Source organism: Leptonotus elevatus, chromosome 12 (genome assembly GCF_054856555.1).
Source record: "Leptonotus elevatus isolate MCC_2025b chromosome 12, RoL_Lele_1.0, whole genome shotgun sequence".
Lineage (NCBI taxonomy): Eukaryota > Metazoa > Chordata > Actinopteri > Syngnathiformes > Syngnathidae > Leptonotus > Leptonotus elevatus.
In genome coordinates, this window is record NC_141250.1 from 1,702,453 (window position 1) to 1,826,300 (window position 123,848).

The window sequence follows — 123,848 nt, forward strand, 5'->3', positions numbered from 1 at the left end:
ATTTATAGATTAACACCTTAGCTGTTCACAATGGGTACTCCTGCAAGCCTCTGGCCAATAGTTTTCGGACTGGATTCGGGTTCGAATTTCCCGCACTCTATAAGACGTAGCGTGCACATGTGATGTCATGTGTGCACATTGTGTACGTGAAGAAGGGTGTGTGCAGTTTTACTTTTCGGTGACAGGTGGCAGTAGCAATTGGAAATAGAATTTTCTGCATTCAGTAGCTTGAAGTATTGAATTTAAATTTTAGTTCATGCTTCAAGCAACATTATGGTTCACATTTGGATGAATATGAATAGATAAGTCAAAAGAATAAATACTTAATCAAAAAAAGTAAAGTTCAAAGAATTCACAGGGATGTGATTTTTCCGCTAATTCGCGGAATTCCGCTTTTTTTTATCTCCAAAAATAAAATGTTACAATTTTTTAAGTGGTAAAAAATCCGATTTCGTCTCGATAGCATTCCATTTTAGTGTTTCCGTAACTGAAATGAAACTGATCTTGCGATTGGCTGAAGTCTCCGTGTTGACCAATAAACGCGCTTGTTATAAAGGCATAGGCGTATGCCATTGTTTGTTGACCAATAAACGCGCTTGTTATAAAGGCATAGGAGTATGCCATTGTTCATTTCTCAGACGTTTTTGCCGGGTGTTTAAAGAAAGATGTCCGTGATCGAACGCAAAGGTGCTCCGCGAGTTAAGGAAATTGACAAGATCGTAAAAAACAAGTTTCGATGGGACTGGTTAGAGAAGGATATATCTACAAATGTTGGAAAGAAGACTGTGACGAATTTGTTCAGTGACTTTATTCGGAAGATCGATCGTGCCAGGAAAGCGCTTTGCGTTTGGTGCCATGATACCATTGACTATGGTGGGAGAGGTTTCAAAGCTCTTGAAAGTCACGCAAAGAGCAAAAAACACGTGAAAGAACTCCAGTCAAGAACAACAAATTATTCCATCGCTGGAAGTTTCGGTGCCCAAACGAAAACTCCAAAACTTTACGGCCTCCATCCCTTATTGACATCACAATCGGAAGCGGTAATAGAGAGACGTGATCCACCCCAACAACCTGTACCAGTTGCTGACAGAGTCGTGAATTTTGAGGTCGGTGGTAAACTTTTCAAATTAATCGAAATCAAATTTTCGAAAATATTATAACGTAATAAAAATGGCCATAAATATTTAACATGGTTAATCATTGACACAAACTCAAATGAATGCTGCATGTTTGCACTTTTCAGGTTTCAATATGTTGACTGTCTTGATGTATGCAGTTACAGAGATGATCTTAGTCAATCATGCATTCGACGAATGCATGATTGTGTTTTTACCAGAGCTTGCTGCATGAGGTATTTTATGTTTTTGTTATGCATTATGTATTAAATTAAGAATGATTGATTAAATGATTTATTGCATGGTAAATATATATGATGATATTCTCAGTGATAGTTTTTAAAAGCAAAGGCAGTCCAATGTTTTTGAATGTGACTGATTTTGAGTTGACTAAAACTGCAATTTTATATGGGATAGTTCAATATACATTGAAAATTTATGCTGTTGTTTTGTCTATTTCTTTGTCATCTGAGTGCATTGAAAGTACTTAAAAACACGGAAACCCCATGAGCTCTGGACCTAGCTGAGTGCCCGCGGCCCCCAGACCCCCGGCTAAATTTTCAGATAATTTCACTTTGGTCAAATCACATCCCTGATTCAATAATAATAATAAAAAAAATTAATACAACAATAAATATAAATAAAATAAAAACGATATCTATATAACTATATATATAACTATATATATATATATATTCCAAAAATAAATGTAAAAATAAATGTAAAAATAAATGTAAAAATAAATGTAAAAATAAATGTAAAAATAAATGTAAAAATAAATGTAAAAATAAATGTAAAAATAAATGTAAAAATAAATGTAAAAATAATAAAATATCAATTTTTATTAACTCTTTGACCGCCATAAACGTTATAAAACGTTTAGTAAAAACCTACGGAGGGGCGCCGAAGACGTTAAAAGACGTTCACTATGTTTTTTTTGTTTTTTTTTGGAAACGGGTGGAGGAAAGCCTTGGGCAGCTGTGTATCAAGTATCAAGCAGATCTAGTTAGTTTAATGACTCGTTTTGGCCCCTAGATGGCAGCGATGACTCTCTTCGCACAAGGTTGGGTGGGCCGCCCACCGTGGGCGTCAGTAGAAGACGTGAGGCGGAGCTAGAGTGTTGAGGAGACAATGTCTGATGATGCAACAATGGCTGATGAAGCAACCGGTTGCAAGCAGCTCACGCTTGAGCATTTTTTCAAAGACGGAAAGCATCGATCAATACTAAAAAGCGCATTGATGTCGATGATGATGATGACTCCGAGCTTGACGCCAAAGTTGGAAGCCTTGACGTGACCGTTATGATCACGTAGTAAGCCTCACCAGCTAGCGCTGCTAACGCCGGAAAACGCACAGCACAACCGACCGGGTACTTCTGCACAAGCGCAGATTCGATCGGGCGATGGAGAGTTGTCGAAAAGCATCGACCAATGCACATTGATGATGATGATGATGGTGAATCCCGAGGTTGACGCCACAGTTGGACGGCCACAGTTGGACGCGGCCTTTATTCTCACGTCATAAAGCGTCACCGGCTAGCGCTGCTAACGCCGGAGCTGCACAAGCAGACATTCGGTCGGACAATGAAGAGTACCCCGAGTCCAATGCATATTCATCGGAGGAGCGGGTACAGTCTGATCACGGAGAAGACACTGGTTCTGGACTACGATGCCACCATGAATGGAGTGGATAAGATGGATCAGAACATCTCTTACCACCCGGTATAGCAACTGAAGGACATGAGGAAGCCAGACGTAACACCACCGTAACGTAACCGTAACATGATCCTGATATTAGACTTTATGGCAACACACACTGCAGTATATACTTGCTATTCCCCGGAAAAAACGGCCTGCAAGAAAGTGTAGCTTCTGCACGCGAAGAGGCAATCACAGTGAAACTAATCTGTTGTGCAAATCATGTTGCGTTTCCTTGCACGCAGGGGAGTGTTTCACAAAAAGAAAAACTGTCGTTGAAACATCCACATATTTGTAAATAGCACCACAGTTGCACACATTTGTAAATAGTTTGCCAAATTGTTGTCAAATTGTTACACTGTTGAATGTAAATAAACGTATTTTGCTATCAAAAAACACTTTTTCATTCTTGGTGGTAGTGTTTTATAGAAGTAAAGCACTATTTAGGTGTTTGTGGCATCATTCATGGACAAAAAGAAGTGTAAAATTCACTAGAGTGCATGAAATAATATCGTTTCACTAAAAGCTTGATTTCTCCGTATTTTGGTCCAAAACAAGCGCATTCGGATGTAACTAACCATTTTCTATTGTTGATTACTAAAGAACGGAATAAGGTAGAAACAAACTTTTTTTTTCTAATGAAAGATGAAAGTTCAATCTTTCATTTGGTAGTATGTGTTTCCATAGTCCAAAAAGAACATTTTCTGTGGACCTTGAAAGATCAGTCAAAATGCTTAAATCGGCTGGCACTGACAGCATCCCTTTTCTGAAAACGTCTGGCAGTCAAAGAGTTAATTTTTTAATCATATTTTTCATCTCCATTTTTATTTTCAGTTTTATTCATTTCTTTATGTATTTGCTTCTTTTTTTTTTTTTTATATATTAATTTATTTATTTTTTAATTTTGGCAGTTTTGGTCCTCCATATGTATGATGGTAGAACCCCTTTTAGGCCCTGTCCACACGAAAGCCAGTTTCAATGTATCCTCACAAGTTTCTCACTGTTTAGGCCATTCGTCCATACGATGGCGCGGTTTCAGAGCTTGAAACCGATCACTTTTGAAACCGGGCTCCAGAGTGGAAAGATTTCAAAACGCGCCCCGTACGTGTCTATCTGGACACCATATGCAGGATACTCCAGTGATGATGTAATGGTCGCAGCTCAATGACGACGCATTGTCGTAGTTTGATGATGTATGCAACAATTCTCGCGTGACTGCGCGCGAACCGTCAGTCTGTCAACAACTTGCTTATGCTTTTGCAGCTAAATATTTAGCTTCTTTATTCCCACGTTCAACAAGCGGTGTTGTACTTGAATCACCCACCATTGTCACTTTCACTGTGTTCGTCTTCTTCATGTTGTTTCGATACATGCAAAGCCATGTTTGTTCTGTAGATTGCAATAAAGTAAAAAAAAAAATGTTCGTCTTCTTCACTGATTCTTCTTATTCTACGCTTTCCGTTAACTCCCCGTGTCTGCGCTAAAGCACCACTCCAGACTTGGCATATACAGTACATTACAGCCACTAAACGTCTTTAGCGTCTTCTTTTGGACACACGCAAGTCTTGAAATGCTTCTGTGTGTACGAGATTTGTTTGAGGAATGAAGCCGGTTTTGCTTCCATCTGGACAGGGCCTTAGTTTGGCATCTCTGGCTATGGACTTGTGTCTCATGTCTGGATTAGTGGCCACTTCTCCACATGGGCTTCAGAGAGCAGGAAACACAGAACTGGGCGTTGATCCTTCTAGCAGGGATGGACAGGTCATTTGTATTCTTCTTCCCAGAGACGGCTATATTTATATCTATTGTTTTGAACAAGGAACAACCCCGCGACTCTGTGTGCGTGTGCGTATGTGTGCGTATACTTGTTTGTCTGCTTTACTGGTTTGCCAGTTGGACTTAGTCCAGTGATGAAAATAACATTCATCCATTTTCTTTACCGCTTATCCCCATAGGTCACGGTTGAGCCACAGCCCATACCAGCTGACTTTGGACAAGAGAATAGGGTATTCAGTACTTTCATCATTCACCATTTACATCTAAAGACAATTTGTAGTCTTTTCTTCCTACATGCATGTTTTTTTGAATGTGGGAGGAAGCAGGAGCAAATATACGCAAGCAAAGAGAGAACATACATACGCTACACAGGAATGCTCAGTTTCAAACCACCTCTGAACTGTGAGGCAGATGTGTTAACCACACAATATGACTCTAATTCTAGCTTTGTGAGTATAAGTGACTGATCAGTTGATTAAAAAAAGGTATTTTGAGCCTTGTTTTGAATTTTAAAAATGCGTTCGGGAAAAGCATCAGTCAAAAAAAGAAATTAGAAATTAGAGGAAAACAAAACAAAAATATATTTTTTTGTTTTTTGTGCTTTTAATAGGAAAAAAAAGAAAAATAAATTGGAGAAGAAACAGAAAAAAATCATAAATGTTGGCTTTCATTTTCAAACGTGTCATGTTCTGTTACTTGGAGTACTCCTATTTACAAGTTGGTGAACGTACCACTCTGTTCGCGGGTGTGGAGATGAGAGTGACAGCAAGGAAGCAAGTGTGCGTGTGCTCCTTGAGTTTCAGGGTCACTACGGCCATTAAGTATATGTGTTGTTTTCATTTTCATTTGATCAGTTTATTTTAGCTCTTCCGCGACGCCTCATTAAACACCAAATACTGTACTTAAAAATACTGCTAACCACAATTCACATAAGGTGTCACACCCGACAGACCATTTGAACATATTAAACTTAGACCAACCCAGGGCAACCTATCACACGTAATGGATGTAAAAATGTGCTTGAAAATAAAATCAGCCCCATTGTAATTTTGTGTTATTATTCCCTAATTTCTTGAGAAGTTGTGTAATTGATCTTCCTTTTTTAAATAATAATAAAAAGTTTTAAAAACTCCAGCTTGTTATCAGTTGTTTTATCTTAATACTAGCTGGAATATTTTTAAATTTAGATACTTTTCTTTAATTTGATATTTATTTTCTAATGCAAAACTTGCTGTTCAAGATATTTTTTCTAGTAAAAAAAAAGAAGAAGAAAAAAATCCCAAAAATAAGTGCTTTTCTTTTACTTTCTTAAAAAAAAATTTTTTTTCATGCAGGATACTCCAGTGATGATGTAATGGTCGCAGCTCAATGACGACGCATTGTCGTAGTACAAGAAAAAAATCCCAAAAATAAGTGCTTTTCTTTTACTTTCTTAAAAATCTCTTTTTTTTCCCCCCAGTGCAATGAAATGACTGCTAGCATCCGCATACACAGAGTATTGCAGCTGGCAACCTAACTCAGATGTTTTCTATTTACACTTAAGACCACCCCTATTGTGGTGTGGTTGCATATCAATCAATGCATCGCATATCAAAAGCACCGAGTGTTTTCACACCTGCTCCAAAGAGATCTGTCTGCTCGGATCACTCATGCCACACTAGGTCTGAGCAGCGCAAATCATCCAGCCCTAATAGCCACAAGTAAACATGGCCTTCCATTTTAAGAAGAATATAGATAGAGATGAATACTGATGTATTTGCAAACACACGAATCTGCAATGATTTTTGATCAATAATGTCCTGATCGATCTAACCTGGACATGAAACTAATCCCTCTCAGTTTCTATTCTAACCACCTCTCTCGTCTGCTAATCCTCTGTTCCCCACAAATCCCTCCTTACATCATCCATCACCTCTGTTACCCTTTTTCTCACAATTGCCATCTTCCATTTCAATTCTTAATCCTTTCTGGTTACGACTTTTTAATAAATAGTTTTTTTTCCCTCCAGGAAGTTTGAAGTTTTCATATTCTCTCTGTTTTTGGCACTCCACATCTTATACCAGGTTAAAGTAATAAGGAAATGGTGATCTAATAAGCTCAATGAAATATTTTTTTTTCTGTGTGTTCTTTTCCGTCACCCAAAACGCCTCTTATGTGGAGTGCCACAAGGCTCTATACCAGGCCTTGTTTTCTTTATATATGCTGCCGCTTGGCTTGATTTTTAGAAAATATTAAATTTAGTTTCACTGTTTTACAATACGATATACAGATATATGTGCCCCTCACATCCAAAGCTGGCTTGGCCCTGTCATTTCAAAACTATTTGAAGGAAGTGAATGATTGGCTAAGATTTAATTTCCTGAACCTAACTAAACGAGAATAAAACGGAAGTTATTGTGTTTGGTGAACCTTAATCTTAACCATTTGTTAAGATCACCACACAGGTGTTTTACTACCAGTCTTTATAGTAAATCTCCAGGCCCAATACACTGTAGTACAATCTAACATTAATCCCTTACATCATATAATATGTATATACCAAGACAACAACCAAGCAAAAGAAGAGTCACTTCAGTGGCAGTTATTTTTATGTAGGCCCATGTTGAGCATTAACAGCAGGTTAAGGGATTTTATTTTTTTCTCTGGGATGATCACAGTTATCTCCTGTTGGGCACAACAGACCAGGTCCATTTTACCCATACATTAAGAGGGAAAGTTAAGGAGGAGGGAAAAGCAGAAGAGATTCGGTATATAGATTGTTTGTATACTTGTGTTGTGTGTGCATGTGATTGACAGCAACAGATACACTGTGACATGAGTGATCCCATCCAGCGATCAAAGGGAGGATCTTTGTTGACCCACCTGGTTGTTAGCGTCAACGCTGATCGCAGCTAAGTGACAAAGAACTAACAGGAGAGTCAACACTCATTAGGCTTCAATATTCATTGCACAGTTTCAGATTTTTTTTAAGCCAATATTAATGTACTGAAAGTTGAGTTGACATCGATAAGTCACTTATGATATTTTTTTCAGTACAGTGCTCTAATTAGGGCTGTGCAATTAATCAGAATCGGTTTTATTGCCATGTAAGTAAATACATTTCACATTACTAGGAATTTGTCTCCGAGACTGGTGCAGACATAAGACATAAACTAGTAGTATTAAATGACATAAACATTAAAGTAAATGATTAAAAAAAATATAAAATAAGATAAAACCAATCTTCCTAAGTAATTCATTGACATGAATTTATGAACTATGTAATTAAATATATGACTGAACAGACAATAAATGTTTATGTAGATAATGTAGATGAGAAGAAATATATAACAAGAGCATAGTACAGTGACAGTGCAGCAGGGTGATTAAATTGCATTTAAAAATCCAACAGCAGAGGGGAAGAAGCTGTTCTTATGGCGTAGGGTTCTGGTCCGAATGGACCGTAGCCTTCTGCCTGAGGGGAGTGGTTGAAAAAGTCCATGTCCAGGGTAAGAGGGGTCAGCTGTGATCTGACCTTCACAGTCCTGGAGGTGTACAGGTCTTGGAGTGATGGGAGTTTGCAGCAGAGCGAACAACACACTGCAGTCTGTGTCTGTCCTTGGTAGTGGCCCCAACGTACCGCACAGTAATGGAGGAAGTGAGGATGGACTCAACTATGGCAGTGTAGAATTGAACCATCATCTTAGCTGGCACCTTCAGTTTACTCAGCTGCCGCAAGAAAAACATCCTCTGCTGAGCCTTCTTGATGAGGGAGCGGATGGTCATCTCCCACTTGAGGTTTCGGGTGATGGTGGTACCTACATTGGAGATGGAAGTGTCTGTCAAGGTGAGGGGGAGTAGTGAAGCTGGCGCTTTCCGGAAGTCTACTACCATCTCCACTGTCTTCTGGGCATTTAACACTAAGTTGTTGCTGGCACACCAGGATACCAGACGGTCCACTTCCCTGCTGTAGTCAGACTCATCACCATCTGAGTTGATTCCAATGAGGGTGGAGTCATCTGCAAACTTAATCAGCTTGACAGACTGATGGCCAGAGGTGCAACAGTGTGGAGGCAGAAGAGCAGGGGGGAAAGTACACAGCCTTGAGGGGAACCGGTGCTGATGATCCGGGTGTCCTAGACAATCTTACCCAACCTCACATGCTGTCTCCTGTCTGTTAATTACAATTTCAATTATTACACTCCACAATTACAAATCAGCATAATTGTAAAAAAATATTATTAATACAAATTTTTGAGTTGTTTAAGTTTATACATTTGCACCTTTTTTTAAGGGTGCATTGTGCCATTTAAAAAGGTCATGTTAAAGCTTTTTCTAAATCATGCATGCTCCACCAATGCCCAGATTAGTACGAAGAGCCCTGACTGTTTTACTCTGACTGCACTTATCAGCTTTTATCTTCCCTTTATAGTAGAGTGTGCGGACCCGCACACTCCATCGTTTCTTTGGGAAGGGGAGGTGCGGAGTTTTTCTTACCTCATTTGAAGTCATGTCTTCCTTTGTCAACTGTGGCTGTCGCTTTAAGATCGTACACATACTCGCATGCGCACCATGAACGAGCCTGACACAGATGCTGCAGTTACGCTTTGGGCCAGAGGTGGCAGTCGCGAGTAAAAAAGTGACAAACTGCACAAAGATCCTTCAAATGTTAAAATAATTAATCTAATAAATTTTGCTTAATCCAAAAGGAACTTTCATAATTATAGTGTTTCATTTTTTTTTATTTGTCTTAACATTTTTTAGTTGTTGCATTCAGTTTTTATATAGAGTCCCAACTATTTGGGAATTGGGTTTGTAAATAAATAAATAAATAAATACATTCGGTTTGGTCCAAAAGGAACTTACATAATTATAGTGTGCTTTCATAATCGAGCAGCCCTACCACTAATACAAAAATAAAAAATAAATCACAGAAGGGAGAAAATTCTTTACAATAATCTATATTCACTGACAATGAACACACAACATACATGTTAGAACACAGACATATCCATGTGGGCTATCATGTGATGGTATTTCCAGTCTGAGGGGGGAAAAAATCGGCAGGTAACATTTGCACAACTTGGCCAAACAGGGAAACCTGTCCTCGCTCTAGACAAGGGTAGGATACAATATGTACATTCTTCTGCTTTGTTTTTTTTCCTTTCTACATGTTTCTAAATGCTTTCTGTTTGTCAAAATGTGTCAAATGTCTTGTGTATGCAGATGACACGGTCCTTTATTGTTCCTCTTATTCAGGGGTAGGAACACTGGTCCTCAAGAGCCACTGTCCTGCCTGTTTTCAATATCTCCCTCCTCCAACACAGCTGACTCATAAAAAGCTAATCAGCAAGCTCTGCTTCAATGAATAAGGTTTGTTGGTGGAGGGAGAGATCTAAAACAGGCAGGACAGTGGCTCTCGAGGATCAGGGATCCCTACCCCTGCTTTATTGCAATTGGATAAGCTTTTTACTTTTTTACAATCTCCCTGTGATATTGTGCAGTCTCATTTAAAGGGACAGTGTGTAGAATTGTTCTACTTTTCAATGTTCATTCATTAAAAAAACAACACTATTCATTTCAATAATATGTTAACATATAGTAAATAAGTTCTGTCACATGACCATAAATTTTTTAAATATAATCATAGGTCAAGTAATCACTAATTATATTACATAGGTTGCACTGCACCTTACAGAAAGCTCATGTCTGGTGAACTCCGGGTGGGCTGTTTGCTTGGGGGCTTTGTGGTACCGCCCTTCTAGATCGTATAAGAATGTTGTAAGTGTCTGAAATCTTTGCACTAGTGAGAGGCTGCAGCCATTGTCTGGAACTCATTTGTGCCCGGAATATTCTGTAGAAATAAAAGCTTCGAAGCAACTGTTCATCGATCTCCAGCCTGTATTCGGATAACCAACATTCTCGTAATCACGTGACTGCCCTATGACGGACGGCGGAAGGAAATGATTGTTGAATGGAAGTGGGCGTGACCCGGAGCGACTTAGTGACTGTTATTTTACAAATTAAAAGTTATTATTGACCATAGAGCCATGCAATATATTACTTCAACCAAAGGTCGCCTGTCAGTCGAAGTTTGAAAACAGCCCTTTACCTTCTGTTGCCTGCTGTTTTTACCAAGTTAATCAAATCGCCGACTTTGCCATAATTCACAGCCGCACGAACTATATCATTATGTAGTCAATGCCGTCTAGTTGAGTGTACGTTTACTTGTAAAATGTACGTTTACTTGTAAAATGTATGAACATTCATCTACTAATTACAACATTTATCTACTAACCTCGCAAAAAATGATCGCTGCAAATCTGTAAATACTTTGTGGCCTGCCAGTCTTTTCTGTTGATATGCGATAATCGATTAGATAAAGGACTTTACGCTGTACGAGATTCAATGGTTACAATACAGGCAAGTGGCTCTTTTGCCGTCCAGCGTCCTGGAGGGGGCGTTCCCATGAGGGCTGTGACGTCACGTGCAAAAGGTCAATATTGTACAGTCTATCTAATTGCAGTTTTCTCAAATGACGTTTGTAGTAATAAATTGATTGCTATATGTAAGCCTAGGACACTACAACTGTGAAGATGTGCTGCATGGCGTGTGCCTCAAAATGCACACGCTTTGAACTTAGGTAATTGCATTCTATTCATTCATCACTAGATGGCAATTTAAAAAAAAATCTACACACTCACTTTAAAATGGGGAAGGTCATAGTTCAATTCCTGCTTGGACCACATTTTAGCACAACTTCAATTTCACATAATAATCACTGTCCAATTATTTAAAGCTGCTCTTTGTAACAATTTGCCCAAAAATGTCTTTACAATAGTGTTTTTATTTGACAATTGATGACTGAAACATCTTCGGGATTCGGTTTCGAATTTCCCGCCCTCTGTCTGCAAATGTAATGTCATTTGCGCATTGTGTACGTGAAGAAGGGTATGTATTGTGGGGCTCCGGGTGGCGGAGTGGTAACCGTCACTTGCCTTCGGTGCAGGTTGGAAGCCTGGGAGACCATATATGTGTGTGAGTGCACCCCAAAAAATAAAAGTATGTATTGTGCAGTTTCATTTTTCATCAACAGGTGGCAGTAGTGACTCCAAATTGAATTTTCTACATTCAGTAGCTTTAAGGACAATGAAATGTTCCTTGGTCATAAAGGGGTATTGCGACTAAATGGGCGAAACGTGCACACAAGGCGGTGAAGTCCCTGGCCCTCATCAAGTTGGCAAAGTTTGACAATGCCGTTCCTGAGTGTGAGAGACTACATGAGTTATGAGTATTAATAAACACATTGAGTTAATTAAGTGGTGTAGGCTGGATGATTTTGCAAATAAATAAATAAATGCTAGCCAATCAAAAGAAAACATTAGCTAATGTGTTTACAAACTGCAACGAACAAACCTTCGAACGCGACCTTTTAAGTTTATGAGAAAACTATATTAGTCTTCACGATTCAATTTGTGTTTCTGCCAGGGTGGATGAGATAAAGGCCGTAAAATTGGGATGTACTAAAATGTGGTGATAGTTTAACTTTTATCAAATAAAAGGAGCACAACCTACACACACATTCTATTAGAGCCAAATCCTGTAGGAGTAAACAATGTATTCTTGATTTGCGTGTGCACAAGGGTAATTTACAATTAGAAAGGTTGTAAGTCTACAGTAGTTGAAGGAATTTTTTTCCTCTAATCATATTTAACATAACCTCTTTTATTTGGAATGTCAAATGAAATACCCAAACCTGGGAAAAAGATTGGTGGATTTCCAGAGCCCTATGATTTGTGTGTAGGTCGAGTAGGGGGTTAGATACGCGGTGCATTAATAAGGAACTTGCTCACCAGTTGGGTAACCTTTTGACCTTAACGCTTAACTTTTTTAGGCACTGCGCCTGGTGATGCTCACAACTGCTCAAAAGCTTCTCTTGGGGGCCGACTCCAGAATGGAATAAAGTCCAACCCCTCTCAAGAGGACTGGTACCTGAACTCAAGCTGTGTTGTTTGAGGTCAGCCTGACACATACCTTGTGACCCAAACCCTGAAAAATTCTGATTGCTCCTTTTTGGAATTTATTGACCCCGCATACCAGCTCAGTCTCCTTTCATGCCAGAGAGGTGATATTCCAGCTTCCAAGGGAAGCCGCCATCCAGCTCACTATGCACTTCTTGGTCCCTCCTACAGTTGGTGAGTTCATAGAAAAGAGGACCAAGGTAAAAGCCCAACCTTTAAAGAGGGGCCTCGGCGCCATGTCAGGGTGAGGGTCCAATCATTTTATTCATCATATGGGCTTTTTGAGCCGTGCTTTGTCTGGTCGTGGTAACAAATCTTCAGTAATCAACAGTTTGTAGCATTTGGTGTCTCATCTATCAATAAGTATACAAGGACAGTTTTGATATTCTGCAAACATAATAATGTGTTTCCTGTATACATTATGATGTTAGCAACCCTTTGGGTCTTCTGATAATCCATTCTGCACATATTTTGTCATGTTTCGGTTCTGTGGGGGGTTGTTTTTTTTGTTTGTTACGGGTGTTTTTGTTGTTTTTGTCTGCGGTTGGTGTTTTTGTCATGTGTTTCTGGTTTCTTCCCTTGTCTTGTTATTATTTGTAATTGCTTTCCTGCGATTCTTGTGTAAAGAGTTACGGTTGTCAACACTCGAGCCTTCCTCGATGCTGTCGCCGCTTTGCGTGACGTCACAAAAATAAAGACGAAAACAGTTCTGGATATGGATCAAGACTTGCTTTGGAAAATACTTCTTATCATCTGGGGAGCCCACTTTTATACAAAACATGACAGGTAAGACATGTTTGTATTTATTTACGGCATTTATTTGTTCCACCTCCCAAACGATTTTGGGACAAAGCCACTCACAAGGCCTTCATGATAATTGGTGAGTAGCAAAAATTATGTTATTGTGGTATGTCGAAAAAAGTGAATCATAGGAGGTGTATCAACTAACACTTGACTGAACATACTTCTCAAAATCACACAAGGATGATAAATAAGGACGTAACCAGGCATGCCAAAAACACATTTTATACATTTACATAGGTATTTAAGGTAAATCGTCAGATATGTGAATGCAAAACAGACACACCCCTCTGAGAATATTTTTGACCCATGAACGACCAGGATATAAGTGTTTCCGGTAATTTTGGTGTGAAAGTACTTTAAATGTAACATATTTAAAAGACAAATAGGCAAGAGTCCCAGTAGTTCAAGTTATCTCTACGGTGGCCAAACCAGGGACAAAGGGGTGTCTTCAACAAGTTAACCCAAGTTAACCCAATTGTGAACAAGCTTTGTCTATCAGACAAGGTCTCTATACATATACTGTTAGGTGAGTGCCCTATAGCAGTGCTTAGGAAGGCTACTATTTCAGCCTCTGTCAATGAAAGAGATGATGAGAAATACACAGAATCGAATGAAAAACTGTAAGATTAAAATTAAGTATAAATTAAGTAAAATTTAGACACATGGGCACACAAATCCCAGAACCTCCAAATCTTAACTGCACCAGAACCATGAACATATGGTGTCCTAACTTTCTTAAAAACGTGAAAGAAACTGGTTACTATTGATGGTGACAGCCAAATTAGGTTTGCTGTACTCATATGAGACTGAGCATACTGGATACACAAGACACAGAGGTTACATTACAAAGCTTAAAGGAGGGACAACACCATACTGTGTATGAGACAGCAGAGTGATGGATAAGATGGATCAATCACTTTCTCTGAGTTTAATCAGGACATCAGTCACCCAAACAGATGTAGATGATGGCTAAATTAAGCGGGGTGATGGAGGGAATAAGGCTGGCATAGCGCTAAATGCTGTTTATTACTATTTTTAACCAATAATAAAAGTCTTTATTGAAAGGAACTCAAAGACCCGTTGCGGTTTAAAAGTCAACAGACAGAATGAAAAGAGAAACGTACATTAATCAAACAGAACAAGCAGGAAAAAAATTAACTTAAAGCAAGCAGGGGGAAAAAAATTAACTTAAAGCAAGAGTAAAAAACAAAAAATAATTATTTAGAGTGACATGTTTTTCCAATCGATTCAGAAGAACAATGAAGATAAATGCACAAAAAGAACAAGAGATGGAGTAAACAAAACCAGTAAGGCCTGCATACGGCGTTGAATTACCCTGTCAAGTAAGCCTGGCATATGTTGATCCATTACAGTTACAATGCAGCTGGCGGGAAAGCACCAGCATACATAAATAAACAAGACGTCAGTTACACAAACAGTTAAACTTTTGACTTTCTGTGCCACATTCAAGTCATATTCTTTAAAGTTACTGTATATTGTCGGCCACATAGCATATTTGCCTAAAGCCTGGTTCACACGGCAGGAGAATTGGCCCGATGTTAGCCCTGAAATTCCCCTCCCAACAATGGCAAGGACGTAACGACACGCAAACGATAATCTGAACAGATAATCCTGCCATGTGTGTTGAAACCACACACGCCGCATCCCGATATCGGCGCTCGTAAAGACCTCCGACTGGAAATCGGGATATTCAACATGTTGGGTTGTTTTGGCCCGACTTCGCTCCGTGTGCGGTGTGCTGTTTGACAGTGACGTGCAGCCAATCAGAAAGAAGCCGGTGGGGAATCCAAAATCAAAACACTCCTTTTTTATTTTTCGTTAAACTAATTTTATTTTTTAAACACACACACATCACACATACTACACAACATGGTCTCCGAGTGGGACGCGAACCCGCGTTGCTAGCACCGAGGGCAAGCGATGCCTCGCCGCCCAGAGCCCATTTACACTCCTTTAAACAACGCCTTTTCTTTTTATGCCGCTTTTTCGGCTGAAAACCAGGAAGTATCGCGACTGCCCAGAGGAAAACTTTATTGCTCAAAGCTCGTCTATGTCTCGTGAGGCAAATTTGAGAATCTCACCACAGTCTCATTTTACTCTCTCTTTTGTCTCAAACGTTTCTCATTTGTTTCTCCTAAAACTCACTAGGAGAAATAAGGGAGACATAGCAATTAAAGAGGGAGTCATATTTGAGACTCAATGGAGATAACTTTGAGATCTAAATTCAAGGAGAAAATGAGCATAAGGAAAAATAAATGAGACTATGTGAGACAAATGTGAGAATCTCATCTCAGTCTTATTTTACTCTCTCTTTTTTCTCAAACGTTTCTCATTTGTTTCTCATAAAATTCACGAGGAGAAATAAAGGAGACATTGCAAATATAGAGGGGAGTCAAACGTGAGACTTACTGGAGATAACTTGGAGATCTCCAAGGAGAAAATGAGCAATACTGAGATACTATTAAGCAAAATCTTACAAAAAAAACGTTATTGCTCAAAGCTTATATTTAAAATCAACATCAAAGGCAAATGTTTTAAATGAATTGCCAAAGACAAAAATCAACAAAATTTTTGCTTGAATTATAGTTTTGAAATCTTAAATTGTAGTTGCAGTTGTTTTTTAAAAGCATTTTTGTTATTTTATTTTGTTAATGAAAATGTTTTTTTCAATTTTTGTTTTACTTAACTAAAACAACGTAGGTAAGGACGCAGACATATAGTCATTTGGCTTTATAATTCTATAGATAATGACAGATGAGCTGACAGACAAATTAATTTCCCTTTTGGGATGAATAAAGTGTTCTGGATCCAACTTAATCATAATATTCTTTATTAAATTCAACAAAGCACTGAACAAAAATAACTTGAAAAAGGCACATTTTATATACAATTACTGTAGCTAAAATTATCATTATACAAACAACAACAATGAACAGTTCCTCAAAAATGAAAATGTAACCATTATTCAATCACCCTCATGCATATGAAGTGTTAGGAGAGGTTTCTGTATCATCCGAACACCTAGGGGGGCTGACGGTAGTTGAGTGTTGGGAAGATCCAGAAACCTCTCCGAACACTTCAACTACATGAGGGTGAATGGATAAAAGTTTAATTTCTGGCTAATTATGCTTTTAACTACAAAGTGAAACAGATACTGTATCTGCCTCCTAAAATTAATAAGTCTATTTTAAAGCTGTTTATTAATTTTTTTATTTTTTATTTTTTTACATGAGCAACAAATGCATTTGTTAATGAAGGCTTTCTTAATCTTACTTTTTTCAGCTGGTGTCCATCCTTCCATTATGCTACAGCGCATGATGTAAGCTGTTGATGATGTAATTCAGTTACATTTTGAGGAAATTTCAACAAGCAAAACATTAGTGTAAATGAAGCAATGTGATATATTGGGTTCTGTTGAGAAGCAATGCCAAATTTAGGGTACTAATCAGCCACGCCACCCCGTAATAAACAATTCAGTCTGATCTAAGGCTAGGCAATATGGCTGAACGTGTATTTTTACTTAACAGTAAACGTTCACATCAACCTCATGATTTATAGAAAACGCTTTCCTTTAAAGTGTATCTTAATAATGCATTTCAAATAGTTTGCAACCTTTCCGTTTACCTTTCGAATTGAACACTGCTGATCAGAAAACAAAAGCAATGTTGGAATATTTATGATGCTTGGATCTTTAAATAACAGTGACATGAAGAAAATTTACCAACTACGGTCATTTCCCTTTCCTCGTCTTTGACCACAAACTCCACTAAAAGGTTTAACTGTCATTGCCTGAAACAAGCAGAAGACCGTAATAAACTTTTTTGGTCAAGGTGCATTTTGATTACTGCGTTCTTTGATTATCATAGTTAGTAGTTATTATTACTCACAAGTTAAATTAACTATGGGTCTGGGTGCATTGTTGTTGAGCTGTAACTGTGTTTGTGGTTTTGGAAAAGGGAGTCGTGCACCTCAACAATATCAACAACACAGCATATAAGTTTCAAACATACTGTAAAAGACAGCAATACAGCAAAATCAAAATTAAGTGTTCAGAATCATTTACCTGTTCTGCTCTACTCCTCCTCATATTGGATTTTGTGGCCAGAACATTTTGGGAAAATAAAAAAAACATTCACAGCCTGAAACCTGAGAACAATTGACATTATATTAATATGTTATGTCATATTATGAACTTTGAAAACATACCAACATTACCTTAAAATGTTCCTCTTTGCCACATTTGTCTTCATGGTTAAGACCTGCGCATCTTCTTCCTCCCCATTAAGCCTGTGCAAAATTGCATCCCTGTCACTATTTTAAACACTTGGATGTGGTGGAAGTTAGTTTTCCTCAGCTCTCTTTGGATTCTTCTAATACTTTGTGGGTGTTGTTGGAAAACGGTTCTTTGTTTTCCCGTGTTCAGTCGGCGTGGGATCATTGCCGCTTGTCACGGTCACCCCCTGAGTTCTGTCTGTCATTTTGATTTTGTATCTTTTCAGTTTGTTGTTTAGTTAGCATTAACCAGTACCCATAGTGTTTTCTGTAAAATAAAGCACGCCAGTCTCGCCCGCACTCCTGCTGTGGTTCTCCTGCCTCCCTGCATTTTGGGTCCTCCACTTCACACGCCGACAGACACCACGCCGCTCCGTGACCACACCGTAACAGTGAGAAGGAAAACAAGTTACAGATAAACTTTGTTAATACATTTCTACACCATTACACTTACTTTAAAAACTAAACCTAACAACATGTAACATATTCTACTATTGTTATTCAATGTTCTGTCTTCAACTGTTATGATAGCATGTTAAAAATAACTTAAATAAGCTTCAATTATGTACTTAAGTACTCATGTCCCGTTTCAGTGCAGTTGGTTAGCTTACTAGCATATATTAGCAACACAGCACACCTAGCTTTCATTGCTAATAGATGATTAGCAATATAGCTTCAACGTTTAGGATGATTCAGAATAATTTCTTCAGTCAAACCACCTCTAAAGACCACGTATGCTAAGCTACAGGAGTGAAAAATGACGGAGTGATACACATTCTGTTAGTTTTATTTTTAATGCACATTTTACCAACCTGAAACACTGCCACTTTTAAATTCCCGCTCACAGCCACAGTAGTGTTGTGTCATTCAGTGAGTGAACGTGTTGCCAATTCCGGTTCAGGAATGATTCAGTGAGTGAACGTACTTTTGTTGCATAGACGAACGATTCAATGAACGAATCGTTTGAACGGTTATTTTTAATGAACTGATTCTAAAGATTCAGTTTAATTAAAATAACTGTCATCACTAAGCCACAGACTCAAAAGCACGTCTGTTGGCAAGTCGAGATTCTTCTTCTACGCGGTGTGTGTCTATCTGGTTAGAAACATGGTGCGCCACCTGGTGGTGTAACTGTGAAACAGCGATCCAACTTAGATATTATTCATTCATTTGCTATTTGTTTTATTAAATTGAAGCAAAACTCTGGTCAGATGGAAAAAGATTGTCTCGGCAGCACCTAACTAATTATTATGGCATTAAAAGAATAACTGCTGAGGAAAATTCTAGATAACCACAAACAGCAATGTCTGTGTCAAATAGACAAGACCTACCTAAATGTATTTGAAGCTATAAAATATCAAATGTAAAACGAAAGGGAAATAATATACTTACTCTTGAATCACAACAAAAATTGGTGACTGCTGTTTACCTTTGAAGAACTTCTCACCGGCACGTGACATGCGCATACACACATACTAAAATTAACATAAAACGAACACTGTCAAATAGCAATAGTATTTGTAGTGTAAAACAAACAAACCAGGAGCATACAATTACAAAAAACAACAACACTCCTCCAGAAGAAGTTGAAAGTGAAACTATATCACTCGGCTAATAATTGATTACCTTTTTCTTAATTAGGTTAAACTGTATTTTCATGCAATTGTGAGTACTACAGTTCTGATTCAGCAGTCATCCACATTTTGTTGTTTCGCAGAAACAAGTCGTTTTTTAAACTTTCTTTTTTACTTTCTTTAAAATCTTTTTTTGCACTGTACATTATGTAAATAATATACAGTATAATATATAAGAAATACAAGATCAATATGATTTATATATATATATATATATATATATATATATAAATAAAATATAAATTAGCGTTGTACAGTATAACTATAGAACTTGTGTTTCCCACAGATTTGAAATTTACTTGGGTGGGTGGACTCCGGCGGGGGAATGGGAGGGGGGTTGGACGGCAGGTGGGTCTCAGTCCTGTTAATACATCTACTCTTGCCTCACGATCCACAAGTGAGTGACGGCAAACTAACGTTACATTCGATATATCCTGTCGCAACATGTTTTTTTTCTTTTTAAATATATTTTTAATTGATTTTCTGGAAAACTTCTTGTGTGGTGGCCAATTTACTTGGGTGGCCGCCCAAGTATTAACTTGGTGTGGGAAACACTGAATTAATGGTACAAACAAATTTAGACAACCTGGACAAGACACAAGCGGTGAGCTGAGAAACACATACAAAATATGTGAGACCTTATTGAGATATCATCTAAAATTCCAAAGGAGGCTAATTTGAGATTAAGTGCATGGCATTGCTCCTGAGAAAAAGATGAGACACAGGAGCAACACACCTTAGTCTCAGTTTGATCTCACACCAATCTAATTGTTGTTTAGGAGAAGCAAATGAGACATGTTTGAGATCTCAAACATGTCTCATTTGTCCATTTCGTTTCCTCTGGGTGGTCCTGCATATTTGTTGACTCGGACGTCACGTTCAATCTCGAGAGGTTTTGCGAGACTTTCCGTCACATTTATAAATGAACTCAGCTCGTGTGTGGTGTGTTGATTGTGCAGTCTGGCGACACACCACACACGGTACTTTCAAAATTGTTATTCCCGTAATTTTTTCTCTTCACCTGTGGTGTGTCTCAGAGTTTGGAAGTCGACAATTTTAAAATCTTGCCGTGTGAACCAGGCGTCATATTTCAATATTCAATGTCTTAGGCAATTAAGATATGTAAGTGAACTGAGAAACACTCCTGTTTGCAATGACAAGAAATAATGCAGGAACTCATGAATCAGCCATTTGATTTATAACCTCTTTTTTTTTTTATCCCCTTGAGTGATTTTTCAGAATATGGCTCCTTCCTATTCACTAGTTTGTGAGCTTTCACACAGCAGCGGCTCATTGCTCATAACGTCATTGTGAACTCGGTCATCAGGAAACATCCATTGTTGGAGCACAGAACAGGAGCAAACAAGTGATGTTGATTGTGAACTCTGTGTGTGCGTGTGCGCGTGTGTGTGTGGCGGCAGTCAAACGGGTGTGTGTACCAGTGATAGATATGTTTCTCTTCCTGTTTGTAGGTTCTCAGGAGTGCTCTTGTTCCCATGCTGTGAATTTCACACGCATACATTACCATGCTTTCCCGTGTGCACTTTAGAAGACATGCAATGACAAAAAGAAAATGTTGGGTTTTTTTTAAACAGAAAGGGCTGCAAGACTTCCTAGCAGCATTGGTCCAATTAAAGGGCACAGCAAGGAAGAAGATTTCTGTGTTTAAGTTTAGGCTAAAATTGTCAACATTTGTGTGTTCCCCTTAAATTTCTGTTTAACAATCAGTATAGAGTATTTACAAGCAGTAAATTAAATAAAACTTGCATAAATTGAATGAAACCCCACTTGTAAATGCCTACAAACACCTTAATTTGACCATGTGACTGTGTTAGGGTTTAACTCATTCAAACCCAAAAACATGTAAATATGTTTTTTAATACTTTGTCCTTCACTCTTTTTTATGCAAGAGCATACAGAAAGCTTTGATGCAGCTTCTGGCATGAAGAGGTGGCTTAAAGTAGCACTAAGGAACTTTTCAACCATAATAAAATATTTCCATAACTCTTCTGATGAAACATCAACTTAAAACTAGTTGAATGGTACCTTTGTCGTGGCCTGAGGGGGTCTGTATCATTTTTACTGGCACTAAACAACTTTGAGGAGGATGGTAGGAACACTGCCGCACAAAAAACTACAAATGTGCTGACTGCTTTATGGCATGTCCCTTCCACTTTTCCCCATTCGTTACAAAGACAGAAGTCAATTTGAATGTCATCGCTCACTGGCGTAAGCTCAAAAATGACGCAATGCTTGGGTAGTACGTGCTCGTCCAAAGAGAGGAAAAACAGCCAAATTGTGTTCATCCCACTCTTTACAAAATAATGACTAGGGATAGACCGATTATCGGCCGGGACGATTATCGGTGCCGATATTTAGTAGCCTGGCAAGCCACATCCACTTTCTTGATAAAGAAAGTGGGTCTCTTTTCGACTAGTAGCCATGTAGATATTTGGCATGTTGACAAATATCGGCATCTGCCTTTTTACGAATGTGGAAGGCCGATAAAGCTGGTTTGTAGCTCACCGAGCGTCGAATGCTTGCGAACATAGGAAATGTAGGGTTTTCATCAGGATTTGTGAGATGTTCACAGTTTTTACCTTGCAAAAATTTTCAAACATATATATAATTTTTCACTGTCTGCAAAGATCTTTAAAACTTTTTACAAACTCTGACGAAAACCATAAATTAGCTACATTCGCATGCATTTGTCACTCAGTTAGATAAAGGGAAATTTTCATTAATGGATTTATTAAAATTTCCACTGAATAAAAGTATGATGCTGACACTGGGAACTCCCTACACTTTTTATTTTGAAAAAAAAAATAATAATAATTAAAAAAGAAGAAGAAATTAAGTTGAATTTTTTTATTTTTTTTATTTACAGTAGAAAACTTTAGGGAACTATTTACTTACTTACTTTTTAATTTAACTTAACACATGCTGATGACCCTCGAAGCTCCCTGCCATTTTTGCTATAATTTTTAAACAAAGCTGTTAATTATTTATATGTTTAAAATTCAAAGAAAAAGGTTACTGCAAATATCAGTTATTGGTCTCCGTGACTACTAATAATCGGTATGGGCTTGAAAAAATCACTAATAATGACCAGGTCATGCATTAGTAGACACCCGTTTATACAGTTTATCAGCAAATAAAAAAGTTGATATGGTGTTGAGTTGTAATTTAAATAAAGTCAACAAATTGGAAAAAATTGAACTTTTCCTTTGTTTCACAAAGAGGTTTAACATCTCGATTATCTACGTCCTAATGTATACTGGGGACGGGAATTAATAAGATTTGGCTTCATCCCGTCAGCCCTTTTTCTTTTTGGGTGTAATTATGTATGTGAAAATTGAATGTTGAAAATTGTCACAATGATTGTCCGAAAGGAAAACTTAACAAATAAAAACAAACAAACATCCATCTATTTTCAATACTGTGTGTTCTCATTAGGGTCACAGGTGTACTAAAAATTGGATGCTTATCTGTGAAATGTGAGCGGAAGATGGACTCATAGTTGTTCCTGTTCGTTAGGATTTTTTTTTTTTTTTTTTAGGCATCATCTTTTCCCCAGACAATAAGAGGTCAGGATTTTATAATCACCCAGGATTGCAATGCATGACTCATTCCTCCACTGTGAAATCCAAAGAAACACAAAGAAGGTGTGCTGGCTCAAGTTAATCCAAAAGTCCATTGCTGTCTCATGCGTGATCAAAGTTGGTCCTCTTCTTTCATTGGCACTTGCGCTGCCCTGCGGTTGTTCTTCAGCAGGAAACACTTAACAAACACAGGATCTCTTTCGAAAAAGGTTGCTATTGTCACATTGTCATGTTGATAGCCCAGGGGTCTTGGCATAAAATACTATTGAGTAAGGGGACCTGCAAGTAAGCCGGTTTACACATACATTTCCCTGAATAAGTTTTTTGACCTCAGGCTATGGACTGGAGAGGTGAAGAGGGGAGGGGATAGCTGAAATTTTTACCAGAATGAAGAGGCTGTCTAGGAGAGATATTGTTAGTTGTTTTGCCACAAAACAAGGGGAAAAAATTTAGCTTCAGTAAAATTATATAAAAACTGGTTATACTATCAAATATTAAATAGAAATGGTAGCAGTTTATTATAAATTATCAAACCAAATAGTAACTCACCCCCCACCTCGCTGATTTTACCTATGGCTAGTTAGCATTTTTCCAGGTTTTATTAGTAAATCAAAAGATCGCGTATATATATATATATATATATAGAAAGATAGATAGATAGATTTATGATATAAGAGGTATAGCATGTAAAAAGTTACCTTGATAGTAAAAATCAGTATGTGCAGTTTAAAAATGTAAAATCTAATTAAAATAACTCACGGCAGGTCTGCGGACCCGGCCCCATGTGTGTGTGTGTGTGTGTGTGTGCGTGTGTGTGTGTATGTGGGGGGGGGGGGTGCGTGTGTATTTGCGTGTGTGTGCGGGAGTGTGTGTAGGGGTGTGTGTGTGTATGTGTGTAAAAATGCTATAAATTATATAAACCTCCTCAGGCCATGGCAAAGGTAGCATTCAACTAGTTTTAAGTCAATGTTTCATCAGAAGAGATATGAACATATTTTATTAAGGTTGAAAAGTTCCCTAGTGCTTCTTTGGGGTCTTGGGCATGCACTGCATTTATAGCTTATTATGCCCGCTTGCCACTGGTATGCGCGCTTCTCTTGTAAAGCACAGAGCTATATGGGTACTGGAGTAAACGTGCACTTGGGGATGTGATGAGCGCACACACTTATATACTACATGTAAGCTTTTTGGGATCAAAACATGCATTGTCAAACAAGCGTACGGGTACCCTGACAGTACGTTCTTTGCGCGTTGAGAAGTACCTGAACGCTCAAGAGAGATTTTTAGAAGTGCCGGAGCTCCGTACCGGTGCGTACCGGCCCATTTAAAACACTGGGTACTGACCTGTAAATTGCTGTAATTAATTAATTAATTGCTATAATTGCTGTAATTGCTATGTCTATGTATTCTCGCAATGTCTATCAGAATATGCACTAACATGCAAATACAGTAGGCATATTTTTTAGAGATATTATTAACCTTTTAAAATGTATTTTATATTTGTATTTAAATGCAATAAATTTGTTCACGTTTTGGGTCCAATTATCTTGGAAGTGTTTTGTTTTGGTGGGGTTTCAAATGATTTACCATCATATTTGGGGACTCTACTAAGTATTTAGAGACTTTAAAGGCACTTAGGTCTTTGGTAGGGGCACAGGATGGCTCCAAATGGCCATGGGATAAAATGACCATTTTGGACACCCTACTTTGATTTCAGGCTACTGGTTGGAGATCAGTATTAGTTTTTTTTACCTCATAAACAGTGACCTTTTATCAAGTCTTATAAATTGTATTCAATTTGTTTAATTATACACTTACTTTTTCCTCTTCAAAAAAGTGCTTGCACTGAGGGAAGCCATTTTCGTTTGTGATGCAATCAAAGGTAACAAAGCTCCAACCCCTTCACATTTCATATAATTGAATAGCTCCAAATGTCCTCTCTTGACAATTCCGAGCTTACGTCAAAATGGCGTTAAACTTGGTGAAATAACATTCTCCGCTGATTGAAAAACATTGGACTTTGGGTCGTTGTAATATGATTTGTGAGGATTATTTTGATTTCAAAATGTAATGAAATGTCATTTGATTACTTTAACAATCTGCCTGGTTTGTATGTCAGTCACAGGCAAAAGCAATGCAAAACGCTGTTTGTATTCGCAGTGTAAAGGAACCATTTGCATTGCATTGCGTTGCGTTGCGTTGCATTGCTGAAATATCAGAAATGCGCGGCTGTTCGGAATTGTCAATAGAACACAAAAGGAGTTACTTCAGTTGTAGGCAGTAGGTGTAAGATATTACAATTTGAACTACTGGTAGTAAGGAGGAAGGTCGAGAATAGGGAGAGTTTGGGGAGTGTATGGTTGTGCTTGTGTTGTTTTCTTCAATGAAAGAATGATCAAAATACTTGTTTGCTGTGAACACAAACATCAGTAATAAAATGAGCACACAAATTATACCCATCGGAACAGTAGCTACTTCCTATTCCCAATTCCTAACATCCAGGCATTTCTGATATTTTCCCAATACAACGCAATGTAAATGCTTTCACTTTGTACAGTGAAAACAAACGGTGAAGCCTATTGTATTGCTTTTGCCTCTTATTATCATACAAACCAGCCAGATTGTTATAGTAGTCAAATGACATTGAAATCAAAATAATCCTCACAAATCAAATTACAACTATCTAAAGTCCATCCTTTTTAATGAGTGCAGCATGTAATTTCACCGAGTTGACCGCCATTTTGATTTGTGACGTAAGCTTGGAATTGTCAGTACATTGTTATTGACAATATCGAAATTATTCCACCAGTCACAATGGCGGTCTTATGCTGTATTCGAGGAGGGTTTGAAGTAGGATTTATCCCACTCGCAGCGTCCCAGTTCCGCCCTCAAGGCGTCTGAGGCAAATCTAAACAACAAACATGACTGATTCCGATAAATAAATTCTTTGTTGCTGTGGTTAACGCAGTCATTCCAAATCACGTTGTGTCACGTGAACATATGTCCTTTCATATGAACATTTGCCTCGAACGCTTTGAGGTCGGAACTGACACAATCCGAGTAGGATATTTCCCACTTTCCTCGAATGCAGCATTTTTCCTCGGTGAAATGACGCTCTCCACTCATTAAAAAGCATTGGAATTTGGATCATTGTAATTTGATTTGTGAGGATTATTTTGATTTGAATAAGTGATAAAATGTTGGTTGACTACTATAATAAATATACCTGGTTTGTAAGCTAGTCACAGGCAAAAGCAATACTAATACACCGTGAAAATGAAGTGTTGCATTGTGGACATTGCAGAAATGCCCGGATGTTCGGAATTGTATTACACAAAGTGCATCACTTTCAGTGGCTGGTATAACGGTTCCACAGCATCGCAACATAACAGTCATGAATGAGCTTTAAATAATATTAATTTTGAGTTAACTACAACAGGTTCATTTTCCAATATGTCCCTATAATAGACACTTCTTCTCCGTTACATCCCTGTTTTAGGAATCACTGGAATAGAGAATGACATTTCATTGGTTAAAAAGTCCCGAAGAATGCCGAATCAAAACCCAACTCCCTCCGCTTTGCATGATGGGAAAAATAGTATTCGTTAAATCGCCATCTTTGCTGGATACAAGCTAGCAAGCTCCAAACAACTGCTTTCGAATGACAATTTCTGTTAAAACACAACTGTTAAAGTGGGTACGATTGTTCATTTTAAACAAAAATAACTTAAGAAAGCGCGTTTGGGTTTGGTACTAAACGCTGGATACTGCTCACGCTTTACTGGTTAGTTAGCGTTTGACTAGTTAAGTGGTTAACATGGGCCGCTCTCGAAGCCGAAGCTCATCCCGGTCAAAACACTCCAAAAGCAGCAAGCACAGCAAGAAAAGGAGTCGGTCACGATCTAGAGACAGGGAGAGGTCAAAGAAGCGCTCCAAGTCAAGAGAATCGAAGAGGAACAGGCGCAGAGATTCACGTTCTCGTTCCCGGTCTGCCACAACCTCTTCTCGGAGGGACAGAGCGGCATCGCCGCCGGAGCGCATCGACATTTTTGGAAGGACATTGAGCAAGAGGAATGCCCTGGACGAAAAGCAGAGGAAGGAGGAGGAGGAAAGGAAAGCTGAAATGGAACGGCAAAGAAAAATGTAAGTACTGTATGTTGTACAAGACTTTAATAAACAGTCAGGTCCTCGCTAACATTTTCTGCTACATGGTAAGCTAACATTTCAAGTTAGCCTTGTGCTTTTGACAACGCTAGCCGTTAACACAGGGCTAAACTAGACAAGGCCTCAAATACATGGGGTCAACTACATATCGCTTTTAAGTTTAAACCTTACATCGTTTTTAAGTTTAAACCTTAATATGAATTATATGTTTGATCGGACCAGTGGTACATGAGTTTTACCCTGACTATGATTGATTTGTACTGAGGCGAAGGGTTTAATGAATCGAGCAATGTGATTGTTAGCAACTGCCCCACGCATTAGATCTCTTTTCAGCAGTTCGATGGTTCTATCTCATCAGTGTTAAAGTTGTTGATGGTATCCACTTTTACTTTAAGTAGGTTATCAAAATACATTTTCTAGTTAATTTTAAACCATTTTGAAATGGCACAAATGGTGATGTCAAGACTTTTTTTCGACTGGACAGCAAATTTGCCATATTAACTGGAGTTCTGATTAGGATTTAGCATATCTAAATTTCACAATGTAATATTTATCACGGTGCTGTGGGGAGGTAGTCAATATTAATAAAGCACATGATACTGTATAAACACTCACAATATTGTAAAAAGAAAGCTCATATTGGAACCGTGTGGTCCCCTCTGTCTGCTGACTTTACAAGTACTGTTATGTAGGGTGACCATATTCCCATTTATATAAAAAAAAAAAAGAGAGAGAGGACACTTGCCCCGCCCGGCTTTGAAATTGTGGTACCAGTCGCAGTTACACGTTGTACTTCACCTCCTATTAGTCACGCAATGCCAACCGGACATTTTTATGAATTTATAGAACCCCTGGACGCCCGAACAGGATGTAAGAAAATGGTCTATCCTCCAAAAGGATGTAAATTGGGGTGGCTGTTTTGCCATGACTGCAAATATCCTGTTAGCGTTATTTGGTTGGCCAGTCCCCAGAGTAAGAAATTCTTGGCCTGCTTTAAATCTGCTATTTTACCAAGATTAGTCTTCTTTACCAAGTTCACCCCTTCTATAGATCTCCTTTCACTTTTCAATTTGTTTTGTCACTGAAAATAGGTTGTTATCAGCATTACCAGCCAACTGTACCACATTTCATAAGAATTTACTACATTTCATAAGGATTTTATGTCTCAGACGACGCAGAGGCTGATAAGCGTCATGGGCACAGCGAGTGAAAGTAAGCTTGTCTTTCATAGTTCCTCCCGTATGGAGTGTATGAGAATACGACTGGCAGAACGAAAGCTGCGTAAGCCCATTGAACGCACCTTAGCCGCGTTTCCACCGCAGGATGTTCGGGTATGGGGAGGGGGACAGGACTAACACAGGAACCGTCCTCTCAATCGGCCCTCTTGTGGCCGTGTCTCCACTGCGGAGTATGGTCCTTTTGCGACATCACGTGTTTCGATTGACACGTAATCGCTGTGCGGCGGTTTCTCCTGTGACGCCACCCTAACGTAATCGTTGTGCGACGGTTTCTCCCGCGACGTCACCGAAGCGCGTCGGAAAACTCAGAACGAGGAAAACATGGTAGGCGAAGAAGCGGTTGCTGTTTTTCTGATTTTCATGTTTGTGTACATGGCGTGGATGGAAGGTTTGAATGAGAGGAGAGACAAATAATTTTAAAAGTCTATCAGTGAGTGGAAAGAAAATAAACAAAGGATTATAAGGAGAATCCTTTTGGTGGAAGAGTCCTTAGCAGAGAATGCACGTCGTCGTCGCACATGGATATAAAGGGTAAGATATTTATTTATATATATTTAGATTTTTTAAAGATTACGGATTTAAAAATGCATGCACATTTCATGTCGTGTTTATGCGTCTGGTTCAAACGATTAACTTTTATCTGTGTTGCAGAGTATTCTCCGACGCGCGCGGCGTGCTTATCCCATTGTTTGGGTTCACAAAAGAAGTGATGAATGGTGGAAAGTTGTGGTTCCGTATTTCTCCGATGAGCAGTGGCCGCAGAACTTCAGGATGTCATGGGAAACCTTTAGGTACCTGTGTGCAACCTGCGATGGAAAAGCAGGACACACATTTTTGCCTCTGCGTGCCACTCCAGCAAAGGGTTGCATTTGCAGTGTGGAAACTGGCAACAAATGAAGACTACAAAAGCATATGCCACTTGTTAGGAGTCAGCCGATCAACCACTTGCAAGTGTTTGAAGGATTTTTGTTCAGCTGTAGAAAATATACTTTGGCCTCAAGTTATTCAGTTCCCAGATGCAGACACACTACAGGAAATAGCTAATTTTTTGAAAATAGATGGGGACTTCCACAATGTATCGGTGCAATAGATGGATCGCATATCCCCATCTTAGCACCACAGGAGTACCATACACATTATTTTAACCGAAAAGGCTGGTATTCCATTGTCCTGCAGGCTGTTGTGGATGGCAAAGGACTCTTTTGGAATGTTTTTTGCTGGGCTTCCTGGCAGCATGCATGATGCCAGAGTTCTGCGCAGGTCTGGACATGGGAAAATGCTGGACACTGACGGCAAGTTCCCGGGACCAACACATGTCATTGAGGTACATGACATGGGCTACTACATACTGGGTGATGCTGCATATCCGCAGACCAACTTGCTCACGAAACCCTTCATGGACAATTGTCGCCTCACAGAAGAACAGACAAACTACAATTTCAGAATAAGCAGAGCTAGAGTGGTGCTGGAAAATGCTTTTGGGTAGCTAAAGAGCAGATGGCGCTGTCTTCTGATAAGAAATGACTAACACTGATTTGGTCAAATCGATGGTGATCACATGCTGTGTGCTCCACAACCTGTGTGAAAGCCATGGTGAGGACTTCAGACAGGAATGGGCAAATCCTGTTCACCTAAACCAGCTTAATGATGGGGTTGATACAGGTGGTGCGGCTCGTGCTGCTCTAATGCGCTACCTGAAAATACGTTAGCGTTCTACAGTGTCACTAGTGTTGTCTTTTAAGATAACAATACCATTTTTACATGTGTGGCTTGATTGCTGTAATTACTTTAGCTTGGAAACACATGTAAAAGCTGAAAGATGCAACTTCCTATTTCACGTGTAAACATGTTTGCTTTATGCCTTTTTTTTTGCTCGCTGTCATTCATTTTGTTTTTCTTTTTCTTTTTTTCATCTTGATCAGGGCAGGGGCAGACAAAACAGTTTTACTTCTTTCTGTCCCCTTTCATTTCTTTTACTTTATTCATTGCTTTATATTGTATTTTTTTATTTTACAAATTAATGAAATTAATTTAATTTCAATTAAACACATGAACAAATGTCAGCATTGAAGAGTCTTTATTTCAAAACACAAAAATTAAAATTTTAAATAAGGCACAATTATACACATTGTGAGAAAAAAAAAAAGATGTGCAATATAGTAAAAAGTGTGCAATAAAACGTAAAAACTAAACAAAAGCGTTCAGTCTGGGTCTTCAGTCCAAGGTGGGGGGTTGAGAATCGGCTGATTCCTATTGAAGAGGACCACAAGAACACCCCCGCCCCCCCAAGTCCCTGCTGAAACTGCCCTCCTCGACTCTTCAGCTTCCTGCCTACGCAGCATGTAGTGTGCAGCAGCAGCCCGTTCTTGCTGCTCTCTGGTCTCCTTCCTATCCTCCTCAACTTCCTTCAAGAGCTCTAATTCAAAGTCCCTTTTTCTCTTTCCTGCAGAAGAATTAAATGGAAAATAATCAGATTGAATACTCATAACACAGAAGTAAAATTTTTGTTTGTGTATTTTTTTCGGGAACAGCAAAAGACAAAATTAACCAGCAGTGTTATTTTCAGTTAGAATAAAAATACATCAAATTAATTCAAATTAAATACATCAAACATCATTACTGTCTCATGATATATGTATGTTGGATGATTAGGAACACTTTACAAGTTGTTTGAAAATAAGCTAATGTACATTACAAGTCAAATGTATATGTTGAATTAACAAAAGATGGATTAAATCAGCTCATATTATGATTTTTTTTTTTAAACAATTACTGTCTTGTGATGTATACCCTGGACTATTATGAACACGTCACACGTTAGAACAAAAAAAAAAAACAAATTGCTGGCAAGTATTGCAAGTTAAATGAGTGTCTTTAAATCTGCCGAATAAATATCCAATATCCAATTCAACTGTTTGTATACTCACTGTATACTCCTCCCAAAATGGCGAGGAGTGATGCAGGAGGTTGATTCCACAAACGAGACCTGCGTTGTCTCCGAGAGTTGCTGTAAAACACAGAAAACATGGACAAACATGAGAAACGTGCCATATCTACAGCACAAATAAGTAAACAAGCCAGTCTTCTTCCCACAAATTAACTGAGCTGTTTGGCTTCAACCTAGGCTGCGTGCTAGCCACTTAATAGGCTAACGTTAGCCTCTTTAGCAACAATGGCTGAAAACAACATGAAATAAAGGTGGAATGCTGTTATTACCTGTAGACAAAAGCTCGCCGGGACTTGAATCTCTGCTTTCCTCCACAGTTTCATTCATGGATGTCTGCCCAGTTCTAGTTGACTGTACCGCATGTTAATTTTGCGGTCAGAACCGCCCCGGCTGTTGTGATCTTTGTGCTTTCGATAAGTCTTGTTTCCGTTTCTTTATTTTTTTCGCGGGATTGCTTTGCTGTGTGGTGTATTCCAAGTGAATCGAGGTAGGCTGATATCTGCTGGTATATTTTCTCATTCCGCCGCAATGAGTCAAACCCCCTCTGTATTTCCTCCGTACCCTAGTAGGCAAGCAAGGCCTGCACATCCTCGTCTGTCCAGTTATCGTCCATTTTTATTTTTTTAAGAAAAATGTGTTCCTTCACTGCTGAGTAACACGCGCCTCTTCAGCTGGGGTTTAAAAACTCACTTTTTGGGTGGTTTGGATGGCGTCACATCCTGCCCTAGGTTTAGCCAATCAGCGCCGGACTCCGATCGGGACTTGTTTATCAGGCAGACGGATTACCTATCCTTGAGTATGACCTCCGCTCCGATCCTTAAGTTCCCGTAAATGTGGCTCGGTCGAGAAGGCTCCTGCAGTGGGGACACACACATACGGGGCTGGCCCCGTAAATTTACCCCGAAGTTCCTGTGGTGGAAATGCGGCTCTTTTGTCCACTGCAGGGCCAGGAGTGCTCTTGTTACAAAACATCATGACGGTTGGCTTGCCGTGGCTGTCGGCCATGTAAGAAAAAAGTTCCATGTGATGCTCAACGAGGAGTGGACAGTGCGTTAAGCCATCTTCCTGAGCCCTTTAGCACCCAAGCTAAAAGAGGCGTGCTGCTTAAGGCGTTTTCCGCATATTGGTAGACAGGCAGCCATGCATGTATGTGTACCTGCCTTTAAAACAGAGTTGGTGGGCTGTCTCGTATTTATTTTTTTAAGTACCGGTGCAAAAAAAAATTTTTATGCCGAGTAGGGCTGCACAATATATAGAAAAAATATTGAAATTGCGATATTGGCCCATGCAACATGCATATCGCAAAGACATGCAATAAGTTTCATATGGAATTTTATGCTTTTATCTGAATTTGACCAGTCAGCCGCTAACTAAAGTATGCACCGCCATCCAATTGTTGAACATTATCTCGATGTAATTACAATTAATTAACTAAGAATATATTGAGTTTGCTTATTTTGCTGCATGAACAAAAAAATTTCATGAGATACTAAAAATTTTATTTCTTTAGGTACATGTTAAATATCGCAATAATATATCGCTATATTCAGCAACTATATCACATATTGCATGATTTTCCAATATTGTGCAGTAGGTCTGCACGGTATATCGTTTGAACATCGCGATTGAGATGTGCGCATTCGCGATCGTCACATCGCAAGACGTGCGGTCTTTTTATCTTTTTTATTTTTATTTTTAGAACAAGCAAACATTCGTTTTGCTTCATAAAGGCAGCGAGCTACTCCATGCTCTGCACAGGCTGTCTCGCTCTCCTGCTGATCAGTGACCATCACAAGCCCCTGTATGACCAGTTCAAACTAAGAAGTGGGACCCGAGGTGAAACTTCATCTACTCGAAAAACAATTATAGACGCCAGCCAATCATGAATGCAATAACTTTTCACCTGGCGAAAAACATGGTGCCATCCAACACCGTAACTAAAGAGGGTAAAAAAAAAAAAAAGATCCACATGTCTGACAAGCGGTATAAAATGCCATCAGACAGATAATGCTGCAAACATGGTGAGGGCAGCTGCCTTAAACGAGTGGACCGGGCACAGGCTGCATCTTGCAGTTGGTGGGTTAATATCAGTCAATGGTTAATATACTAGTGTTTATATAATAATAATAATGTCTTATTTATGGTCCAAACAAATCTCATTACATTTATAATACAATTTGCATCTATTATAATGCTAATGATAATAATTTAATTAAAAATAAGACAAATATTTGTGGTAAGATGAAGAGTTTTTGCATTGGAATAAAACATTAAAGGATTAGTTCAACCCCAAAATGACTTTTTTCTATTGATTACTCATGCCATGGAGACTTGAGTACAATCATTTTTTTATTTTATTTGTCACATTGCTAAGACAAAAATTTGATTTGAAAAAAATTACCCACATTCATTACAATGGAGACCAAATGCAATGCACATTTGATATTATATGAATTCAATGGTGAGTTAAACAAATTCTTCCCAAACAGCTATTCAAGTTATCTGGTGAAAATTCTTCTATTTTTAACATCGCAATATATTGCAGACCCCCAAAAAGTAATTTTTTACCAATATAGTGCAGCCCTAACACTGCCAATAGCTTTTGGACGCCAAAACATCGAGGTACGGTACTGGTATCCCGCGCAACATTAAAGCCTCGTTTCCACCGACGGTATCTACCCTACTCTACTCATCTCTGCTCTGCTCTACTTGGCTCTACACCAAAAGGCAGTGCGTCTCCACTGCCATGGCCACCACCCGGGAGCCCCTCCTCACCTTGCCAGTGATGTCATGCTAAAGTGACCGCAGCTAGCGTGCACTGCACACACAGGCAAAAACAATAGAGAGCGCAAACAATGGTTTGTGCCTGTTTATTTCAGCAACCAGAAGACTGCATTCAATAATGTTAAAAAGGCTTGCACCTCTTCAAAAGCCCAAACATTATTCTGTTTGAAAGCCATTGTTGTCCTCTCTTCATCATTAATGGCAGCTGTTTTCCCGGGGTGGTGGATTGTGCAGCTGCACATTGATGACGACATGTCTCGAACCAATCATTGGCGTCCAAAATAATTACATCACGTTTTGGAACTGGGCTACTTTTTTTTAGAACGGCAAAGGAAGCAGGTACCAGAAAAAGCGAGTAGAGTAGAGTAGAGTAGAGTAGAGTAGAGTAGAGTAGAGTAGAGTAGAGTAGAGTAGAGTAGAGTAGAGTAGAGTAGAGTAGAGTAGAGTAGAGTAGAGTAGGGTAGGGTAGATTTGTTGGTGGAGACGGGGCGTTTGCAGAGTAGAGTAGAGTGGATTCTCGGCTCGCAATGTGTTAAAAACGAAGCATGTTTTGTATTTAAATACACACTATGTAATTCTCCTTATCGTACGTTTAGTTTTACAATTAACTTTAACTGGAGTGCTATTAAACAGCTTATAGGACACTTAGGGACAGCAGAATCCACCGATTTGCTCCGGGCTAGCTACAAGCTACATGGTGCATTCAGGGTCCTTTCACAATGTAGGGAACTTGTAAATGCGCCGCAGCAATTTGCACATTAATCGTTTCGATCGTAATGATCCAGAGAAGCCAAAATCGCTATAAAATTTTGGTTAATCTTCTAGCCTTACAAATAAATGACAAATTCAACTCGTTTGTAATCCAGTGCTCGACAGCAGCAAAATGGTGAACATCGATGGTCACTCAACAAGTTGATATAAACCACAATGCATTTTGCGAGTATGAAAAAAAAAAATGGTGCGAGCGACAGTGCGAGAAGCAAAGCTATACATTCAGGCTTTCCTGCAGTGCTGTATTAGCCCGGCGGCGCACCAGGCTTTTCTTGCTCTCGTGGTAGAAATGCGGGAATGTGCTCTTGGCCTAAATGGGTTAATTGGTAGGACAGCTGAAATGGATACCGGGAGCGGGAGAGAGAGGGTATTTAATGCAGGAAAGAGACGCACATATTGGGAATATAAATCCGATTGCCTGATCTAAGGACTACCCTCCACTAAACATGTTTCGAAATCCGATTTATCAACAGTATAATCGGTTATAAGAAATAATCGTTAGTTGCACTACTACTACTACTACTTTTGTGGCAAGATAAAATAATTAAAGTGAAATACGTTAGGTGCTTCTGCGGTCTGATTCACACATTTCACGTTTGTCATTATTTTACTGCTTTTGTGTCTCTTCAGTTGTTGCTAACCTCTGCTTGCTTTTCTGGCAGCCAGGGGTGGCTAGCTCCTTAGCTAGCTTCCATGGTGCTTGTTTACCTTTTAGCTAGCTCCCATGGTGCTTGTTTACTTTTTAGGGAGCTAACTAGCTAGCTAGCATCAGGGGCTAAAGCCAAACTGGCAGGGTTTTTACTTTTTGGACCTGGATTTGCCACCTCTGCTGGCAGCTAAACGAGGGATTTATGATGGCCAAAATTGTAACCTTCATCAAGTCATCAATTAGTCATTTTCACCAACGCTTCTCTGTCCACTAGTCGCCAGCAGGAGATTGAGGAAAAGCTTATCGAAGAGGAGACAGCTCGACGAGTGGAGGAGCTGGTGGCCAAGCGGGTGGAAGAGGAGTTAGAGAAGCGAAAGGACGAGATTGAGCGGGAGGTGTTCCGTCGCGTCGAGGAGGCAAAGCGCATCATGGAGCGACAGCTGCTGGAGGAGCTGGAAAAACAGCGACATGCTGAATTGGCAGCACAAAAGGCCAGAGAGGTAACGCTCGGTCGTTTGGAACGCAGACCCCCTTGTCTATCTTTACTACCCCAACCGTTTACCCTTGAGTCACCCTCTCCATCTGAGACTCGGTGGAAAATGTGTATTTGGAGGGCCTGTTCTGTGTATAACCGGCCTATGTTAGAACATTCACTGCCAATGGGACCGTTGAGCACTGTTTCCAACAAGCCCTACATTGTGGTTCAGTTTGATATTTTGCACTTCAGTTGTCCTCTGATGTCAAAAGATGTGAAGGCTGTCAATTTTTTGGCACCGCGCTGCTGGGGCTCAGACCTCATCACGGTATTTTTGATGATGAATATCAATTAACCATCCCAGTCATCAGAGAGACAACAGTGCACACAGAAAAATATTTATATTTTGTCTCGTTGCATTGATTGTGTAGAATTCACCGTGTCATCCTGCTGTGATATCACGCTATTTACATACGACAGCTATCTTTTACCAATCCATCTACAAAAATGCCACACTTTAATTACAAGTCTTTTCAGGGTTTCTGTTCTGAACCACACTGGCAAGCTTTAGTTACTGAGTGGAAACATGACTTAACAATTCCATTGAAGTGGCATTCTAGGGAGAGACACCATTACTTTCATTACTTTGATGCTGAATTTCATCGTGAAATTAAACATACAAGCTAAATTGAGATTTGTGTAATCATTTTGTGTTTTTGCATTATTCATATCTTATATATTGGAGGAGAGCTAGAAAAATGGACCATATGCAAATGTCATTACATCTTGCCTCCAAAATATACAGTCTATTAAATGTGTAGAAATGTAGCGGTTTACATACCTGGCCTACTAAAGTAGCATACGAAGCACCAATGGTGCTGTTATGCGCACACTAGGCGGCGTCAGCATAGCTCCTTGTAGTTACGTTCATCATGTGTTTGTGATCATGTGACCATTCACAGGCGACCTCTGAGCCGAAGAGATACTGCTGTATGTTTTGATACTACGCCGGGAAAAAAAGACAGCTGAGGGCTGCTTCTCATGAAATATGGTGTAAACCCTACATTAGAGCCTCCAAAATATACTCACTAGGGCGCTGCTATATTAGGTGTATGAAGAGAACATTTACCGTGGATAGTAGCAGCGTGTCATTGGCTCCTGTGCCATGCACAGGTAGAGCCGATGGCGCCTCGTGTGCACCTGGTTTAAACTCCCTATTTAACAATTAAAAAAATTACAGTTTATTTATAGTACCGTAAAGTCCCGTGAATAATTGGCATTTCTCCCCCAAAATGTGATCCCAAATGGAGAGGGCATATTATACACGGAAAATAATATGAAATGACAAATGTTCACTTTGTTTTGACGTTAACCAGTGCCTAGGCAGGACCTAGAGGTTGTATTAGAGGAAAAAATGTATACTTTTATTACAAGTTCAACTTATTTGACCCATTCACTCCACTTGCATTCACTCGCAACCCCCTTCGCTCCGGACTGTTTTACTGAATTTTGACTGATTTTGCAAGGCCCACAGAATATTGTTCTATTGCTATAAAAAAGTGTCTTCTTTCATCAGGAGAAAAAGTACATTTGTATCTGTTTCCGTTTTGCCGCAATTAACATTTGAATACAGCTAAATTTCATCATTATTCTCAAATCATTTTAAAACAGTGGGGGAAACAGTTTGTTGCAACATGGCCCTGGTTGATCTCTTATACTCTGCTTCCACCCGCTGGCCATTTTTGTAATAACTACCATTGTTTCAAAGGAATTTTAAATTAACGTACTCATTTTGACAGTTTTTACTTACAACCCCTCAACAGCAACATGCAACAATAAAATGCAAAGCAGTTTCTTACACCATCAAATCTAATCAATTTTTTTATCCTGTTCAACATGACACGGCACTTGATTGAGTGTCTTAGATTACTAAATAGCGTTCACGGGTGAGTTTTTAATATGGCAGTTTATTACCCATGGTACCTTAAATAGACTTAACATACATACCTGCTTTCACAGGCGGACGTGTCAATATTGCAATTTTTATTTATTTTTTCCCCCTAAACTTTAAAGCACCAAGATTGGCTTAAAAACATGGGGCTTTTCTACACGGGTGCGTATTACACAGGATTTTACGGTACTTGAAAAATGATTTTTCATAATTCTACACAATGGCATGAATTGGAAATCAGATCATCATCCATTTATCTTCTAAATTAGTTAACCTTTCTTTTGGCATATGTAATAAAGTGTGTCAGTTAAGATACTGTACATTATTACAATTCCTTTGTTACCAGTATTTGGAAAATGCCCATGATTAGGAAGTAGACACGCAGTATCATGATATAGATCTTAAAATTTGTTTAAAGGTAAAAGCCGGGTGCTATATGTCTAATCTGTCTAACCAACCACATGCAGTGTTACGGAGTGTTGCTTTTACAGAAAAAATCATGAGCCTAATGACCTCTTCTTGCGCAGGGAGCAGAATGGTCGGCTACATCTATTGTGAGAGCTGTAGGCTATGCACCATCTTTGCTACTTGGACTTATTCAGTTCACGCGCGTACGCACACACACAAACACACGTACACAACCACATATTATTCTAAAACGAACGAGGTCAGCCTGAGTGTTCACACCGCAGGCCTTTTTGGTCTAGATTTCCCACCAGTGTACTCGCATGTATTCTTTTGTAATTATTCCTTTTGTTTTTTCTTTCAACCGAATATTTGTTCTGTCCGTGTCCTTTTAAAAATGTTCTGTTCTATTTGACACAAATAAATTGTTTCCTGTATGGCAGTTAGCTTTTAGTTCTTGTTTATAACACAGATGAGTTATTTTTCCTTTTAACTCTTTTACTGCCAAACATTATCAAAAAAACATCCCCTACAAGTGCCAGGCAAACAGAATATTGTGTGCTATGGCTACATAAACATGGTTGATACCATATGAAAGATTGGATTCCATTCTTTGTAGTATGTTTCTACCTTATTCCATTCTTTAGTAATCACCATTTGAAAATAGGGTTTTTCTGCACTACAGTGACTTTGACACTAATATTTTTTGTTTAGTGATGCTCTTTGAATTAGATTTAATGTGACAAATGCTTTGTTCATTCACGTCATCCTTGAAATAGTTCTAATTCCTAAGATCCGCCATGTTTTCATGTATTTCGATACCCGGGCGCCCATTGAAAAGAGATACAATGCTGCCATCTGCTGGCCGTAGTTAGTGGGTGTTTTGGGATTTTCACAACCCCATTCACAAAGCAGTGCTGCACAAGACGTTGCACTGCCCATTAAGAAAAAAAAAACGTAGTTGACGTCAATTGATGTTATTGGCGGTATACAGTGGGCGTGTCCTTAACGTCAGTTGACGTTTTTGGCAGTTAAAGAGTTAAGAACAACAAATGTACTGTTTTACTCATGACTTCCTTCCTCTATAGGGCTGTTTGTAAAGATTGATATTGTTATTTGTAACCACCTTCCTAACTAGCACTTGACCTGTGCTGGCCTGCAGCCTTTCAGCTCAGCTGTGACATGTCCTGTTCTGTAAGTGTTACCATGGTCCGGTTCGTCTTGAACACACACAAACACCACGTTGTGCTGTGCTCTCCTTCACTCTGCTGTCATCCGGGGCTGTGCTGCTGCACAGAAATGGAAAAGCAGTACAGTATATGAAGTGTGAGCTGTGGCTGCAGGCTCAGCAGTGCAGAAATCAGTTATAAAGAGGAGTGCCGCGGGTGTGGTCTGACAGAGTTCCCCATACCTACACACCCACCCCAGGAGCGTTTCTCTCTCTGCAGGGGCCACACAGTCCGGACGAGACAGTAAATATACTACTGTTATATGCGGAATGCTTTCACCAGTTGTGTAGGTACACATGCAAGGAAAATACGTAGGTATACATGCATTGGTGAGCCAAAACTATTCCCTATTTTATTTATGTATTTTTCTTGCTTAGGACATTTACTGTGTATTCTTCTAGATTGTCTGACATTGATACTTGTTCTTTTGAGTGTGATGAGTGGATCCCCACTGAATTCTTTAAAGTGTTAATTATTTCACAATACTACAGAATGCTCCTGATGTGGCTAAACCCTATTCTTTCTAGAAATATAAAAGCTGGAGCGGGAAGGGAAGGGGTTCCCTTTGTGCCCCCACTCTAAATTTAGAACAATTTAGGGTGGCTGCAAAGAGTGGGGGGGAAAAAAACTCCTCTGTGGTGTAATAAATTAAATGAGCGTGTGTGGCGTATGAGAGTGTACAAGGTATGGTGCAGCTGTAGCCTGTTTGTGCGCTAACATGACATTGTGTCACCCATCTAGGAGGAAGAAAAATCTAAGCGGGAGGAGCTTGAAAAAATCTTGGAGGAGAATAACCGTAAGATCGCGGAGGCCCAAGCAAAGCTGGTATGTTTTAATTAAAAATGTATTCTGATTTTGTTGTCCTCATAGATAAATTTAAAGTTTCACACATCGAATATGATTGAAACCAGAAGTTAACATACACTATATAAAAAGGCACATGTTCCACCACCCCCACTTTTTCACATGGAATCAGACTAAACTTTTCCATTTTTAGGTCAGTTTGGATTGTCAAAATGAATGATATTTGATAAATGACAGAATGAGAGAAGGATTATTTTTAGACAGTTATTCAAAGTCATACGTTTCTATACAGTAAGATTACTATGCCTTTAAAAGATTAGGGGAGAACATAGAAAATGATGGGTCTTTGGAAGCTTCTGTTGTATGGACAACATTTGTGTTACACACTAGTGGAGGTATTTGAAGGTACACCTCAAAAGCACTGCTTCTTTATATAACATCATGGGAACAAATCAGCCAAGACATGAGGAACATACGAAGCCCAAAAGGTGACATGGTAGGGAGAAAAAATACTTTGTGTTCCTGCGCAAAAAACTTTGCGTTCTCATGCAAAGATTGCGTTCCCTCGCAAAAACGTTTGCATTCCGTTCGCAATGATTGCAAGAATGCAAAAGTTTTTTTTTGCAGAGGACGCAATTTTTTGTTGTAGAAAAAAACGAGGTGATGTACTTCTGGGTCATCTTCCGTGTGACCAAAAGTGACGACGATGGAGTGTGTACAGCAGTGGAAAAGCTTTCCCGAAGCGACGAGGATGGAGCTTGCACACTACACGCTTCATCCTCGTTGGTTTTGGTTACACAGAAGATGACCCGGAAGTACATCAACTCATTCAAAAATAAAAAAGCATCCTCTCGCAGAAAAACTTGTGCGTTATCTAGCAATCTTTGCGAGGGAACGCAAACGTTTTTGCGAGGGAACGCAAATTATAATTTTTTTCCCTACCATGTCACCTTAGGGGCTCCATAGGAACAGCCTTGTGGACTTGCACAAGTTTATCCTTGGGTTCAATTTCCAGATGCCTGAAGGTGTCATTTTCTTCTGATCAAACAAATATACTTAAATAAAGGGTAAGCAGGGATAGGCAACCCTGGCCTTGGAGAGCCGTAGTTCTGCGTTTATTAAGGCCTCGAGACACCAATCTGACGTCGGGAGTCGGAAAGCGTCGGGCTGTCTGGTTAATGTATAAATTACCGTCATAATGTCGGATCGCGTTGCGGTGTGTTGGTGGGGAGTTTTTAGCAGATTTGACATGTTGAATTGGTGTTGAGCGCCGGGGCATTTGATCACTGTGATTGGCTGTTAGCTAGCAAATCAGCACACGGGGCAAGAACAGGACGTGACGAATGCGGATAAACATTAAGCCATGTTAAAATTTCACTCGTTTGACACACCCTTCGCATTTGGACGTAAAGTAGAGAAGATTAATTCATCATTATATGGTATATGAGTTACGATTTACTTTTATACTTTTATATTTTATCGCGAGAATGCATTGTTTACGTTTATATACCGAGCCCTGGAAAGAGCTGTCCGGTTGCCTTTTTCTAACAATGAGAAATAGTAACTACCACCGCCGATGGTAAGAGGGGGATTAGTTGTCACGCATACGCATAAGTTACTTAATAATTGGCGTCTGTGCCTGTCTGTTGCGGTGTGTACTTGTCATTTTTCCAACGCGAGGCGTCTGTCACATTTGGCCAATGTCTGATTGGTGTATCGAGGCCTTTTGATGTCTCCCTCCTCCAACACAGGTGAGGATCGTTGTCAGGCTTCTCCTGAGCTTGCTGATGAGCTGATCATTTGAATCTTTGTTGGAGGAGGGAGACATCTAAAACGCGCAACTTTGCTTGCACAACACACCCATAAACTGAATCTAAATCATGATGATAGCATGTCTGTACATGCTACCAGGGTTGGGAGGGTTACTTTTAAAATGTATTCCGTTACAAGTTACCAGATAAAAAATTTAATCAGTAATGTAATCCAAGTACTATGTTAAAAAAGTAATGTCATTTGAGTACTTCAAATTACTTTTGGATTACTCAAAAACTAAATACTGTACCAATAAAATAAAATATAAAATTACTAACTTTTGTTTTGTTTGTTGAAAACTTATTGTAACCTTGTAAAAGAAAGTGAGGAAATCAATTATCAAGTAGTTCACAGTTGTTTATTGAAAGTGCTCATGTCTTAACAACATAGAAGTTTATTCAGCAAAATAAAACAGCTTCTTTAACAAGGTAGATGTGTTGGTTTAGTACACAGTATTGTCACGGTGCATATAATACGATTTTTAATACCAGTGCCCATCTATAAAAATGAAAACCATGAATTAAATTCAATCAGTGAAATTGTAAATTAAAAGTATGTTTTTTTCCAAAACAGTGTACAAAACAAAGTACAGTATGCCCCTTAAAGGGTAAACAAAAATCTTCCCCAACTTCAATCTTTAACGACGCACTTGTTTTCTATTTTAACAAAATAGGTGTCCACTTAAGGAACTTGTAAAAAATTAACAAATTAATCAAAGATCATGAAGTAAATTCATGTATGGGCCTAAATAACTGTATACAAAATAGAAATTCTCCTTTGACAAACGCAAAATACTCTCTTACATTTACAAGAGCAACCAAAACATTCTTAAACAAATCAGGAGGCTATTTATTAAATAAATATAGACACCATTTATAAAAAAAAAAAAAAGTTCTACTAAAACATGTAGGCCTACATTCAATCAAAACCCTGCTTTGGGCAACACCTTCTGTTATAACGATGGAGGAGAACTTGCTCCATGTGGTCATCAGACATTCTGCTACGAGATGAGGTAAGTATGTTTCCACCATAACTGAAGAGGCGTTCAACTGGAGCACTGGAAGGTAGGGTAGTATTGTACTTCATGAAAAGCTGCTTAACCAAAGGAAAATGCATTTAGAGAATCCATGCTCTTCACATTATCATTCAGGAACCGCTTCCTCTGCTGTACTTCGGTCAGTGTTAGTCTTCCCGAACACGAAAAAATCATCATCTGATCCATCAGTTTCATTGATAGTGTTCGCTGCAGCTGTAGGATGTGCTCTAGATTCCAAATAAGCTGCCTCCTGAACAAATATGTTGTGCATATCTTGTTTCTTCCCAAGAGGAAGCAAACACATGCAACATTTTGTAATAGTAGTTGTTGCCATTTTTGCATCATGGCTACTGAGCATGGCACCAAAGCGACGATCAATTGCATCAATGACTGTAGAAATTGTGTTTGCTGTGTACGTCACCTGTGGAAGTTTCTCAGTCAGTTTAGATTTGAGGCTCAAGATTGTTGGAATGAGGAACCCAAGTTAGCACTTCTGCTCTCCCTGCAGAAGATCAATGGATTGAGCAAGAGGCTGTAAAACAGCTACATAGTCCCTGAGAAAAGTAATCTCATGAGGGTTCAGCCTCACCACGCCCAATCTTGAGCAGATGTCGCCCAGCTGATCTTCTTCAAGTCCAGTCAGTTTGGCAATAGCCATGTATTCGGAGCTCCATCTTGTGATACATGGAACAGTCACCTTCATGCTTGCAATATCCTGTACAACTTCTGCAGCTGCTGAATGATGTGCTTTGTTCCATATAGAAGCACATTTTCTCACTGCACTTCGGTAAACTTAACGGGATGGCCCTTTTGATGCTGCTTTATCCACTTAATTCGTGGCAATCAGGTTTAGTGTGTGCGCTGCACACCGTTGATGAGGGGGCAGAAATAATTGAAGGTCCTCATTTCCTTCCATCTCCAGTATCCATATCCAAAAACCTTACTCCATCATCAAAGTAATCTGATGCTTCCTCCTCAGTTGTTTCAAATTCACGGAAAGCCTTCACAAAATTACTTCCATTGTCAGTAACTGTGGCCCTTACTTTGGATTGCAACTTGTAGTCTGCATGAATTTCACAGATTTTTTGCAGCAAGGACATCAAAGGTATGCCTTCCCTTTACTCGTGCACAGGCCAGTGCTGCCGACTTCTTCTCCAAAGTGTCCTCCTCGATCCAGTGGCATGTCATACCAAACAAAATTCTGTTATGTGCCATGCATAATGCTGCTGTTGTGCAAACATACATCACTTTGCCAAGTGTTAGTTAAATTATCTTTCATGGCAGCAAATTCACTTTCAATCCGCTGCACTACCGTCTTTCTGCACATGACTTTTTTCCCACCACTGATTCCTGCTACAAGCTTTTTAAATGAAGGTTGCTCAACCAAGGAGAAAGGCTGAACATCATCAATCACAAAGTCAAATATAAGTCGACTAACAGCACTCTGGGTTGTCCTGTGTCCAAGTTCAAGTTTTACTTGTTTTAAGGGAGGATGGTAGACCTCTTGCTCTTCTCCATGTTCAGAGGCACCAGGCTGTTCATTCATTTCAGATGGACTGATGTCTTCCTTGGACACAAGCAAGCGTCTTGGGTGCTTTCTCTACAAAAACACAAATCCGTGCCCGCCTGTGCGAATTACATTGACTATAGAGTACAATCGCACCACCAGAAAATGTTCAACCCTCGTTTGGTGTTTAATGTACCATTAGCCAACATGTCTGCGGTGTTTATACAATTTATATTGTGCTTGGTTAAAATGCCAGTGCTAAATAAATATTTTATAATAATATTATAATTGTAATTAATTATAGAAAATGCAATGATGTGCATTGTCATTTTTGAGCTCATGCCAGCAAGTGAAAGCCTGGCCAATGTTGATCCTTGATTGTCCTTTTATCCGGGTAGCTTCCCTTTTCCTTTTTTGTCTCCTCAGACACAACTTTTCAGTTGTTTTGCAGCTTCTGCCAGGAAAGCAGTAATCATGAGTCGACATTCAAATTTACTTCCATCTTTGTAACGAATGGGGAAAGGTGGAAGTGTCGTATGCCTTAAAGCAGTCAGCGCATTTGTAGTTTTTTGTGTGGCAGTGTTCCTACCATCCTCCTCAAAGTTGTTTGGTGCCAGTAAAAACAATACAGACGCCTTCAGGCCATGGCAAAACTTTACCCAGGTCTAGGGTTTTTCCTGTGTACAAAATTCTGAGGCGGCCACCTCCACCTAATTTGCTCGCCATCTCCAGCCTGAGCCACTGTGTTGAGCGATAAATAGTGTTGCGCCACTATGGAGGCGCTATATCAACAGCAGTTCACCGGAGAGACCTGAAGCAACAACCAAAGAATAAACTGCTTTCTTTTTTTTCTTTTTTTCAAACTTTAATGTACCGAAGAAGAAACAGATCATGGAGCAACCGTTGCACACGCACGTTTTTCCTGGTTGCGAGGCAGAGGTGGGCGCGCTCCAGCCATCGCCAAAGTCATAAAAACACAGTATATGTAATAACCATAATAGTGTACGCTGAACTATAGTTACAATTTAATATGCACTAGTGGATGAATTTTTAATGATTGTAGTCACACAAAAAAGGGAAAAATTAATGGCAACTTTGTATTCAGATAATTTCTCATTTCTAGTCCCTGATCGTAAAATGGCTGCAGGAGGACAGCCGATAATGGTAAAGGTCACCGGCAAGTTCCGATACCTTAAAATAAGACTATCAGTAATCACCCATTATAGTCTGGATGATACCACCTCTGCCTCATTTTGAGCCAGGAAAAACCCTGCAGGTGTTAAATTCGTATATCTGCTCCGTCCATTCCGAGAACTGTATGCAGAAAAAAAATGTTCCTGTTGTTTTTTCTACTGTTTGCGTGCTGAAAAACGTCCACACCAAAAGCAAAGAGGTGCATTGTAGGGGGTGCGTTTTGTATTGTAGTAGCGGTTAGCATAGCATCTGGCTTGTTGCGTTCGGATCGCGGCAGATAAAAGCCTTCGATCGCCGCAAATTGTTTTAATTGGGTGGGGGTCGCTGTCTCTGCCTGTATCGGACATTGAATTTGATAATCTGGCAGTATTCTCAGCAATTACTCTTTATTTGTCTTTATTCATTATTAACAGCTTCGATTCGAAGTTAGCACATGATGCTAAAGAATCCTTTTGAGGCTCTCTTCGGCTGTCTATGAAGTACGTCATTATGTGGGTGCGACCCAGTGTGCCATCAAGTGTTCAGACGGAGACACTGCAGTTTGTGTGGAAACGGGTTAAGGAGCTACTTTAGGCACGCTGTTCTATTGAATTTAATTATTTGGACTTGCCTTGAAAAAAACTTGTACAACCACATATTTTTAATGTGACTTATATGGTCACTAGATATTTTACTTTTAATTACCTATTTAGTTTTAATTCATTTTAATGTGTATTGCACATGGTGTCTGGCCCTAGAAATTTATCAATGAATGTGATGAAATCAACACTTTAATATAGGTTGATCACAATTTTCTGGCCGATCACAGATTCCCGATCTTTTAAAAAGTGTGACCTGCTGATCCAGATTCTTGCAGATACCGATTTTTTTCATTACAAGCAACATATACCTTCAGTGTTCCAATCTTGTTTTATTGGAAAACATTGAACAATATCGGTGAAATAATACAAATGGGTTGTTTTAACTGCACATTAAATAGTTCTCCCAAATAAAAAAAGAAAATACTATTGGTCATCTCAGCAGAACAGGACAATGGCTGACTTTTTCAGACATCTGAGGAGGGAGATGAGATTGGTGGAAAAGATCAGTTTATTTTTAAGGGATCAGCCGATCACCGATCTTCCGAAATTAAGAAAATCAGGGCCGATAAATCGGCAGGCCGATCGATCGGTGCACCCCTACTTTAATATATAAGATAGTGTTTTAGAGTAGTTTTTTTTAAGTTACTAATTGTGAATTACTTTATCTCTTGATTAGGAATCAATAAATTATATAAATTTTTTCTTATTGTTTCAGCTGTCTTTTTTTTGACAAGTGGTGTCGTGTTTGCGGTGATGAAGGCGAGTTCTGGTGATGTGCTGTGTTGCAAAGCAAAGCCCCACTCTCCGGTGTGCGCAAATGACGTGCCCGTGTACACTCTGACGTGAAACGCTAGTGAGTAAAGTGGGGCGAAACGCCCCCCTTTGCGTTTGGTGTGACTGTAGCATCATATTTATGTAGCTCAATGTGTCCACTACCGCATACCGTACCTTTCAAGTTTTCATCTCCACCGAGTTAATGCAGTTAGTCAGAATGGGGAGTGTCGACAATATGTTTCTGTAAAATGGGTGAATGTCAGTTCAACAAGAATTTGCTTAAAAGTAATGAGTTTTCCAGCTGATTGGAAGAGGTAGCAGGCAAAAGGCACTCTGCTTGTTGCAAAGTATACAAAAAAAATAAAGTTGGGGACTTTGGGCGTGAAGGCCCTTAAGTTACACGCGAAAGCCGGAAAGCACCAGCTCGCTATGACTTAGTCGGGTCTAAAATTGTTCTCATAACGGTCTGAAAAAGTCAAAAATTTAACTTAGTGATTCCTGCAAGAACCCTGTTCATCAGAAGAGTTATGAAAATATTTTATTAAGTTTGAAAAGTTCCTAAGTGCTACTTTAATGCGAGCAGATCGCGGGTCTATCTTGCGAAAAATACATGCACTGTTTAGACAGCTGCAAGTTCTGGTTGGATGAAACTTCCACTATGGAAAAGCTTTTATTTTTGCGTTTCAAATGGCTTACCTAAACTAGAATTGTGCGTCGCATTGGAGCCAAAGGTACAAGCATGGTCTGTTGTGCATTTTGGTGCTGTAATCCTTGTCGTAGCAACTACAGACTTCTTCTCGTCTTGCTTTTCTTTTCTTTTACTTTTGTTGCATTAGCATCAGAGATGCACCGAAAGGAATTTTTTGGGCCGAAACTGGAAACCGAAAATGAGAAATGCTTGACCGAAACGCAGAAAAATGTATGCCAATTTTTACTATCATTGCATTTATTATAATTAATTACAATTATAATATTTTTATAAAATATTTATTTAGCACTGACATTTTAACAAAGCACAATATAAATTGAAATGCGCCCACACCGCAGACATGTTGTCTAATGGCACATTAAACACCAAACGAGGGGTGTGCATTTTCTGGTGGTGAGATTGCACTTTATAGTCAACGTAGTTCACACGGGCGGGCACGGATTCGAGCAATGCGGGTATTGTGACGCGTTTGTATTTTGATCGGGACACACAGCGTCCTGTACAGCTCTGTGTAGCCACTCAGAGATAGCGGTAAGTGTTGTGTTTCCATGTTGATAGCAATAGTGCTAGCATTAGCTAAAGTATTTAGCACGGCCACCGGGATGCTAGTGAAAAAATTGAAGCGTTCGAGGGGCTCTAATCAAAGAAAGAAGGGAATGCGCTGCAGGAAAAAGAGTGGCTGACCTATACTGCAGTACTCGGCAGTCTTTTTTCAGCCCACTGAAATGCTGTACACCAAGCGAAGCCCGTCTCCTCCGGTGTGTGCAATTAAGCTGCTGCGAGAATGCGACCAACCGGTACAAACTCACACGGTGAAACGCCAGCGAGAAGCTTGGCGGACACTCACCCTCGCTGTTTAATTCAAACAGACGCTTGCTTGCAAGTGGAGGAGTTCAAGTATCTTGGGGTCTTGTTCACGAGTGAGGGCAGGAGGGAGCGGGAGATCGGCAGGTGAAACGCCAGCGAGAAGCTTGGCGGACACTCACCCTTGCGTTCGCTGTTTAATTCAAACAGACCCTTGCAAGTGGAGGAGTTCAAGTATCTTGGGGTCTTGTTCACGAGTGAGGGCAGGAGGGAGCGGGAGATCGACAGACTGATCGGTGCAGCGTCTGCAGTGATGCGGGCTCTGTATCGGTCTGTTGTGGTGAAGAAGGAGCTGAGCCAAAATGCGAAGCTCTCGATTTACCGGTCGATCTATGTTCCTACCCTCACCTATGGTCACAAGCTGTGGGTTGTGACCAAAAGTACAAGATCCCGGAGACAAGCGGCCAAAATGAGTTTCCTCTGCAGGGTGAGAAGCTCGGTCATCCGGGATGGACTCGGGGTCGAGCCGCTACTCCTCCGCGTGTAGAGGAGCCAGTTGAGGTGGCTCGGGCATCTGGTTCAGATGCCTTCTGGACGCCTCCCTGGAGAGGTGTTCCGGGCATGTCCCACCGGCGGAAGGCCCCGGGGACGACCCAGGACAGTTCGATTTGATCCGTGACTCAAATCCATGATCCGATCTGAACCATGTCTTTGTAATCCGTTGCTGTTACTGTTGGTACTTAATCTCTCCTATCCCGTTTGTCTCCTATCCTGTCCTAAATCAATGGTTCTCAACCGCGGTCCTCAAGTACCAGCCTGTTTTCTATGTCTGCCACAGCCAATACAGGTGTTTAAAACTATCAGCTAATCAGCAAGCTCTGCATTGAGCCTGATAAGGATCCTCAGCTGTGTTGGCTGTAGGAGACATGGAAAATAGGCTGGATAGGGGTACTCGAGGACCGGGGCTAAGAACCAGTGCCCTAAATGGCAGTAAAGTCGGCGGAAGCAGTGGCGAAGAACTGGTGTCTAGACACTATTAATAGTATTTGACGTGACGGAAACGCGAGTCTGCTTTATCTAGTGTGGCGACTTTTCAGCGTAAGCAGATATTGTGTTTACACCGAATGTTATTTTGTTACTGATAAATATCATCCCCAGCTTTGTCTAACGTCACTTGTGGAAAGAAGATGTATGCGGAAGGTTTAGATCAACACTCATCGGAGCCGTACACGTTGAAACATTTGATTGACCGATTTATAGCCGGGTGCGCATTACCGTGTTTTTAACATTAGTGCCAGGAGCGCTCTAGCACTCTTCTACCTTTAAACCTGGGAAAGCGGACATGTCTTTTGTTTTGTTTTTACAAATTCTTGGTCTCTTACCTGATGAAATGCATCAGGATATACAAGTGAGGGTGACGTGGGCCCCGTAGCATGTCCTGGAATTTTATTCGAGCATTTATGGCTGACTGATTCTCAGGAGTTATTAAATAAATGACGGTGATTGACGAAGGCACGGGGGAGGACTTCGAACCAGTGTAACCAGTCGACAGTGGCATATTGTTAAGAAATGTGTCAAGTTGTTTGTTTTCTCATGCAATATCCCCACTTGAAAGAAATCAACTATCTACTCAGAAGTTGGGATTCACTCGAATGACCAGGCAGCTTTCCCTTTTTTTCTTCTGTTTGAAGCCAACCATTTGCCATTAGGGGAAAATCTTAAATCGAAACACATACAAAAATATTGATAAAATTACACACACACACACACACACACACACACACACACACACACACACACACACACAAAACTTATAAATTACCTTAATTTAACTGTACTCAACCCATACCTCTGTATTTAAATGCAATATAAATACATTAATATAATAAATAAATAAAAATCCCACATTTCAATTAAATTGATCCTGTGATTAATATTTCCATAAACAAACATTTTAAGATTGAAAACCAATGAATGGGCTCAACCAAATGTCACTCACACATTTGACATACAATCCCACCACATTGCGTTTTATCGAAGATAAAGAATAGCTAGGCAGACAAACAACTTGCTGAATCAAACTGTAAATGTCTCGAATCGCATTCTTACCGGCTGCCTCTCGGTGTTTGTAGATTAATTTGTCCGTGGGCGTGAGAGTTCAGACCAGAAGGCAAGCGCCCTTTTCCTGCTGCTGTCTGCTACTTGATTTCGAATTAGTTTTACCTGTGACAGGCGTCGCCTTAAATAGGTCAAGGGAGTGCTTGTCCTTCCAGGTCACTGTAGTTCTTCGACCATTTTTGTAGTTCTCTTCAACCGCCTTTGTCAACTGTCAGTTTGGCTTGACAATACGTTTTTAGATTTTATTGTTAAATAACTAATGGTCAACAACAATTACCGCCCCCCCAAAAAATTTAAATATTTAAATAAAAAACAAGAGTGAGAACAAAAGTACCGTTTTCAGTCATCGAAATGAGAAAGAAAGGAAAATGTATTGGAAAAGCTTGAGTTGTACTGGAAAATTATTTCTCATCCTGTGCTTCTCTCTGTCTTGTGGATGAACGTGAACGGGTTAAAAAGGCATGTTTGACAGTTTTTAGCTGCCTTCAATAGGCAACATTGAACTGTTGTGCTTTTCTGCTTTGTCTTTGCTTCTAGCAGATCCAGCAACACACATGATTCTTCCAACCAATCAAATTATATATTCCCTTCTATTCTGCTCCCAATGTTTCCACATGACTTTGTTGCTAGGTGTACTGACTTTTCAGACCCAAGTAAGGATTTATTTTCTCCAAAGAAGTGTCAACATTTCTTGCTCCATTGTCCCACAGCAGAAACAGAAAAATTGTGAATGAGAAAAACTTGATTAGCTTAACTCAATTACAATATTGTTGGTAGCCCTCTGTTAATGAAGGAAAACCCCACAAAGGTCACTGAAATCACTTGAAACTTAAATAAGTAACTAATTTTTAAAAAAAATATTGAAAAATAAACAATTAAAATCAGCCATTGCTTTTTAATTGTTATTCAACACAATTATTAAAGACAAATTAATGAAACAGGCCTATAGCCTAAAAATAATATCACAATATTTCAAAGAAATTTGCGGTGACGATATTTTTGACGATATTGGTAATAATTACTGAACAATAGATTTGTGATTGGTGCTTTGGAATAATAGAACTTTTATTGCAGCACAATATTTAAGCAACCCTTTTACCACAATTGAAATGTAAACAAAGTGCAAATATAGCAACCGTAATGGAATGAAATGGAAATAAAAACAGGGCTAGGTAGTGTTTATCCTGCGAGGTCTAATTGTAACATAACTGCTTAAAGCACATAAAACCCATTAACTAAACACAAACCTTCAGAAGTCAATTCCATTATTTTCTCCTGTGTGGTTGATCGTCGTGTTGTAGAGGCAAAAAAATAAAAGATTCGGTAGCAGCCAGTCTGTGGCGTCATGCTCTGTATATCGCAGGCAAGTGTATTGTTGAAATTTTTTTCCCCCTGTGATTGTTTAGGCAGTGGTTATTTTGCCGTAACCGGCAAGCCTCCTGTGAGCGTTATTTTGCCGTGAATGTCTCTGATTGGTCAATAAGAAAAGCGAGAAATTGCCGTGATTGCTTGTAGACATTACTAGCGGGTATGAATAACGCAAATGTGCATGTTTACTCCGCTGCGCAAAAGCACGCGCACGCCGTCTCGTCGAGAGCACGTTAGCTTAGCGGCCAGTTAGCATGACAGTCACGTCAACTATGAGACGAATTTCCGATCACGGTAAAATAACCACCGCTGATTGTTTATCTTGGCCAAACAATACGCGACTGCTTCATTATTATCCAACCACTGTTTTTTTCCATAAGGAGTGCCTCTAATCAAGAGTGCTCCAGTAATGAACTTTTGTTCATGCCAAACAACACGAGCTGTTTCCATGTCCACCTCGCGTGTCTTTAGCCTGCGCATCCTTTTAACTTTAACGGCAACAGTTGTCCTACACATTTTGCAAACTATTGTATTCTTTGCATCATATCTGACCTCTTGTAAACAAACAGCCCCCACACGACGAAGGTAGCTGCCTCCACTTTGCCGACAGAACTGGCTGCAGCTCATTGTTTTTATGCAGCAGCAAGCGACGCATGTACGTCCAAATAGACACAAAGACGTATGATGTTACGTATTACATCATCACGTCAATTTTGCGAGATTTCAAATTTTTAACACCCAAAAAAATACACCGGTAATATCGTAGAAGGTATGATATGGAACACCCCAAGTACCTGTAACTTCACATTTTGTTGCACAACCTTATGAGGAAATCAAACTATTTCTGTAACTGCCAATGAGACTTATGCATCTGTCAACAGATATTTTGGCCCTCTTATGTGAGCAACTGCTCCAGTTGTCTCAGGTTTGAAGGGTGGCTTCTCCAGGTTTCAGCTCCTTACACAGGTGTTCAATGGGATTTTGAACTGTGCTCTTTTTGTTTGTTTGTTTTTGCTGTAGTAGTTGGCAGTGGTAGACCAGTATTTTCTGCAGCTCAAAATGTCTTATCATCTGGGATTATGAAGTAATGTGAGAGATTTATGGGACACAAATATTCACAAAATCAGTGAAAACACTCTTTATATCCTGGAGATAATTAGAATTTCTTCTTTGTTAAATATTGATGTATAATATCGAACAATGATTTGCAGGTGATGTATTAAGTAATTTCAAATATAAACAAATAATATAATTTTGGGAATACTGGAAACATTCCCACATATGTTATTGGGCTTCTTTATTCTTACTTATTTCTATAGCATTTTATTCTCCTCACTTTTTTGCCATGCAACAACTCCTGCATAATACATGCATTGTCCAGTAACCAGGAGGTTGCGCATTCGAATCCCACCTCCGACTGTACATCGCAAATATGTCCATGGCCATTATGCTGAGGGATATACATGTATACCGCCTGACTACCATATCAGGAAATGCATTATACTTTCACTGAAATGATTAGTTAGTTAGCTCAGTGCTAAGAGCATTTCCCTCCCACCATGGAGAACGCGGGTTCAAACCCCGCTTTAGACCACATTTTACTACATTCGAAGTTTCGATATCAACTGACTATCATATCAGGAAATTGATTATAATTTCTCTGAAATGATTAAACCCCACCTTAGACAGATTGTGTTTCAAATTATTTTTATCCGTTTGTCATTTAACTGCAATTAAAAATTTGTCATCTTCACATAATTTATCTTTTAATTTCCTTCATACGCATTCAGCTATTAACATTCAGCTTCCAGCATTCCCACGCAATTTCTGCAGAAATTGCACTTAGTCTAGTTGATTTAAAGGTTCTCTATTCTCATGTGTCATGTCTTTTTCGTAGTTGCTTGTTACTGCAATACTCGTATAGCTCATACTACTGGAGAATAATTTTCCCTGCCTCAGAAATGCGCTTGATGCCAACAGTGACCAGACTCATCCGCTGATTACAGTCATGAGTTTGGTTTCCAGACTAGTGTTTTACATACTTGGCCATTAAAACTGATTCTGATTTTGATCTACAATGTAGTCTGATTTCATGTCAGACAGGGATTAAAAAAAGTGTATTTTTATCAAGTATATGTAACCTGCTCCGGCAAAAGGGTCCGCATGTTGGAAATATGAGTGTTGAGAAATAGATTGTTTGGACAAAAATGTCGATTTTGACATTTCTCCACAAATAGCCTCATTGAGGTCTCTAGTTTCATATCCCAGCAGCACAAAGGTCAAAAATGCAATTTGAAGTATATGAAAATAAGCAATTATTAGACAGTACCATCGTAACTAGGGAGTGGTTTTCGCATTGCTGCTAGCGAACGCCGCGTCTTGGGCACATGTTTACTAAAAACAACCCGAATTTCCCCGCCTCAAACGTCATTCACAAATGGTTTATATAAATGTTGTGAGGATAAGCGGTTCTGATGATAGATTGATGGATGGACATAGCAACCAAAAAAAAAAGTCAAAGTACAACATAATGTGACTATTGAGCACGAAAGTGAACAGACGCACGTCATAACACGCCATCATACCCTGTAGCAGAGCATGTCGTCGGTCTGGTTACTGTGCTTTGTAATCTAAACTGAGATAATCTTCAATTACGGCATCTCTTTCTTAATGAATCGATTTCTACTTTTAATTCAAATTAACACATCTTTAACACACTAAGGCATGCCCACTGACAAGATGCAGGACAAAACTCTGTTTAACCATCATAACATTTTCATTTTCTTCGTGACTGACCAAAAGCATTTGAGACATAAAGATAAACTTACTTGTCAAAGGCTACACCAAATAGCAAATAACCTTTTAATTCACACAGGATTAAATCAAATTTCGCACTGCGGTAATATGACATCATTTAAGAAGGAAAATACCACAAGAAGCAACAATAAAGTAACCAAACTTTGTCTGATGCCTCAGATGATGAATTGTAAACTAGTTGAGGCTAATGTCATCTGTTGAGAGGTCAAACTTCCAAAACTTGTAAAGAGTTCAAATCTTAGAGGAGGTCCTTACTTGCTATTGGAATCGACTTTCGAGTGATATTTTGACATTTCCTGAAAATTTGGGGTCAATATCTTTTTCCTAAGGTAGTGGTTGCTATGGACATTTGAAAGATGCAAGTACCAAAACTTTAAACCCATTTTTCTCAAAACTAGGAATTCCAACCTGCCAACATTAAAATGTATGTAGGTTTGAGTTTATTTGAACATGAAAAAGAATAAAAACAAAGCAATAACAATAATAAACATACAACAACAAAATAAAATAGCTACAAAACAGACAAATTTCAACAAAGCGCACTTAACGATTTTCCATATTTAAAAGGGAGTGGGAAAAAGTAAAATAATAAAAAATAATAATATAAAATAAATACTCAGAGAGCTCATCATTATAAATCCACAGAAAAGATAGTAAAGTACAACCTAGATCTAAGAAGCAAACAATAACAAAACACAAGACACCAACCATAGTAAACATAAATATGTAGTCAACAAATCAGCAACACTCCTAATCACTTAGTGGTTCGCTACCCTCCCATTCTCTCTGTATCTCGTAATTACATAACTTTTATATTTAGTTTTAAATTGAATTGTATTTGTACATTGTTTTAAGTTCTCACATAGACTGTTCCATAATTTCACCCCACAGAATGATATACAGAACCTTCTTCTGTTTGTTCGAATAATGTTAATTTTTAGATTGTATTTCCCTCTTAATTTATAACCCCCATCTTTCTTTATAATTTATTTTGAATATTTTGTGGTAACATTATTTTAAACTTTATACATAACCTTTGCTGTCTGAAAACTCACTATATCAACACATTTCAAGAGTTTTAACTGTAAAAATAGTGTGTATGATCCAGATACCCAACCTTAGGTATTATTCTTTTTGCCCTTTTTTGTAAAGGTATTAATGAACTGATTGAACTTATGTAATTATTACCCCAATTTTCAATGCAGTAACTAAACTATGGCAGAACTAAAATGTGGCAGAATTATGGAACGGTACCAAAAAAAAGGAGCGAATTGTAATCAAGTATCCATTTTTTTTTTAGGTACTTACATGTATTATGTATCATTTTAAAGGGAATTAAGTGCAGAATTTTAATATATGAATATCTCGATTTAGATTGTTTTTAGACTTAAGGACCCTTTTGCTAGATATATATGTAATGTACATATGTAAACTTCTGGTTTCAATTGCATATGCAATATTTTAGTTAATTTTGAGTTCTGCGCTTGTCTGTCGTAATGGTTTCCAACTTGTGACTATCTGATTTTTCTGTCAGGCTGAAGATCAGTTGCGCATTGTGGAGGAGCAAAGAAAAATTCATGAGGAACGCATGAAACTGGAGCAGGACCGACAAAAGCAGCAGAAGGAGGAGCAAAAAATCATCCTTGGCAAGGGCAAGTCCAGACCCAAGCTCTCCTTTTCCCTCAAAGCCACTGAGTGAAGGAGGGAGCGTTCCTTTTCAACCCCATCCAGCTCATCCAGTCCTCCCATGTCAACTGCTCGCTTCATTTTGGAAGTGCTGAATGAAGGAAGAGAAAAAGTGGTGTAACCTCATGTTTAAACTTGCAACCCATCTAAAGGTCCAAAGCTTCCCTCCTGGCAAGGAAGAACAGATAAACCTTGATGGACCCTGACTTATCCTTGCCTCACGCTGTTTCTTTTCTTGACCGCTGCACCTAAAACTCAAGTTTGTGCTTTTGTCTTTTTTATGTTAGTTTTTTAGGGAATGTGAACTTTTGATGTAGAATGCTTTAACATCACCTTTACCCAAAAGTAAGTCTTAACTTTGTGTAATGAGTAACTCTTACATCTACATACACAGGTACAATGATGAAGAAGAAAAATTGTAACGTCTAACTCAGATGACTGTAAAGTGTCATGTGCAGCATGGGAGCTGGCCTTGGCTTTTCTGATGTTACTTTAAAAATGTAGTACAACAGATCTTTGAAAAGCATAATTATTTTCTTCTCTTTTCAATCACCCCCATTTTGTCGTTTGTTTTGTTTGCTAGTCCTGTTACCTCCTTGGAATTCATTCAGTATCATTAAAAAAATAAAGCCTCCCTCCCAAGCTGTCCATGACAAACCCTTAGACCCCAATTATTTTTCTTTTTCTTTTTTGTGAGCAGTGGAGAATGAACAGTTCTGTAAGATGTAATTTTGTGAATCGTTGCTGTGATGTGCTAATTCCCACTCGTTCTTTCATGTTTAGAACAATCCACTATCATCAAACAAGTCACAGTAATAACTTTTTTTTAATTTTTTTATTTTTTTACTTGGCACCGAAATGTCAAACTACATCAATTATGTTATTTAGCCCTGTAATTGTAAATTACCTAGTAAGTTGCATCCCTCGGTAAGTCTGGAAGGGTAGAGGATGGCCAAATTCAGGTAAGATATGGATTGAGGTCAGTGAGTGAGTGAGTGAGTGAGTGAGTGAGTGAGTGAGTGAGTGAGTGAGTAACGAGCTGACCTCAGGTGGGTATGCTGGTTTGTGGGTTTCCTCGTGTAGCTTTTTCAACTGTCACAAGAATTAACCAATAAAACCATTGAGACGTTTTGACTGTTGTTGTTAATTGTACATCAGACAATGTGGTTTTGATCACCTTAAGTTATGCTCAGAGATGGCAAAGCCAAACTGCGGCAGGGTTTTTACTTTTTGGACTTGGATTAGGTACTAGCTAGCGAGCTCCCTAGCTTGATCCCCGGGTGTTGGTTACCTATTAGGGTAACAATTTATCACTATCCGCCATTTTGGTTGTTTACTTTTGCCTCGAACGCTTTTCAGGGCAAAACTTCCAACCATCCTTGAATGCAGCATTATTGCTGATGTCAGTTCAGCATCCACTTGACCAATATCATCGCCAATGTACCGAAACGCAAAATGCCTTAACCACCTAATTTTACAATTGTATTTTACCGTCGTTCGATTGCAACATAACGCAGGTCGGATGTTGTTGACAGATCACTGCAGTGAAAGCTAAATACGCAAATTTCCTTCCACACGTCTGTTACAGGTGTGATGTAAACTATTAAAAGTTGTATTACTGTTGTTGGTATGTGTATTCATGGTTTAACATACGCGTGTTCGTGTGATTTGAAGGCCACGCGCACTTCAACGACCTGCTGAAGAAGCAGAAACCAGCCCGGTGTAAACATGACTGTCAGTTGTTGCTTTCAAATTAATGCTCATAATTCAGCAAAACTTTATGCACAACTGTGAAACTGAGTAGATGTAAGTCAAAATTTCAAATTAAAGTGCTGTTCAATTAATTTAATTTAAAAAATAATATAAATGCTGCAATGTTCGCGTGCATGTCCCCGAGCGCCGTCTTTTTGCCATATGGGATGAAGACGTGTTCAGCAAGGAGATCAATCAAACTTGTAAATTGTAACAGTGGCAATGCACTCAAGGCAGGTTTAGATATGTTTTATTTCACTAAAACTGTAGGTCTTAATGTTGGTCTGGAGACAGAAAATGGAAAAACGTTGGTCAAAGTTCTAAAAATCTAATACATTTGGTGCCATTTCCCTTTAATTCCTCTGTGAATAAATTCCCCGTCAAACAAGCCTGTGGCTCTATTTGTGTTTATTCCAGGCCAGGACAAGTGGCAACGGACTCCTAAATTATCTCCTTGGTGTGTCAGTAACGTAATTATTGGCTGGGCAAACAAACACAATCCACAGCGGCTGCCTTTAAACAGCACTGATCAAATTAAGTTGTTAAAAAAGCGCCACTTTTTCACACGTTCGTATTGTTGAGCTGCGGTCTTAATAGACGACCATCAACAAAGATTTTGCGTGTCAGTGTGTGTGTTTGTGTCTGTCTTGAAGCGAGACCGTCAAAGTAGAAATAAGACTGTGTGAGCATGGGCTGTTTCAATCTTTAGTCTGAAAGAACTTGCTTGTTGATATCGAGGTAAAAGTATTTTATGTAATAAAGTTACCATGTAAATTTGTTGTCATTTGTGATTAAAAAAAAAAAAAAACGAGTGCTGTGCCATCATTGTCTGACTGATTTATTAAACTTTGGAACTCTATTTGTATTTATGTGGCCTCTTGAACTATTTGGAAATAAAAAGATAATTAAAGAAAGAAAGAAATAATGTAATTAAAAAATAAAGATTTTTGCACATACAAATTATAATCAACATAAAGTGTCATCTTTTGTGATCATAGTAAAGCTCTGTTCGCAATAATTAACTGATTTTTTAAATAAAGTTTTCAAGTGATTGACAGGTGACTCGTGGCATATGACAAGTTTGGTTGAACCATTCTGTTATGGGGGAGATGCTGGGTTTCTAAGACACTGAAATTGAATAGCCTACTGAATATCAAATTCATTTTATGAACTTATATATATATTATTTAAATATACTTTGTAAATATATTTTAAAATCTAACGTACTTTAACGTGCCCCCATGTGTACATGTACCCCCATTTGAGAACCACTGGTATAAAACAATGCTATTACTTTAAAAAGTGTAACGAGTGCTGTTGTCGTATTAGCAACTTATTTTCAACAAAATATAGTACTTTATTTTGTTGAGTTCAGTCCCACAAAGCTTCATACAACCACGGAAATACAACTGTCTATAACTATACTTTAAAAAATGCATTCTTTCATGGTAGCATTTCCGCTAGTGGGCGCTCTTGCCTTTTGGAAAAACTCGACCTGCCATCACGTGCATTTTTTCTCCTCTCAATTGCACTCCCATGGGAGACACTTTGCATCGTTGTGTTACATGGTCCTGACTCCCGACTCACCAGGAAGATGTTTTGTTTTCTTGCCCATGACCCCGATTATGGGATGAGAAGCATCTTAAACACTTTGTATTTTATTTTCGCTTTTTGGTTCACCTTGTACAATTGTGGAGACTAGACTTTTACGCTGATCACTTGGATGTATTTGGTCTATACGTGTGAGGCTTTGTTTCCGATATGATATTAATCTTGAAAATCATTTACTTTACATTCGTAAATTGGGTAAAATCGTCTCTACCACCACCCCACCCTCTCCCTCCCCCTGTCTCCCTCCCCCATGGCACAGCACTCACTGATCCAGTCAGTCGCCCTGCTTTGACTGACAGCAGACTTGTGTCGACTTCCCCGCCCAGGGACCAATCAGCAGCGCCTTTGGGCGGGGCCTTAGTTAACCCGACTCCACCTAATACATCCATTCGCTTTCTCTCAGTTACTTTCTATCCAGGTTTCGGAGCTGAGCATAAGCGTGATCCCACACGCCGTCCGCGGTCGTTTGGAACGGATCTGCAACATTTGGCCGCTGCAGCTCTTTTGTGGACCTATTATGAGAACTTTCATATCAGCTCTTTTGATATTTTTCATTCTCATGTTTGATCATTTTCTTCATTTTGACCATCATTGTTTTGTCCTTTTCATTTTTCCTGCTACTGTGAGCCACAATTTGTTGCTTATTACCACCAGCGCCATCTGAAAGGGGGGGGGGGGGGGATATCATTCCATTCCACTGCTAGTTTTCGCTCTGGTTTACTCTGCTGCTGCCGCCGCTGCTTTGGATTTGATGCGAATTGCTGGACTCAGACAAAGGGGATTTATTTTTCCATTCTACCAGCAACAATTGTTCACTCTGAGGAATGTATAGCAACAGCTTTCAGTGCCGCGCTCTGACCATCGGGAAAAATACGCAGCGCCTGTGAATAAACTATGCGTTTTTGCTTTGTGGAGCAGGTCTCTCTCCTGACGATGCTGTAGACCGCTTCGGGGTCTACGGTCCGCGTGCATTTTGTTGGGCCGGGATACAAAGCGAAGAAACCACCTTTTCCATTCGGGAGCGCTTTTCGTTCGAATATTTTTTGGGGACAGGTGTATTTATTTTGATACAAATCGTGCACCCATTTGGAGGCACCACCAAACAGTCAAACCATGGGGGAGTCGATGTGGAGATATTATTTTGGAGTTCTCCTTCTTGTCTTCAAAGTACACTTATGTCGTGCGCTCATCTTGGAGTCCATTTATTGGAACACAACAAATACCAAGTAAGTACCCACGCACACACGCTCACCGGCAAAACGCGCACGCACGCATACACGTGCACACAAAAAAATACACACAAATACACACAGGTAGGGCAGTCACCAGCAGTGCGCTGAGTATACGAGCCATGGTGGTAGTGATAGTCTGTCAGACAGGCTTTCTTTAAAAACGCTAATTTAATGTTGCTCACATGGGCTAACTTCAATAAGTATATAAAAAAAAGAAGAAAGAGGTAAATTTACAAAAATAGCGTATTTGGTTTTGGAACACACACATAAATACAAATTACATTGTATTCCCATCCCTTTACAGGTTTGTTGCGTCTTGAACGTAAATGACTTGTGCGCATGACATCATGGAGAAATAACTTAACACAAATAATCAAAACTTCCAACCTGATCATTTTAATCACACAATAAACATCCGTTGCATTATGTCTCATATATTGCAGGTTGGTTGTTTTACTGGTGGGTGATTTTGGGCTGCAGTGGTCGGCTTTGGCCCGGCGGGCCGTGCGTTATGTTGCACCGTAAAGCACGTTAAACAGCGGTATAGCCTAAATGCATGTTTAGCTGTTTGTTGTCTGTGGTTGTTATTAATTTAGTTAATTAAATGTTTTTCAATTTTTGTTCATCTTAGTTTTGGTAGAAAACATCACTCCAAGTCCAATCAACAATTCCAGCTACTGCACAGTGCCCGCATTGTTAACTAATTGCATGTGACTTGATGATAGCCACCAATTCATTTATAGTTGGTCAGAATCAAATATTTTTTAGTCGTGTATTAGCCCAATTTAGGGAGGCACCGGGAAAATGGTGAAAGAAAAACAAAAACAAACTTTGCGTCTTTTTTTTTGGCTGCTTTGGTGCTAGTTCTACGAGAGCCACCATAATGTCATTTGGGAATAATTAAGCTTAGGTACAAAACCTAAGCTAAATGTGCTGTGTCCCACAATGAGTGCACTGTGCAGGAAAACTGAGCATTTTAAGTTTTGTGTGCGTGGTGTGTGTGTGTGGGGGGGGGGGGATTTAGTTTTGTAGGCAAATTACTTAAGGTATGTGGATGGAGGAGTAACTTAACAGCTTCCTTTATGTTTTCCTACATACCATGTGCACCTTTCAATTTACTGACCCATACAGCGAGTTGGGTGCAGCTCTTTTGAGATAAAGATATGTATTGTGTATTTAGTGAGCCCCAATTTATAATTTACCAGTGACAAGCAATGCCTGTCTACTCTGAACACGTCATTTGATAATTCAAGCAAATCAAAATGATCCACAAGTAAAGCTAATTTGTATTCACAACAAAAATATTTTTGTACCGATTAGTCGTCTGTGGTTGCTCATTTTTATGATCACTTGCAGCGCCGATTTTAGCTCAATCTACAGCAGACTAAAACAGTTTCTTTGCTATTTAGGTATCCAATGGGACCATTTGGCTGTTACATGGTCCTCTATTTTTTAGTGACTATAAATGAAAGTGAATTGAATTGTACAGATGCTTTCTTTTGACGTTTTTGGTGTAGTGCGAGAGAGTATTTGTCTGCGCTCTGCAGGCAGAACACTTTGCTTCTATAGTCTCACCTGCCACAGCCAACTGTGTCCCAACGGCTCTATAGATACAGAGGCTGGTCAGCCATTGACTCTCCAACTGATTTGGCACCTTTCACTTTGAAGTTCATCCGTAGTAGCTTTTCAAAGCTGTATTTTTTGCTATTCACAACATTATTTATGGACAATCATGTTGGAGCAGTTAATAGTTTGGTATATGATCTACTAACTTTCTTGTAGCGACGTACACAATAAGCAATGTAAAAAATGGATGGATGGAAATACTTGTAAATCTGTGAGGGAGCATTACAATTATGTGTCTTGTTAACTTTCATTTTGAAAATGTGATGTTTTTCCAACCCTGGAATTTTAGCTCCCCCGACTGCCACTAACGCAGCAAACATTCCGCTGAATTAGTGCATGCGTGTGCGCATTCTTTTTGTCCTGTGTGTATTTTAGGGCTAAAGGGTCAAATTTTGATATCATTGATTGAATTCTGTTTTGGGTATTATCCCTTTAAATGCTTGTGGATCTAATGGCAACAATAGAAAAAGAATAACAGAGTACAGTATTGCCTTAAATTGATAGGTTAGGAAAAACACACTAACAACGCCCAGAGGTTAAAAAATGTCAATTGGTTTAACATACGTTTTCATCGACTAAGATAACTCCCACTTAAACCCCCCCCCCCCCCACACACACACCCACACCCACACCCACACCCACACACACACACGCACGCACGAACACAAAACAAATAACACATACAGCTTGATCAGTTTTGTACATAAGAGGACTAGGGCCAGTGAAGAGGGGGGGGGGGGGGAGAGTTGGCAAAGTTCTCACTTTATTCTCAGAATTCTCACTTTAAAGTGAGCATTCTGACTTTAATGTCAGAATTCTCACTTTATCACTTTAATCTCAGAATTCTGAGAATAAAGTCAGAATTCTGAGACTAAAGTCAGAATCCTGCCATCTTTTTTTTCCCTCTTCACTGGCCCTAATCCTCTTCCGTAGTTTTGAAGCTGTTTATGCAAATTGGGAGTAATAATGGAAAAAAATATGACAAACTCTGTTTGAATTTCTTATTGAATTTGAAAGCTTAATGCGAAGTTCTCATGCCACTCGAATGTCACTAATAAGCAGGTCAGCAACATGTGCCACAGACCAAATGGTGGTTTTTGCTATGTCTCTCTTAGTTTGTCTTACTATGCCTCTTTGACTATTCAAGAAGGATGAACATTTGAAATCTGAAGGCTGTAGGCCAGTCTAATGGCTTTGTGTAGGTGGGGATAAAGGAAACTCAAGGCTGGCTCTATAGCTTTCTGCATGCATGCTACATGTGTGCAGAAAACAAAATCCATCCACAAGGGCCACAGCTATGTCGATTAAACCCTATTGTTAAACACACTGCCCTTATGCATGAACCTCCCCAAAAAAAAAAAGGAAACACCCAACCTCCAACATTCTCCTAACCACAGTCTTTCTAACGCACACGCACACACACGCCTCCTCCTTCTAATCCATTTTGTAGTTGGGAGGGAGAAACAAAAGGGAGGCCTGCTTTACATGGTTTATGTAAAAAGAGTGCTCCCTCTTCTCCTCTACAGTTCATTAAGAGATTACGTATAAACCCAAAGGCCCTTTGTGACCAGGCAATGAAGGGGCACCTCTGTGGGTTCCTTTGTTGTTGGGGGGGGGGGTTCAGACTTCTGATTCGAGACGCAGGTCCATCATGAATGAGTGACGAGGATCTCGGTTCTGAAGTTTGGAATGATGACTTCCCCAAAAATCCTAATGTGCCAAAATATATCTGCTACTTGAATGTAGCTACGCTGGCCAGCAGTAATGGTGAATATTTTCTGATGGAGAATCTAAAAGGTCAGTTAATTAAACCATGCAGTGTTTGACGGAGTGTTACGATTGCAGGGGCCATAGATAGATATATGTCTGTTTTATGGTGACAGTTAGAGATGATCATCAGTGTCATGTATTAAAACAAGAAAACGCAAAGTGGAATGAAAGAGAGCGGGAGAAGAAAGCATCGGGCCCCCTTGGGAAGAGGAGGGTAATTATGTCTCGGGCTGCTTAGATCCCGTAGGCCTGGATTACTGGATGAAAGGTGAAGGGAGTGCAGACAGAGCCAGAGAGCACAAGAGAGGATTGGGTGACAGTCAGCATAAAGACCTCCGTCCCTTCGGCCAACAGAGGGCGAAAGCCGCTGCGCTGCAAATAATTGAGGCTGGATTAACCTTCACCATACCTTGGCGTGCCCTCTTTGTCCATCGCCTTCATGAAACCTTGCATTGCAGCTGGGATTCAGAGTCAAACAGTTGCTTGTGAGCAGCTGTAAATATTCGCCATCTCCTCCTGCTTTGTTTTCATATCAATTTGAAGCTATAGGAAGAAAATGGCGGGCGGAGTCACAACACCAGGGTGGCCGTTGTTTTTTTGTAACACGATATTCCATTGCTTTAATTGAAACAACTGATAACATTTGATAACATACTTCTCCACTTTCCTCCCCCTGAAAAAACAACAACTTCTCACACATCCACATCAAACCTAAAGGTGGTTAGACAAACAGATGCCACTTAAGCAAATGCTCTTTCATGTCTCCAGTGTCACTCATATGCTAACCCAGACCAGCAGACCTTGTCACACACATTTTCACCTTTCCATTCGGCACATACAAATTAGGCAAAAGAATGCTTTAAATTGTGCCAAAAATGCTGAAAGATCGAGTCTAATGCTCCAGCTATTTCTTGAAAGTATGTTTCCAACAAGACTAAGTGATTTTCTCAATAGATTGGCTACCTTATCATCATTAGTCATCCTTTTTTCCCCTCCTCTGACAAAGTTAATCACTTGGAGGCACCTATAGTTGATCTTAATTTCCCAACAAATGGCGGACAAACAGAGGGATAAAAGAAAGACACGAGTTTTATTGTGCAGCAACTTCATCGTTTTGATCTGTGTGGCTTGGGGTGGGAATCGCTTGCCACCTCATGATTCAGTTCAGTTATGATACAGAGGGCTACAATTCGGTCCAAAAGTATTGGAACAGCAAGGTCAAGTCATTTGTTTTTGTTGCATAATGAAGACATTTGGGTTTAAGATCAAAAGATGAATAGCTCACAAAAATTAAAACAATTCCAGCTTTTATTTCGTGCTATCAAACAGGCAAGGAAGGAGCCACCGCACAATGAGGGAGGTGCAGAACAAATTTATCACCTCACATTCTCACAATTATATCTTGTTTATTGCTGTTATCTTTTTAATAAAAAAAGTTATTTATTTGTTTGTTTTTATTTACATCTAGATGTGTTGAACAACTCAGGACAGAGCACCTTTTGTCAGATCAGATCAGCCAGGGCCATGTGGCAACAAGCTCTTTTTGACAGTGTTTTCAACAGGTTTGTGAATAATGATGAAACTTAGCTATATTTTAATGCTAATTGCTGTGAACCGGAAACAGATAGAAATATACTTTTTTCCTGATGAAAGAAGAGACTCTAATCTTTCTTTTGGTAGGTTCCGTGTTTTTAGAGCAATAGAACACAATATTCTGTTGACATTGCAAAATCAGTCAAATTTCAGTCAAACAGCCGGGAGCAAAGGGGGTTGCTTCAGTGAAAATAGCTGTTAGCGAATGAGTGTTATAAATTAATAGTTTCTCTGTAAACCTGGATCCTGACTTGGAGGGCATGTGAATCTTTAGCAGAAATAGAACAAAATGAACGTAACCAAGACTTGGAAATGAGATCATGGGACAAGTAATATTATTAAGCGTAACACTCCCACACTTTGAAAAACAGGCAAGGGAGGAGCCGCCCCACAATGAGGGAGGTGCAGAACAAATTCATCACAGATGTCACCTCACATTCTCACAATTTTATCTTGTTTGTTGCTGTTATTATACTTCCCTCCCAACAATTCTATTACGTTTTTCTTTGTGAAGATGTACATAATATACCATATCTTTTTGTAAGCTTCTTTTGGTTTGGAATTAAAGCAGAGTTTGAATGTGTTTCACATTTTGGGCTGTTCGGATCACACAGGATATCGTTTGTTTGGCTTTGCCAAAAACAGGATCAAAAAGAGACGGCGGCATGAGACAATGAAGTTTTCTTTGGCTCTTGCTTGTCTGCTGTGAGCGTGTTATTAAGCTTCTCTGCGTATCACTGGAAATGTTTGATCTCCTGCAAGTTGCCCACTTCCTGCCGAGATAGCATTCATGCTAACTGGTCTGTCACCCCGAATGATTGTTGGAAAGTTTGCACTGAAATTTCTTATCAGCAAAGACCTTTTCCCTCCTGAATGTACATAGGATGTTGGTCGATATCTAGGTCTGTCATGTCATGTCTTTGTGAGTAGTTTGTGATTTATATATATACATATACAGTATATATATATATATATATATATATATATATATATATATATATATATAAAGATGTGTGTACTTAAATCCTTCACACGGCAAGAATCTCTAGATCTAATTTAAACCTAAAACGGAGTCCTTGAGTTACGGACAAGTTCCGTTCATACGCTGGCGAATTTCGACTTAAGCCGGATTTCACTGTTAAAGTCGAATTTTACATCAAAATACTTTGTACAGTAATGTTGAAAAACATATTTCCGCGAGCCGGAAGAGGCCGGTGTTGTGCCAAAGTAGTTAACCCTGAAAAAATGTGTATTCCCTGCTGCGGGATCTTATAACTTTTACCACATAAAAGTGGCTATTTTTCAAAAATGTTCCTTGTTCCTAACCCTAACCATAACCTTAAACTTTAAACATGTGGAAGAAAACCGAAAAAACATTAACATTCATCAGTCGTTTGTGCTTTTTCTTTGCATACTGAGATTTCCTACTGAGTGCATGGTCATTGAACGCACTTAGAGTCCATTGCAGAATACAAGCGTGTTCTTGCTTTTCTTTTGTTTATCTGCGATAAATATAATTTTTCTTGTTACAAAACATTGTTTCTTAAACTCAAAAACACATATGTCTTTTTCATGCGTTTATTGAAAAACATGCATACCAGCAGCAAGGGATACACATTTTTTCGGGGGTAATTATTTTGGCACAACACTGGAACCAATATTTCGTGTTTCCGCACGGACATTCATTGCTGACGGACGGCAAAGCGCAGCTAATGGAAATCTAAACACAGAAATGTGACGGGCGCTATCTGTGACGCGCATGCGCAAAAGATCGGCCATCTTGGATCGCTAACTACGGCAACCACACTAGAAAGAAAATACCTTTAAATGCCTGCGTGATAGTGCACATTTGTAAAATAATGATACATGAAAAAAAATATCTTAGATTCTTGATTAATTTTAAAGTAACTAAGTAGGTAACTTTTAATCCCATACATTTTAAAGATGAACTTTTTACTTTTGACCCCATTGCATTTCCAGTGAGTCTGCATTGTTATACTTTACAGTAAGTCTGCAGTGTGTGTGTTTTAAATTGCCCCCACCCCTCACCCAGTCTCAACCCCTATGCTGTTGTAACCCTAAGATGTTGTTGTCGTTTCCAGAGGCTGGGTATAAGGCGGGCTACAAATAGTTTCGAGTTGATGTTTTCTGGCGTCTTCCTGCTAAATTAACCAGACACGGCAGGACAGGATTCAAGCACGTCTCTCATTTATTTAACTCTCTTCTCGAACAAAGCTCGCTCGGTTACACCTCTCTCTCTGCGCTCATGACATGCGCAGTACACAAAACACTTCAGCCTGTAAAACTAAAATAACTACAAAACTAATAGTAATAATTCACAAAAAATATATAAGTCAATTGCAAGTAAATAAAAAATACACATTTGCAAAGAACGTGTTACACTATGATAATGGCCACACATTGTTCTACAAACAATAAAAATAAACCGTACCCATTCTCATAGCAAACTATAATTACAGTATGTGTCAAAATGGTTTCTATTCGTACAAGATATGCTTGGGTACAGAACTGCTTTGATTAAAATGCACCTGTCCTGTACCTTTCGCAATGTCTGTTTCATTTTGCGTGTGTGAACATGTTTTGACCTGTTGGCGTAGTTAGCGATCCAAGATGGCCGATCTTCTGTGCATGCGCGTCACAGATCGTGCCTTGACAGCGCCTGATGGTGAGTTGACCTGCTCGATGGATGCCCGTTGCTGGAGGTAACAACAACACAACTTTAAATAACTTTAAAATGGCCCGATTACTGTGAGAAATTAACGCAAAAGAAAGTCCCACGGACGAGGCACAGGCGCCGTAAATTTAAAGCGACGTAACTCGAGGACTCCCTGTATTTTCTTTTTTCCCCAGACAACATACTGTCTCTCTTTGTCCCGCTGTGTCCATCACTACTTTGCTACTGAGTGTGTCCTCAGGGGTAGGAAAAATATCCACTCGGCCTACTTAGCTGTTATGCTTGACTGTATTCGTCCTCAGTGTGTAAGTTGCGTGCAAGCACATGTGTACTTGTGCACATGTGATTGCCCGAAGCAACAAAACGATGATGCATACTCTTTAGAGAGGGATGGAGAAAAGAATGTTAAGTTCTGTATGTGTTCATTTGTAAGTGGCATATAATAGATGAGTGATAAAGACAAGGTGTGGAATACGAGTGTGGAACCTCCTTCAATTTAATTGTGTCCTTGTTGTTAATTATGAATTGTCTGTGCCTTGCCACAAGTTCCCTGCCACACATTGCGGGGTTTGCTTTTGTATGACAATAGTCAGAGAGAGAGAGAGAAACATTTAAATGCTTCATAAACTTTCCACAAGGTACAAAAATAACATTTATGAAGCTATACACTTTGATCTGTCCAAATTAAATCACATAGTTACATTCATTTAATTCCATTCCAGTTTTAAGGGGAAAAATAATACATTTATTAGTCGTCATTTCAGACTGCAGGAAAACACAATTTGTGATCAGTCCACAGTAATGCTTTTGTAGCTATTCCCTAAACTTGCCTGAAAGCTGAATTATCGTGGTAGTTGTGAGTTCACAAACCCCCGAGAATGACATTGTGGAGAGCTCCTTTGAGTGATTCACATTATCAGTTTGGTTCTTGCCAGTTAGCTAATCGCCACCTGATCTCTCTCTCTCTCTCTCGCTCTCTCTCTCTCTCTTTCTCTCTCTCTCTCTCTCCCTCCCTCCCTCTCTCTCTCTCTCTCTCGCTCTCTCTCTCTCTATCTATCTATCTATATATCTATATACACACACACACACACACAAACACACACACACACACACAGTACAGGCCAAAAGTTTGGACGCACTTCTCATTCAATACATTTGATTTCTATTCATGGCTGTACATTGTCGATTCTCACTGTAGGCATCAAAACTATGACAACTAACGAACACATTTGGTTATGTAAATTCAACTGACTCGCTTTCATTTTTTACAGGCAACATATAATAACAATGATTCCACATTTCAATGATAAGAATAATAGTTCCAATAAGAGTATGACTATTATCATATTAAAGCATTTATTCATTATCTGTCACTTAGGCTGGAGGTGGTGAGCAAATGAGATGGAGGTAGCCGCCTCTGAATTTTGTACACAGGAAAAACCCTGCAAATACAGCAAAAATAATTTTGAATTATACGACTTAAAAATAAAAAGCATAAAAAACAGTGTCCAGAGCATCTGATAAATTCGGGGGTATAGACTAAATGAATACAATAATGTATTCAAAAGTAAACAGTATTTAAAATACATATTTTATGCCATTTCCACACATTCATGGACATTTTCAAAACAAACACAAACAGTGCATTTTTGTCTTGAAAGGCAGAATTTTGAAAACTTCAGCCATGGTGCACTCCATCTTCAGCATCTGTCTATGGGGAAAATAGATCCTTATGGCTTTCCATTTCAAATGTGCGCCTTGATTTGATACATACAATTCCTTGATTTAAAAATACAGCATATTAAATGATGTTATCTCCTTATTTGTGCTGATTTGCTTCTGTGCATATTCACGCATGGCTAAAAAATGTGAGGCCATAAATGTGTTTTCATGTGGGGAGAGATTTTTTTGTTTTGTTGAATTTTTTACTTGTTTACTTGTGTGCATGTAGATCTTATTTTATTTTTTATTTTATTTATTAAATATTGCTGTTTTGTGTTTTTGTGTGGACTTATTGGATGGGTCATTTATTTATTTATTTATGTGACTAAAAATCATCATCATAGCTTTTAGCCGCTCTTGCCCTCGATGACACACAACAGTATCTTCCTTTAACCATGTTTTTTTTATGTGTCTTTTACGAAAGGCATTGCTTTTGAGTTGTTTCTACCAGTATCTGTGGGTAACAATGCCTATTTGTTTGATTTAAGCGTGGTATACAGCAAATAAAGATTCAATTTCAATTCAAGCTGAACTTTTGAACGTGTATGAGAATATGTGTATCGTCTGAATGCTGCAGGGCCTCACCAGACTTGAGACTAAATGGCGCTATTATTTTACTTTTGGGAAATATTTAGGGAAATATTTAGGGAAATTCAATTACACTCCCAGACAAAGCCCTCCAGGCTTCCTGGCGATGAGTTCCTGCTACTGTTGCTGTTGTCGAAATGTTGCCTCACACAGAAAGGCTTTTCTTTTTTTCATTGTTTTGTTATTGCTCGCTTGTGGTGTTTTTTTGTCACTTATTTGCTTAATTTTTGTTATTATCTGCAAACCATTTCCACTATTTTGAATATAATTGATGTATACTTGTTTTCACTTATGGGGGTTATTGTATTTAAACATGCACATTTGCATCAATCTACCATAACTTTTACTATTACATTTATTGAAAATTGAGGCACCAATTACAATACTGGTATTTGACGCTGATGATTTATAAACAAGTTCATTACACTAAGGCTCTGTCCTACATTTCTTCTTTCAGATTTGTGCCAGGACAAGGTGTGGTACTCTACCCTCAGGTTGGGGATAAATTGGACATTGTGTGCCCCCGAGTGGACGGCGGAGTGGGTGAGGGAGTGGAGTATTACAAGGTGTACATGGTGCCCAGGGAGCAGCTGGAGAGCTGCACCATTACCAAGGCAGACACACCACTCCTCAACTGTGTCAAGCCTGACCAGGATGTAAAGTTCACCCTCAAATTTCAGGAGTTTAGCCCTAACCTATGGGGCTTGGAGTTCTCCAGAGGAAAAGACTATTACATAATTTGTAAGTATGAATGATATCAGCGCTGTGATCATGAATGTCCTTTTAAATGTTTCTTCAAGGCGACCAACTAGTTGATAGTTCCATATTCTTTGGGGCCATTGCTGATTACCTGCGATGTACTAACATCCTCGGGGAAGTTTTGATAGGGTTTTGTGACGGCCTCCTGGGTTGTCATATGGGAGGTGGACTGAACCATCTGTGTGGTGCAGAGGGGGGTGTATTGAAGATAAGACCATCTGTGAGGCTCTGCCACCGCCATCTGTGTGCTGTCACTGTAGAGGAAGGCAATATTTCTTACTCTCTAGTCTCTAGAAGGATGGAGAAAAATAAGTGCTGTCTTTACATAGGGAAATCATTTGTGCAAACAATCCAAGCAATATACAGTTATAATGTGCAATTCACCAATTAATTAAGAGTGAGTTTAGAAACCTCCTACCTAATACTTGTGCTAATTTCCTACTGAACAACATGTGCAGGGGCACATTCGCAGGGTTGGGAGGGTTACTTTTAAAATGTATTTCATTACAGTTACAAGCTAAAAAATGTAGTTAGTAATGTAATCCAATTACCATAATACTAAAGTAATGTAACTTGATTACTTTGGATTACTTTTGGATTACTCATTAAGAGAAAATACAAATAAATATCACCACAATATATATTCTATACAATTCTCCCCTGCTATTTGCGGGGGTGATAGGGACCCTGGCAGCCTACAAATAGCAAAAATGCTTGTGTAATTAAAAAGCATGTAGGCTATAGATTAGTTGATGATTGATTGATTGATTGATTGATTGATTGATTGATTGTGCCATATGCTGTTTTTGAACTGTCACTGAAAGCAACCACACCTCACAGCTTAGACCTGGGGTGCTCAAGTTCGGTCCTCGAGAGCCCCTATCCAGCCTGTTTTCCATGCTTCTCTCCACTAACACACCTGGTTCATGATCAGGATCGTTATCAGGCTTCTGCAAAGCTTGCCAATGAGCTGATCATTAGATTCAGCTGTGCTGCAGAAGGGAAACATGAAAAACAGGCTGGATAGGGGATCTCGAGGACCGAACTTGAGCACCCCTGGCTTAGACAGACAGACAGACAGACAGAACGACAGATAGATAGATAGATGGATGGATGGATGGATGGATGGATGGATGAATGGATGAATAGATAGATAGATAGATAGATAGGTAGGTAGGTAGGTAGGTAGGTAGGTAGGTAGGTAGATAGATAGATAGATAGATAGATAGATAGATAGATAGATAGATAGATAGATAGATAGATAGATAGATAGATAGATAGATAGATAGATAGATAGATAGATAGATAGATAGATAGATAGATGCGTGATATCAACTGCAAAATGAACTTTTATCCCAGTCACAATTTTAGCCGTGTATATGTTGTGTCCATCCATCCATCCATTTTCTTAACCGCTTGTCCTCACAAGTGTTGCGGGGGGCGCTGGAGCCTATCCCAGCTGGCTCCGGGCAGTAGGTGGGGTACACTCTGAACTGGTTGCCAGCCAATCGCAGTATATATATGCAGTATATATATGCAGTATATATATGTTGTGTATGATGTTTAAATAGTGAATTGGTGGGAGGATGATTTGTTTGGAAGGTGAAACTCTCATTATGGTTGTAGGCTAGCGGGCTAGCTAGCAAGAAGCTACAGCGCGTGCCGCTGGACTCTCAGCTCAAACTTTCGCTCCTTCAGCAAGACGAGTAAGTTCCAGTGAATACTGGTCGCCATTTCCTCCTCCCGTCCGTGAAGCTTTTTCAAACTGCTCGCATGTGGAGGACACGATTAGTCAGTTCGTTCATAACCGGTCCCAGTCGCGCGCTCTGTCGCTCTCTCTGTCGCTCTCTCTCGCTCTCTCTCTCTTTCTCTCTCTGTGTCTCTTTCTCTCTCTCTCTGTCTTTCGCCCTCGCTCTCTGACGCACTCTCTCTCATCGTATAAATTGTAATCCCTCGAAGTAATCCCCATTTTTAATAAATGTACCTGTAATCTGATTACATCTTTTTTTCCTGTAACTGTAACAGAATAAAGTTATTTTTTTTTTGTAATCTGATTACGTAACGGCGTTACAGGTATTCCGTTACTCCCCAAGCCTGCACATACGAATACTAGTTGTTTCAGGGAAAACATCTTTACAGTTAATTATTGGTAGAGATTTTGGCAAAGATGGCTTCTCTTAAACCAAACAAGTGTCTTAGTTGGGCTATTTGATGGATGGGCAACTTAATTTCATTAGTGCTACTTGGGGCCCACACACTTCCTAACCAGATGTATGACAAAATGTCATTTCAAATATGGATAAAATATCTGAATATTTGCAAAAGCCGTGCTCTTAACTCATCAAAACCTAAAAACATATAAATATTTTTTTTAATACTTTGTCATGCACTCCCCAAAACGTATTTATACGTTTTTTATGGGTTTTTTTTATGCTAGAGCATACAGAAGGCTTTGATGCAGCTTCTGACCTGAAGAGATGGCTTAAAGCAATGGTAGTTATTACAAAAAAATGGCCAGCAGGTGGCGGCAGAGTGTAAGAGATCAGCCAGGGCGTGTTGCAACAAGCTCCTTTTCCCAGTATTTTGATGAACAGGTTTGTGAATAATGATGAAACTTAGCTATATTCTAATGCTATTTTCTGCAAAACAGAAACAGATACAAATATACTTTTTTTCCTGATGAAAGAAGAGACTCTAATCTTTCTTTTGGTAGGTTACATGTTTTTATAGGAATAGAACACAATATTTTGTGGGCCTTGCAAAAACAGCTGGGAGCGAAGGGGGTTGCTTCAGTGAAAATGGCTGGGAGTGAATGAGCTAACTCTTTGACTGCCAGACGTTTTCAGAAAAGGGATGCCGTCAGTGCCAGCCGATTTAAGCATTTTGACTGATCTTTCAAGGTCCACAGAAAATGTTCTGTTTGGACTATGGAAACACACGTACTACCAAATGAAAGATTGGACTTTCATCTTTCATCAGAAAAAAAAGTTTGTTTCTACCTTATTCCGTTCTTTAGTAATCAAAAATAGAAAATGGTTAGTTTGACCCAATTTCGTCTGTTTTGGACCAAAATACGGAGAAATCAAGCTTTTAGTGAAACGATATTATTTCATGCATTCTAGTGAATTTGACACTTCTTTTTGTCCATGAATGATGCCACAAACACCTAAATAGTGCTTTACTTCTATAAAACACTACCACCAAGAATGAAAAAGTGTTTTTTGATAGCAAAATACGTTTATTTACATTCAACAGTGTAACAATTTGACAACAATTTGGCAAACTATTTACAAATGTGTGCAACTGTGGTGCTATTTACAAATATGTGGATGTTTCAACGACAGTTTTTCTTTGTGTAACACTCTCCTGCGTGCAAGGAGACGCAACCGCATTTGCACAACAGATTGCCTCTTCACGTGCTCCACTTTCTTGCCGGCCGTTTTTTTCCGGGGAATAGCAAGTATATACTGCAGTGTGTGTTGCCATCAAGTCTAATATCAGGATCATGCTACGGTTTCGTTACGTCTCGCTTCCTCGTGTCCTTCAGTTGCTATACCGGGTGGTAAGAGATGTTCTGATCCATCTTATCCACTCCATTCATGGTGGCATCGTAGTCCAGAACCAGTGTCTTCTCCGTGATCAGACTGTACCCGCTCCTCCGATGAATATGCATTGGACTCGGGGTACTCTTCATTGTCCGATCGAATGTCCGCTTGTGCAGCTCCGGCGTTAGCCGCGCTAGCCGCGCTTAGCCGGTGAGGCTTACTACGTGATCATAACAGTCGCGTCAAGGCTTCCAACTTTGGCGTCAAGCTCGGAGTCATCATCATCGTCGACATCAATGCGCTTTTTAGTATTGATTGATGCTTTCCGTCTTTGAAAAAAATGCTCAAGCGTGAGCTGCTTGCAACCGGTTGCTTGGTCAAGCCATTGTGGCTTGACCAGCCATTGTCTCCTCAACACTCTAGCTCCGCCTCACGTCTTCTACTGACGCCCACGGTGGGCGGCCCATCCAACCTTGTGCAAAGAGAGTCATCGCTGCCCTCTAGGGGCCAAAACGAGTCTTTTACTAATCAGATCTGCCTGATACTTTCAGCACAGCTGCCCAAGGCTTTCCTGCACCCGTTTTCAAAAAAAAAACAAAAAAACTTCTTTTAACGTCCTCGGCGCCCTTCCCTAGGTTTATGCTAAACGTTTTATAACGTTTATGGCAGTCAAAGAGTTAATATATTTAATTTTTCATCATACATTTCTCAATGCATATATGAAAGATCCATTATCCTAACCCAACATCAAAGGGTTTGACGCAAACAACAAAATAGCCGCATTCTGTGATTTTTTTTGCGCCCGTGCAAATGACACTCACATAAAAATTACCATTCAAGGACAGCAAAAAACTGCTGAACAGCAAACCAACATTAAGTGCAAACATTTGTTTTGTGCAATTTTTAACATTCTTAAAGTGCTATGTTTGTCTTGCCAAATCGGCATAAAATTATTAGGCCCTCTCACGTTGCAGTAGAAGCGCAACTAAGTCATGTCTACCATCAGGAGGTGATTTTAAAACTTAAAACTAGAGTGGATGCGAGTTCATGATTTTTTTTTTGGTTCATTTTCTTTTCAATATATTTTTTTAATATTTAGCTTTTTTTCCACATTCTTTCTGGGATTTCTTTCCACACTTACTCCCCGTTTTTCATGAAAAACCTAAATTGAATGTTAACCAGCATGTTCTGAAGAATTCGGTGTACTCTAAAGTAGTTTGTGCACTTTGCAGAGCAAAATTCAAATAGCATATTATTTGTATGTCCTTGGCGTATCAGCAAAATTCCCTCCACGGGGCCTCGCAAACCAATGCTGGTTGAGTTGGTGCTGGTGAGCAGAACTAAATCTGTAAGCGAGAAGTTTCTAAACCTCTAAGCGGGAAATTGCTTCTATGTGAAGAAAATAAGATGCCTGTAAAGGTGAGTCTGTTTTGAAATTACAAATGAAATTAATTATTCAATTCATTATCAATGATTAAATTCATGAACATGTCCAGTTTTCATTGCACAACAAAGGCTGAGTGCACCGTGTTGGGGGAAAAAAGGGTTGTACAGGGATGTGATTTTTCCGCTAATTCGCGGAATTCCGCTTTTTTTATCTCCAAAAATAAAATGTTACAATTTTTTAAGTGGTAAAAAATCCGATTTCGTCTCAACAGCGTTCCATTTTAGTGTTTCCGTAACTGAAATGAAACTGATCTTGCGATTGGCTGAAGTCTCCGTGTTGACCAATAAACGCGCTTGTTATAAAGGCATAGGCGTATGCCATTGTTTGTTGACCAATAAACGCGCTTGTTATAAAGGCATAGGAGTATGCCATTGTTCATTTCTCAGACGTTTTTGCCGGGTGTTTAAAGAAATGTCCGTGATCGAACGCAAAGATGCTCCGCGAGTTAAGGAAATTGACAAGATCGTAAAAAACAAGTTTCGATGGGACTGGTTAGAGAAGGATATATCTACAAATGTTGGAAAGAAGACTGTGACGAATTTGTTCAGTGACTTTATTCGGAAGATCGATCGTGCCGGGAAAGCGCTTTGCATTTGGTGCCATGATACCATTGACTATGGTGGGAGAGGTTTCAAAGCTCTTGAAAGTCACGCAAAGAGCAAAAAACACGTGAAAGAACTCCAGTCAAGAACAAATTATTCCATCGCTGGAAGTTTCGGTGCCCAAACGAAAACTCCAAAACTTTACGGCCTCCATCCCTTATTGACATCACAATCGGAAGCGGTAATAGAGAGACGTGATCCACCCCAACAACCTGTACCAGTTGCTGACAGAGTCGTGAATTTTGAGGTCGGTGGTAAACGTTTCAAATTAATCGAAATCAAATTTTCGAAAATATTATAACGTAATAAAAATGGTCATAAATATTTAACATGGTTAATCATTGACACAAACTCAAATGAATGCTGCATGTTTGCACTTTTCAGGTTTCAATATGTTGACTATCTTGATGTATGCAGTTACAGAGATGATCTTAGTCAATCCGAATGCATGATTGTGTTTTTACCAGAGCTTGCTGCATGAGGTATTTTATGTTTTTGTTATGCATTATGCATTAAATTAAGAATGATTGATTAAATGATTTATTGCATGGTAAATATATATGATGATATTCTCAGTGATAGTTTTTAAAAGCAAAGGCAGTCCAATGTTTTTGAATGTGACTGATTTTGAGTTGACTAAAACTGCAATTTTATATGGGATAGTTCAATATACATTGAAAATTTATGCTGTTGTTTTGTCTATTTCTTTGTCATCTGAGTGCATTGAAAGTACTCAAAAACACGGAAAACCCATGAGCTCTGGACCTAGCTGAGTGCCCGCGGCCCCCAGACCCCCGGCTAAATTTTCAGATAATTTCACTTTGGTCAAATCACATCCCTGGTTGTAGGAAAAAAGAAAGTCTGCCTTTGTTGCATGTTATTATTAATATACATTAAAAAAGTATTCTATTTTTCTAAAACGTACCTCACTTACGGAGTATTCAAATACTAACTGTATTAGTGGCCCAGCAGTGAAAATTTTGTCAATGAAAAATTGTCATCATTTTTTTTTCATGAAATTTTTCCCCCAGACAAAAATGAAACGAAAACTAAAATACAAGCCATTTATTGAGACGATGACAATAACTAAATTGCCTGACATTTTCGTCAATGACTAAAACTAAAACAACGCAGTAACAAAAATTCATAAAATCCAATCAGAAGAAGGAATGAAACGCCGGTGAGAGAAAAGAACCACCCAGAAACTGTTCACTGCACTTCATCTAATGTTCAAACATGTTTCCATTTATTGTGCAGCTGTAAGATTATTCTCAGGCAATTATGCACTTTTTAACAATTTTTTTTAGGCGAAAACTAAGTTTTCAGACAGCATATATTTCATTGAAACAAAGTTTAATCAAGACACTGTTGTGTTAAATGTGACTTGTGTGTTGAACCACAGTTACAAATAGGTGTGTTATAATTTTCTGTATAAAAGTTTTATTTTTTATAATTTTATTATTATACTGAAATTGGGTTGAAATTATAATACAATCAGATTACTAAATTATGGCTGAAACTTTAATTAATTTTAGTAAAAAAAAAAACTAACTAAAAGTAAATTAAAATTTCTTGTCAAAATTAACACTGCGGCCCAGCAGTTTATCTCAGTGGTAACGCTCTGCACTCACAAACCGGAGGGCGTGGGTTTGATACATACACGAGGCATACGTTAAAATAGTTATAATGCATGGCATCTTTGAGTAAACTTTACACATACCGTATAATTTAAGTCTTTTTTGGAAATGAAAATATGCTGACCCTAGTGAACATGAATGAGAAGGTGATGAAGAAGCATCACATCCTGTATACACGTAGAGGAAGGCACATGTCCAGAGAAACAGATGTGAGACACTGATGGTGCTGATTGTCCCAAAGCTTGAGGCGCAGCTTGAGGCAGCTTCTCTGTGCACACACTTTTCAGATGCATGTTTACTATGACAACAAGAAATATCCCCTTTGGCGCTAGCTACTGTAGCTATACAGTAAATGTGCTATACACACTAAATGCACCTGCTTGCTGCGTCGGTCTGTTTGAAATGAAAACAAAGGGCTTTCAATAACTGTTTTTTTTAGTCCATGTAAACTTTCCTCATTCAACATCTATTCCTCAAAAATATTAATGTATAGCTTGAAGAGAAGAAAGAAAGAAGGAGAATTTTCTCTTTTTGGAATGAGTCACATTTTTCTGTTAATTGCCTCTTTAGTCTACCTCTCGCTTCAACTCTGCAGCTGTTGCAGCTGACTGCATTTGAATTATGATGTTAAATTGTGAAGTCAGTGATTATCCTTTTGTTGATTTGGAGAAGCTCCAGCCTTTGCAAAGAAAAGTATAGCAAAAATGAAAATAATAATAAAAACAAGACAAAGTACAATTTCTGCAGAAATTGCACGGGAATGCTGAAAAGCTGAATGCTAAGATTTGAATGTATGTGCTGAAATCATTTCAGTGAAATTATAATCTATTTCCTGAAATGATACTCAGTTGGTATCAACCATGTACTAAAATACGCCCCAAGCGGGGTTTGAACCCATGTTCTCAGTGATGGGAGACAATTGCTCTAAGCACTGAGCAAACTTGACTTGTTAGAATTCATGGATAATGGCTTATTTATTTTGAAAAGTGTCATCTGATGCTGAAAGCTAACATGCATTTAATAATTTCAGTGAAATTATAATGCTTTTTCTGATATGATAGTCAGATGGTATACATGTATATCACTTAGCATAATGGCCACAGATTTATTTGCAAAGTACAGTCAAAGGTGGGATTCAAATCCGGGGCCTCCGGTTATTGGACAATGCACTTTACCAACTGTGCCACTGAGCAGCATGAGACGACGATGGGAGAAGAATAAAAATAAGGTGCAGAGTGTAACCTCCAAGCTTTGCTTGTAGGTGTAATTGCTTGTGAGACAACATCATGTTTTTGTGTAAGTGTGTTTAATATTTGAAGCATATTCAGTGACCCGAATAAACAAAAAACAACAAGAAGAAAAAACCTTGGGCATATATACACGTTTGAGTGTCCATTTTCTGCAGCTCACACTCAAGATCTACTGCAAGGATTTGATTAGTCTTTTGGAGCGAGCACTGGATACATAATTAATTAACCAGCGTTTAATCCTCCATGTCCTCTCTCAATTGCCAAGGAACCCACATCAATTCAAAAGATCTGGATCTCAGCCAATTGGATTAGCACAGCTTTATGTTGATAAACTGTGCAAAGGCTAGACTTATATTACACGGATAAACCTACACAATCAATTCAAGCATATTGATTAAAAAATATGAAGTATGTCTGTATTTGTGTCAACATCTCACTGAAAGACATTCAAGTCTATTTGCTGTGCTAAAAATAAATCCGTGATTGGTCTGTTTCTGTGTGTGTGCGCAGGCTGCTTGACACATGTTGTGTTGCATCTGTCCAACAGGCAGCTTCATGTCTGCAGATATTTCTGTCACTGTGCCTACAAGTGTGCAGGATGTGCTTTCATGCATGCCCGTGTCTGTGAATGTGTCTTTAAGTGGCCACGCTTGCTGCTCCAGTTGGGAGCAAATGAATTTGATGTGATAGTTTGCGGCAGCATGGCCCCAAGATGAGAACCTTGTATGTAAGATTACATTACATGAGCATAAAAGCACAAGATAGAGAGGTCTGTGAAAGAGACATATCGAAAGAAATAGACAGGGAAGTCAAGTGACAGAAGTTAAAAACAACAGGACACAAAAGAAAGAAAAGAAAATATAGATTGTCAGAGAGCGAATACAATGCTTTTCAGACAGAGAAATACAACGTAATCACGTTTCAGTCAAAAGAAAACGCCAGCCCTATTTTGCAAGCTTGACCATTTGAATTGTAATATAAGCATAGTATGAGTGAATAAGGAATATATGATAATTAGGGATGCGCAATAAAAAAAATATATTATTATAAAATAGCCACAAGATGGCGGCTGCTACTGATATCGGCCACTGTCATGAGTACCGATACCTTAAAATAAGACTGGTATCGATGCCTGGTATCGGTACTCACCTAGCCCTAATAATAATATAATGAATTAATACAATATAAAGAATACAAAGATTATGTAATTACTGTATACAGTATGTACGCATAATTATATGTTCATATATTACGTAGTATAAGGAATTTCAACTAATTAAAGGTTTCATTATCAAATTATGAACATGAGCAAACAAATGATATTAATTGTATTTGGTGGTGGTAGATTTGAGGAAAAAATCTCAAATTATTGGATTTAAGACTGATATAAGAGTAGTAAATTGTTATATTATTAAGCATATAACTGACAAATGTAGACCTTGAAATACCTTTTGAGGTGATTGGTAGCAGTAGTCATTAGACAGCTTTGATATTTAAAGTGCCCCATCTTTGGCCTTGCCTTTTCCTAAGGGTCATTGGGATCCCTGAGAGCTAAGGCGCCCCCTGTCACAGGTGATTTGGCAAAGAGCTGTGACGGGCATTAACCAGGCTATAACCCCAGCACTGAGATGATGGCTTCACGCTCCATCGCTACCCTACGGACGGCAATTACGCTTAGTATTTAGATCAGAGCTGTCTTTGTCTCTCTTGGTTTGATCTTCCTGTAACACACCATAATTGTGTCCAGTGTGCAACACAATTTGTCTTTCTGCTTATCTGTATTTCTTGAATCCCTTTGTCTCATAGCACTGCATTTGTTCTCTTCCACTTTGAGGGCCACACCGCTGTCTGTGAATAAAATCCACAAAGTTCAACAATGAAAGCAAAATAGATTCCAGTGTTCATTTGCCAATAACCCACAGAATTAAGCTATTTGTAGAACAAGCTAAAATTTACGGTGTTGATTGTGGTTTTCTGTCCATTGCCAAGTCAACAGCAGGGTTGCTTCAGACTCTCTAGTGAGAAAAATGCAATTACATTTTAAATGTTATCTTAACTGTTTCAATTAGATCTGGCAGTAAACACTGGAGTTATTTCACATTAGCGCATTAGGCATTTGAAATTGCATCTCACAATTGACTGTCTAGTTAAACACACTGTGCTTTCCCACTCTTTCAGTTTAATAAATGCAAGAAAATGAAGTTAAAGATGTTAAATCAAGAATAGCAGGGCGAGGGTAGCGATTGAAATCAAGATTTTATGTTGTTGTTGGTTTTACAGGCGTCTAATAAAGAAAGTAGTGATGGGCATTGCAGTTCTTTTAAGTGAACTGAATCATTAGAATTAATTCATTAAAATGACTTGTTCAAAAGATTTGTTCACTGAATCATTCACTCTCACCTCCTTTTTTGTTTCACTGAATGTTGTAGGTATAAATAGCTACAGAGCACTTCAGTCAAAAAATTAAATGGCCATTTTAGAGCTGTTGGGGGATTTTTTGTTTTTTTACTGATGACCTCTCCTTCTGGCCTTTTTCCCCCACAATTGTGTGCGCGTATGAATGCATGTGTATAATTTTCAATCACTAAACCTCCTACCACATTGGAAGTTTAAAAAAAACACACATTCTTCAGAGGTCCTCCTATCTATCTATCACCAGTTGCCTGCAAAACATAGTAGACTCGTGGTTTGCTATTTTTTATTTTCTCTTTTTTGCACCCTCCTGTCCTTCATCTTGTCCTTCCTGTTCGTAAATCAATTTAGGATTATTTTGCATAAAACAGGTCCACTTTTACGATCATGTACCCCAGCAATGAGGATTCCAGCCTGAGCCCATTCAACAACCACATTATCTTTAAATCTAAGTCTGGCCTGCCTGGCACAACAAATGTTTTACTCTGCATGTAACAGAACCAAAGACATTTAAAACAACCTCAAATTGAAGTACTTTTCCCTGCCATTTTTGGCCTTATTATGGTTTTGACTGTGTAATTGTGGGAATGCTGAAGAATTTGCACATATGGTATTGTGATTTTTATTCTCCACACTTTTTTTGCCATGCAATAAGTCCCACATAATTATTTCGATTTATACAGTTCAAATTTCAACTTGCTTAAAAAATTCACCCCTCCCGGGGTATATGTTGTCTGATTTCACATTACTTACAGTATTGGCACAGTTCAACGTTAAATATAAACTTTTCGCTTTTCATTTTCAATAGGACTGACATTGAACTTTTTCTAAGTCTCACTTTCCACGTCCACTTCCATACATACAAATTAACATTACCACCTGTCTGATACTGCTCAGTGGCGCAGTTAGTAAAGTGCATTGTCCAGTAACCAGAAGGTCAAATATATCCAACCATGGCCATTATGCTAAGTGATATACATGTATAGCAACTGACTATCAAATCAGGAATTGGATTATAATTTCACTGAAATGATTAAATGCATGTTAGATTTCAGCATCAGATTACACTTTTCAAAAATAAATACGCCATTAGCCCTGAATTTGAACAATTCAAGTTAGCTCAGTGCTTAGAGCAATTGCCTCCCACCACGGAGAACCTGGGCTCATCAAACCCTGCTTGGACCACATTTTAGTACATTGGATGGTTCGATACCAACTGACTATCATATAAGGAAATAGATTATAATTTCACTGAAATGATTTAAGCACATGCATTCAAATTTTACCATTCAGCTTTTCAGCATTCCCACGCAATTTCTGCAGAAATTGCACTTTGCCTCGTTAAACCCCAAGTACTCTTTCTGCTCAGTTACTGCCTTGCACCTGTCTGCACAAATGGTCCATGCCATAAACACAACTGTAAAAACATTCCCTCGTGGTGTTAGTCACTCACAAGTCAACATGTTGAGTAATGACATCCAACAAGATTGTTAAATTATTGCGTGTTGTGTTAACAGGTTTATAAAAGCACACACAATCACAGAAGCACAGGCTTGGTCTGTAATGTGCTTTCCGGGCCACTACTAGAAAGCTACAGGTCAGCAAGTGAGAGAGGCATGGGGCAAGAGAATGGAGAATGGAAGGAGGGAGGGAGTCCTTGTTAACATGCTCTTTGTGTCTGCTCCCATCACAGCGAGGGGATCCAGATTAAAATAGTAGCAGAGAGAAGTAAAACAAAGACAAGGGCAAATGGAGAACGAGAAAACTGAGTCTATTTGTTTATTTATTTATTTTTAAATCAGCGTGGATCAGTATCTTTCAAATCTGTCGTGTAATGTGCTTGTAAAAACATCTTCAGGGAAAATAGCTTTAATGGGAGGGGAACATTCGCGATACGCAGGGGTGACAAGCAAAAAGGGTTTCGTAAAGGTGGGGTGTTGTTCACAGAAGGTGAAGGAGAATGAGATATTGGACTAGGAGCAGAGGAAGGGAGGAGTCCAAAGATGGTGGAGGCAGATGTAGTAAATGCGGACCACTGCGCTCTGGCAAGAAGCCAAGCCGCTAAGCCCTGGCAGCTCGTTAGCCTCTATGTTACTGACCTGATAGACCACAAGACCGACTCCCCACCCTCTCCTCGCTCTCCTTCTTCCCTCGTTTCACTCAAGCCAACTGCAGTCCTACTTGGCAGCAGCTAGAGACAGTATACTACAAGTACAGAACAGACAGACCAAGAGGGTCTTGAAATATCATCATAATTAGGGCCCAGACGATTATTCGGCTGGCTGATTTAATCAGCTGATGTTGGTATTTTTGAAATCAGCAAAAAATGGGCCAATTTTGTTTTTCTGACACATTAGCACATTCCCAAATAAGACGAAAATAGACATTAAAAAACCAAACACAAAATGGAAAAAAAAACATCGGACAATTTTTCTCTCTGTTAAACAAATACTAAAGGACAAAGTATCATAAAACAGTTCACTGTTCTCCCTGTAATTCACATATTTTTTGATGTAAGTGTAAAAAGACCAAAAAACAAGTTATTTTATCCATTATGTATTTTATTAATTGGGTTAGAATTTTATTCAGTCAGATGTTGAAATTGGCATCGGTTTCAAAAAATCCATATTGGTCAATCCTAATACAAATAGATTTTTTGGCATTGCATTTAACTCATTCAAACCCAGAAACATATATATACGTTTTTTTTTAATACTTTGTAGTTTTTTTTATGCTAGAACATACAGAAGGCTTTGATGCAGCTTCTGACCTGAAGAGGTCGCTAAAAGCAATGGTAGTTATTAGAAAAAACCCAGAAACATATATATACGTTTTTTTTAAATACTTTGTAGTTTTTTTTATGCGAGAACATACAGAAGGCTTTGATGCAGCTTCTGACCTGAAGAGGTCGCTAAAAGCAATGGTAGTTATTAGAAAAAACCCAGAAACATATATATACGGTTTTTTTTAATACTTTGTAGTTTTTTTTATGCGAGAACATACAGAAGGCTTTGATGCAGCTTCTGACCTGAAGAGGTCGCTAAAAGCAATGGTAGTTATTAGAAAAAATGGCCAGCAGGTGTCAGCAGAGTTTCTCAACTGGCTGTTTTCCCCAAGATAGGCTTGAGGCATGTACAGCAAATACAGACTACTAAGAACACTTGGACCAATTTTTCCCAACCAGATAACTGCAGTAATCATTCTAACCTTCTTCCCATCTCTCTTGCACCGTAGCTACTTCAAATGGCACGATGGAGGGCATCGACAACCAGGAGGGCGGAGTATGTAAGACCAAGTCCATGAAGATGATCATGAAAGTGGGACAAAGTGAGTACCTGTCAATTAGAGTACAGTAAGGAATGGGCAGACACAGTGCTCATTCAATATGAACATTTGTGCAAGATTAAAAAAATTTAATGTCTCGATTAGGCCACACGAGACAGTAGAGCATACAGGAAGGGATATCATGAAGAGAAAGCACATTTAAACGATTGAGCATGCATTGAAAACCTCTGCACTTAAGAACACATGTAATTGTAATCGTTGTATAGATGCACACAAATTGTTACCAAAAGCACCACAGGTTAGCACAATTTTAAAATCAAATCCCATTCTTAATTATTCATGAATCAGTTTCCTAAATGACTTTTCACTTTCTTCAGCTTTGTTGTTGAAAATAGCTTGAAGTCAAGGTTTTAAAATAAAGTATTAGTGATGCTCGACTTATGGAGTTCCATTCCTACAACACTTTGTAACCTGATGCAAACATACCCTAGCCTCATTATTTATGCTCAAGCAGCAGCAAGATCATAAATATTAGTATAAAAACACTTCTCGGCCATAAATTTGAAATAAAATGAAGAACAGTCCCCCAAAAAATCCTGAAGCCCGTCTATCACTGAGGTGGCGAACGTTTGTGGGTGTTTGTGAAGGTAGGGAAAGTTGATTTCTGGTAACGCTTGCTAACCCTAACCATTAACCCCTTGATGCATCAGATTAATTTTGAATTGGGGGTGGGGTGGGGTCATTGTGGGTGCTATTTTCATAATCTAAGATAAATTATTATTAATTTATTTAAACTTAATTTAACCAGATAAGTAAACTAAGAACAGATTATGATTTACAATATCATTTGGCTGCAGACAGAGCAAAAATAAGGCTAAAGTAAAAGTAAAATAAAATATAAAAAAATATAGACACAAAACATAAAACAAAACAAAAAAATGCTCAAGTTGTTTGAAGCTGATAGATACAAACAGAGCATGATTGAAATTTCCATTTATCTGTCCATTTCCCAAACCACTTATCCTCACTAGGGTGATTGAAATCTCCATTAATAATAATAATAATAATAATAATTATAATAATAATTAGGGGTGTCAAAATTAGTATGTTAATTTTGAGTTAATTTAAAGCTCCTTTAACGATACAATTTTTTTTAAATGCGCGATTAATGACCGCCCCTTACTTGGAAAGCCTGTACTGTGGGAATTCCAGTCGCAACGCAGCAGACACGTCCATGTCAAAATTTAGCAGTAATACATTTTATAATAATGCATATATTTGTGGAGACTGTGTGAGCTGTCAGCAACGTCTTACAAATGCAATTATGCCATCTAGTGGCAGAAAAATGACCTCAACACAAATCAATACAGTACATTTTAAATTTTAACCAAATTTTCTGAAATAAATAACTGTATCAGTGACTAAAAGATGCAGCCATATTTCTATTAGATTAACATTTTTTCCCAGTTTTATGTTAAGAGTATGAAAACGAAAAAAATATTGTAAATTTTATTGTACATTTACAACAAATATAAAATGTGTGATTAATCGTAAGTTAACTATTAAAGTCATGCGATTAATTATGATTAAACATTTTAATTGCCTGACACCCCTAATAATAATAATATAATAAATATTGGATTTTTTAAAAGGATGGATTACTTATTTGGTAAAGCACTTTGACATTAAGTTTTAGTATGTGCTATATAAATATTTTTTGTACCTTTTTTGAAACAATAGAAACAAGATGTTATCACGAAGTAACAGTTACAGCTAATTTATGTTTTTAAGTTATGCATACCCAAAAACTAGTATTGTTCAATTTAATCAAAAAAATATTAGTACAAATTACTCATAAAAGCATACAAATTTATACCAATTTCACAAAGTTAAATTGTAGTACTTTTTGTTAAACTTTGAGTATTGTGTACTTAATTTGATTATTTTGAACGTTCATAGTGTAACTTACAGAGAGTCTTCATCATGGCTAATGTTTTAAAATGAGTTTGAATTATATTTGATGGTTTTGGAAATATAGTTTGTGATATATTTATTAAGGTTTAAAATACTTCATACAATATGCACAATTATAACTTTTTGTGGGAGTGGTGAGCGTCAATTACTCGTGGTTTATTACTATTCACAGCATTCGGTTTCTCACGCTAATAGCCTGGTATTTAATAATAAGTAAACCGATGACAGACTATAGCAACTTGGAAAAAGACACAGATGAAACCAAACAAACACAGGGTGGCAGGCTACGCAAGGTAGGAAAGGGTGGTATTCTTAAAAAAAAGAAAGAAAAGTGGTGGTTTTCATCCCTCATTATTTTGATATACTATATAAACATTTTGTCTGCGATGGAAATACTCATGAGATTAATTTAAGATCTGTCCTTAAAAGTCAAAAACATATATTGATTGTGTTTTCTCAGATCCTGCTGATCCTATTTCATCCAAAGACAAACCCACCAGGGTACCCTACTCTCCTAAGCACCCAGACAGCAAGGACAACCACAAAACTAATGAAGTGCTAGAGAAGCCAGGTGAGCTGTCAATTTAAATCATGTGAAAATGCTAACTTGAGTGAGTGGAGAATTTATTTAAATAATTTGGGATTACAAAGGAAGTGCTGGAAAGAAAAGGACGGCAATTAACCAGTCTGTAATTGAATGTTAGCCATTAACATGATCGGCATCTCTGGCCTCGTCACTCTCAAGGACTTTAAAGTCATCATTATGCTGGTCCACTCCATACAATCCATCATTTAAGTGACATTTTCAGGAAAATGAACTGTGCCATCTTTTTAACCTCGCTACATTCTTGTAACACTAATTTTTGAATAAAAGCAAAACTAACGTATCCACATGCATGCATGACACATTTCTTTTGAACTTCATTTAAAAATCCTATAAGAAGGCTTTGCTTTAACTACATTATATAATATCCTGTGCTATCATAAAAAAAAAAATCCCCCTTCATGTCAGCTGCTACCAGGAGCATATGGGAATTAGAGCGGAGTGTATGAGGCAGTATAATCTCCTTGTACAACAGCAGAAGGGTCCTTGCTTTTGGGCTGCCTGCCATCTTGTATCAAATCTTACCTCAGTACTACCGTAGACAGATCACTTTTAGGCCTCAAGAGATCAGCAGATAGCATAGACACCAGGCAGCACCTGAGCACACCAAGTCTTCGGTACTGGATGTAAACCATTTTCAACATTTACAGGCTCATAAAGGAGGACATTTATCTTTTTTTTTGTTCCCCCTTTTCTATTAGGGGAGGGAATCTTTGACTATTTCATGAAGAGATTCAATTAAGATTTTTTTGGGTCTGCGATCAAAAGATTTTTGATTCAAAATGATTTGATTGACAAATGTATCTTTTCACAAAAGCTTGTTTTTCTCCTTATTTTTTCCATTTTCACTTGCTGTCACTTAAATTACCTATTTTCAAATGGTGATTACTAAAAAACGCAATAAGGTAGAATCATACTTTTTTTCTACTGAAAAAATTGAATCCAATCTTTCATATGGTAGCCACCATGTTAATGTAATCATAGCACACAATATTCTGTTTGCGTTGAAAGATTAATGAAAATGCTCGAAATGGCTGGCACTGTGGGTGTTGTTTTTTGAATAACGTTTGGCAGTAAAAGAGTTAAGTTTTGAATTGTAAGGAAAGTGGGTTTTTTCTACAAAAACAGTGCATGGACCACAACTGCTAGTCTATGTAGCTAGCTATAAATGTTATCGCTTTTTACAGTGGTGGTGGCTCAGGGTGTCGTTCATCAACCAGAAGTTCGGCTGTTCGATCCCTGCTCAGTTATGTGTCGTTGTGTCCTTGGGCAAGGCACTTCACACACATTGCCTCCAGTGCTAATCACACTGGTGTATGGAAGGTGCGAATGTTTGGTGGTGGTCGGAGGGGCCGTAGGCGCACACTGGCAGCCACGATTCCGTCAGCCTTGCCCCCTAGGGCAGCTGTGGCTACTTAAGTAGCTTACCGCCACCACAGTGTGAATGTGTGAGTGCATGAATAATGTATCCATTATGAAGCCTTTTTGAGTTTCAAGAATGAAAAGCGCTATAAAAATCTGATGCATTATTATTAGTATTAGTATAGCTTATCAGACAGCAAACACTCCTTAAAAAAAGAGTCCAATGCTGGTATCTGTTTCACCCTGTTCCATTCTCATTGACCGTACAGAGTGGACTTGTTTAGCTTGTTTCCCGAACATAGCTAGCTCAAGGCTAATGCACAATGGAAAGTGCTATTGACTCGCTAACGCTAATTAGCATGCTACTCGCAGCACTTTTATCACTCAAAAGAACAGCTATTCATACAGAACGCTTCAAGAATGTTTACAGAGAAGCATCTTAACATTACTCACCGGCATATGCTCTTCCTACACTGAAAAAAACTTTTGTTTTATTTGGCATAACTTGATCGTGACTTTTTCCTTCTACTCTCTAATGTGGCTACAACTTAACAGTGTGTCAGAACGTGCGGAACCACACTGCCCCTCGGTTGCCAAATCGTGTACAGCATGAACAGGGCTCTTAATAAAAGCACACACAAACAAGGGCAAGACAGTAGAAAATTATTTAAATAAAATCGATTTGGGGACTTTTAAAATTGATTCTGAATCATAGTAAATTCGATTTTTTTGGCACAACCCTATTTTCTACCCTCTTAAAATTATGGTCCTAGCATCTAAGTACCATTTTCCTCATTGACCACAACTATATACTATTATATACTACTTAGATGCTATCAAAATACAGTGGAACTTCAAATTACGGATTTAATTGGTTCCGTAAACCATTTGTAACCTAAAACATTCATAAATCAAGGTAAGCTTATCCATAGAGGTTGTAGCTCCACTTTAGGCCAGAGGTGGCAGTCACACACGTACAGTCGGCTACCACGTCAGTGATTTGTGATTGGATAATCAGAGATGCAGATGCCTCCTAATACAACGGATTCCCGCCCTCTAGTTTTCAGTTTACTGTACAGCAATGTGTTAAGCACATTGCCAATGATAGTTACTTAGTGTGAAGTTACTCAGCAAGAAGCATAACATAGATCCGTCTGCTCATCCATGCAAAAACTGTTTATATTCCGAAAACAGTACGTAAATAGAGGTAATTTTTCTATGACAATTTTGTGCGGAGCTCCAAGAGATGTTCGTAAATTGAGGTTCCACTGTAGGTATCAAGCTTGTCCTAGTTTCTAACGTCTTCACAGGCGAATGGCGGCCAATTAAATCTGACCCTTATAGAAAAGCCTTCTATTGTTGATGTTCTTTAATTTCAGCTCAGTTTGAACAGTTTTCATTTTTGCCATGGTACATTTGCATTCCACAACATTAAAACTAGAGCTGTCAAATGATTAAATTTTTTAATCACATTAATCACATTTTAGAATTTTGATTAATCCCGATTATTAATTAAAAAGGCTGTTTTGGCAATATTTTTTGCCCGCCAAATTTGAAGAGCACCTATTATGTGTTAATTTTTTTTCTACATTTAATGTTATGAGGACGTCTTCAAATGTTTTTTATCTACAGCACATGCTCATCCTCCTCTTTTTCTAATGAGTTAATTATTTACATCATTTAAATGGGAGAAAAATACTACATATAGATTGACATGAACAAATATTCTGAATGTCATTCGCAAACATTTATTAAATGCTTTTATTATTTATTGCTCAAACACAACCTGTGCCACCTTTAATGTAACCATCCGCTGTCAGCTAAAGGATCATTTGCGGTCAAAATTAACTAATTTGCTCCCAAAAATGTATATAACTTTCTATTTTAAATATTGCCATGGTCCCAAAAACGTTTTTAATGAATAATAATAATAATAATAATAATAATAATAATATATATATATATGCTAGAGCATACAGAAGACTTTGAAGCAGCCTCTGACCTTAATAGGTCGCTTAAAGCAATGGTAGTTATTACAAAAAATGGCCAGCAGGTGGCAGCAGAGTATAATAGATCATCCAGGGCCATGTTGCAAAAAAGCTCCTTTCCCCAGTGTTTTAAACAGGTTTGTGAAAAATTATTTAAGTTAGCTTTATTCTAATGCTAATTGCTGCAAAACGGAAAGACATAGAAATATACTTTTTTTTTCCTGGTGAAAGAAGAGACTCTAATCTTTCTTTTGGTAGGTTTCATGTTTTTATAGCAATAGAACAGAATATTCTGTGGGCCTTGCAAAATCAGTCAAAATCCAGTAAAAAAAAGTCGTGAGCGAAGGAGATTGCTTCAGTGAAAATAGCTGCGAGTGAATGAGTTAATGGGATAATTCTTTGTGATTAATTAATTAGTTAACGCTTTAACTTTGACATCACTAATTAAAACACAAAGCTTTTCAGAATAGCTGTAACACATATGATGGACAATGTTAGTATAAATGTACATAAGTTATCCCATATTTACTCTTATAGTATTGCAAAGCATGGCTCATGCTCCTGCAGCTGGAAAATAGGAACTGTGCCCTTATCAGGTGTGTAACTAGGGAGAGGGCTGGGCTCAATGTGCTTCAGAGCCGTAAGAGATTGTAACTGAGCACATCTCTGTCCGTTCTCCTCGCGAGCATAAAGAATTTAAATCTCTTGTCTTCCTTCCTTGTCTATTGTTTATTAAAGGTTCTAGGTTGACTGAACCTGACAGACACAAAACTACCATATTTACCTCATGCTTCTCTTTCCCTGTCTGTCAGGCGCAGCATCCAGAGAAAGCGACACCAACAACACAGGCGGGAAGTCGTCCAATATCATCGGTTCCGGGGTGGCCATCTTTGTCAGCATCGCCTCAGGCAGCGTCATCTTTATCATCATCATCATCATGCTGGTGCTGCTGCTGCTCAAGTACCGGCGGCGTCACCGCAAGCACTCGCCGCAGCATGCAGCTACGTTGTCTCTGAGCACTCTGGCCACGCCTAAGCGAAGTGGCAGTGGCGGGAACAATAATGGCTCTGAGCCCAGCGACATCATCATCCCGCTCAGGACTGCTGACAGCGTCTTTTGCCCCCACTACGAGAAGGTCAGTGGCGATTACGGCCACCCGGTCTACATAGTCCAAGAGATGCCACCGCAGAGCCCTGCCAACATCTATTACAAAGTCTGAAGAGGGACCTTTAAAAACATGAGACGTACTGGATCACTCCCAGGGTAGAGGGGGAAGGTTCATGGTTTCAGCTGGCACAGCCTCCATGCCTACAAACAAACTCCTTCACCCTTTTTCTCTCCTCTGAAACTGTCAGAAATACTTTTGTTGTCAACATTAGATTAAAGCGACTTCCTCTGGTATGTTCAGGAGGATTGGCAGAGGCTTGAGGAATTGCTGCTGCTGCTGCTGCTACTTTCTGTGGCTTCGAGGAGAGGAGGAAGAATTTAGAGATCTTTGCCCAATCTTTTCCCCTTTTCTGGTTTGTGGCTCGCATGTTAGGGAGCTTGATATGCAAGGTCAGAGAGGTTCGAGAGATGCAAGTGTTACTTTTCTTTAGATGTGATAGGAAGGACAGACGGCATTATGGACGAAAAGAGGCTTGTTTAACCCCATTTTGGGAAAATATCAAATGAGCTGGGAAGAGGCAAAAGATTTGAGCCCGGAGGAAAGGTGACAGAGAGGATGTCGGCTTGAACATGAACTCACAAAGTGGCTGCCCTCCCTTGATGTTCACTGGCTTCAATGACTATTTGGCGAACAAGGAAAAGGGGATTGGTTTTTGCACCCATCCTCTCTGGGACTTTTTTGACTGACTAGCAAATATCACCCACACTGTCAGACACAAATACGCCCACCCACTACTACGCACATCCATCAATGCCAACTGTTTCGCTTTTTGTTGCGGATTCCACCAATTGTCCTCATTCTTCGATATGTTTTCACCAAATCCTACTTTCATGCTACTTGAAGGTTGTATCCAATATGTATCCCATCCGGTGTCAAAACATTCAATCACATATAGCTTTCATATCCTGGGGTAGATGTGTGCACATAGGGGTTGATTTCATCCTTGAGCACATAATTTTCTATGTAACATTCAAACACAAGTGAGAGTAGCAAGTGTGTTCAAGATAGAGAGAGGATGGTTGTGAGGATGTGTGTGTCTGTGCAAAGACATGCCTGGAGAGTGGAAGTGCTTTATAAACAAAAAGCAGCACTTTGAACCCTGTTTTGGTACCTGCATTCTTCATAGCAGTCTAGTACGGAAGAGGATTAGGGCCAGTGAAGAGAAAAAAAAAGGTTGGCAGGATTCTGACTTCTCAGAATTCTGACTTTAATCTCAGAATTCTGACTTTAATCTCAGAATTCTGACTTTAATCTCAGAATTCTGACTAATCACAGAATTCTGACTTTAACCTCATCTGACTTTAATCTCAGAATTATGATTTAAAAGTGAGAAGTCTGACTTTAAGGGTTAGGGTTAGTACTAAATGTACTAAAGTGAAAATTTTGACTTTAACTTTAAACTCTAGATTAAAGTCAGAATTCTGGTATTAAAGTCAGAATTCTGAGATTAAAGTGAGAACTCTCACTTTAGAGTCAGAATTCTGAGATTGAAGTTAGAATTGTCACTTTAAAGAGAAGAGAATAAAGTGAGAAACCTGCCAACCCTTTTTTTTCTCTTCACTGGCCCTAATCCAGTAGTCTAGAGATAGACCATGATAATGAAAGATTGGATAAAAACTGTATTCTCACAGCGTTAATAGTAACGACTAACCTCAGCTCCTCAAAACCTGAGCTTTAAATGGGAAATTGTTTAGGGCAATAAGAAATCCAATTTGCCTTAGTGTCGTTTTTTTATTTATTTTTTATTGTATTTTTTACATCGGATGAAGAAAGGTCATGATACAACAGAGGTTAGCATAGCTGTGTGAAACAGCTTTAGGTACTGTACCGTTTACCCTAAACTTCTGAGGACAGAGCATCTCAAACCCAAATCAGTATGGCCAGTGCTCCCTTTTTTTTCTAAAGCAGGGACATACGCATCCATTGTCACTGTTTCTTCATTTTCATCTTAATTTTTAAGTCTTGGGGTTTTAAAATTATGTTATAAGAAGTCCAGTGCATCATTAAAAACTCAAATGAACAATATAAATATGAGATTTTATTTATGATAGATACAGAGCACAGACAGGTGTTGGCATGGCAAGAGATGATAATATATATGTGCACATTATGCAACTTAGATATTTTATTATTTGATATGCTTCAATTCCTGCAATTTCACAAGATCTCCAGGGGAAGCAGGGCCAGGTGAGGGAATTGGGACCCGTGGCTCTTATAGAGCAGAGTAGCTGTGTCTCTAACTCGCTCACTGTAGCATAAACTGTACAGTATGTCATGAACACCCAGTGCCCCTAATTTCTTCGCACACATCCTTCATGTCGTTTTTGCATGTGTCTATGTGTGTGATTGTTCAAGTTTATATTTCAGTGATTTTACAAATCTTCAGCTTACAATCGTGTTTGTTTTCTGAGTGTATTGCGCCCCATTTTCCTCATGAATCACATCAAATTTCACCGGAAAGCCAAGCCTAGTATAATGAGGTTTGTGCCTCTAAGAGGCCACAAAATCAGCAAATATGCAATTGTTATTTATTTTTTTAATCAAGTCTGATAAATATATATATAGAGAGAGAGATAAACACTTATGGGAAGTGTTCTTAACCACTGAAAGAGTTACAAATGACATACTGTACAGCAACAAAGTGTGTCAAACAAGCCTGCTGTTAGTTTTATTCCCTGCATATTTTTTCAACAATTTTTGTTTTATATGGGGTTCCATTAGTGCCAAACATATGTCTTTGCGCCTATGTCTTATGTCTTTGGGCCTGACGTGAAATATGTCTGTGTCTTATCGAACGTTGAACTGTCCTTGTGTCAATGCTAAGTGTATATGTATGTGCCTATGATAGGCGTATATGCTGTGCATATGTTAAGTGTATATGCTACATGTCTATGCTAGGTGTTCATGATCGATGTGTATGCTAGTTGTATATGTTACGTGCCTATGCTAGCTGTATATGTTGGACAATGTCGTTGCTACTTGTTTACCTTGTGTCCTCTGGATGTGCCATTTTGACAATGTGGTTATGCTTTGGTACCACGGTGGCACCAGGTGCGGCGCCCATCCTGGTACTCAAGCTTCCAGATCGGCTTGGAGAGCTCCGTTGGCCGAGGACGGCATGCTACACCAGCTCCAATCGTCAAAGTACGTTACGTTAAAGCACGTTAATGGGGCGTAACGTACTTTAACGATTGGAGCTGGTGTAGCATGCCGTCCTTGACTCCTCTGCACCTAGCATATACACGTAGCGTATGCATATAGCATATACACCTAGCATATGCATTAGCATATGCACTAGCATATACGCCTATCACAGGTACGTACATAAACACCTAGCATGGACACAAGGACAGTTCAACGTTCGATAGACAAAGACATGTTACGTCACACGCCTATAGACATAAGACATAGGCGCAACGACATATTTTTGCCACTCATGGAACCCCATAGTTTTACCGTTGTGCAAAAGTTTAGCTGTGAAAAAACAATTAGAAATGTATGACAGCGCAACAGGTATTTGAGAAAGGTGGGAACAAAAAGACACATATAACAAACAAGCTGTTTAGTTGCTGTGTACTTGCAGCAGAATATGACAATCTTATTAGTTTCTTTGAATCTGGCGTCCTTTTCTTAGCGGTCACTTGAATAACACTCTCCAAAGATTGACCAGATTTGGTTTGAATGTGATGAAATGTCATAGAGAGGCCGTGAGAGTCTTAGCAAGTCAGAGAGGAAAAGCACGTCATGTTTATGTGAAATGCCTTGCTCGTATGCTCAGCCCTTGGTCACTTGACTCAGAAATTTTGCACCACTCTTCTGTAGGTAAGAAACTGTAAATACGTTAATGTTTGTATTGTATATGGATCCTGGGTTGTTACAATAGCCTTATTCACCTTTTTAGGAAATTAAAATAAATAAAAAAAGGTTCAGAAAAAATGGAATACACTTCGGTAAAACAGAACATACTACTTTTTGGTAAATAGCTTATGTAAATATTGATGAGAACACAAGAAAACATTTTTATAAACTCTTAAAGTAAAAGGTTTTGTATAAAATTTGAATTTTTTGCAATGTATTTTAGCTAGCGCTCAATGGAAATTGTCCTCCCACTCCCTTCCCTTTTGCACTGTTTCCATAGTAATTTGGTTTGGGGGAAAAATTAGCAAAAATTTGCCAAACTGACTGCTGCATATTTGTGCCATAAGTGTGTACCATAAATATTTATTGATTAGGTTTTTTTTCTTTTGCATTTTTATTTTATTTCAGTCCAGTTTGTCAGTAACACAGTATTATATTTGAATTGTTTTTTCTTTCTTTCAATCTTGTTTTTCTGTTGTCCTGTCATGGTTAATGGGTGGCTGTACCCCTTTTCTCATTCCTTGTCAAGAATGAGTTGGATAAGTTGTGAAAACTGGTTTTAATGTTCAAAATCTGATTTAAAAAAAAAAAGGAAAAAAAATCAAAGTGAGGATATATGACACACATTCCACCAGTCTGTTACAAAATGCAAACTTTTTCAATAAAAACAAGTTTTTCCTATGGACATGCCCTCTAGTTGTTTTTGTAGACACATTAAGAACATCTTTTTCTAATTTGATTGATTTTTATATATGTAACGTATGCTACTGTGTATCTAGTATCAGAGCAGAAGACTGACCAGTCCCGCTGAACAGTTGCACTACATTTTTGTGGATGGTAAAACTTTTTTAAAAAGACCACACCCTCACTTATTTGGTTTTGTTGAGAAAATAACCTGCACACAAATAATATTTCTGTGTAACATAATCCAATTATATTGTTCCTTTAAATCTGCCTTCTCATATTTCCTACGCGCGCACACACACACGCACACACACACACAAAGTTGTATTCTGTTGATGGCAAAAACATGTTGTAGATGACGATTGTTGTGTTCACGTCGGAACAGACCTCAATGTCTGTCCTTGACGCATTCAAACCCCAAAAAACGTATACATACGTTTTTCAATACTTTGTTCCTCACTCCCAAAAACTTATTTATACGTTTTATTTAAATGTTTTTTTTATTCATGCTAGAGCATACAGAAGGCTTTGATACAGCTTCTGACATGAAGAGGTGGCTTAAAGCAATGGTAGTTGCAGGTGGCAGCAGAGTATGAGATCAACCAGGGCCATGTTGCAACAAGCTCTTTTCCTCAGTGTTTTCAACAGGTTTGTGAATAATGATGAAACTTTATTCAAATAATCATTGCTGTAAAATGGAAAATGCTAGAAATATATTTTTTCCTGATGAAAGAAGAGACTCTAATCTTTCTTTTGGTAGGTTCCATCTTTTTATAGCAATAAAACAGAATATTCTGTGGGCCTTGCAAAATCAGTAAAAAAAAAGCTTGTCGCTGGCTGGGTCTCTGAGACGAGATCACACCGGGGGACTATATACCTCGTAATGCAAAGGTAAAACTTGTTTATCATGCTAACTGACTTATTTTTATACAGTCCGTTCTATATTGAAATGCTGTGATGATGGATACGTTAGTATGGAATAAATGACTATTGTAGTGGCAAGCTATGCGGTCATTTCATGAATATGACCGGATCCAGAGTGAAAAACTCCAAGCACAAAGACGAAATCCCCCATTATTAAACAGTCAAATGCAATTAATAGTTTTGAAAAAGGGGCATTTTAGAACTAAGCTGTGTGTTCGTGCCGTTGGAGTGGATGCTAACTATCTGGCTCGTTAATGTGATTTACAACACGCAATTCGACACTGTTACAATCTTTGTTAGAGTGTACGTTTACTAGTAAAATGTATGAACATTTATCCACTAATTACAACATTTATCTTTTAACCTTGCAAAAAATTATCGCTACAAATCCGTGAATACTTTGTGGGCTGTCAGTCCTTTCTGTTGATTGCTGCTATCAATCAACGTCTTTATTAGTAGGTATGCGATAAAAAGCAACATTTGGTTTAATCCTTTGTCTGTCTGTACAACCGGCCGCAAAGGAAGATATGACCATTTTAAAAGATAATTGTTGAGATAAAGGGCTTTACGCTGTATGAGATTCAATGGTTACAATACAAGCAAGTGGCTCTTTTGCCGTCCAGTGTCCCCGAGGAGGCGTTCCCATGAGCTGTGACGTCACGTGCAAAAGGTCAATATGTTTTCTGAGACTGTGAGGACTGCATAAGAAGCATGGATTAATTAATGTCTTGTGGAATGATGACATGTACACACCTATGCCCCTTCTCTGCCATTGTATCCAGTTGCATGTTATCCACAATCTACTACCGCGCCAAACAATTCGTCGGCGCTGTCTTAGGCGGGCATTAACAGGAGGATAGGGGACTAGCGTAACGTGATCACTAAACTAGCTGCACAATTGAAAAGCAGCATCGCCCACTAATTAGTATGGCTAAAATCTCAACCAGTGGGGATGCTGCTCACGTGTTTGAACCCGCGACTACTCCGGGCATTGCTAGTTTGTTAGTTTGTTTACACACCAAATTATTATATTATTATAAAAAAAAGCCTAGTGACACCACTGAGAAGACACTTTTGCATATTTTATTAATTAAAATATGCACAAATACTATCTCAGTTTTAAAATAAGTTGATCATTTACCGGTGTGTAACCCATTAAATTGAAATTACTGTATTCATCTCGCCTGGGGGTATGCGCTTCTAAATTAAATCAAAATGAATAATAATAATTGTCTAGAGATCATTGAGCGACAGAGGGCGTAGTCAGCATGGACCATCACATGACAGCTCCGCCACGCCGGCTACACCCAGGAACATCAACTGATAAGACACGTCACAACTTTCAGTTTGACAGCTTCTGAGGAAGGCGGCAGTCATTGCCGAAACTAGTGAAGGTAAAGCGCAACCTTTTTTTGTCTTAAAAAATAAAAAACACAATAATGGAACAAATAGCAAAATTGTCATGTTTGGAAATGAAAGCAAGTGCAGCAAATGTTTGTTTTAACAATCCAAATGAGAACTCTTATTAGGGCATTACAAGTGATTAGTACGTTCGCATCAACACTGACTTGTTGACAGACCCACTTCCTTTCCTTAACCATTTGGGACTGCACTAAAAATGGCAACAACAACAAATTGCAAATAAATATTGAGAGGATGTACGAATGATTAGAAAAGTCCCCATTGCTTCATCTCTGGTCAGCATATGACAGCTGAGCCTTCCAAGATTTAAGGTTTAAAATAGGGATGTTCGATACCACTTTTTATACCGATACTCAAATCTTCAGTACTCACAGATACCGATACCAAGTGCCGATACCATTAGTACTTATGATACATAAAATTTCCAACAAAACAATAACAGATATATATATATTTTTTTTTAAAGAAAGACATACACTATATATCCCAACAGCAAATGTCCTTAAAATTTAATGAAATGAATGCCAATTATATTTTTATTTATTTATTTGCTCATAAAAGTCATTTTGCATAGAGCACACAATAAAATGATTTTTTTTAAATCGATAAACAAGATGAAACAAATAATACAGTGACCAAGAAAAAAAAGTCCCAATAAAAATATGTGGTTGTAACTTATTTTTAAGAATGCAATTCAATACAATAGAGCTTCAAGTAATTTGTTAAGAATCCCTCTAGCTGTTTAGTGTGTGATGTTTAAATATATCTTGTTTTGAAATCCATGCTTTTAATTTGGAAGGCTGCTCTGTATTTCCGTTTCATGTTTCACGGTCTTCGTTCGTTACAAATATAATGTAGTATGTATAAGAGCTATAATTAGCGTCTGCGAGGGCGGTAAATGGCACAGTTCCATTTTTGGCACCGCAGCTCGATGACGTTAACGAGGCAATTAAGGGCACGGAAAACGTAAAAGAGCCAATTAAACACGGCGAAGTTATGTGAACTACAAACATAACACACATCGAACAACAGATATAGGTGCTATTACTCACATCAAGAGTACTTACTTATTCTCAGTAACACCGAAATGGCTTTCCTGGAAGTAATGAAATGAACAAGTGTTACGTCACAAGGAGACACACAGGAAACAAACAAGATGGAACAAAACTTTCATTTTTTTTTCTTTCTATAAAGAGCTCAGTATTGTTCATTCGGAAATGTCATCATCATTGCTCTTTATTTTACTTTATTTTTTTATTTATTTTTATATATATATATATATTTTTTTGTATGTGGGTGAGTATGTGTATGTGCGTGCGTGCGTGCGTGCGTGTATTTGTTAGCTCACCAAAAACCTATTAGAAAAAAATCCCATACCGTTCACCTAAACCGAACACCGCCGTCAGGAGACCCGAGGGGACCAAAGAAAACCAAGGAAGGTGAAATCCAGCACCGACCAGACACCACCCACCGGGCCACCCACCAGAATTCTTCCCCAACCCAAGAAACATCTAAATTCCAACAAATCCAAAATAAAAATAAAAAAATCAGGGAGACCTCAAGAGACCGAAGGAGAGACTGAGGAAAGGAAGGAAGGACAGACGAAGCCGAGTGAGATCCACAGACACCAGCCTCCACCGATTCAATGACCTGAGGAGGAAGCAGATTGTGTCTGAGTTTCGATAGATGCTGGTGTGGTGGATCTGGCATGCATGAAAATCTCCACCAAAGAGGGGAGCCACCCAGGCACCGGCGCCGAAGAGGGGCCGGACAGCGGAGCGGAGAGGGCAGCCGCGCCCAACCCACCCCCCGCCGCGTGGAGGGACGGAACACCGGGGGCAGAAGGGGAGATGGGGGCACCGGAGGACGGCCGACACCCCCGAACCCCAGGCCCAGCGGGGAAAGGCCCCGGTCGTCACCCCAGCGTTCTTTGTGAAAGTTAACCCCTGTTACTGAGTCCGCCAGCTCGCCGACTGGCGAACTCTACCCCTAAACCGTGAATGTGACCCCACCCAGTGTATATACAAGTGTGTGTGTGTGTGTGTGGGGTGCATTCAAATTAGGAGCAGGTGAACCGGAGCCGAGGGAAATGATATTCCCACGCTCCGATCCACCCGCCTCCCAAGCATGTTACTGAGTGTATGTTGTGCATTAAAAAAAAATAGATAGGGGGGGGTGGGGGGGGGCACGGACAGGGGACCGCAGCACTGCTCTATACCGCGGTCCCCAACAGATGGCACCCCCACAAGCCCCCCCCCCCAGTTGTGTGGTGCATTAAAATTGGAGGGGAGTTGTAGGGTGAAGACGGTGTTTCCACCCTACCCCACCCCCCAAAGTGTGTTATGTGCCCTATATGTCTATAAAAGGCCCCGAACCGCGTCGCCGGGCCCAGAGAGACGGACCGCCCCAGACACCAGGGAAAGCCCCGCAACGCAGCACCCCCCAAGAGACCCAGGGAACGGCCAAGACGCAGCCGCCACCCAGCAGCCAACAGAGGGGCAGACCCGCCCACGCCCAGCCAGGGGGGACAGCACCCACAGAATTAACCCACTGGCATGCCGTGAATCCGAATATCAACCCCTGGTGCCCATCAGAGGCGAATCCGCTCGATCCCGCTGGCAGCAGCCGGGTTCCTGACTATAAAAACACAACCATTAGTTACAAATTGCAAAATACAGAAACATCAATGCAAGTTATCACGCTGCTGTGGCTCTCGCTAACAGGCAGAATTAAGTAACCAGGTTTAGGTTAAAAAATTCTATATACGTAGACCATGTTACTTTAAATTTTGACATTTGGTTTTTATTTGAGGCAGATATTTTTTCCATTAAAATGTGATTTATGAGGAGGTTAGACCATTGGTCGATATTCAGAGTTTGTTTAACAAGAATTGTTTTTTTTGCGATAGTAAGGGCTACAAGTATAGATTGAAATTGTTTATGTGGTAAGTCAGTTGTTGTTAAGTCACCTAGCAAACACAAGTTTGGAGAGAACGGTATCCTACAGTCCAAGACAGCGGAAAGTTTTTCTAAGACTTTAGTCCAGAAACACATAACCGGAGTACATAACCATAAAGCATGAAAAAGTGTCTATAGTGTTTTGTAAACACTGGAGACAAATGTCGGAGTCTGAGAGTCCCATTTTCTTCATCATATATTGAGTAATGTATGTTCTGTGAATAATTTTATATTGGATAAGTTGTAAATTTGTGTGTTTTGTCATTTTAAAAACGTTTTCACAAACTTGAATCCAAAAGTCAGATTCCGGAGCTATAGACAAGTCTGTTTCCCATTTCGAGATGGGTAAAGACGTTTTATCAGTATATGAAAGTAACATATATTTTTGAGAGTTTTTTTGTTGTTGTCGGAGAAAGCTGGGTAATATTTTTAGCTAAAACAGGCGGTTGGAGCGTACCCTGAAGTGTTGGAATTTGTTTCTTTATCATACTTTTAACTTGCAAATAATGTACAATGGAACAAAACTTTCGTTGCACCCCGTCTATCGGAAACCAAAAAAAAATGGCCACGAGAGAGGGAGGCGATACCAGTATCGATATTTGTCGCGAGTACCGATACCATGAAATGTGGCCTGGTATCGGTACTTGCCCATCCCTAGTTTAAAATCAACGTAAAATAGTTGCTAAAACAAAGAGTTCTAAAACGTATGTAGACAAAAAGTTGAACATCCTGTTGACAGTTATACACACACACACACACACAAAAATCTAACCTGACACACTGAGTCTCAAATACAAAGAATAATGCAAACGCTCAGTGTAAATTCACCCTCTTTGCCGATGTACTGTCATATGGAGAAAGTTATCAGTTTTGCCTCCTGTCGGCAGTATGAGAGGGACTATATAACAGAATAAACCAAACTTTCATTAAGCGTATAAATCATGATAGTTTTGTTGGCCAATATATCCCAGCAAATGGCCTAAATAAATGTCAGCCCTGCCAACAAAGAAATCCAGAAACTTAGTGAAACATTGCTTTGTGGAGATACAACCACAACATGTTGACATCTTTTTTCACTCAAACATCAGTTGTGCTGTTACCAATGCTCACACAGCTAATTCATGAGCCTCTGTCACACTCCAGCCAGAGCCTACAATCCTGTATACTGTATCGAGCAACAAATGGGATTATAACTGGGGCATCCAACCATTCAGCTCATCTGCATCCTTGGCCAAATCTAGATTACATTGGTTTTAGGTTTTTGGCATCAGTACTTGAACATTTAAGTTTTGCTTCAGTCAAGCTTTTTATTTTTTATTTTTTTTCTTCTTCTTTTTTTTTTCCTAAAAAGAGCTCAGTATTGTTCATTCGGTAATGTCATCATCATTGCTCTTTTTTTTTTTTCTTTTTTGGTATGTGGGTGAGTATGTGTATGTGTATGTGTATGTGCGTGCGTGCGTGCGTGCGAGTGTGTGTGTATTCGTTAGCTCACCAAAAACCTATTAGAAAAAAATCCCATACCGTTCACCTAAACCGAACACCGCCGTCAGAAGACCCGAGGGGACCAAAGAAAACAAACAAAAGTGAAATCCAGCACCGGCCAGACACCACCCACCGGGCCACCAACCAGAATTCCTCACCAACTCCAGAAACATATAAATTCCAACAAATCAAAAAAAATCAGGGAGACCTCAAGAGACCAAAGGAGAGACTGAGGAAAGGAAGGAAGGACAAACGAAGCAGAGTGAGATCCACAGACACCAGCCTCCACCGATTCAATGACCTGAGGAGGAAACAGATTGTGTCTGAGTTTCGATAGATGCTGGTGTGGTGGATCTGGGATGCATGAAAATCTCCACCAAAGAGGGGAGCCATCGACCTCTGCCAGGACAGAGCAAGCGCAACACCTCAGGGCCCCCCAGGCCGCGGCAGCGCCAAAGGACGACCCCCGGGCTCCGCCAGGGCCACTGGCCGGAGAGCAAACCCAGGAGCAGGAGTGCCCCCCACCCCAACACGGCCCGCGCACCCAACCCAACGCAGCAGGACGGGGCACTGCAGGCCCGCCAGGCACCCCACCGGTCCACAGCCCCCGCTCCCCCCACGACCCCCCCCCCCCCCCCCCCCCGCCATCCACCCCAACCCAGCCCCAGCCGCCACCAGATGAGGAAGGACATTGTAGGGAAAGACAACTTTTTGATGTTTTTCTTATTTAACATTTCTGTTTTATCTTGTCTGCATTTATGCCTTGTATGTGGAATGGTGTTTTGAGGCAACAAGGTGCTGCTTGCTTTTTAATGGGTCTTTCATTTTGAGGAGGCTGGAAAGTTTACCACTGGGTAATGTTTGGGACTTTTTTTTTTTTACCCTTTTTCCTAACCATAAATATTTTGTTGTTTCTTCTCCCCCTCCAGCCACATTCTTTCCTAAGCTAGTTTTTGTCAAATTCAACTGACTTACTGTCGTTAACCAATTACGCATTTTTTCTTACTACTGGCTCTGCTACTCATACTGGCGAAATTGCGTAGGAATGCTGGATAGCTAAATGCTAAGAGCTGAATGCTAATATTTAAATGCATGTGGAATGCTTTAGTATACCAATAATGTTAAATGACATTGAATACAATTTATGTTTTAGCTGCTAAATTCAGAAAATTGCATTTTGGAGTGCTACTGCCAAAAATGAAACTGCACACTCTTCTTCAAATACACAATGCGCACATGATGTCACATTTGCAGACAGAGTGAAGGAATGTCCAACCCGAATCCAGTCTGAAAACTATTGTCGAAAGTCTTGCAGGAGTTCCCATTGTGAACAGAAAGCTGAAAATATTTATTAATATAGAAAAACACTTCATGTCAAAAGACATTTAGTAAAATGGATGTTAATTTATTGGATAAAAAAAAATTCAGAAAATGAAAAAAAAGAAAGTATTTTCAGCATTCCCACAATAATAAAAGTTAGAAACAACATATGTGGGAATGCTTCCAGCTAAGGGTGTCAGAGTTATCGCGTTAATATGTCGTTAACTTGAAGGGCCTTTAACGGCACCAATTTTTTTAATGCTCGATTAACGACCGCTCCTTATTTGGAAGGCCTCTACTGAAGGGAATTCCAGTTGCGACGCAGCAGAAACATCCACGTCAAAATTACCCAATAGAAATGTACTGTACTGTACTGCAGCTACAATACACAATGTTTAAGGGGCAGAATGTTTGAGTGGTGGAGCAATTTGGTCTGTGTAGCACAACCGCCGGTTCTCTGCTTTGAAAGAACGCACTCGGTTAGCCGTTAGCAACGAGCTAGGTTGCTCCAGCTCTCCATAGGGTGTCCATGGGCAAACTCACGTGAGAGCCGAATGTACGCTGTCTTGTCAATTGGAGCGATTCCAAGCCACTTGATCATTAGATGTGAGGCGTATTTTATTCAGCAACTCCAGAAAATAGCTCTTTAGAGCTCTTGGGTCGCTTGCAGCAGAGCACCAGCGTCTGTGGCTTGCAGTAAAGCGGCGCCACTTAATATCAATGCACATCCGAGAACTTATTACTTATTACTTAAGAGTAATGTTTGGAAGTTCACGCAGAGTTCTGTCCATAAATTATCTGGTTCAGGAGGTGCCGGGACCAATTATTTACCCACATCTGTAGTGGACTAAGATACGAGCTGAAGATTTATTATCTGTTTTGTATTTCATTCTTCCCACAAGGAAAGGATGAAGGAGGGGGAGAGTATTTTTTGTAAACACTGCTTTTGTATAAGTTAGGATGAGCCCAAAGCAAGGGCACATTTGGGGACTCCTTCTGATTCAGCAAGGGTCCAAAATGGCTTTAGAACTTTCTAAATAAAATACTTGCAAGTAAGCCTCTTCACTAGATCTCAACTTTGAGTTTTATTTCAACACGCAAGAAAACTTTTGGCTGTTTTCAACAAATGGTGACCCCGAACGAACGTTTATTTTGACGGTTGCGGGCTGCGGCATTCACGGACGGGTGGAACTTCTAGGCGCCTAAATAATTACTTACGGTAAGTGGAGACGTTTATCCACGTAGGGAAGTTCTGTCTGTTTGGGACCGCTGCAACCGGTTTTCGTCTTCTAAATTGTCTAAATTTTTACATGAGGTCTGAGTGAACAGGTTGTAGTAGAGTTTGAAGTCGTTCAATTAACGGAGGGACGCGAAGTCCTTGATTTGGGATTTTACTACGACATTGAACTATACACGTACGTGGTGACGAGCATTGTTTACGGAAGTGCTGTCATGTTGGTTTATGCGCAGCTGAAGAAGCCTTTTTAGACATACAGGTTGAAGCAAGCGGTTTTATTTTATTTTGTTTTTGGGACGGGAGTCTCTCCGCTGCGAAGGAATCGTTAGATCATGATGGTTATTTTATGAATTTTGAGAGGGATACGGATAGACGCGGGGGTTTTCTGCCGCTAAGAAATCTAGAGATCATGATAACTGCGCGCCTGCTAATATATAGCAGTAATAAGAGTTCAGGATGACGCAGTGGGTTTGTTTTTTACCGCTGGGGAGCATTCGATAGCACGTGATAGTTATTTTAAAGATGCGCGCCTGCTAAAATTGAGCAGTAATGAGAGTGAGGTCAGGTTGACGCAGTGGATTTGGGTTTTATCGAGAGATTACGTCATTCGTTATTTATGTATGTTAAATGTCTGTTATGTGTGTATGTTTTTATGGTTGTCTGTGTTTATTATTGTGAAAATGTTTATTTTGAGGTGAGGAACGAGTAACGTTGTCGAATAAATTTAACCTATTGAACTATCATACTACAAGTGAGACGTCACTGAATTGATAAATATTAATACGACTTGAATATAATAATAGCTAAAGAGGTGAATAAAAAATAAATAATGGAGGGCGGTTTTGACCGCGACACCGAATGGTTTGACCTAAAAGTACTTCCGGTTCATAGTCGGAACTTATTCTTGGATGCACAAGTTAAGAATGCTTCCGAGGTTTCAGTCGGAGCCATGCCCGAAAAACATCGACGAAAAATGGAAATACTATGAACTGATTGGTTTAAGGTTGGTTTTCACCGTTGACATCCGCGGTTTGCTTGGTATCTTTGATGAAAGCGGTGGAATTGGCATGCGGAAAAAAAAAATGGCAATCGACAAATGGACAAAATAGTACGAGAGACTTTTGTATTTTCTTTAAATTAATAAAGAGTGTGTGCGTATGTGCCTGCAAAAGTTTGAAAAGTTGAGAGAATTGTTGAGTAATTGTATGAGACCTAGATAAAAAAGGTGGGTGCTACCCTGGTGGATTGGTATTTAACTGGGAGTGAGATTGTGAATGAGAAATGTGTGTATGGATATTTTATTTGTTTTTCTTCAATATCTTTAACTGTATGTTTGGTGTTGTTTTTGGGTAGATAAGACTGGTGTGATAATGGCGTTTGTTTTTTCGAATGGGAATGTAGTAAAACAGGTTTTGCGATGTGATAATGCTAAGATTTTTTCTTTTTCCTCTCCCTCTCCTGTGTCTCAAATGGGGGGGGGGGGGCTTTGTGTGTGTGAGATAGGAGTTAGAGTATAATGTGTCCTCGTGGTGAAAGTTTTTCTCTTTTCTAGGTAAGAGAAGAATGATAAGAAAAAACAAACAAACAAAAAAAAACAGTATTTAAAGGACAGTTCTTGTAGAAAAAAAAAATTAGATAAGATTTTTTTTTTTGTGACTGAATAGAAAGTCTTTAAAACTATACTACTTTTGATACAGAAAATAAACTTATTAACTTTCTCTTTTCTAGGCAAATGAATAAAGAAAAATAACAGAATAATAGCATTTTGTATCAAGCTATATTGAGTTAACATAATTATACCTACATCTGTACAGCTGTGGCTAGATTTAAGATAGTTGAATGAGAAGTAATAAATGTTTTTAAAGACAAAATAATAATAATAATTTTTAATATTTGTTTTTTCTCTGAGTGTGTCATTTCAGAAATTGATGCTAAAGTTCCAAAGCAGATGGGGGCTTGATGGCCCTCACTGGTTACAACCTGCAAACGGGATACACCCCAGCTGCTGCTACATTGTATTCGCAAGTATTTCTAGTAGCTATTTTGAAGGGCATTCCCAAAAACAAGCTATGGTATAGTTGAAACATTTTTGAGAAAGCAGGAAGTGAACTATCTTGCTATGATCTCATCTTCCTCTGTCTGTCGGTTGAGTGCATTGGATCAGGCAGGTGCATTCATTGGTCGAGGTGCGCTCCTGGGAGGGCCGATATGTGTCATCGGGTCCACGATTGCAGACAGCAACCTCCAGCGTCTGGGTGGACGTGGCAGAGGTCAAAGAGCTTCACGCCGCAGCAAAGTCATTCCCCTGTGCCGTACCGACAATGATGGTGCTCAATTCCACAATGCCCAGTGACTGTGCACAAGCCTCGTTACAGAGACGTCTCCCATCATCACTGATGCGATGATTACGGCTGTTTTGACTCCAGTGAACATCTCAATGCCTGCTTTGAACATTGCCTGAAACATCCGCCGCCCTGCCATCTGCTGGCCAGGACTGAACATTGACTACTCAAAGCTTATGGTCTCGTCTGGGATGCGACACCTCCGATCATTGATATGGTAAACTGGTTGTATGCAAGGCATTTTAATGTGTCGGATGGGGAGATGTGATCTATAGCAAGGTATTTCAGGAAATTGAAAACAACATATGTGAATTTGAAATAGGATGATTGGTAAAATTTATTTCAATCTTAATTACTCTATTTTCCGTTACTTGATGATTATTGGGTTTAGCCTACTAAATTTTTGCCTATTTTCTTGGGAGCAGTTTCTGAATTGGTACAATGGGAATTTAACAAATAACAGCGAGTTTGCTGGTTTTTGTATTACTGTTGTGTTTTATATGACCCACTACTATGTAGAAGAGGTGGGGTTGATTAGTATTTTAGGGATAATTGACGGTTTGCTCAAAGTAGGAGTGTTGTGTTATTTTCGGCTCTAATTATAATATTCTTATTTTACCCGTTGAGAAGGTAGATATTTGTAAGTTTCGTGTAATTCGTATCCTGAATTAGATTAATGTGGCTACCTCTATTTTTTCATGACCCCAAAGTCCTTACATGCTAGTGTCTTAAATTGTATCTGTTTGTGCTCATTTTAATTGCAGTGACCTGAAGCTCTCTCTCTCGTTTGCCTCACAATCGCCTGATTTAAAGGTTTTTGTTATTTACGACGTCTTTTGCGGAAAGCTATAGTCTGGTATTCCTTATTTATGAGCTACGAAGTCTCGGTGTGTCCTCCCTTTGCAATACCATCTGTCCACCGCTACATCTTTGATCATTTTAACTTGACGTGTTTGAAAAGATCAGAGTGGATCTTTGTCAAAAGGAGGGTGTGTACACATGATAGTTCATGTTTAAGAAATTAATGAATGTAAACGAATTAGTAGATTAAAAAATGAAAAGGTTGCGGGGTATCGGCCTATACCCCAACTGACTGTAAGTGATTCTGAATGTGATAATCCACAGTCTGAATTGAAATCCACAGAGGAGAATCAAGCTGTGACAGAAAAGTAAGTTTGAGAGGGGACAATAATGAAGCATATCGCTAAATGAAGGTAATTATATTATATATTTTATCTCAGAAACAATTGAAAAATGTAATGTTTGGAGCCCAGTGTTTGCAAAAGATAGAATAGTATGAATATATGAGCCTCTCCCCATTATGTTCACGATCCGGCCGGCGTGATCTTTCTGGGTTGAGATTATATATGGATTTGCTGGTAAAATGATTCCTTTCAGGATGGCTAAAGGCACATTCATGCAAATCTAGAACAGTAAATGTTGTGGTAAAACATTTGATTAATCATTACATACTATTATATGGGGTTCCTAGGAAAAATTTGATCAGACGATGGAACCCATTTGAAAAATAAATATTTACAAGCTCTTTCTGTTGTATTAATGAATGTGTGAATGTCATTAAACTCAGTCAAGGGCTGGGCTCTATTTCAATGTCACACAAATAGACCTTTTCCTGTTCCAACAGCACAGGACCTACGGATCTTAATCAAATAACATTTACTAATCCCAACTAACAAAAACTACCAGATGCTCTTTCAAAATAAAGAATATGTATGTTTATAAGTGACTAAATGAAAATGTTCTGCACCCAGAGGGTCTGGATCCCAGGAGGTGAGGGAGAGGTTAACTGGAGTTCACAGAGGAGGGAGACATCATTCCACATCTGGTCTACAAGGCCACCGGATCCATCCCAGGCTCATCAATCTCACCACCTCAGACCGGGAAAACAACATTTGCTGAATCATATCAGGTGACCCTCTCCAAAGCATCATTCCACGAAGAGTCACATTTGCGGGCAGAATAATCCTGGTGACAAACAAAAGGACCTTGGGCAGTCTACCCTGAGGTCCTTAAAGAAGAAAAACTAACACGACACTCTTTTCATTCAACAAAGAACTTCATCACGAGATGGCTTCGAGGCGGGAACACATCTTCAAACGCTGTCACATCATGCTCATGATGATCCTCAAAAAAAAAAAAAAAAGTTTAAATGTTTATTTTGGGCTCTTTTGAGCCTAATTGAAGGAATGTTAACATTATTAACATTGTTTTACTGTTTCGATTAATATTTTAACCGTTTTGATTTTAGTTAGAGCTGTGTAATAATAAGACAACAGTTAATTCAAATGTTATTCAATCTATAGTCCATTGTTCTCTTCTCTGGGAAAGAGATGTCTAAGTAAGGAGCTGAGTTATCTAAATGAGTAATGTTTGGAAATTCACGCAGAGTTCTGTCCATAAATTATCTGGTTCAGGAGGTGCCGGGACCAATTATTTACCCACATCTGTAGTGGACTAAGATACGAGCTGAAGATTTATTATCTGTTTTGTATTTCACTCTTCCCACAAGGAAAGGATGAAGGAGGGGGAGAGTATTTTTTGTAAACACTGCTTTTGTATAAGTTAGGATGAGCCCAAAGCAAGGGCACATTTGGGGACTCCTTCTGATTCAGCAAGGGTCCAAAATGGCTTTAGAACTTTCTAAATAAAATACTTGCAAGTAAGCCTCTTCACTAGATCTCAACTTTGAGTTTTATTTGAACACGCAAGAAAACTTTTGGCTGTTTTCAACAATATATATAGTGCTGTCAAAGTTAAAGCGTTAACTGATTAATTAATCACAAAAAAGTATTGCATTAATCATGAATTAACGCAGATTAATCGCACTATAGCGCCTTTAGCGTTCCAGCGGATGACTATGTTTAAGGTAGCACAGATTGTGTTAGAGCAATATACATAATTACATGCATTAAATTAAAGCATTTTATAAATGTTTCCGTATCACATTTAGAATATTTGTTCATAGTTCCATTTTAAATTATGCAAGTAATTAACTGATAAGAAAAAGAGGAGGATTAGCGTGTGCAGTGGATCAAAATGTTTTGAAGACGTCCTCATAACATTAAATGTCAAAAGAATTAACACCGAATTAACCGGTGCTCTTCAAATTTGGCGAGAAAAAAAATGTTGATAGAAAAAGCCTTTTTTATTAAGCGATTAATCGTGATTAATCAAAAAATTTAAGATTAAAAATTTAAATTGTTTGACAGCTCTAATATATATATATATATATATATATATATATATATATATATATATATATATATATATATATATATATATATATATATACAAATGAGTAAAAACATCCATGCCCTGTGTCCTTTTGTAACTGTAATGAAAAAAATAACACTTTTTTTAAATTAACAAAGTCCTCTGTAAATAACACATTTCCCTGTGTCATATTTATTTTGAATTTTATAACTGAAAGATAAGAGTGAGTGAATGTTTCTTTTTTAGTTTTCCACTAGATGTCCCTTATATTGCTTTCACTGAAGCATTAAAGCTCCGAATTTGTTTTGGCACAATTTGAAGGAAAGATTCAAAGGTTCATGAAGCTTCAGCAGCCTGTCTCGAGTTGTCGTCCATCAGTGTAATCGTCACTAACTGGGTCAAGCACCAATGGACCTCTCAGTCCATCACTGACAGACGCACGTTTTGTTGTTGAATGACGGACAGTCCATCAGTATGGACGTAATGCTCACCTTTGTCTGTCGGTTCTAATATAGTGGTGACAAAGTGATGACGGAAGCGTGGTTAAAATGAAATGACAGACTGACTATTACAGTTTGGTTCGGCTCCAAAAAATGATGGACTAACAATGACGGAAGGGTGCCCAGGTTGCTGACGAATGCATGTGTGGAGGCACACCCACACATTTCTCCTATGGACATTATGTACATACATTCATGGACATGCTGGTACATGGATACACACACATACACAATCATACACTCTAGGGATTACAATGGAAATAAGACTATGGCTTCATTGTGTTTTTATCTCTTTGGCAGCAGTTGTGTCGTATGTTTGTAAACATGCTTTGTTTGTTGTCAATAAATATTTCAATCAATCAATCAATGACGGACCAGCAAAATTTTGTAAATTGCCCACCTGGTTTTAAAAATAATTATAGTTATAATCATAAAGAACTAAATAACAAAACAAGTCCTATTGTAGTCCATAAGTTTCCTACCAACTGAGCCACAAGTCAAATGTTTATTTTTATTTTTTATTTATTTAATTTATTTTTTATTCATTCACTCACAGCCATTTTCACTGAAGCAACCCCTTCACTCCTGGCTGTTTTACTGGATTTGGACTGATTTTACAAGGCCCACATAATATTGTGTTCTATTGCTATAAAAACATGAAACCTACCAAAAGAAAGATTAGAGTCTCTGCTTTCAGCAGAAAAAAAAGAGGAAATTTGCATCTGTTTCCGTTTTGCAGCAACTAGCATTAGAATATAGCTAAGATTCATCATTATTTACAAACCTGTTGAAAACACTGGGAAAAAAAGAGCTTGTTGCAAAATGGCCCTGGTTGATTGTCGTTTTTTGTATTAACTCTTTGACTGCCAGACGTTTTCAGAAAAGGGATGCCGCCAGTGCCAGCCGATTTAAGCATTTTGACTGATCTTTCAAGGTCCACAGAAAATGTTCTGTTTGGACTATGGAAACACACGTACTACCAAATGAAAGATTGGACTTTCATCTTTCATCAGAAAAAAAAAGTTTGTTTCTACCTTATTCCGTTCTTTAGTAATCAACAATAGAAAATGGTTAGTTTGACCCAATTTCGCCTGTTTTGGACCAAAATATGGAGAAATCAAGCTTTTAGTGAAACGATATTATTTCATGCATTCTAGTGAATTTTACACTTCTTTTTGTCCATGAATGATGCCACAAACACCTAAATAGTGCTTTACTTCTATAAAACACTACCACCAAGAATGAAAAAGTGTTTTTTGATAGCAAAATACGTTTATTTACATTCAACAGTGTAACAATTTGACAACAATTTGGCAAACTATTTACAAATGTGTGCAACTGTGGTGCTATTTACAAATATGTGGATGTTTCAACGACAGTTTTTCTTTTTGTAACACTCTCCTGCGTGCAAAGAGACGCAACAGCATTTGCACAACAGATTGCCTCTTCGCGTGCGCCACTTTCTTGCAGGCCGTTTTTTTCCGGGGAATAGCAAGTATATACTGCAGTGTGTCATCAAGTCTATTATCAGGATCATGCTACGGTTTCGTTACGTCTCGCTTCCCCGTGTCCTTCAGTTGCTATACCGGGTGGTAGGAGATGTTCTGATCCATTTTATCCACTCCATTCATGGTGGCATCGTAGTCCAGAAACAGTGTCTTCTCCGTGATCAGACTGTACCCGCTCCTCCGATGAATATGCATTGGACTCGGGGTACTCTTCATTGTCCGACAAAATGTCCGCATGTGGAGCTCCGGCGTTAGCAGAGCTAGCCGGTGATGCTTTATGACGTGAGAATAAAAGCCGCGTCCAACTGTGGCGTCCAACTGTGGCGTCAACCTCGGGAGTGACCATCATCATCATCATCATCAATGTGCATTGGTCGATGCTTTTCGACTACTCTCCATCGTCCGATCGAATGTCCGCTTGTGCAGAAGTACCCGGCCGGCTATTGTGCGCGTTTTCCGGCCTTAGCAGCGCTAGCCGCGCTAGCCGCGCTTAGCCGGTGAGGCTTACTACGTGTTCATAACAGTCACGCCAAAGCTTCCAACTTTGGCGTAGAGCTCGGAGTCATCATCATCATCATCATCAATCTGCATTGGTCGATGCCAACTCTCCATCGCCCGATCGAATGTCCGATTGTGTAGAAGTACCCGGCCGGCTATTGTGCGCGTTTTCCGGCCTTAGCAGCGCTAGCCGCGCTAGCCGCGCTTAGCCGGTGAGGCTTACTACGTGTTCATAACAGTCACGCCAAAGCTTCCAACTTTGGCGTAGAGCTCGGAGTCATCATCATCGTTGACATCAATGCGCTTTTTAGTATTGATTGATGCTTTCCGTCTTTGAAAAAAATGCTCAAGCGTGAGCTGCTTGCAACCGGTTGCTTGGGCAGCCATTGTGGGCTTATTCAGCCATGTCTCCTCAACACTCTAGTTCCGCCTCACGTCTTCTACTGACGCCCACGGTGGGCGGCCCATCCAACCTTGTGCAAAGAGAGTCATCGCTGCCCTCTAGGGGCCAAAACGAGTCTTTGACTAATCATATCTGCCTGATACTTTCAGCACAGCTGCCCAAGGCTTTCCTGCACCCGTTTTTGAAAAAAAAAAAAAAAAAAAACATAGGGGACGTCTTTTAACGTCCTCGGCGCCCTTCCCTAGGTTTATGCTAAACGTTTTATAACGTTTATGGCAGTCAAAGAGTTAACTACCATTGCTGTAAGCGACCTTATCTGGTCAGAGGCTGCATCAAATACGTTTTGGGGATAATGGCAATATTTACAATAGAACATTTTTAATACATTTTTGGGAGCAAATGACTTAATCATGTGCTCAGCGCAAGACACCTGCAAACAAAACCCCGAAATGACTGCCAGAGTATAAGAAACAAGATTCTCTGCTCTGATTAACTTTTCTTTTTCCCTGAATACTAAGCTCTGCACAGTATGACAAGGAACCTGGGGCCTCATGTACAAAGACTTGCGTGGCTTTCATACAAAAACATGTCCAAATCCAGAAAACTTTGCACGCACAAAAAAATATCCAGATGCACAAATCTGTGTACGCATGAATCCAAACACAAAAAATGTGAGCTGGAGACGCTTGAAAACAAAGTAGAAGCCCAAAAAATATTATTTTTGGCACGCTGTCCTCAGAAGCCAATAACCTCTGTGACAAAAATGCCTTTGGAGTATGTTGTCCGTCGTCGATAGTGGCCGAATGCCCATGTTGAAGGGGCATCAGATTGTGGTTGCGAAGGCTTAAACTTAACCCTTTCATGCAGAAAAATATGATAACCTACATCAGGATTTTTTTCTCAACTGTTTTTATTACTCTTTGGGTATGAAGATTTTTTAATACATATTTATTTTACACATACATTTTTCAAGTAGTTGGTGACATGTCCACCAGGGTGGATAACGTGCATTTGAGCAACTAATGAAATGTGTTTGTAAGAAAAGAATAAATAACCAAAAATAATGTCAACACTATAGAAAATGTCTGTTTTGATTTTTAAAATTGTGTCCACATATTTCATAAACATTTACCCAAAGAAAAATTATATTTTGATGAAGTACAGATAGTAAATTTCTTTTTTCTGGCAACCATCATCACTGCCACTGTCATCATCCCCACTTATGTCAGATGGTATATGGTTGGTATGGATGGTATAGGTATAGGTTTTGCTAGCATGTTCTGCACCTGACCACTACAAAACATAAGGACCAGGATCCCCTCATATGATGACTAAAATCCATAAAATATTGCTATAATAAAAATTAAATGATGATTTAAAGCAAAAAAAAACTATACTGCATATGAAGTATTTTCAAAAGTACGCACATTTGCCACTTTATAAAGTGGCAGATTTGCGAGAAAAAAACCTCAGAAAATTACAAGAAATACACGTAGCGTACTACTCGGATGTTTGTGCCAATACTTTTCGGTCGGGTTTTCAAAAAAGGAGATACTAATTGCTTTAAGCAGAGATTAACCATATCATGTTAAGCATTCGCTCTTTGAAGCGTTGGGTACGGCCAGCGACAAATAAGCCTTGCTTTGCGAAGGTCAACACCCTGAGGATCAAGATTTTAAGTTAATTTATTGATATGTATATTCATACATTGTTATTTTTTTGTACAAGTATCTATGTTGATGTGTCAAATCGTCACACTGCAGGGTGTTATGCCCAATTCAGATTTTTTGTTAAATTTGACCTTTTTATATGTACTGTTTACATTACAAAAACAAATGCGACATCTAATGTGAACGCAACGCCCGTGATGCGACACGCATGCGCAAAGAGCACACGTCGAGTGACATACACCCAAAACAATGACCTCACGTTGCGGTGTTCACGGAAGTGAATATTGTCCCGACTCGTGCCGTTTTACTGCCACCCAAGCCACTGAGGCAAGCGACTTTTATAAGTGTCATATGCAAATTTCGCTGTGCCAACGCACGCTACAGATTGGTGGACTGGTGGACTCCTTTCGCGGACGTGTTAGGAGCTCGATTCATGTGTCTTGTCTGCATTCATTATGCAAATTCAGCTGTGCGAACGCACGCGCTCCTGTTTGGTGGACTGTTTCAACAGCAACAGAAATCCGTCTGACTTATTTTTTCATCTCAGGTCGCCAGAGTAGCGAGGTTAGAAGAGGTAATAGAAATATTCGGGGGAAGTGAGGGGACACTCCTCAACCTCCTCATTTCATTGAGAAGTCTACCGAAGATGACTGTCGCGTCATCGCCGTTCGTGATGAACCGACTGCAGGGCTGAATTTCTACTATCGCCACACGTCAACTTTATGCTTCATGTTTCAAATGTGATTAAATTAAAGACAAATAAAAATTTAACACTGTTAAAACAGCTTAGTATATATTCACAGACATGTCAGTATAGTCTCCGTTCCAAGCACTCTCTCCCGCCCGCGCAGAGCGCATTTCAGGCTTTTGATGACGTATGAATCGGATGCGTGCGGATGAGCGTTCACAGTGCAGATGCATTGCATACATATCCGATTTATAACATATGAAAGAGTCCCAGGTTGGGTGTGAAAAAATCTGAATTGTACCGTTCACACTACATGAAAAAATCAGATACTTGTGAAAAAATTGAAATCGAGCTGCAGTGTGAACGCAGCCTTAGTCAGCTGATAGCGGATCAGGAAGTGTTGTCGCTCTAACTGCCGTGTATGACGAATAAAGTTTAAATTAAGAATTAATTTGTCTCCATCCTGCCTTTTCATTGTGTCCCATTAACCACCAACGAATCCTAACATGATTAGACTATAGCTACACTATGTGTATTTCTCATAGGTTTCTGAGTTTTCTTTTTGCAAATCTGCCACTTTATAAATTCGCAAATTTGCCACTTTATAAACTCGCAAATGTATGTTTTTCTCTTAATATTGCCCCCGTCCTCTAAAAAAATATATATTTATACGTGGTCCTAATACGACGTCGTACAAAATCAACAAATTTACAGCAAAACAAAGTTGTAGTCACCATACAGCTAAGGATGTCCAAAGTCCAATTTTGTGGACTCATGATCAATCGCCATTTCCTCAAATTCAAAATCAATACTTGAATATTTTCGCAATTTTATTACTCCTTAGCTGTTGCTTGATGTCCCAATATATATATATATTTTACTTGCAAGGGCCTCCTGGAATAGAAGGAATAGACACTTATTCCTTTTTTGCACGTCACATCTGAACTTCTGTCGGCCATCTTGTTGTCTGTGTTTTTTTTGGTTTGCACTTACAAACTTTGACCACTGGATGGCAGTGCACTAATGTACTAGTCTACACTGGAGTGGCTAATGGCTAAATGTGGCAAAAATAATCATTTATATAGGAGAAAACAACATTTTAATAGCTGTCGACGGTAGTAACCACTATCTGTGAAAGTTTTGAATTTATTAAAATAAAATAAGACAACCCTCCGCCACTGCTGATACTGGATGAATGGCATGTTAAAGGAGATTCGATGAGTTTGTGATTGTGGAGGTTTAAATTGGAAGACGCACACACACATAACTCTAACCACATTTTTTATACACGAGGCTCCTGATGTTTGGTGGTACATGACTACAGACAAAGGTTCAGATACACCATTACAATTTGTGTGTAGACAAAAGAGACAAATTATTCACGCAGCCTAGTTTCATTAGCACTATTGTAAGACAGGAAGGGATTTTGCATACATACATATAAATGGTCAAATTAGCTGTTCTGGCTCCAACTCTGAAGCGTCATGTCAGGTTTGGTGCACTGTAATGGGGACCGCGGATGGAAGAACCAGGCCAAAAACAATAGCCTTCCTTTCTTTGCTTACACTTTACCATATCATCTGCACTGATTCATGTGATTGGCCGGAGATGAGGTTTCTTTAATGCACACACATGCACGCACAGACAGACACACACTGGAATACTTGAGAATTCACCTTTGCTATTCTAATGAGGCTGGCTACATGGCAAAAAAATTTGAATAAGAAAGTTGAGGCATCTTGGGTTAAAAAAATAAAAAAATAAAATAAAATAAAAATAAATCACAAGAACGTAATTGTGTGATGTGTCATTAAATTGTACTCCTGAGCTGATCTGCAGGCTCTCACTAGACAAAATATTCCTTGAGAAAAAAAATCTCTGTAACTGCTTCAAATGTCTTTAGGCCTAGATACACCAATCCAACGTCAGGAGTCGGACAGTGAATCAGCGCACGGGGCAAGAAGAGCAAGTGACAACGCGGATAAACAGTACTCAACTTATTTATATGGTTTTTCAGGACAGCACACGTGAATATTAAAGTCCCCCATGAAGAGGATATGATCATATTTCAGCATGATTTCGGCAAGAAGATTTGCAAAGTCGTTTAAAAAGTCCTTATTGTATTTTGGAGGTCGGTAAATGACACAGCACAGCACAGTGACAGTTTGGCTGACTTCAAAGAAGGTGGCTTCAAATCTGTGATCGATGTGGTAAATATACATAGTTTACATTTAAATGCGTTTTTGGTTTTTTAAATAGTCGCCGTTCCTCCACCTTGGCCCGACGTCCTCGGAGCGATAAGCACAGCCAGGTGGTAAAATTTCAATCCCAGCCATGGACTCACCAGCGACAGTCCAGGTCTCCATCAGACAGAGGAAATCCAAGTTGTTGGAAAGGAAAAACTCCCTTAAAATAAACGTTTTGTTTGTCAATGACCACGCATTTAACAGCGCGATCCTTGTGGGAGCAGCAGGGGTGCATGGCTTTTCCGTCCGGCGGTCTCGAGGAAGCTCCTTCAGAAGCTGTAGTTCGGCACCGCATCCAAAACGCGGAGGGCAGCACGGCCGAAGCTTTTCGGGTGAACCGACGATCGGTAGCAGCCAGGAGTCGACAGGGTCCAGGATACGCCACAACGGAGTACATCCATGTGTTTGGGAACGAGAAGGGGACGAAGCTTGTTCCGGCGCCCGTTTTCGCTTGACAAGCTGCGCTGTCAACACCGGTATGAGTTGTTTACATTTCTATTTTGTCCCTCCTGGCCACCAGGTGGCGGTGCTGAAACAGCTCGGGGGATTACGCCCCCGTAAGGAGGTTACCGGTTGCTATTAGGAATAATGACTACCGCCGCCGATGGTACGGAGGGGAATTACTATAATTGGGGTAAAATAGTGAGTTCAGTTGTACTTTATAATTAAACTATTTAACTCACGGTACTCACATTATTCATTGCCGTGCACTTTAAAAGGCATTCACAATCCATTCACACACCGCGGCGCTGCCGGTGCAGCCTCCCAATTTGTTTTGGTGGATCGCTCCAATGCTTCAGCGGTTGGATCCTCCCACAATGATGGCAAGCCCCGACGTTTTCTTGCTTCCTCACTTTCCGAACCATGGATTCATTGATGTGGAATTATCTCGCGGCTGCTCTATTCCCATGTACAACCGCGTAACTGATAGATTGCAGTTTAAATTGTTCCTTGTAAGCATGTCTCGACTTTAAGCTCATGCCATTTACGGAGTTCCACCGGAGTTCGAGTCGTCTCCACGGATAGGGCCCAGTCGCTACACATCGGCAAATGGGTGGGGTCCAAACAGGTAATTGAAATGAACTACAGCAGACAGGAAGTCACACTGCAGTCTGGCGTTTCATTTTATCTATTTTCAGCCACACCATGTTAATACTTGGGCGGGCCGCCCAAGTAAACTAGCCGCCGCCCAAGAAGTTTTCTAAAAAAATTACCGTGTTTTCAAGACTATAAGGCACACTTAAAAGTCTAAAAATATTCTTATGTGTGCACCGAGTTCCGCAGACGTTTTCCTTCAAGACAACCGTCGGGGCAAATTTTGCTGTGCCCACGCGTGTTTCTGACTGGTGGGCTGGTTCACGCTTGTTGCTAGTTGGCTGCTGCTGGCTTGTATTAAGGTACAGCGGCGGACGGAGGGAAGAAGGCAGAAGAGAGTTGCAGCTGTATGTACTCGAATGTGGAAATGGAACGAGAAAGTGAATAAAAAGAGAAAATAAAACGCCAAATTGCAGTGTGACCTTCTGTACTACATTTGGCGACGTGTAGCCGCCGGGCGCTATCCGCGGAGACGATTCAAACACCGGCCGAGACCGAGCAGAAACGAATAACAAAATACTGCCGGTATTTGCATTGTGCAAAACAACATCGGTTTGGCTAAGAAACTCCGGAAAATGGCATCAGCTAGTAGATATGCTTACGAGGCACAATTTAAACTGCAAGCTATCAGTTACGCGGTTGTACATGGGAATAGAGCAGTCTCGAGATAATTCCACATCAATGAATCCATGGTTCGGAAGGGGAAGAAGCAAGAAAACGAAGTTGGGGCTTGCCATCATTCCGAGAGTATTAACGAAGGAACTCCAACTGGTCATTGAAACTGGGCTTTGAAAGTAAAGTTGCGAGAAATATGGGAGCGATCAATGAGAGAAGGCGAACACACTCCACCAAAACAAACTGGGAGGCACCCACCACAGTTTTATAAACCCTCCCTTTCATTTTAGCTGAAACTCTTCTATCACACATCACACCTGACACTTTTCTCCACCCGTTCCAGCCTGTATGCACACGCTTCATCACTTATTTTCCACACTCTCCATTGCTCTGGACTGTTGACCCTAAATACTTAAACTCCTCCACCTTCTTGGTCTCTTCTCCCTGTAACCTCACTCTTCCACTTGGGTCCCTCCCATTCACACACAGATACTCCGTCTTGCTACGACTAACCTTCATTCTACTCCTTTCCAGGGCAAACCTCCACGCCTCTAGCTTCTCCTCCACCTGTTCCCTGGTCTCACTACAGATAACAATGCTATCTGCAAACATCATAGTCCATGGAGATTCCATTACCATAGCAAACAAGAAGGTGCTCAGAGCTGATCCCTGATGTAGTCCCACCTCCACTTTGAACTCCTCCGTCACACCTACAGCACACTTCTGTACCTTCTGTATGTTCTAGCATAAAAAAAACATAAAAAACATAAATACGTTTTTGGGACACTGGTAATATTGAAAATGGAACGTATTTATACATTTTTGGGGGCAAATGAGTTAATAAACAACTCTTAAGATTGATATCCCTCTTTTTTTCCCGTTTATAAAGTTGGTGGATCGGTATTGGTATCGGTATCACTAGTGAAAAAGGTGGATTTTAGCCTCCCAATTTTTTTCTTAATTCAAAAGTTAAATTAGTAAATGTGGCACTCAAGATATGCATAGAGGGAAAAGTAAGAGTTTTTGCAAAGTTGTAATTTGCAAAAATACATACAATAGTAAGGAACTAAATATAGCACAGCAAATCGGCATTTGTAGTTGATAAAAATCATGAAATTAGCGCTGGAAGGGAAGAATCCACACTAATGCGAATCGATTGCTTTACATCAGAATTTGAAGAATCGCAAAAATGTATCGCTGGCGTCGGGCCAAAACCTCACGTCACAAATTGGTCAAATACATTTTTTTTTCTTCAAAAACCTGTACTATTGCTCATTCCACATGTGTGGGTGCTATTTATTTATCTATTACAAATGATTTACCATTAAGTGTTGAAAATTGCTTACGTTCTTTGAGGATGCTATGTTAATGGTTGAACAAATACCATTTTTAGGGTCTCCTGAAAAGTGACTATTTTGGAGGTACAAACTTTTGACCCTATGCCAGCAATATATAATTCAGATTAGAAAGTGGATTGAGGGATGGATGACCTTACACACCTATGTTGATTTGACAGTTGTTTGTGAGCTGTAAATTTTGGGAAATGTTGCTCGAGATTTGTACAATGTGCACTTAGTTCAAACGAAATCTTTGAAGTCTTGAATAAACTAGGAAATACGAGCGGTTTGATCGGTGTTCAGGATGCGTCAGTACATCCTTGATCACTCGTTGTGACCACTGCTAACAGCCAGCCAATGGTGGAAATGAATGCAATTTCAACAAGTTGTGCATCTTGCGTAAAAGATGTGTATTTATTTATTTGATTTAATTTTTTTAAAGCTGGCCCTTTGTTATTTGTG

General features: G+C 39.2%; 2 protein-coding genes across 6 annotated transcripts; both read left to right on the top strand.

The window, feature by feature from the left end:
• The first annotated feature begins 26,530 nt into the window (after positions 1–26,530).
• On the top strand, positions 26,531–57,875 carry LOC147164244 (arginine and glutamate-rich protein 1-B-like). Of its 4 annotated transcripts, XM_086091037.1 has the most exons (5): positions 26,531–27,064; positions 35,749–35,974; positions 39,754–39,845; positions 40,276–40,359; positions 56,593–57,875. In XM_086091037.1, exons 1-5 carry the CDS (start codon positions 26,739–26,741, stop codon positions 56,648–56,650), a joined length of 786 nt encoding a protein of 261 aa, XP_085947163.1. In that variant the 5' UTR covers positions 26,531–26,738; the 3' UTR covers positions 56,651–57,875. The 4 variants fall into 4 exon arrangements, with proteins under 4 accessions (XP_085947163.1, XP_085947162.1, XP_085947165.1 ...); XM_086091036.1 differs by lacking the exon at positions 39,754–39,845; XM_086091039.1 differs by lacking the exon at positions 56,593–57,875 and having other exon boundaries at positions 39,754–39,849; positions 40,276–40,357.
• A 2,924-nt stretch (positions 57,876–60,799) lies between these two features.
• Positions 60,800–97,909, top strand: efnb2a (ephrin-B2a). Of its 2 annotated transcripts, XR_015096694.1 has the most exons (6): positions 60,800–61,333; positions 71,791–72,074; positions 86,220–86,312; positions 88,705–88,815; positions 93,011–96,099; positions 96,778–97,909. XR_015096694.1 is itself a non-coding variant. In XM_086091363.1 (5 exons), exons 1-5 carry the CDS (start codon positions 61,221–61,223, stop codon positions 93,415–93,417), a joined length of 1,008 nt encoding a protein of 335 aa, XP_085947489.1. In that variant the 5' UTR covers positions 60,800–61,220; the 3' UTR covers positions 93,418–97,909. The 2 variants fall into 2 exon arrangements, 1 of the variants encoding a protein (XP_085947489.1); XM_086091363.1 differs by having other exon boundaries at positions 93,011–97,909.
• Positions 97,910–123,848: the final 25,939 nt, after the last annotated feature.

Bases quoted from the DNA above. Each gene is read 5' to 3' on its own strand.
- efnb2a (XM_086091363.1), top strand. From the start codon at position 61,221: ATGGGGGAGTCGATGTGGAGATATTATTTTGGAGTTCTCCTTCTTGTC. The intron at 61,334-71,790 runs GTAAGTACCCAC...TTCTTCTTTCAG, and splicing joins TGGAACACAACAAATACCAA to ATTTGTGCCAGGACAAGGTG. The intron at 72,075-86,219 runs GTAAGTATGAAT...CTTGCACCGTAG, and splicing joins AAAAGACTATTACATAATTT to CTACTTCAAATGGCACGATG.
- LOC147164244 (XM_086091035.1), top strand. From the start codon at position 26,739: ATGGGCCGCTCTCGAAGCCGAAGCTCATCCCGGTCAAAACACTCCAAA. The intron at 27,065-35,748 runs GTAAGTACTGTA...TCTGTCCACTAG, and splicing joins ATGGAACGGCAAAGAAAAAT to TCGCCAGCAGGAGATTGAGG.